The sequence below is a fragment of the Beta vulgaris genome, chromosome 6, assembly GCF_026745355.1.
Source record: "Beta vulgaris subsp. vulgaris cultivar EL10 chromosome 6, EL10.2, whole genome shotgun sequence".
NCBI classification, from domain to species: Eukaryota; Viridiplantae; Streptophyta; class Magnoliopsida; order Caryophyllales; family Amaranthaceae; genus Beta; species Beta vulgaris.
Window position 1 is genome coordinate 9,085,336 of NC_079207.1, and position 127,272 is coordinate 9,212,607.

Sequence of the window (127,272 nt, forward strand, 5' to 3'; positions counted from 1 at the left end):
AGTGAAAAAGCAAAACAAGTGCGTACCTGGTCGGACGAAGAAGATGGAACCCGGACTTAGAGAGAGAGAGAACTCTAAAAGTAGAGAGAGAAAGAGCAGAAATCTCAAATTTAGAGAGAGAGAGAGAATTGTAAAAGTGAAAAATCTCTCTCCTCTCCCTACTTATAGGCAAAATCCTCGTTTCGTCCCGCGTCGCATCTTGGACCGGGCCTGTGTTTTCGCCACCTTAATGGGCCTCCCAAATGCCCAAAACTGTTCAAAAGACACAGCTCCAGGAATATCAATCGTCACAAAATCATAAATGACCAGAAGTTGAATCGCCACCATGTTTTCAAGCACCCCAATAATCCCCCATTGCCACGTGGCATTTGGGTTTTCAAGAAACTATTAAGTTCACCAGCTCAAGATTGCTAGTTCATCAGCTCAAGGCTACCAGCTCGGTCACTTAGCCAGTGGTCCAAAGCCTTAGGCACCGGCTCGGACAAGCAGGGGCTCATTGGCCCCTCATCCGAGCCGCGTCCAACCAGCTCGGCCCAAGGAGGCTCTCCTCTTTGGTTGAGTAAGTCTCCTAAGTCCAGATTGACTTAGCGAGAGCAGGCACCGGCTCGGACAAGCATGGGGCTCATTGGCCCCTCATCCGAGCCGCGTCCAACCAGCTCGGCCCAAGGAGGCTCTCCTCTTTGGTTGAGTAAGTCTCCTAAGTCCCAGATTGACTTAGCGAGAGCAGGCACCGGCTCGGACAAGCATGGGGCTCATTGGCCCCTCATCCGAGCCGCGTCCAACCAGCTCGGCCCAAGGAGGCTCTCCTCCTTGGTTGAGTAAGTCTCCCAAGTCCCAGATTGACTTAGCGAGAGGAGGCACCGGCTCGGACAAGCAGGGGGGCTCATTGGCCCCTCATCCGAGCCGCGTTCAACCAGCTCGACCCAAGGAGGCTCTCCTCCTTGGTTGAGTAAGTCTCCTAAGTCCCAGATTGACTTAGCGAGAGCAGGCACCGGCTCGGACAAGCATGGGGCTCATTGGCCCCTCATCCGAGCCGCGTCCAACGAGCTCGGCCCAAGGAGGCTCACCTCTTTGGTTGAATAAGTCTCCTAAGTCCCAGATTGACTTAGCGAGAGCGGGTACCGGCTCGGACAAGCATGGGGCTCATTGGTCCCTGGTCCGAGCCATGTACGAGCCATACCCTTCCATTTCTTTACGAGACCGGGTCGGCACGCAAGCTCCCCCTCTCTTCTATGAGACCGGGTCGGCACGCCAGCTTCCCCTCTCTCTTACGAGACCGGGTCGGCACGCAAGCTCCCCCTCTCTCCTATGAAACCGGGTCGGCACGCCAGCTTCCCCTCTCTCCTACGAGACCGGGTCGGCACGTCAGCTTCCTCTCTCTCCCTCGAGACCGGGTCGACGCATCCTTCTCTCCCTCTCCTCTAAGGAACCGGGTCGGCATGTGCCACCCCCCCTCCTTGAAGAGACCGGGTCGGCACTAGCCACCCCTCTCCTTGAGGAGACCGGGTCGGCACTCGCCACCCCCCTCCTTGAGAAGACTGGGTCGGACAAGCATGGGGCTCATTGGTCCCTGGTCCGAGCCATGTACGAGCCATACCCTTCCATTTCTTTACGAGACCGGGTCGGCACGCAAGCTCCCCCTCTCTTCTATGAGACCGGGTCGGCACGCCAGCTTCCCCTCTCTCTTACGAGACCGGGTGGGCACGCAAGCTCCCCCTCTCTTCTATGAAACCGGGTCGGCACGCCAGCTTCCCCTCTCTCCTACGAGACCGGGTCGGCACGTCAGCTTCCTCTCTCTCCCTCGAGACCGGGTCGACGCATCCTTTCTCCTCCCCTCTCCTCTAAGGAACCGGGCCGGCATGTGCCACCCCCCCTCCTTGAAGAGACCGGGTCGGCACTAGCCACCCCTCTCCTTGAGGAGACCGGGTCGGCACATGCCGCCCTTCTCTCCAAGGAGACCGGGTCGGCACTCGCCACCCCCCTCCTTGAGAAGACTGGGTCGGCGCGTGCCCCCTTTTCCTCTAGAAGACCAGGTCAGCCTGGGCTCAGGACTGTCTAGGTTCCGCCACGAACGGGAGACACTTCAGCAAGGCCTCGATGTTTCCCATTCCTGGCGTGGGGCTAATTGTTTGGGCTTATTTCCTGGGTTAAGCCTGCCAGAGATAATTAAGCCCAATAAAGCCTTAAACCTCCAGAGGGCCCCACCTGTGATAGTGCCTCCCAGCTGTCAGTGCCCTCCAGCTGGCCTACAGTTGGGATATCCCCAGCACTATAAATACTCAACCCCCTCATCAATGAGAAGGTATTGAATTCTTACCTAACAAACCAGAGCATCTCTCTCTAGACTTTATCTCTCTAAGCTTGATTACTGACTTGAGCGTCGGAGAGGCGATCCCGGAACAACCCCCGGGGCAGTCTAACCCTTACTTTTGCAGGATTCCGGCGTACGGACTTTGGACTCAGGACATTCGTATCTGACCCGGTATTCCCTAAGCAAAGGAATCAGTACCCTTAATTTCTAGACAGAAACAATAGATATTAATGAGTAGTGTGGAATCCAACTTAATATATTTTGAATAGGTAATCCAACTTAATATGGATATTGTACGGGTCTAGTAGTTAAGATTGAGGTGTTGTGAACGATAGGTTACATGTTCGAATTCATCCTTCCCTTCTATGCTGCCTTCGTGGCTCATATGGATAAAAAATAAATATATATAGATATTAATAAGTAGTGTGGAATCCAACTTAATATATTTTGAATGGGTAATCCATCCGGTAAGTAGATGTAACAATCTCCTTTCTTGATGCTCATACCCATGTTAGAGTTTGGATTAGATTATGCAATCATTGTTTTCGGTGGAGACGAGCTAGTAAATGTAATGATGTAAACTGAATTCAATCTCAAGTCTCGGATATTATCTTGCTTAACTTTGCCAATTAAGTTAGATGATATCCACGTTATAATAATACTGATCTTGCAATATCTTAAAATCCGTGCCACTTTTATATAAAAAATGGATTTTTTTTATTAGAATATAAGTAGAAGTGATGTGGATTATGAAGAATCGGAATCGATTTGACAAATCCAGCCTTTTTTCGACGGCACTATTTGTGTGGATTCTTTCTGATTCCATCAAACTAAATTGGGTCTTAGGCTACATGTAGTTATTCATGGGTTTTATCAAGTCGTGTTGAAACCATAATCAAGGCCCACGTTGTCGCACAAGACATATAATTCACAAGCTTATTATATTGAGTCGTGTCGTGTCGTGTACTCGTGCCTATACTTCAAAATTGTGTTTCAGTTGTGTTGAAGCTATGATATATAGTATAGCGCACAATATATGTAAGTTCCCACGTTGATAAAAGAATAAAGAAGAGAGATGCATTCATGGTTCACTTTATAATACAAAAATGATACTCTATTGTCATATGATTTTAAGGTCAATAAGGTGAAACCTCCTTTATCTTGTAAAATGGACTCTCTTTCTCCTACGTTTGGGGAAAAATTCACATCAATTCTAGAGTTGGAGAAGCTTTAAATCCTGGGCTCCTAATTTTACAAATTGGATATTTTGTTGGGCCACTTATTTACTCAACTGGTCGAACCCCATAAAAAATAACTCATGCAAAGAGGCCTAAGTGCTAGGTCTACTTGTAGAAATAAATGGGCCTTGTGAATCTTAATATAATTTTAGTTTTGTCCACAAATATTGTCTTGAAAAATATATATGCTCTAGAAAATAATGTTAACAAAATGACAAGTTTTAAAAATAGAGCCTGTTTAATATATGCTTTTTTGTATTTATTTTCCTCAAACTAAAGAGATTGTTCATTTACTCAACCTTGTTCTCCCCAACTTATTTTCATTTCAGTTTGATTCAGTTCAGTTTAGCTCTAGACAATATTTTTACTCTCACATAACATTATTCATTTCAATTCAGTTCAATTCAGTTGTTTTATGCCGAAAAGAACAAGCCCTCATATAGGCTACAAAAGTATAATCTATCAGTACTTCTAGTATGTATGAGAATTCATTTTGTTAAAAATCATATAAAACTCATGAAGACATGCAATGTATATGCAAAATTTGTACCACAATAACAATATTTGGAAGGTGTTGGAGATTCCAAATCATGAATATAAAGTACTACGAGTAGTTAGTAGTATGAAAATAGAATTTCCATGCATGAAATTTGATATGTTAGAAAGCGCATGATATGGAATTCTACTACAACTATATAACACTCAACTTGTTTTCCTTTGTCATAAACTTATGTTTACATTAAGACTAAACAGAATTTGAGTGAAACCCAAAATCTCCGAGAGAAGAAAAAATGATTTCCAAATTAGTAGTAATTAGGTTGGTAATAGTAATAATGGGATTATTGGGGATGAAAGTGGAAGTAGGAGAAGGAAGAGCTCCAGTGCTACATGAGGTTGGGGGGAATAGGTTTGGTTGGAGGCTTGACGTCAATTTTTCGGAGTGGGCTGCTCATCAACGTTTTTATGTCGGGGATTGGCTTTGTATGTATATTTTTACTCGCTTTTTATTTAATATATTGTTTCGGCTTTTTATTAGCGTTTTATGTTGGTGATTGGCTTTGTACGTATATTTTTACTCTCTTTTTATTTAATATATTGTTTCGGCTTTTTATTAGTGTTTTATGTTGGTGATTGACTTAAACATATTTCTAATCTTTTTTATTTAATACTTTGTCTATTCTATCCCTTTTCTATGTAAATTAAACAAATTTATCTTTGCCTCCACTAAAATTGATGTCTCTTTGTTGGAAGGCTTAATTTAAATCCTTTTGATCATGTAGGCTATTTTAGTTGATTTAATATTGACCTATAAACTTAATACTTTTCATTAATTAGTCATAACATTTTATTTCATTTTTGTCACAAACTTTTTTTGTTTAATCCTACTCTCTATGCCTATATATTATAGTTTGAGAAAGCGTCTTTTTATCCTAATAATTCGGTCATTTTCCCACAAATTTTCCATAATTACGTTGTGCTTTTTCTCCCCTAAATTTTCATTTTTTTCCCCACTTTCCATTCACCTTTAAAAGGAAGATAATCATACACTCTATGATCAATTAAAATTTGATACTTCATTACCCTAAATCCCTAATGAAGTACTATATCTAACAAAAACCAATTACGTACATACATCCTCGTTACTTATTCTAATAAAATATCAATTGCATGTAACATGTGACGACCTCGGATATTTTACCCAACTATATAATATATAACTATCTAATCCATAATTATTAAGAATGGTAATTCATCTAATAATTATTATTATTTTTTGGCAGATTTTGGATTTGACAAGCAATTAATAAGTGTCCTAGAGGTGAACCAAACAGGGTACAAAAATTGCATAGAGAGCAACTATTTAACCAATATAACAAGGGGAGGTAGAGATGTTTTCAATCTAACGGTTGCTAAGCCTTACTACTTCATCAGCGGTCGAGGTTACTGCAATCGTGGGATCAAGCTTGCTATTACAGTACATGATGCTCCACCAGATTCTAGCCCACCTTCTTCTTCTGAATCAATCTCAAAAAAATCTCCTACTTCTATCATAATTTCTTATGCTACTACCACTTTATTTCAACCGTCTGATCATTTTCTTATCATCATGATCATCACTATGATTATATCTCTTGTTTGGCTATTTTAACCTATAGTTGCATGCATTTGATCATTTAATGTTATGTAGTAGCTAGGTTCTTGGAAATTGCTTGTTCGACATATGTAAGGCGGCATTTAGCAAAACTCATAAATATCTGATTATTTAGCAAAACCAATTATTATGTTATTTGATCATTGATGATTTTATTATGTAGTAGGGTCTTGGAAATTGCTTGTTCAATGTACTTGGTTAGTATGATTAATATGGGAATATGATATTTGTGGTTGTAGTTGTTTCATTGTATTAGTGGTGGTACAACAACTTTTCATATGAAGTGACAAGAATATTGATTCATCAAATCTTGTACGGTAAACATGCATGCTTGTTTTACTTTGTTTTTCTGCCAATTTTCCACGCACATTCCTATCTGAAATATGGAGATTGTTATTCATCGTCCTCACTTAAGTTAGGTGCATTGTCAAGTCATGTAAACTGTCAAGTATAGGATTACGCCTAGAGAAAATAAGGTGATGTGTATTAGTTACCTTCTTTATTTCAAAATAAAAGACATGTATAATAATCGAGGTTGAACACTTGAACTATGATCATTAACAATAATTTATATTAACCATTATTATTATTATTTAAGAAAAAATAATGGTACAATTTTTAATTTTAATATCATAAGAAATTTTTTTGTCAAATCAAATTTTCATAAAGTATGTATGCTTAATACTTTGAAAAAAAATTGTGCCTACGTAAGTAATGAACATTTTTTTAATGATTTCATAGAAGCAAGTTTTAGCTCCACCGAACACAAGTTGGTTTATGGATGACATAGTAATAAACTTCTATATTCTAGATACCATCTTTTGTTGTTACTTTTATATATAAATATAGTAAAATCTTTTATTGTCATTTCTTTGCATTTCTTTTCGGTATAGATGAATCTTACAAGCAATGTTCTATAAAATTAAAGATCGAGAGATGTACACTACTAGTAACTTATTGCGTATATGCTTGATAGAGCCCTCCTCGTTTTGTAGTAGGTTTAATTTGTCTATTGAATAACGGGAATAATATGATTCTAGAGTTATTTAGTATTTATTTGTCATTTTATATGATAATCTAGGTGTGAAATTCTTTAACGAGGAAAAATAATCATTACAAATGGAGCTATTTGGTTCAAGATATGAGATGGAAAGAGAATGAAAACAAATAAAGTAGAGAAATGGTAATAAAAGTGGTTACATTTACTGGGTGTTCGATTCAATCGATCGAATGGAAATAATTAAAATGATAACTATTATCACGAACTAATGGATTTTGTTATTTAAGGGGGAGGGGAGGTAACAAATCGGGAGAGTTCATTACCACCGAGTAATGATAATAGATTGCTTAGGAGTTGAATCAAATATGAAGAAAGAAAATCGATAATTAATTCCGTTTGTTTATCTTGAACCCTAAAAATAATGAATCAAACTGGATATTAGACTAAACCTATCAAGTTTTTACCAAGTGATCCGAAAAGAAATAAAATGTAAAAAAAAAAAAAAAAACAGAGAGGAGGTGGGGGCTTAATGCGTGTGCCTTCTTTCATTGGATACCATGTGTTATGTAAGATTTTGGTGCTTTGAACATGGTATTATTAGAGAGAATATGAAAACTAGAAGCAGGTTACAGAGTTACATTTCTAAACTACGTAGTACAAGATAAGGATTACATTCTTACCCGTGACTCAGTGACTCGTGACTCACAGACTCAGTGACTCGTGACTCGTGACTCGTGACTCGTGACTCGTGACTCGTGACTCGTGAGTGTAAGATAATAGTAAGACTTCAACACACAATTAATTTTTGTTTCTTTTTGTTTTTAAGTGAGGTTTGAAGTTTTTAAAAATGAAGTTTGCAGTGTTAAATGTGAGAATTACTTGTTAGAAGTTGAGTATATATTTTTTAATTGTCAAAACAAAATATTGGATAATATTATATGCAATCACCAGCGGGCAGGTTTTGATTACTTTGAAACCTTTGGTCATGTTGTTAAACCTACTACTGTTCGTTTGGTGCTTAGTTGCTTACTATTGTTGTTTCTCTTAAATGGTCTATTCGTCAGTTAGATGTCAAAAATGCGTTTCTTCATGGTTTTCTCAATGAAGAGGTTTATATGCGTCAACCTCCTGGTTTTATTCATCCATCTAAACCTACACATATCTGTCGTCTTCGTAAGTCCATTTATGGTTTGAAACAAGCTCCTTGAGCTTGGTTTTCTCGGTTTAGCAACTTCCTTCTATATATTGGTTTCAAGTGCAGCAGTTGTGACACTTCTATGTTTACTCTGAAATATCGTGGTCATCTTATTATTCTTCTCTTATATGTTGATGACATTGTCCTTACTGGTAGTAGTCCTCCTCTTGTTGCCAAATTCATTTCTGTTCTTTCTTCTCAGTTTGCTATGAAGGATTTAGGGGATCTTCATTACTTCTTAGGTGTGCAGGTTGTGCGTACTCCTTCTGGTTTATTTTTGTCTCAACATAAGTATGTTTCTGATTTACTATGTAAATTCCATCTTCATACTATTAAACCAGTTACCACTCATGTTGTAGGTTAACCTGGCATTCAATATATATAGTATTGATAATACAGACAAGTACCCTTCTACCCTTTACAATATAATATTATCCCTTTACATATAATATTATCCAATACAAAACAATGGAGTATAAGCGCTTATATAAATGAACTAATATCAAGTTAAACTTGGCCTAGTGGCTAGTAGGAAGGAAATAATTTTCGAACCTCAAGGTTGGGGGGTTTTATCTCACTTGGACACACTAAAAGTGTTTGTCCGTAAATTGTAAACTCAAGCCGAGTTAACCTGCGAGAGGTTGCGTCTGGCAAAACCCTTCATCTTATAATTAACATGAAATAATTTTTAAAAAGATCTCTTTAAAATGTAAGGGTACCAACTAAAACGAACAAATCAAACTAAAAAATTGAATTGTTACAGCCTAAAAAAAAACTAAACCTGTTAATGATGAGTTAATTCATTTTTGGAAACAACACTTAAAAATGATTAGAGTATATATTAGTAATAAATGAACAAATCAAACTTGAAAATGATTGATGACATCCTATAATCCATGTTATGTACGATAAATTGAATGAAATTGGTAAACTTATGAAAGAATTCAATTTAAGAGAAGAAAGATTCATAAGCTCAACGCAAATAAGATATTTAGTAGAGTAGTGTAATAATTATGAGTTTCCGTTGTCAAGACGCTTATTTCAAATTAAAATTAAATAATAGTAAATTCAATATTAAAAAAAGAATTCGTCCAATAATGATTAGGCTTAATTTCTTTCCATAACTATTTTAATCTATTTAATAATTAAGTCTACTTTTATATTAAAAATAGATAATTTCTTTTAATAATTTGTGTAGTAATTAACCTTTTGTCTTTTAAGATTTGGTGCTTTTATAAAATTCATAATTAATCATTCAACCGAGGCTTTAGGTGTCTCCTCTCTCAAAGAGAGAGAATAAAGGAGGTATTCTAGTCCACGATCCTAAAAAGAATTGAAGCGCAATCAATACGATGAAGACTATATTAAAATAAACAAAAGCATCAGTAGTTTAATTACATAACAATAAGACAAATGTTATCTATATTGAGACGATAAGGTGCACTCTTAATTTCAACATTGTTTATACTATAGCATAAGCCACTATAAATAATAAAGTTGTACGTATCACTCTACTATTGTCTATCTCATTTGCTAAACAACGTCCTAAAATTTCCTAGTAACGCCCTAAATACAGTATTTTTATACTGTATTTATATACTTTCCTAAATCCTCCTCCAATTTCAAAAGTCCAACTTTCCGGTACACCACCACCACCACCACCACCATCATCTTCTTCCCGAACCACCAACACCACCGTACCCCGACACACCACTACCACCACCTTCTCCACGGCACCACCACCACCACCACCTTTTTTCCACGGCACCACCACCATCTTTTTTCCACGGTACCACCACCACCATCATCATGTTTTTTTTCATTTAAAAAAAAAAATCAGAAAAAAGGGGCGCCCACCAAGGACGCCCCACCACAGGTGGAGGCGTCCTTGGCAGGCGCTCCACCACATGGTGAGGCGCATGCCAAGGACGCCTCCATCGGTGGTGGGGCGTCCTTGGTGGGCGCCCCTTTTTTTCTGAAATTTTTTTTAAAAAAATAAGAGACGCGTCCACCAAGGACGCCCCACCACCGGTGGAGGCGTCTTTGGCAGGCGCCTCACCATGTGGTGGAGCGCCTGCCAAGGACGCCTCCACCGGTGGTGGGGCGTCTTTGGTGGACGCCTCCCTTATTTTTTAAAAAAAAATTCAGAAAAATTTCAGGAAAAACAGAGGAGAGTTGCTTAATCCCACAGGCCACAATATACTTCATATCCCCTTTTTTGGTGCTATAAATCTGGTGAATTTTTGCTAGCAATTTTTTCTTCTTAAAGTGGTGAACTTTACTGTGGAAATAAAATAAGGATGATAAAGTTATATGAGGTGGTGAAAGAGGACGAAGTGAGAGAGAGCATCTGAGCTCCTTTGTGTATTTGTCTGATTCAAGGTGTGGTGGATTTAGGAAACTTTACTTCAGCTGAATACTGTATTTAGGGCGTTAGTAGGAAATTTTAGGGCGTCGTTTAGCAAAGCCCTTGTCTATTGAGTCTATAATATGCTTTCTCAAATAGAGTATAATTTCTTTTACAATTTCGAGTTTCCTTTCATTAATAATAATTTCAGGAACAAAAGATGACATTTACCGTAGATAAAAGTAAAAATATAAACGTAAATAAAATAGAAAAATTGGACAGAAATAATCCTACATTTGTCCGATCGGTTAAAATAAATCCCACTTTTGGATTATTCTGAAATAATTCTACATTTGCTTATTAAATTGATTTTTTGGTCCTAGAAACTTATAACTTGGTAAATCGGTAAACCAAGTTAATTTTTTATTCAACCTTTCCCGACTGATTTGGACTTTGTCCCAGCCACCGGACCCGCACCAGCCACCAAGCCCCCACCCCTTCTCTCTCCCCGTGGCCGCTTCTCTCTTCCTCCCATCTCTCTCTTCGAATCGTGGGTATATGTTGTGGTGGTTGTACGCCCTTTCTCTTGGAGCGATGGTTGTGTGTGGCGGTGGTGGTCGTCGTCAACAATGGTGATGCCGGGAAAGCTCGGGGAGAGGAAAAGAGATGGGGTAAAAAGATACGAAGGAAGAGGAGAGGGGGAGGAGTGACGGGGTCATGGGGCGAAGGGGAAAAAGGGGAGGGGTAGCAAGGTTGGCTACACGCGAAGGGTCGGGGTAGCAAGGTTGGCTACACGCGAAGGGTCGGGGGTTTGTAGGGGAATCAGGTGGAAGGGTGGGTGGGTTTTGGGTTGGGACAACAAGGAACTGGGGTAGTGGGGGGGGGGTTAGGTTTTACAGCGGGCTATGGTAGGGGTGGGGGTGGGGTGTGGCAGCAGGCAGGAGAGATGAACATGGAAGGGGGTGGCAAAAATCGGATAAATGTCATACCTAACTTGTTGTTACCGGTCATTATGTTCCTATGACCAAAAAGTCGATTTAGTAAGCAAATGTAGGATCATTTCAGAATAATCCAAAGTGAAATTAATTTTGGCAGATCAGACAAAGGTGAGAATATTCCTATTTAATTTTCCAATAAAATATAAATACTACATACTAAAAGTAGAAATATTTAACAAATGTAGCAATTAAAAAGAGACACACCTAAACGATAAAATGTAACAACTAAAAAAATACGGAGGAGTAATCTTGGAAGTTCAGAATTAATAGAGATGATCATGGGCCGGGCCGGGCTCGAAAATTTTTGTCCATTGGTCGGGCTTGAATCCGGGCCGAATTTTTGTGTCAAAAGCCCGCTATTTCGAGCTTAAATTAGCGGGATTTTGCAGGCCAAAACAGGCCGGGCCAAAAAATAGACTAAAAAGTCATTTTTGGTTTGCCCAAATCCCGCCCAAAGCCAAAAAAGATACGGGGCGGACCGGACCGGGCTCGCGGGCCGAAAAACTCTGCCTAAAACCCGAACCAAAATGATCACCTATTCACCTCTAAGAATTAACCATTGTTGCCATTTGCCAATAGCAAAAGTCAATAGTAGTATAGTCGTACACGGCTACACACTAATAGTACCAACAACACTATACCGTTATATGCGGTCCACACGCAGTGGAGGTGGTGGAGTTTGTGAAAAAGTGTCGGTGACACGAGCACAAACGCCCAACTGTCCTACTCTGGAAGTAATAATGATTCATAACATGAATCAACATTTTTACTTTATCAAAACTTGTTTATTTTCTGGAAAAAAAAAACCCACCTTTATGCACCTACCATTAAAAGCCAAAAAATTCCCTACACTATAATACTTAAAAAATTTAGTACTAAAAATTTAGTCTTTTGAGGTCTCCATTTTTGTTCACAGATTACCCAAATTCCTCTCTTTTTCACCTTTTGTTTCTTTTATCTAACCGTTGTTCCAAAAGAACCCCGTTGAAAAAGTAACCCACCTTCATTTACTGCATCAATCTTCTTCTTTTATAAGTACTTCTATATATAAATATCTGAGTTAAAAAGAAAAAACAAGAATTGAAAAACACCCATTAATTCAGTTTGCTAGCTGTTTCTTTTTAAGAAGTGTTCCAAATTCCAAGCATTTCTTTGTTTACCATGTGAATTGAACTGAAAAAATCATTAAAGATTTGATTTTTTAGTGACCTTCCTTCTTTCTTTCCTTCCTTCCTTTTATGGCGCTCAATGTTGTGTTTATCTCTTTATAAGATGATTTAAGAGGGAAAGAAGAAGTTTGTTTCTTGAGTTAGGGTTCTTTTGTTTCTGGGTTCTTTTTTCTTCATTGTTGGAATTCTTCAATCTACCAAATTATAAGAAATTAAGGTTGGGTTTGTTGATTTTTCAACTGGGTATGATGAAATTCAGAAGGAAAGGAGATGGGAATTTTGTGGGTTTCTTGTTGATGCTGGTTTTATCATCAATCTTGAGTGTTTCTGCTGATAGTTCTCCTAATCTCTTCTCTGTATGTTCTTTCTTCTCTTAATTTCACTTTAGTTGTCTAATATTATTGTCATTTTTTGTATTTAATTTGTTGAGTTTGTGATTTCATGTGTTTTATTTATGTAAATTAATTGATAAGAAGTGTTTAATGTGAAGACCAACCAAAATTTGATGTTAAGAAGAGGAAAGAAGGGCAAAGTTGGAATCTTTTTTCTGTTTTAAATGACTACTTTTATTTCTTATAGGAGTGTATGATTTGGTGTACAAATGAGAAAATTGTGTGACTTGATGATATAATTGGTCAGAATTAATTCAAGATGTTGATGTTTTAGATTATGGTCAAAATTGCAATTGCTAATTGTTTTAGATAATTTGATCAACTATTCCAATGTTTGCTGTTTTTAGTTAAGAAAAAAATAATACTTGGACATCCTGTGATTAAAGTATAGTATAAGGTTATTTGCTTGTTCATGTTGCATTAAAGATTCTACAATTGAGGTTGAGCTGTCAAAGGCTGGAAACATCATTAGCAGCATTTTCTTTGTCTTTTGAGAATTAATAATAGTAGTTGATTATCATGGGCATCATGTTATTAGGATAATTACATTCTTGTGTGTTGACTTTGCTTGATTTGTGTATTTGGGGAGTAGCTATTTCAGCATTTCAATTCCTCCTTCAGTATGTACTGTACCATTTTTAGGTCTATACCATGAGTTTCTAGTAACATTGTGCTTTGGGCCTTTAGAATCAACATATATCTTTGATTTTCATTGGTTTATCGAGTTCATTTTGGTGAAGAAAATGTCCTATTGTTAACTTCCGAGAGCGAATGGATCCTCTTGTTTGGTCGGAGCACTAGTTTTTTTTTTCGAGTAACATCAGAAAAAATAAGCTCAGAGGATGTTCTTTATGAGTGTGGTTTGGTTTTTGCTCGAGATTATGGCCAGCTTATCAAGTAGCAGACGAGCCAAACCTAATTAACTTGTTAATTGTTACACTTTCATAACTGTTTCTCAAGTTAATTAACTTGTTGCTCTGCATGAAATCCTGGCAAACCTATAGGGATTATGGACCTTTAATTTTTAGTGTTGGAAGTGGTATGGACTGGTCTCTTCAATTGTGGTATAGGGTTATACTGTTTCCCTTTACACTATTGAGCAAACTTAGTGTACATGATTAGAAGTGCTAATTGCATATCTTCACCATGGCAGGAATGGATGTCTGCAAAACCTAGGCACTCAAATCTTCTAAAATATGCTCTGACAAGCGAAACTGTGAGTGGGATCTCATTGGACTCTGTCTCATCTACTCGTTTTTCCTCCAAACTTTGATTTTCACTAAAGTGATTTCTTGTTCATTGTTTTTCCATCATCTAGTCACCTGGAGAGCCTTCTGAGCTTTGGTCCCCATTACCAGATCAAGGTTGGAGACCATGTGGAGTTAATGGTGGAGCTGGTGAGCACAATTATTTATTGATAGCGGACAGAGTCTATTTGTGTATTTTCACGGCCATAACGTTGTAACAAAACATAGTCTCTCATTAGCTTCTTCTTATTCATGCAGCAAAGCCAGCTAACTCATCTGGATATCTCCAAGTATTTCTTGATGGAGGTCTGAACCAGCAACGCATGGGGGTAGGTGCTAGAGATACAAAGAGATACATACCAACTTTCATTTTCTATAATTAAGCTGCCATAACTGAGTTACTTTTATTTACAGATTTGTGATGCTGTTGCCGTTGCTAAGATTTTGAATGCGACATTGGTAATCCCCCTACTCGAAGTTAATCCTGTTTGGAAAGACACAAGGTGAGTTTAAATAAAAGTGATGCAACACATTCTTTTGGGATCTAAAATCTGTTCAAGGAGCCAAATTCTGAAGTTGCATCTTTTTGGCAGCTCATTTGAAGAAATTTTTGATGTGGATCACTTTATTGATGTCTTGAAGGATGACATAAACATAGTTAAAGAGCTTCCATTTGAGTATGCATGGAGCACCAGGGAGTTCTATTCCACTGCTATTCGTGAAACCAGAGTTAAAACTGCACCCGTGCATGCTTCAGTTCATTGGTATCCTGACAATGTTTTGCCTATACTTCAAAGGTACTACTTGATTCAGTATAATTTTTGGTTTTGTGATTTAACTAAAAACAAGTCTTTTAGACTCACTATGAAGCACATACTTCGGACATAGCATCATGTTGTAAACTAGCTGAGTAAACCATCATATCAATGAAAAGAGCGACGAAAACTATGTCAAATTACAAGTGTTACCTAGGTCATAACTCATAAGGCTGTAATGTTCTTTTGCTTTGTTTATAAAAGCAGTTGAAGTGAAATCTATCCTTGCAAGTGCTAATGTTGTTTCCTTTGCTTGTGTGCTTCAGCTACGGAATTGCTGCAATTTCCCCTTTTTCTCATCGTCTAGCATTTGACAACATGCCTGAAGATATCCAACGCCTACGCTGTAAAGTAAACTTTCAGGCATTAACGTTTGTACCGCACATCAGAGCGCTTGGTGATGCTCTTGTGAATCGGCTCCAATACCCATCTTCAAGAAGTGAACCCGAACATGGGTTACTTCAACAGTTCAATTATAGAAAAGGGTATAGAGAGCCACAAAAGTTTGTTGTTCTACATCTCCGATTTGATAAAGTATGTTCTAGAAATTAACAATTATGTTGGTTATGTATGACACCCCATTATGAAATTTGATTGTATTTTTTTTGCTCAACATTCAACAATTTTTCTGTGTAGGACATGGCTGCCCATTCAGCCTGTGATTTTGGTGGTGGCAAAGCTGAAAAGTTGGCGTTAGCAAGGTATAGGCAAGTAATGTGGCAAGGAAGAGTTCTGAACTCTCAGTTCACAGATGAAGAGTTGCGAAGTCAAGGTCGTTGCCCGATGACCCCAGAAGAAGTTGGACTACTTCTAGCTGCTCTCGGGTTTGATAATAGTACACGTTTATATCTTGCCTCCCATAAGGTAAAAACCCACTGCTGAGCCCAGAAAAAGATGATCTCCAAGTAAGAAGTGTTGGGTTTTAACTTGTCTGCTAATATCTGTCAGGTGTATGGGGGAAGAGCTAGGTTAGCAACTTTAAAGAAACTATTTCCTTTAATGGAAGACAAAAAGAGCCTTGCTTCAGCAGATGAGCGTGCACGGATCAAGGGGAAGGCTTCCTTGCTTGCGGCTTTAGATTATTATGTCAGCATGCATAGTGACATCTTCATTTCTGCTTCTCCAGGAAACATGCATAACGCACTGGTACGTACTGTAGAAAGGTTAAAATGTTGTCATAATTTGACAAATTTTCTAAACATCTCATTGCTTCTTATATATGACCATATCCGTCTCAATTGGACTTCAATTAGGTCAAAGATATTAAAATCTATAATAAACCAAGGCAAATGTTACATGTAATCCTAAGGGTTTGTGATAAACTAAATGTAGAAATATTTAGCATTAGTATTAACACCATTGATCTTATCATAAGTTCTGAAATTAATGGTTATAGGGACATAGCCTTAGTGACGTAGCAAACCATAAATTAATGGATGGTTTTTCTTTATTAGTACTATATTAGAGTTGAACTTTTTTTTAGACATTCTACCTAAAAACTTAATGCACGTCTTTGCTCTAACTATGCTCACCTTCTTTGGAACCTAACAAGAGATTTTGTTCTAAATGCCAACAGGTTGGACATCGAACATTCGAGAGTTTGAAGACCATAAGGCCGAACATGGGTTTGTTGGGTCAGCTCTTCTTGGACAAAAACATGAGTTGGGTAGATTTCAGACAAGCAGTAGTCGAGGGTCATCATTATAGACATGGCCAGTTGCGATTACGAAAACCGAAACAATCCATCTATACATACCCTGCTCCGGATTGTATGTGCCGTGCTTGAGGTTTGTTTATAAACGGTCTCTTTAGGAGTTACTTTTCTCCATATATGATTTTTATTATAGTATCACCTAGTATTATTGGTGGGTTTTTGTAAGCATTTTAATAAAAGTTGAGCCCATTCGTTTTACTTGTAAATGTCGCATATATTTGAGCATGTTACGTTCAGAAGATCAGTATAGTGTATGAGTTTGAGAGGTCAGGCTTCTATCTTTTTGGATGATGATGTATGATGATTAGTGAATAACAGATGTATTTTTTTGCATGGATGAACCATTGTACAGATGATCATCCCCATTTTCAGACGAAATTCATCCAATGTATGGTTTATATGAATGGAACTGCTTAACATTTCTTTCCCCTCCTTGGCAGTTTTGTTTCTTTTTTTTTTTTTGACATCAAGGAAATTTGCATTAATGAAAAATTGGAGTACAACCTAATGGTAATACAACCAAACCAAACAGAAACAACTAACACTACAAAAAAACTACAGTAACTCGTACAAACAATTTAACGTAAACACTAACTAGTAAAAGTCCAGTCCGAATAAAGTTTGTCGTGAGCGATGGGGAGTGAAGTTGGATATGAGAGGAAATCTGTTGAAATACACAACTCCGACGATCTTCATAGAGAGATTGCCGTACAACCGCTAGTAGATCCCAATGTCCACTAGACACGAAATTCCAAGGTCCTTGATGATCCTCCTGAGATTCTCCTGATTCAACGAACAAAGAAGTCACGTTTGATAGTGACTTCTGACCCTGCTGCGAGGGTAGTCAAAAAAGCGGCGGGAAGGGTTTTGTAGGGTTAGGGAGCTTTGTAGAGAGAGAAGTCGGCTTTTTTTGGACGTTTCCGCAAATTATTTTTCCAATAGCTTTATTTCTTTCAATTTCGATGTTTTTGCCAATTCATTTTTGTTTAATGAGAATAATTTTGTAAGTTTTTCCTTTTTACGAAGGGATTGGTTAAGATTTGATTTTTGCCGTTTTATTTGCTTACTATTTAATGAGAAAAATTTCATGACTATTTAAAAAGTAGGACACGGGGATGTTTGTGAGTTCAATTTCAACTAATAGTAAATAGTGTACATGAAAACATGATAGGAAAAACAAAATACTTCCTTCGTAACAAAATAGATGTTATACTTTCTAAATATGATTGTAACAAAATAGATATTATACTTCCTTTTTAGGAAACAATCTCTCTATCTCTTCTATCACATGGGTCCTCTAAAAAAATACTTCTATAAAAGAAAACTATTACCCTCCATCGAAAAAATCCCTTGAAGAATACATGAATGAACCACAACATATGTACTTCAGGAATTATTGGGATTCTATACTCCATTTCTTTTACCACAACAAAACATTTCTCGATAACAAATCTGATCACTGTAAATTCTTAATGATATATGCAAGAGTTGACTATCAAGACTTCAATATATGCAAGTTCCTCGCTTTTCAAGGACTTTAAAGTATGGGCCATCTCAACACCAGAAGATAGCGCATCTCTGATAAGGAATCTAATGAATGTAAACTCCATACGACCATACTAATAATACTTCCTAGTTCCTAGATCCCAAACAACTTGCCAACTTGGTGACAAATAAATACCGCACCAAATGGCCATCAAATGGTCATGTAACTATCTTTTTTAACAATTTACAAAGAGCAATGAAGCTCAAGAAATTACGCAGTGCGAGCAAGGTCCGATGCAAGTTGGAAGAACTACTTCTTAATTGTCTTTTTCATCCTTCTCCACAGCTGAATTCGCATGCCCACTGCTTTGTGCTGCTAGTTCTTTTGCCTCTGCTGGAGTTGGAGGTGAATCAAGCTCTTCGTCTATAGGCAAGGTTCTCTTCGATCCCTCCAATGCAACCCCGAGAACTATGTTCTCTTCCAAACCGGTTGATGTCGACTTGGATGGTTCAGATACTGTTGACTTCTCGGCCTGCTTGGACAGCGTGCCACTTGTTTTGTCATTATTACCTGAAGTTTCCAAGTTCTTCAATGCTTTTTCATGAACTGAGCTTGCAAGTTTTGCATCTGAGTGTGTTGTAACTGCCGTGTTCTTTTCCAACTCAGAGTTGGACTTAGATACAGAATTTACAGTAGCCTTATCATCTGCCTTACGGTCCGATTTGGCAGCCCCTGAAGCCTTGCTCTCATCTTTCAGTTCTGAATGCGCCGTATCTGCCACATTACCCTCACCCTTGTTCCCAGGTTTCAATATTTCTTTGGTATTCAAGTCAGGCGCTAATGTTTCTCTGAAATTACTATCATTAGTCTTTTTGTCGGCTGTTGGTTGTCCTGTGACACGACTTTCTTGTTCTGCACTTGGACGCACTGCACGAGCCTGAGATTTTGATTTATCTTCTCCATTTATCTTGTAAGGAGGTTCAATCAGAAGCATAGGACGTTTTGATGCAGGCCCACCACGAGTGAAGAATGAGCTGGAAAATGACATGCTATCCAAGTCAGGTTCGTTATAGAACTTCTGTATGGTCCTGATTGGTGTAGCAAGGCGGGCCCTGTGATGGCTGATGACTCGCAAAAGATCCAGCAATATAGCTTCCTGCAACCTCAAGCAGCAGATATATTAGTACTTCGGCTGACCAGAAATAACAGTTCTGCATATTTATATTAAGATGAGAAAAATTGACCGAGTTTTTGAGACAAACATATAATTTCCGCATATAGGCTCACTTAGATTCACTGGATGAGAGAAAAACGAAGGATACAATCAAACATACAACTACCTCTATTACAATTTACACACAATGTTGTAATAAATCGTGGTGAAACCTCAATTGCATGTTGTAATGATGTGGCAATTATATCAAGACAGGGGGCATAGTGTGCACAAAAAAATGTCAATTGTCTGACTCTCCACATGAACATCTACAAAACAATGCACAGTACTTTCCAAAAGAGCTCAATCCATTAACACGCAACCTCGGTTTAAAAAACAAAAGTCAGTAGACAAGATCTTATCCCCTTTCTGATTTTTCTTTGAAGAGATAAGTTGGGACACACAAAGATGAAGAAGAAAAAATCCACAGCGTAATATGCACTAAAAGCTACTTACTGAAACAAGGATGACACCTCATTTTGATTTATGAAGAAAAAAAAATTGCTTACCTTAACACACAGGTACTCTTCATGACGTGATGTCTTCACAAAACAGGAAATCAATATCTGTATCATATAAAATAAAAAGAGGATATTGAATTAAATCAAGAAAATTATCTTATATCTAGAAGCAATGAACTTATGACACCTAATGTGGTTTAGATTCCTGATCCCAGACAGAGTAGGGTCTACTGCAACATTATGATCGACTCACAGGAGCAACAGTAAGTCACAAACACTAACGCAATGTACTAACCATAAGAGCTTGATTTTCGGGATCGATGTTTTCCAAAAAAACTCTTCTATGAAGCTTCTGCTGTTCAACTTGAGGATTCTTGGCCAAGACTTTGCGCATGTCAGCAACAATATTCTGTAGATTGAGAGTGGGTGAATTGTAGTCACATGAAGAAGATGGGCGCCAATGGGTGCACCAAGAGTCATGATTACACAAATATGATCAAGATCACTCACATTAATCTTACTGACATCAAGGTGACTGATTGCAAGATGGGTTTTGATTCGCCAGTGAGATTTTTGAGTGAGGTTTCTCACAACATTTACTGTAAACTTATGGTTAGGAATGTGAACTGCCTCACGATCTTCACCCCTTATAATCGTCGGTGACCACCATCCCACGTGCTGTTGAATATAGAATGTAGAGACAGATAAGTTGTTAAAAGATAATTGTGCTGCATAAACAATATCACAGGCAAAAGATTTTACATAAATCATTAACGACAAAAGAACATTAAAATCTACTCCACAAGCTTCAAGGGAGTACACGTAGCAGTCTAGAATCAGAAAGTCATCTTCCTCCGAAACTCATTCTAAATTTCCTACTGTGTTCTACCAAGGTTAGAATTATGGTGCATTGCTTGTGTTAGGATACAGACCTCAACAGTACCGGAGACTTCATATCCTTCTATTTTTGTTTGAATCCATTCATTTACTACAAATGGCCGTGTCGCATGGATCATTGCGCTTGACAAGAAATTTGTAAATATCTGCACGACAGCAGGATCAGAGATGGTTACCCCAGATAAGTTCAGAATTCTGTGTACACTTTTGATGAAGATTTTAACACGCCTTTGCCTAATGAATAGCAGAAATATAGCACATACCTCACGACCAGCAAGTGTCAGCAGCACAGTTCCAAGACCTCCAGCAGTCACCCATTTCTGGGTAGAGAAACCCAACAACTCCATGAACAATGAAACAGCTGCAACCCAAACTGCAGAATATACAGCTTTCCCAGCGAATTGGAAACCCATCTGTCAAGAGGTGAGTGAGTTTTCACGAAGGAACATTGACAATATCAGCAAGGTAATAAGAAAACATTGAAAAAATGCTCAACAAAATCTAATACAACCACGGAGTCCAGCATAGGAAGAATTACAGATTTATAGTGCAAGTGTGCAACAGTGTTCAGTAAATTTATGTTTCATGCCGTGTTCTTGATACTATCTGCTACCTTGTTACGCCATAAAGAGGAAAAAAAAGCAAAAGATTGCGTTGAAGTAACAGTCCAATGCACTTATGGGTTCTCTGGTTGGCTCAATGAAAACAAAAGGGAACCAACACCAGCAATGCCAAAACCTTTAACCCAAAAGATGAGATCGGTTGCATGAATTTCTCTCATATTCTCATGTGGTCATCCACAAGGAAATTCTTCCTTCATTCACTTTTATTAAGTGTTCTATGCTCCAGCAAACTTATTATTTCAATACCAATTTTCAACTCCCTCTCCCAATTTTAGAAAATAATTTCATTGCGTTCCTGATATAAAATAAAAATATTCCCTCCCCCAAGTCATTTTTGGCCTTCCACGACTTCTCATAAAGATCTCCACAATCTCCACTCTCCCCTTTCCTTGCTGGTACATCTTTTTGGTCAGTGACACACATGCCCAAGCCAACATAGTTTATTCCCATTCATCTCATACTCAATATTTGCAACTCCGACCTTCCTCTAAATATCTTCATTTTATATTAGGATAACATTGGTCCATTCTAAATACCCCACATTCATAGGATAACATTGGTCGAATATCCGTCCTATAGAGTTTTTACCTTAAACCTTAACGGTACGCGATGGTTGCACAATATCCCAATTGCTGCTCTGCATCAAGCAGCCCAAATGCAATCCTCTATGTCACATCTTTGTCAACATCTTCATTTCTCTAGAAAGAATCAGCACAAGTAACAAGGTACTTAAAAATAATCATTACATCCTTGCTCAGCTCCTTCATTACTAGATTGGAACTCCATGTAATCATTTATATTCAAACTTAGCCTAACCCGCGAGATTCTAACTTTTGTCTCAATAACTCCAGGTTAGCATTAACCCCAACTCTAGCCTTTTTATTACAATACAATATCATTATCATCTGCAAGAAAGGGAAACAGGAAGGAAAATTTAATATTTCGTTCGTTTAAGGTAAAAGAATGAAATTCTTTCCCTCCTTTAATGTTTAGTTATTGCAGATAAAAGAAATACGCCTTCTTCCTTCCATCTCTCTCCCCTCCCTAAAGTATCGTTCTCAATCACGGCCACCAATACCTCCCGGTGACTTGTTCTTCTTTCTATACAATAATATAGTAGTTGAATACTTGAATTTAATAAGTCGTCATTTGGAAGTGAAATTTAAACAAAGGACCTGAAAGGCCGGATTTGAACACCTAGAGTCCAGACTCCAGAGCAAGTTGGGTGGATGTATTTCTTCTACCTTAGTAGGTGGGGTCATTTGGCAGATTTGAATTAGGCAAGATCAGGGTGATCTTGTGGAGGTGGATGGAGACTCACAAGTCATGGGTTAAAGAAGTGAATTGATGGTGTTTCTCAATGAGGGTGAGGTTTAGTTATGTTGGGTTATGAATTAGGGTTAAGTTATAGTGGGTTCGATGCTTTTGGGTCAAGAGTCATGAAAGTAGAGGTAGTTGGAGTTTAGGTAATGGTGGAGGTTGACGGAGCCAAGGAGGTAATGGTAGGGTCAATTTCTGGGTCGAAGTTGTGGCAGTCATGGTGGCTGTAGGTTTATAGCAGTTGCATTGGTAGGGGAATCAATGTAGAGGCATTTGGGACAACCAATTAAGGCAAAAAGATATAAGAAAAAGTGTGAACCAAACAAACCAAAAGGAAATTGAGGGTCTTAAGATCCTTTCCCTTTTCTGAAAATCCGTTACCAACTATCCCCTTAGTATTCATATATTATTTTAACGGCAACAACTCATAAGCTCTAGCTATGTCAAACAGGAAGTTTTTCTACTGAGAGAATAAAAATTGGAGACCACTGACCAAGTATGTAAAACAGTTCGTCAAAAAACATAAAATTTGGTCATCTACTCAAAGCTACACAGCAACTATATGCTTGAATCAAAAAACACTTTTAGTGCATCGGCAGATAAAGCATATGAAGTTATGAACATACATTTCGGGCATCAGAGGGATCATTTGTCTCTATCAAGTACTTCTGAGCTTGTTGAATCACACTGCAACAAAATCATTAGTTGGTGACATCCAGTGATGATTACCAAGATACAATATAAGCACATTAACACTTCAATAGAAAGCTTCTGAACATAAAAAGCTATACACATCTATTGCCATATAGTATACAACAATCTGACTAAGGGTGCAACAGCCAAAAATAGAAACCAGCCAATAACCATGGGTAAAGTTTGCAGCGATTAGAAATGTCATGTAAGAGTCATGCCCTTAACAAGTCAACACCAGATAAATAACGAGTTCTTTCAGGAGAGAAGGGGGGTATAACATGAGTACATGACTGTAGAGTGTAAAGGACAGAAACAGTGACAGCAGTGTTTAATAAGATAACATAAGAAGATCGCCTTCCATATTAACTTTTAGTCAATTATCAAGATTCAGAAACTGCTATACAAATTAAGATAGTGCGGGGAAAAAAAGGAAAACCTTGACAGACAGTAGGCAAAAGCCAGCACAGTTGAAAGTGACATAACAAAGTTCAGGATGCGTTGCTTCACAAGCTGGCTAGCTTCTGTAGGCATCACAATTGGATTCAAAGTCCTGTACAATGCCAAATTCGTAAATAATCACCATCACCAAGAGGCACACTTGTATTAAGTACAAGAGATGCAAGAAGAACGAGATGAAAATATCTTCAAGACCAAAAGGAAATTAAAGAGAAAAGTTTAGCTAACTAGGACCTGCATATAAGCACTGCGCTAGTCCACAGAAATATAGGTTGCAGATAAGATGTCAAAACATATTTTGTTGTACTCTTCTTCCAACTGTTGTCAGATTTCTATATGCCAAAAAGATAAGTCTATCAGGTATCAGGAATATGTTAAATATAAAGAGAAATTTGACAAAAGTGCTGTAGGTCATATTAGTCAGAGAGAAGGTCCAGTCAAAACATAAGAAAGTATGCCATCACAATGACTTTCAAGGGGTTGACACCGGATTATCACTCGCAACGAACATAACACTTTCTTACTGCAACATCGCAGTAAAGTAGTAAACAAAGGAACATGTGGCAGTCAAAATAAATAAAAGGCTCCTTACATGCAAAAAAAAATTTCTGCTCATTCGCATGAGTGGTTCCAAACCCCATAGGGTAAATATGATAATGCCAACAGCAGGAACTAACTTTGTGACAACAGGGCTGCTTTGTAAAGCATTGCATGACCTGCACAGTACAATATTCCACAACAAAATCAAAATATATAAATTAAGAACACGCCCTAAGAAAACATACATTGGACACTGAAGGTTAAAGCACTTTAGCTTCGTAACTTTTACTCAAGATATATACACTTACACTTCGTGGTAAAAGATTGTAAAGTTTGACCTTGAAAGTGCAACGCTGCATTAATTTTCGAGAGTAGGGAGTACATATATATACAAAAGGAGCTGGTGCTCAACAATTGTGGTAGTTCTGCCCCCACTCCACAGCAATATGGAAGTTCATTATCCTCAAGGAAAAAACAGATAATGGAAGACACAAAGTTTCCTATAAGTTCAATACTATTACCACCATTTATTTACCAAACAATGCATAAATATTTAATTGGAGTTCCGACTTGTTACAGGTCAAGATAAAGATTATTAATTACATGTCAAATTTAAAGTCTTTGTTAATGAAGGAAATTAGTTAAGCATAAGATTCTTACCTTTGACCATAAGTTATTATTTCTACACCAACTCCATCTTCAAAGAGTTAAGAGTAGTTTCATTCATACCAAAACTCTATAAGCATACTTATGTTTGAATTTAGAGTGTGTCTAACTTAAGCAGATGACGCTGCTAACGTTGATATATCTGGCATTCCATATGACTAACTCAAATCCATTGCATTCCATACAGTTTGAGAATTTAGGAGCATTTTGAGAATTGTTTATGGGGTTTAAGAGAAATATGTAACTACACCCTTAAGTGAAGTCTTAGTCAAGAGAGCACATCTTTGAAAGTCAATGAGGAACAAATGTCAAAGGGAACTTCAGTACGTAGTGGAACAGGGGAACTAACTAGAGTTAGTAATAGGCTTGTAACATGGTTGTTGTCCTATTATAATGATAAGGTTCAGTACGTGGACAAGATTTTAACTTCCTATTGGGCCTAAGGTATTCCTCGTACCAAATCGTTCTTCCATTAACTTAATTTATTGTCTATTTTTCAATTCTGCAAATAGTAACAAAGTTCCTACTGTAGAAAATATTGCCTCTTGTAGTAGTCCACTTAATCAACAAAAAGCTTGCAATGCTTTGAAACAACCTCTTCCCCCCCCCCCACTCCTTTGTAATTTATATTAAATTTAACTTTAAAAAAAAGCAGCACATGCTAGCATATTCTAATATGCATTCAGGGAAAAAATGTCTTCATATCAAATTTGTAGAGACTTTGGCTTTGCAAGATCAATCAAGCCCCAACAATAACCAGTTTCTTTCTTTATTGTTGTTACTCAATGTAGGGCTCAAAGAATTGCTTCCATAATTACCAATATTTTGACAAGCATAAGTGCTAAATTTGTATGGTGAAATTGTATCACAACAGCACTACTTACGAGACCCTAGTTTAAAGCAACAGCGATTTTTTCATCCCCCCCCCTTACCCTCACCCACCAACCCCCCAAACAATAATAAAAGCGAAGGGCGTAAAAAGGAAAGCAAGAAAAGATAGCATAGATACCTTACCTTGTCAATGCCACAGTAGCTGTCTTCATGCTAGGAATGGCAACACTTTGACCAAAAAATAAAAAAGAATGGCATCTCGGGACATTGGACCTGTAGGGTGGGCTAAGCAGCGGTCTATTTACACGGTAAGATAATTGATAATTCCATGAATTTTGTCTCTGTCATTAAAAACTCAGATAATAAATATGATGCAGATAATCAGATGAGTTATTGAACTTATATGAGAAATTCAATTCACAAATACCCTAACAGTCCATTGGTAGTCGTTAATAAATGGTGGTAATGGGAATGAGAAGCACCCTTAAAATCTCCATGGGGAGGCAATTTCAACCCACAAGTTTGTATTTTTTTTCTCCATGGGAAAGCAATCTCAACCCTAAGTTTGTGTTATTTTATCCAAGGGGGAGCAATTTTCATTACCACCTACAAGGTGATATTGGATGGAAATGAAAATTTAAGAAGAAAAATGGACACTTTAGTATAAATTAGCATTACCATAGGAATGAAAAATGATTTTCTTCACAAAGTTACATATTAATTCCTTCCCATTACCATCATTTATAACCAACTACCAAATGGGCCGTAAGAAACACAGAGAAAAAAGAATCTATGTAGGTAAAATAAAAAACAGTTGCAGTTTTTATAAGAAGGTAGTAGATACATACTACACAACTATTGATATGATCATTTCCATAACTTTCCAATAGAACCAAAGAAAGGTTACACATAAGAAAAATGCAATGCCACAGCAACAAAGCAATCCAAAGTTTGATAACCTTTAAGTCTCGAAAAGCTTCAAATTGTAACAATAAACATAGACTTTGAAGCACAGGGAACACTAATTCTAGATACTTGTCAAATTGTTTTATGGCTAATAAAACTCCAACCGGCCACATTTCAAGTAGAATAACTCATAAAAGCTAGAGAATGGAAAACCATAGCAATTAACATCCACAATGTACCTAATCAGTGACATTAATCCAAAACCACACAAACAGAACATTGTCAATTGCCAATAAGTCGAAAACTGGTGAGACACTTGCCATACATATTAAACTCAACAACCAGATACAATTGGCATTCGTCATCAAAAGAATTCAATCACAGTAAACAAATAATTACCTAACTTAAATTTCCATAGTGTAAACTTATGCCCTAATTCAACAGTTTGAAACATAAAAATAGCATTATGCTAGAAAGAATACTAATAATAAAGGGAAAACATACCGAATTACATGAAGATAACGCAGTTGAGAGTAAATGATGATTCCCTCTTCCTGTAACATTCTGAAGCGAACAATCATTAGCAACTCAAAAATTGCAATTAAGTAAAATCAATATAAAAACGAACATTAAAATTAGGGCACCTTGAATTTTTTGCCTCGATCTTGGTTCCTGCAAATCCCTAATGAAGGGGATAATTGCAGAGAACCAATCAGAGACATTATCTGATGATTATTGTGCTCAAAACACGCCCAAAAACATAGCTCAAATTTGATTAAATTGAAAGGAGATTACACCAAAACCCTAGAAATTAAGCAAAGATAATTAATTGATCATCAATAATAATAAATAAAAAAAAGTGAGAATCTTCCAATTTTCGTAAACTAAACAATGAAAAAAGATTGAGAAATCAATGAATTGAAACCTTGATTGAAGATAATTTGAAGATAATGAGCTGTAAAATGCAAGGGTTTTACGAAAGTATCTTGATTTTGCGACGGATATTCGAAGTTGCAGAGAGAAAAAAGAGGAGAGAGAGAGAAAATTGGGGAAGGTCAAAAAGTGTCGATAAACCAGAGATAATTCTCTTTTTTACAAAATTTGTCCGTAATTTTCCACGTGGTCAGAGAGTTTTTAGTTGCTCTTCTGTAAATGTAATTAGTGTGCGTTAATTAGCGTGTCCTAGTGAAGGAATGTAGGAAACGATGGACATATTTTGTTTCGAGTTCTTCTCCATTGCAAAATGCAATCATACTTTCACATGAAATTTTCGTGGTTCTAGTTTCACCGCAAATCTCAAGGGATTTTCCCTTATGAAAGAGTTTTGGGAATGTAATGCACGCAAAAGCAGACATCAATCATCCAAATATAATATGTATGGACTATGGAGTAGTTATTTCCTAGAGTACTAAACTTGGTTAATGGTTGGATCGGTCATCGGTGTAGTTTATGAGTAAGTTAGAGACTTGACGTAGTAGGTCATCGGTGTAGTTTATGAGTAAGTTAGAGACTTGAAGTAGTAGGATAGTATTCATAGTAATAGAGGTGATCAACATTTAGCATAGTCTCAGATTCAGCTTTAAATATAGCGGATATTTGACATGATAATTTGATATGTGATTCGATCTCAATCCGTTTTTGGAGGGCAAAAGAAATGAGCAACCCGAATTCGATTATTTAGACTATATTTGGTCAGAAAAGTCATGTTGACCCATCTTGAAATAGCGGGTTTTGGTGCAAAATTATTTGCATGAGGCTCACTTTTTTTGGGCAAATCCTAGTCCGACACACGATCACCTCTAGCCAGTAAACCACTAATTATTAAATAAAGGTTGCATCGAGTCACGACAATGAAATAGTTGTGTCATGTTGAACTTGTGTCAATTTCACAATAAGAAGGAACCTTGTGTTGGTCAAGCATCCTTGACCCATATGAGATGTGTTGTGGGGGCCCAAGTAATGGATTTTAAATTTGTTTGTGGTTGAAAATAAGTATTCCATCACATGGGTCTGTCCCTAATGTTTATTTAATAGCAATTTCATGTTGAAGATCAAAAAACGATGTTTTATGCACTTGATTTCGTACTAGTAACGTCGTCATGATAAATTGTGTTGGCTCTACCTATGCCTAGTTGTACTCCCCGCTCTTATTTAAGTAGTCGTGGTTATATACTTATATTGGCATGATCCAACAACGATATAGCACAAGGCCTCTCCCCCGTAAATTGTGATCGTGAACCCGTGCTAGGATTGCATTTTATAACTCATAAGCATGGCATGCACATCCATCCACATACACGATATGTGGCTCACATGTTCAAACTATTAATGAAACAATCAAATAAAGTATGATTGTTGGTCAACATAAATCATAAAGCAACATGTGCTAATTTACCGGCCTAGTCTTAGGTGATTGTTACAATTTTTGCTCGGCACACAACCAAAAGGTTACAAACAAAGGTCATGCATACTCTCATAAGTTAAGCCTACAAAACCATCAAATTTAATCATGATTGACAACCTTTAGAATAGAGGAAACTAATATGACACGTTAATTTATGATTTGTTATTCTTTTATTATTTTATTTTATTTTTGCAATTCTAAATTGAACAAGTAGGAAAAAAAAACATATATTGTCATTACATTTGACTATACGAAATATTTTACAACACAGTGTACTACGCCTTAAGCGTTAATGTTGAAGATAGTTAGTTATTAAACTAACTGACAGCTCAGCTAGTTTGTTATAATAAACTATTCTAATCTTTTTTCTGTACATTTTGCCTTAGATACAACAGATTGTATTCAACATTATATAAGCTGATATCTAGCCTGTAATAGATCTTCAATTCTCATTCTTACGATCAATAAGATTCTCTCTCTTTCTTTCTACATTTCTTATTCTCTCTCATATTTAATTCCGCAAACATGAATACTTGTTCATGATTTTCTACTGTTAAAATATTCAACGAAATAAATGGAAAAATTATGATGCACTATTTATATGAAGATCAATTAAATAATAGATTTGATGCCAAATAGTCTATTGGATATCCTCCAACCTTCAACTAGATTGTATTTTTTCAGTTTCAAAATAGTTGTACCATTTGCTTTTTCACGTTTGCGTGACATACTTTTTTGAACGTGAATATCTGTAATTGCGTATAAGTAAAAATTATAATAAGTTGATATATGAAATCCTCATATTGACTTTTTTCATCAGTTAGGGGCTGACATGGATGATTTCATCCATGGTGAGCCCCCTTTTCCCTTTTATTTTCAGTTTATAGTTTTTTTTCTTGTTTTGTTGAATAAATTAGCAGTATCCCTCTATGAGATTTTTTTCAAACTCTTTTATGGGGTTTTTAGTCTCTGTTGTGGAGATCTCTTTCTCCCCTATGGGAGTTGTGAGTGTGGTAGTTTTGTTTTTAGGTATGAGAAATTGTTCTTATTGGTTGGAGTTCAAGACTCAACATGAAGATATTGGAATCTCGAATGCGGTTAACATGGCTCTATCAAGAATGCTCTTCCCAAACTATGTTAGGATGATAGAGTTCCTCATCAATAGCTGTTTGATTCAGCAAATACAAGGGGGCTGCGTTGTATTGTATTGCTCGATTTGGTTCATTATAGTTTCTTCAAAGACGAATCTGATATAACCTTGTTTAATTGTATCTTGTTTTTCCTTAACATCTATTGTAGATGCCGTTTGACCTTCAATTAATGAAATTTATCTTTCAAAAAAAATCCTCATATTAAGACAAATTGAATAAAATCCAACTCGACTATGTTCTTCTTACGTATCAGTAACAAAAAAAACTTGTAAACAGTTATTTGATGAATAGTGATCAAATATCAAATGCCGAAACTATTTTAAATCCGAGAACTCGGAATGGCGCAAGTGTCTAGGGGATAGGCTCCCCCCGCTCCAAAGTCGAAAGTGAAAGTCGCGCGAAGCAGAAAACTACTGAAGCAGTACGTGAGAAATGAAAATTGAAGTTGCTGATAAAAGTCGTCTTTGATTTCGATTATATTCTCTAGCCTTTCTTCTGGTATACTCCTTTAACTCTCCTTACTAATTTCGAAGCATTTTGCAATGTAGAATGAAAATTCGGTGCACTTAATTTATGAAAGATATATGATCAGATCGTCAATTGCTTTTATAATGTTGCTCACTGTTAATTTCGGAGCTTCTGAGTTCTGATTCCAACTAGTTATTTCTGTTTTTGGAAGAATTTGTTACATCTATTGCGTGAAATTATTTTCAAGTTGAATTTGTTAGGTTTCAATTTTCATAGCATTTTGTTCCATATGTTCTATGAAATTTCTTGCTGCTTGAGTGTATTCATCTTGCTTGTCTAATTTCAATTTTATGAGACGGATTTTAATTATAAGGCTGGAAAGAAGAATATTCCATTCGTTTTACGAAGTTCTTCCTATTTTGACCAAATTTATTTCACGAAAGGATTCCATATAGGAAGAATAAAAAGGTATGGAGGGAGTATCTTTTATTGTTTGGTAGTAATGTCATTTTAATTAAAGATGAACCGTTTTTTATTTTAATTTGTTTTTTCCAAGAGCATGCTAGATTTTAGATGTGGTACCAATGTATTACTCACAGGAGCTTTTCTCACTTAGAATTTTATTTCGATGCAGTTTTTATAGGCTATAATAATTTCTTTTTGAGGAAAAAATGCTGGATATTAAATCAAATCAAATTTTGCCAAAGATTAGATACTTATTGTCCGTTTGGTAGTTGGTTATAAATGATGGTAATAGGAATGGATTTGTGTGTAAATTTGTGAAAAATATCATTGTCCATTCCCATGGTAATGCTAATTTATACTTAAAGTATCCACTTTCCTTCTTGATTTTTCTTTCCCATCTAATACCACCTTGTAGGTGGTAATGAAAAATGCTTCTCCTTTGAGACAAAAACACATGTTTAGGGGTGAGATTGCTTGCCCATGGAGAAAAAATGTCTCCCCATGGAAATTTTGAGGATGCCTTCTTAATAAAATTACACTTAAAATTTATTCCAATTACCGCAATTTATTAACGACTACCAAACGATCTGTTAAGGGAAAAAAGTGAAGCCATACATATTTAAAATCAAATGCGATATCCCATCTTGCAATCAGATGCTATGTTACCTGGACCTGTATATCCATGTTTGACATGGGTACGTGTCAAAGTGTTTGACTATGCTATTCTATGAAATTTTCAATGATTTTCGCCCAAAATAAAGTGTCCAAGTGTCCGTGTCCACGTCCGAGTGTCAAGGATCTGACACGGGTACTTGAGGTGAATTGAAGAGTCCATGCAAGTATGTAACTAAGATCAGATGGGATACAATATATCCCGCTCTTTTCTCATGTTAAAATTGTCGGTAGGGAAGGATTCAGAACAGGCGTAAAGACCATGTTATACGGCTTTGCAGTTTATAGTTACTTTTGAGATAAAATTTTCTCTATCAAGATACATATCTGATATATTTTCAGTGTTGTAATTGCCATTAACTTTTCTTTTGATGTTATTCATCTTTGCATTTTTACGTCTTCAATTACCAATGTAACAGAGTTTGTGCCATTTGCCAGTGAATGTTATGATGAAGATGACATGTCATAGCGCTATCCTTAAGCTAAAGGCATACTTTGTGCTCTGAGGGATAGAGGTATCCAAGAATGGCCATTGCCTGTTGATCCCCCAACTTCAAATTTAGCAAAAGCATTTGTAGCTACCTGGAGATCCAATTGATGTTTGTCGCATGTTAGTGTTGCAATAACTTCATGTTCGATTTATGAGATTGAGATATAGTCAACATATTTGAGATCAGGGGTAAGTTTGCACACTCTAATATGCGAAGTCCTGTGAGTCTCCTTATAGGCACGGGGGTAGTGCTGTACTACTGTTGACTTCTTGTTATGTCTGACTTTATATTAGCCGTAAAACTTCAGTATTTTAACTTGCCAATTTCTACTCAGAAAATCTTCTTCAGCTGGACACACTAGACAAAGCAATACCAGAGGATGCATACACTTCCCGAGTACATCAATGGTAACTGTAAGTGTCCTTCTGCACTATTATGAGTCATTTTGTTTCTGTTTTACTTTCCCTTTCTGGATTATTTAATCACACCTCTAAATGTCTAGATTTTAAGGCTGAAGCTTCTGAAGAAGAATCGATGAGAAAGATGTCTCATCTTAGATTTACAACAATGTGAAAGTAACAAATAATTTTAGTGTTGTGCATTGCAAAAAAAAAAAATAATAAGGAGCAAATTTGGGTCAAAATTTAGGATTAAGGGAGTATTTATTTGCTTGGTTTTTTCTAGTTAACACAGAATCTTTGTTTGATGTAAGTCAATTTGTCTAAGTTGAAAGTTAGCCTGTCTGTATTATCTCATGAGAGTTGAAGGTCTCAAAATGGGTGTTACCTCATACATGTTTGGCTGGAATGGGTATTGGACCTAGAGGCATCGAGGCTAGGGCTCCCAAACTTCTCTAGGAAATCCCATGGCAAGATTGGCAGAAATTGAGTATTATAGGTAATTTTTCATAGTGAAAAGAGTCGTTTTCTTTTTGTAATTGGTATGAAATTTGACTTGTATTGTACAAAAAGGAGCTTATGACATTCTCACCATTTCTGGAAATTTGATGCTTGATCCATGGCACCAAAAATGAAGTTTGATTATGTCAAAAAAAAATCCTGTTTGTACAATGATTCAATCACACGAGGAAAAATTACAGACACGAAAAAACAAACTGGTGAAAGCATACAATGCATACCAAAAGAATTTAGATTGAATCTCCATTCAAGTAATGGATTAACTAATGAAAAAAATTATCTAGAGTGGAGGCTTGAAGTAATGTCTCGTTCCTCATTTACAAGTCAAAATGATTGCAATGGTTGCTTTCTTCTAGATTACTATGTGCTAGTTTAACTCTCTGAATGGCGATCTTTCCTCGATGATGGATTCACTTGTCTTTCTGGAGTGAGAATGTTGATGACTTACATTCTCTTTTGATGCACAAACTTCTTCACCTTCAAGATCTGTTCTTGTTTCCTCATTATCATTTCCCTGAACCATTTTTTCATGTAATTCTGCAGGTACCATGTCTTCCTGCAAACTCTGTTCAGATGTGTAGTTTCTCTCTCCGGTCATATGTTCAACTATAGCTTCTTCAAGTTCTTTTGCCAGTAATTCGAGTTGTAGCTGGTCTCCATCATCCATCTGCAACCGGTGGGATAGTTTATTGTCATCTTCTTCAGTGGTATCTTCTTCTTCTTCTTCCATCTGAATCTCTTGATCCATTAAAAAGGTTTGCTGCTCAAGATTACCTATTCTTTTTTCCTTCTCTTCTGTATCTAATTCGAGTTGTAGCTGGTCTCCATCATCCATCTGCAACCGCTGCGATAGTTTATTGTCATCTTCTTCAGTGGTATCTTCTTCTTCTTCTTCCATCCGAATCTCTTGATCCATTAAAAAGGTTTGCTGCTCAAGATTACCTATTCTTTTTTCCTTCTCTTCTGTATCTAATTCGAGTTGTAGCTGGTCTCCATCATCCATCTGCAACCGCTGCGATAGTTTATTGTCATCTTCTTCAGTGGTATCTTCTTCTTCTTCTTCTTCTTCTTCTTCTTCTTCTTCTTCCATCCGAATCTCTTGATCCATTAAAAAGGTTTGCTGCTCAAGATTACCTATTCTTTTTTCCTTCTCTTCTGTATCTAATTCGAGTTGTAGCTGGTCTCCATCATCCATCTGCAACTGCTGCGATAGTTTATTGTCATCGTCTTCAGTGGTATCTTCTTCTTCTTCTTCTTCTTCTTCTTCTTCTTCTTCAATCCGAATCTCTTGATCCATTAAAAAGATTTGCTGCTCAAGATTACCTATTCTTTTTTCCTTTTCTTCTGTATCTAGTTTGAGGAGTTCCTCAATTTCTGCCTGTGCAAGCAACGATAATTCTAATTCCTTGCGCATAGATTGGCTTCCTGTAACCTGCCTCTCCAGGTGCGCTGCTATAGATTTCCAATTTTCTAACTCAAATTCTACTTCATTTCTCTCGTTGCTTTGGTCCGTTAACTCAGAATCCATCATATCTAGAGCATCACGCGCTTCTTCTAGTTCATCTTTTATTTTGTCGAGTTCCTCTTGCATTCCAAGCTTTTCCTCCCGTTCCTTCTCTAATTGCTCCATCAAGTGTGCTACACCACCCTCTCTCTCTTGCGAACCTTCTGATCGCATCAACTGTAACATTAAAGACAACTCTTCGTTCTGCATCTTCAACTGTGTTAATGATGTATTGCACCCTTCTAATTCTTTTTTAAGCTCTTCTATGAGCTCATCTTTAATCTGCAAGCTAGAACTACATCTTCTAAGCTCTTGATTGATTCTGTATGCTTTACAACTCCACTCAACTTCCTTTGCCTTGAGCTGTTCAGAAGATTCTCGGTGGCTCTGCTCTAATGATTTCAGTCTTGTTTTCAGCTTAGCCCATGAAGATGGAGTTGGAACTGCTTTTGGAATATGAGCTTCTTGGAGTTCTTTAATGGAGGTCAGTAATTCCTTGTTCTCGCTCTCCAGCTTCTTTGCTTTATATTCCATATCTTTGTAATCCATCTCCTTCACACGTAACGAATGCCTCAGATTTGCTACTTCTTCCTCACCTGATTCTGCAGCTGAACATTCTCCTCCTACATTTCCTTCAAAACCCTCGTGTGTCGAGCTTGCCAACGACGCTTTCAGTTCAACAACCTCCTCTTCAACTTTTTTCCTTCGGCTTTCTTCATTCTCTAACCCTTGTTTACACATTGCTAATTGACTTTTAAGCTCTTCTGTTCGATTTCCATCATCAAAGCTTTCTTGTAGCTTGGATATCTCATCAATCAATGATGATTTCTCTGTCTCCCATTCTGTTTTACTCTCACGAAACTGACCTCGAAGCTTCTCATATGCTTCTTCCAGATGCTTAAACTGCTCCACCTTCCATTTAAGCTCAACTTCTACCTTTCTCTGTCTTTCCTCTAACTCTTCCAACAAATCACCTTGTTCACTCTCATTATTTTTAGATGATTTTAAATCTTTCTCTGCTTCTGAACTTTTCTTTTGCAGCTCTGAAACAAGAGTTTTCAGGGTTTCAGCTTCATCCCGTTGTGTTTTGATGATGGATTCTCTATCATCCAAGTCGCATTTAAGCCTCTCAATCTCCGCTTTCGCTTCTTCTAGCTCTATCTCCATCTGAGAACCTAACCTGAGAACAATTATGAAGCGCATTTGTCCCATTTAATTCTTCATCTCTTAAGATCCAACATAATAATTCAAACCAAAACATACAAAAACATGAATCTGCAATATTTGTTCCTGAGGTCTTCTATTCTTAGTTACTCCTATAAATTTTTTATAGATACCCAAAAATCAGGAAAATTTGATATGATTTCCTTTTCTTTTGTTAACGAATACATGGGAACGTATAATCAGAAATATACCATGAACAATCACACACTTTGTAATATAAAAAATTCTGGGTATGCGAAAACAACATAACAAAATAAAATTGAACTTCAATTAATTATATAGATGTTGCTAAAGATGAAAGGGAAATTATATGTTACTAACCTTATGGTCTGATCATTCACGGATATAAATGATATGAAAAAAATTTCTCCTTAATATATTTTTTCTCCTCTTATTTCCAATTGGTTGTTTTTCCTTCGTTGCGAATTACAGAAACAAGGGAGAAATGTAAAATATTAGATTAGAGGAGCTGGAGAAACAATTAAGGTTGTATTATGTAATTAATTGACGAACTGGGTTATTTTTTTTTTTTCTAGTTGCTAGATGAAAGAGAGAGAAATAGAGAGAAACAAAATTCATGAAAAGGCAGAAGAAGAAGGAGAAAATCAAGAGAAAATCAAGTCGTTAAAAATAGCCGTTAAAGATGATGGGGGAAGAAGGCCTCGGAGGTTTAAAAATTTCTGTTGCCTTTTCCTTTGGATCCGTTGAAGTAGACATCACTAGCCGTTAGGTGTTGGGTGGGCCAGAATGACGTTTGGTTTGGGCTTTGAGTTGTCCGAGGATTTTTGGGCCGGAATGTCAATTGTGGGCCGGTTTGGTTTTTTTAAGGATCATAAATGGGCCAAAAAAATTGCTTCATATTAGTCTCCTATGTATGACTGATTCATTGAGATCATCGTTTGCATCACAATCTTGTCAATGGAGTACGTGAAATTTTGGAGGTTGATTTTTTTTTTTTATCAGAAAAGTAGAATTATACAATAGACAGAAAAGGTTTCTGCATACTTTTATTACTCGGAAGTGCTAGAAAAAAAGCATCTATACCTAACAAGATTAAATAAATGTTCAAAGTTGTGGTCGTTTTATTTCTATCTTTCTACACATAATTGTAGAATGAAAAAATTCTTCAAGAGTGTCTTTTTTTTTTTTGATCCATATGAGCCACGAAGGCGGTACAAAGTACAAAGAAGGGGAGGGGGGATTCGAACCTGTAACCTATCGTTCACATCACCTCAATCTCAACCACTAGACCAAGGCATCCTTGGTAAGATTCTTCAAGAGTGTCAGGGTCCATAAATGTATTTTATACACAAGGTTTAGTTTGGATGAACACAAAACATTTTTAGTATAATATGATTTTTCATGAAAAAACATGTTTCTAGGGAAACTCGATATTTGCTCACTCCTGCGTGAACTATTTTTCTTGAGAAGGAAAATATTGTTCACTCCTGCGTGAACTATTTTTCAAATTTCCACCATATGAAAAATTGGCCCTTAAGAAGCAAAAACAAAGAAAAATGAAATAAGCTACATTTTTTAGAATATATTATCTTATTAGAGTTATGATAAGTATATTATATTTAAGGAAACGAGTTTAATATACTTTTCATAACTCTCATATATCTACTCAACCAAATACTCACAAAACATAGATACTACTACAAGATAGTGTAGGATATAGGATAACAATTTCCGTTCATACAAATGATTCACTCAAATAGCAAATTAAGGAACAAAAAAAGGAAGATAAAAAGTATTGAACCAATGATAGCTAGTTACTCCCTCTGTTTCATATTATAAGGCATTTTAGCTAAAAGAATTTGTTTCAAATTATAAGGCATTCTACAATACCAATGTAAGATTAAATGCAATTTTATATTATCAAGATAAGCTTATAGGTTGTTTTGTATTATCAATACAATATTAAATGTCAATTCTTATTACCCATGCAAAACTAACTAAAATTAACTAAATTATTAATTTGTGTGCAAAAACCTTAAACGACTTATATTTTGAAACGGAGGGAGTACAAAAGTACACATAATCCTGTTCTTATTTAAGCAAGGTTTTCATAAGACCTACAGTAATATGTACCATCAAAACCCACAAATTCCTCCAAGCTAGGACTCTAATTCTCTATCATTATTCTTCAAGTGGTTCTGGTGGAGTGGAGAAATGATAAACATCTAATTGCTAGATGTTTGCCAAACATCTAACATTAATGTGGCAACATGTGAGTGGTACACATGTCACTATATTGTTTATCCAAACAAATTACTTTTTCCAATTTTTTAAACTTGTATATCTCAAAAAATATATTTTAGAAAAAAATAAAAAATATACCAATATTCATATATTTTTATTCTCTACAAATAGACATCCATCTTGATATAATTTCATCATATTTTTATTTTACTCTTCTCTATCTCTTATTTAGATATGTAAAAAAAAAATACGAACACTATCTGTTTATACACAAACACTAGTGTGAGTTGCATAAACACTAGTTATAGTTACACGAACACTAGTTCTAGTAGCATGAACACTGTATATTAGCATCGGAATCTTCTGACAGTGTCCAATTAAAAAAATACGAACGCTATCTGTTTATACATAAACACTATTTTTAGTTGCATAAACACTAGTTATAGTTACACGAACACAAGTTGTAGTAGCATGAACATCATATATTAGCATCGAAATTTTCTGACAGTGCCCAATTTTCGAGATTACTTTTTTGTTTGACTGATAACTTTTTTCATGTATATTGACAATTTTACCCCTGCTAGATGTTTATAGATGTTTATCATTTCTGGTGGAGTGTATAGGATAAGATTTTAGTGCTCTAGTCTTCAAATGTTTTCCCGAATCTAGAAGCACCACATTGACACATTGCTCACCTCTCACAACTGTCCAAAAAGTAGGATTTAATCATAAGATATAGCCATTTGGGTGTAGTTTGTTTCTCTTTCCAAAAATAAGTATTTCTTTCACCAGTGATATTTAAAAATAATTAAATATTCAGACCAATCAACAATACATTATAATAATATTTTCTATAAAATTATGTTCAAAGTTAAAGTACTATTAAGAGCACCTCCAATGGGTAAAAATACCCTCCCCATATGGAGTCTCTCTTCTCAAATGGGCCTCCACATGAGTGGGGTTGGTTCCCCATTTAATGAGCATGCTCAAGTTTAGGGGAGGTGCCCAAATGAAGAAGAAATTAGAAGCTTACACGTGGCGGGGAAAGTAGGAGAGAGAAAAGGTGGTGGGGTATAGGAAATAAGAGAGAGAAGATAAATGGGGAGGTAGATGAGTGGAGGTATGTGTTTCAAATTTGAGTAAGGTAAAATGGGGAGGTAGTGGAAAATGAGGTGGACAAATAAGGTGAGGAGAGAGAAAAAATGAGGTGCCCCATGAATGGAGGTAGTGGAAAATGAGGTGGACAAATAAGGTGAGGACAAATAAGGTAAGTGTTTCAAAACAGAAATAGTAACATAATATGGAGTATATCTCTATTATATAAGGGAAGAGGGGAGCAATGGTGTCCTCTTTTGAAATGCCTATTTTGCCCCCTTCCTTTTCTAAATTACAAAAGGAATGTCAAAATCAAAATTGGCACTCAAAGAAAAACTACCGAAAATTAATTTACAACACTCACTCACAAATCACTTAAAATTTTACAAATCACTCATACAATTGAGAAAATCACATTATAAAAATTACGCAGATCACTCAAATAATCAGAAAACTTTATTAAAATTTAAAATTAATATACAAACTAAAACTAATAACCTAGAACGTCAATACATACAAAAACATTTACAAAAATTTACTTACAAATCACTATTCTCAAGAACCATTCACAATTAATGGTGGGTTATGATAAAAATAGAGATGTATTTGTAGTGAAATCAGAATTTAGAAGTTAGACAAGGAAAAAAATTATTTACTTTTTTATAGTATTTGGAATTTAGAAGTTAGTACTGTAGTTAATTCAAAAATCAACTAAAAAATTATAATATTAGAAATCATAAATAAATTCAATAAAATTTCTATTTTGTTCATAGATTTTAACTTTGAAAAGTTAAAAAAAAAAGACAAAAATAATGGTGATAGACTTAAGTGATAGAAACTAAACCAATCAAATTTTGCAACTAAAAACAATTATACTTCATATGTCTAATGTTCAAATTTTGACTCTTATGCCGAAGAAAATTGAGTTTTTGTTTCGAAAAAAATTCAAAAAATTCTAGTTCCTATATGTTGTGAGCTTGTGACATATGCAATTAATGAACAATTGACTTAAGAATAACAATGTGTTAGCTACATCTACAAGCAGTGGAAAAATAATTTTTATTAGGTTTAGGAGAGAGTACAGATTTCAGAATATAGAAGCAAAAGTTAATTATAGGTTTTAGCGTCATATAATTAGTTCTAAGGCAATGATTTAACACTATAAATATGAGAACCTTTTATAGACTATGAGGTAGGAGGAACGTTCATGTATACTTCTTCCTCCTATTCACCGTGTAAGAAGGCACGTTAACATTTATCTAATGAAGCACCTAATTTTTTAGAAGCGGCAATGGTAAAAAAAAAAACCACGAACTATCGTCATTTGGCAATGGGAGCAAAAGTTTCATTATAATCAATTCCAACCTCCTCATGGTTGCCCAAAACAACTATTGTGACTTTAGTCTCTTAATAGTGCCATTAGAACAATGCTTGATCCTATAGACTCACCGACTACCAAGAGCAGGAGCACGTTCCCTGGAGGGAGCAATTTTAAGGTGCAAGTGCCATTTTCTTCAAAAGCTCGAATTAACCTCGTTCATGGATGCTTGCCAATTAGCTTTGTGATGGATGCCTGCCAATTACATCTTTTCATCTCATTTTTTCAAAGATACAAGGAAAACACTAATGGTTTCCCTACTACCAAGCTAATTAAGCTTGTTCTAGTGAAAAGGAGAGAACCTTCTAACCTGAAGGTTGGGGGATCATGATCCCCCCACTAAGAGCATTTTGGGAATGAAAATCTCCTTACCTTTTCCTTTAACTCTCTCAAACTGGCTAGTTTGGTAATCCAAGGCGGTTGATATGTGAATAATTTCGACCCAGTGTAACCTTTCACCTTACCTACAATCACCTAAAACAAAAACTAATGCTGTCTCTATTTTTTCATTTCATCTATGTGAAGTAAGGTTGGATCAATTTTGTGTAATTTATTAGATGTTTTGAAATATATTGCATTCCTTCTTGGATTAGAGAACATATGATTTTTAAAATGAGAGGAAGTATTATGTTCCTTGATGCACAATAGACTAGCTTTGAATCTTACTAACCTAACCACCTTCTGTTGTATAAAGCCCCATATGTCTTATCTATTGCCAATATACAATTGCTAAATATGCTTCTGAATAAAATTTTAAAAAAAATGAAGAATATTTAAAGCTTATTCACGAGTATTTCAAAATAAATTTAGTAGTCTTCGTCTCATCAAAATTTCGAATCGAGCTCAAATAATTTGCAAGTTGACTGGAGTTAAGTCCATAACCCTCACGAAATAATCTATATGCAAGATGAAAGGTCCTTTCTTTTACTTTGTCTTTTGATGATCCAAAATGCACATGTACATGATAGGCGGGGGGTTTGCAAATTGCAAGTGGAGGAAGTTGGCCTCAGTGTGATAGCAAGTTAGCAACATACTGGATTTGACGTGTCTTTATCTTATTCACTAACCAATGAGGCTTCCCTTTTCATCAGAAAGTGAGTAACTTGGCATAATCTCATAAACCCTTTCTAATCACCATATTCCCTTAAGATTTTTCAAACTACTAATGGACAAAATGCTGTGTTTTTGCTTGGTCAATAGGAAAGGGGAATTGGATGGTTGATATTTAATGACTTATTTACTAAATGCATTATTTGTTGGAACATTTATAGGGTAATGGGTTTGAAACTCATAAGGGTATGTACTAGAAGAGGAGGAGGTCTAGTATGCAAAAGGCTAGAGTGCATCAAGTGGCAAAACGCATTGATAAACCAAGGGAGACAGAAGACTGGCCGCGAGTCGCGACAAACGTCGCGAGTCGCGACCAGTGGCCCGTCGCGAGTCGCGACAGGCGTCGCGGGTCGCGACCAGCGCCTCGCGACTCGCGAGCTTCTTCGCGAGTCGCGACGTGTCTTCTGCCTTGGAATGCGAAAAGTTGCCTCGACGGTTTTATATCCGTTGTGATGCTTTGTTGATCATTTTAATGACTTTTAAGGTCCTTTAATCAGTAGATTAAAGACCTTTGATGAGTGATTAAGATGGGGGTTATGTGATTAACCTCTCTAGTCAATGTGATTAAGATGGGGGTTATGTGATTAACCTCCCTAGTCAATGAAAGGTTTATTCTTCCTATATAAACCTTGGGATTCCTATGAGTGAGGGTTAGAAGAAAAATCAGATTTTCTATACTCTCAAAACTTCTTGCTTTGCTTAAGAGAAAACTTGCAATCTTCTCTTGAGTGTTCTTCACAAACACAAAACACAAGTTCTTGTTGATTCACTTAGAAGATCATCTAAGTGGATTGTTTCTCTCCATTGTATCTCATTAGTTATTTCGTGTTAACCCGGTGATCCTAGAGGGGCGAAATTAAACTAATAGGAAAGCGTAGTTTCCGTGCCTTGGAGTGGATATCCGGTTCTCTCATTGATCACACTATAACAATCTATTAGTTTAATTCCTCTTTTCTTTCGGATATGGCTCAATCACTCAAGGACATGACTATGAACTTCCAAAAGTTGGATAAGTTTGAGGGGGTGGGCTATCGGAGGTGGCAAAAGAAGATGCACTTCTTGTTGACCGCCTTGAATGTGGTGTATGTTTATCAACTCCTATGCCACCACTCCCGGAAGATGGAGAGGAAGAGCCTCTTGAGACTACTAGGAAGAGGATCAAGTGGGAGAATGATGACTACATTTGTCGTGGTCATATTCTCAACTCTCTCACCGACCCGTTGTTTGATCTCTACCAAAATGTGGAGAGTGCAAAGGAACTTTGGGATGCTCTTGAGGCCAAGTACATTTCGGAAGATGCTTCAAGTAAGAAATTCCTTGTTAGTAATTTTAATTCTTTTAAAATGACTAATGATCGGCCTATTATGGAGCAATTCCATGAGGTTCATCATATTTTGAACCAAATAAGATCACATGGTATGGTGATGGATGAGGCAATTGCGGTTGCCTCAATCATTGACAAATTACCAAATTCTTGGAAAGATACAAAACATCTTTTAAAACATAAAAAGGAAGACATGTCCATGGAGCAATTAGGAACTCATCTTCGTATTGAAGAGGGGATCCGGGCTCAAGATGGGGTTAAGGATACTACTCCTAGTATTCCTAAATCTACCGTTAATTTGGTAGAGGTTGGTGGGTCTAGTAAGACCAAGAAATCCAACAACACAACAACAACAACAAACAACAATAACAAAACCAATGTTGCAAACAAGAAGAGGAAGACCCTCTCTTGTTGGATATGCAATGGTCCTCATCTTAAGAGGGATTGTCCTTCTAACAACAAGAAGAAGACAAAGAACACACAACCTAGTGTTGTTCAAAACCAAGGTAACAATGCACATGTTAATGTAATTGAAGAAATGCATTTTGTTGCTATGATTTCTGAAATTATGTGTGTGCAGGTTGATGATTCTTGGTGGATAGATTCGGGAGCCTCTAGACATGTGTGCAATAACAAGGATTTCTTCAAGTCTTTGAAAGATTTGGATGATGGTCCAATCTTGTATATGGGGAATGATTCTACGGTAAAGGCTAGAGGCATAGGCCAAGTAGAATTGTTGTTAACCTCGGGAAAGACTTTAACTCTCCGGGATGTTGTGTATGTACCGGAAGTTAGGAAGAATCTTTGTCAGGAGGTCTCTTGAATAAGTATGGTTTTAAAGTTGTTTTTGAGTCGGATAAATTTGTACTTTCCAAGGGTGGTATTTTTGTTGGACAAGGTTTCTTTTGTAATGGAATGTTTAAATTTAGTATTGATAATAAAATTGGTACTAGTTCTATTTACATGCTTGATGTTTCTTCTCTATGGCACAATCGTTTATGTCATGTGAATTATCGTAGATTATATGACATGTCTAAAATGGGGTTGATACCTCCTTTCGATTTAAAGTTAGAGAAGTGTCACACTTGCGTGCTAAATAAAATTACAAAAAATCCTTATCCTAGTGTGACTAGACAAACGGTATTGCTTGAATTGGTGCATAGTGACTTGTGTGACTTTCATAGTTCACCTTCTTTAGGAAATAAAAAATATATTGTAACTTTTATTGATGATTTTTCAAGGTTTTGTTACATATATTTATTATTTACTAAAGATGAAGCACTAGAAAAGTTTAAGACCTTTAAAATCGAAGTGGAACTCCAACTTAATCAAAAGATTAAAAGACTTCGAACGGATAGGGGTGGTGAATATTATAATCCAAGTTATTTTAGTTCCATTGGTGTAATTCATGAAACAACCGCCCCATACTCACCTCAAAGTAATGGTATAGCGGAAAGGAAAAATAGGGTCCTAAAAGAAATGGTTAATACCATGCTTTCTAATTCGGGTCTTAATGACGGTTTTTGGGGTGATGCAATTTTAACTGCATGTTACATTTTAAATCGAGTTCCTAATAAAAGGAATAAGACTACCCCTTATGAACTTTGGTGTAATAAAAAGCCTAATCTCAATTACCTTAAGGTATGGGGTTGTAGGGCAATTGTCAAATTGACGGAACCTAAAAGGAAAACTTTAGGTGAAAAAGGAATTGATTGCATTTTTATAGGCTATGCGGTACATAGCAAAGCCTATAGGTTTTATGTCATTGAGCCCAATGACTTTGTCTCTATTCACTCCGTGATAGAGTCAAGGGATGCAATATTTGATGAGACTAGATTCTCATCGATTCCAAACCAAAGGACATGATACCTAGTACTAGTTCCAATGTTGTAGATGACATTTCAAATGATCATGATACTACAACACCGGAAATTAGGAAAAGTAAACGAATTAGAAAAGAGAAATCTTTTGGACCGGATTTTCAACTATATTTAGTTGAAGGGTCAAGGGAGTCAATTTCGACTCAAATTTCATATTGTTACAATATGGAGGAGGATCCTAGATCCTTTGATGAGGCTATGAAGTCTCATGATTCTGCTTTCTGGAAAGAGGCAGTGAATGATGAAATGGATTCTATAATGGGTAATCACACTTGGATTTTAGCTAATTTACCTCCCGGTTGCAAACCCCTAGGTTGTAAATGGATTTTTGTAAGGAAAAAGAAAATCGATGGAACCATACTAAAACATAAGGCCCGGTTAGTGGTCCAAGGTTTTAGGCAAAAATATGGTATCGATTACTTTGATACTTATGCTCCAGTAGCTAGAATAGCTACTATTAGACTATTGATAGCATTAGCTGCGATTCATGGTCTAGTAATTCACCAAATGGATGTAAAAATGCTTTTCTTAATGGTGAATTGGAGGAGGAAGTGTACATGAATCAACCTGAAGGGTTTGTGGTTAAAGGTCAAGAAACTAAAGTTTGCAAATTAGTTAGATCTTTGTATGGTCTTAAACAAGCACCTAAGCAATGGCATCAAAAATTTGATGAAGTTGTGTTGTCTAGTGGGTTCAAAATAAATCAGTCCGATAAGTGTGTATATAGCAAATTTGATAATAACGGTAAAGGAGTTATAATTTGCTTATATGTTGATGATATGCTTATTTTTGGGACTGATTTGGAACAAGTGGAAAAGACCAAAGTCTTCCTTTCCTCTAGCTTCTCCATGAAAGATTTGGGTGAAGCGGATGTTATTCTAGGTATTAGAATAATAAGAGGGAAAGGGTCGTTTTCTTTATCACAATCTCATTATATTGAGAAAGTGGTCAAGAGGTATAATGAGTCAAATTCGACTCATTTTGCTACTCCTATGGATCCTAGTATTCACTTGGTTCCGAGTAGTGGTACTCCAATTTCACAATTGGAGTATGCAAGCTTAATTGGAAGCTTGATGTATGCTATGACTAGCACTCGGCCGGATATAGCCTTTGCTATTGGCAAGCTCAGTAGGTATACTAGTAATCCTAGTATGTTGCATTGGCAAGCATTGAGAAGAGTGTTAAGGTACTTGAATAAGACCTTGGATTATGTCATAACATACAAAGAGAACCTTCTATCTTAGAAGGTTACTCGGATGCTAGTTGGATTTCGAATAAGGAAGATTATTCATCCACTAGTGGTTGGGTGTTTCTTCTTGGAGGAGTGCCATTTCATGGGCATCCAAGAAGCAAACATGTATAACGGATTCCACTATGGCATCGGAATTCATTGCTTTGGCTTCTTGTTGCCAAGAAGCGGAATGGCTAAGGAATGTGTTGAGTGAGGTGGACTTATGGGTGAAACCAATGTCACCTCTTGCTATCCATTGTGATAGTGCATCAACCATAGCTAAAGCATATAGTGAAGTCTACAATGGCAAGTCAAGGCACATTGGAGTTAGACATAGCTATGTGCGGGAAATGATAAGGAATAGTTGTATAACTATTAATTTTGTTCGGTCTAGTTTGAACTTGGCGGATACGTTTACAAAACCGTTGTCAAGGGAACTAGTGAACAAAATGAACAAAGGGATGGGTCTTAAGCCTATTGATCAACCTATGGTGAAGGAAAACTCTATTTGATGTCTAATACAACGTTAGATCTCAAATTCAAGGAGGATAGTACTTCTCTAAGAGGTTGGGAGCACTTGTTTAATACATCCCGAGGTTAGTGCTTGTTGCTACAATGATAAAGAGGTTGAATTTTATTCTTAATAAATCTTTGATAAGGTGCTCAATTGTAGGAGCATGTCCGGAAAGATTTACCTATGTAAGCTAGAAGTTTGGCCGCTTCATCAAGTCTTAGGCTTGACTTGGAATGCTTATGAATGGATATGGACACCAAGGCTTCATAGGTGTCGGAGGTTTTAAGAACCTAGTTTATGTTTGTGTGTATTAGTAACTTCAATAATTTGTAATGGTTATATGATTCAAAGCTTTGTCTATCATTATGATCTAAATTATTGTAAAGATTACTTTTACTAAATGGAAATTCAATCGTTAGATATTTCCATGATGCATGAACATGTGTGTTTGCGATTTATAGCAAGTTGAAAAACTTTTCAACATTACCCTATAAATGGGAGGAGGATTGTTGGAACATTTATAGGGTAATGGGTTTGAAACTCATAAGGGTATGTACTAGAAGAGGAGGAGGTCTAGTATGCAAAAGGCTAGAGTGCATCAAGTGGCAAAACGCATTGATAAACCAAGGGAGACATAAGACTGGCCGCGAGTCGCGACAAACGTCGTGAGTCGCGACCAGTGGCCCGTCGCGAGTCGCGACAGGCGTCGCGGGTCACGACACAGCGCCGCGACTCGCGAGCTTCTTCGCGAGTCGCGACGTGTCTTCTGCCTTGGAATGCGAAAAGTTGCCTCGACGGTTTTATATCCGTTGTGATGCTTTGTTGATCATTTTAATGACTTTGAAGGTCCTTTAATCAGTAGATTAAAGACCTTTGATAAGTGATTAAGATGGGGGTTATGTGATTAACCTCTCTAGTCAATGTGATTAAGATGGGGGTTATGTGATTAACCTCTCTAGTCAATGAAAGGTTTATTCTTCTTATATAAACCTTGGGATTCCTATGAGTGAGGGGTTAGAAGAAAAATCAGATTTTCTATACTCTCAAAACCTTCTTGCTTTGCTTAAGAGAAAACTTGCAATCTTCTCTTGAGTGTTCTTCACAAACACAAAACACAAGTTCTTGTTTGATTCACTTAGAAGATCATCTAAGTGGATTGTTTCTCTCCATTGTATCTCATTAGTTATTTCGTGATAACCCGGTGATCCTAGAGGGGCGAAATTAAACTAATAGGAAAGCGTAGTTTCCGTGCCTTGGAGTGGGATATCCGGTTCTCTTATTGATCACACGTATAACATTATTTTCAAGGTTTTATCCATACCAAATATAGAAATAGAAAAAATAGAGTACAATGACATATATTAGGAACACTTTACGTGTGGTGGTTGAAGTTAGTAGTTACCATGGGCGTGCATATTTTAGAGAGTATATTTTGGAAGTGGATAAGAACTAATCATTTTATAAGGTGTTGACGTTTAACCGATGTGAGTGAGAGTAAATAACTCAAATTATATCAAGCGTATATTAATTTTTGCCATATAATTTTGTGTAAATAACTATCAAGTATCACAAAAGAATAATATGGCTTTGAAATATAGTTTTTTTTTTTTGAAAAAAAGAGGGGCCAAGCATGTGTTCTTGAAAATATTTTGTTCATATCGATAGTAATGAATTTTCATCTCAAAACATGTGTTTTCGTTCATAAATTTTTATTGTCACTCCATATCACCTTTTCAAGTATTATAGAATAGTGATGAAATTTTAGGAAAAAAATCGATATTTTGGGATAAATCATTACCATGAACTTTGACCTGAGAATTCCTTTGCAAATGGACACGATATTGTATTGCCGATTTACTATCACCACCATTTGTGACTATTTAAAAGATTCTATAATGCGGTATCAATAATGATACTTATGGTACTACTGAATCTAAGTAATTAAGATGATGTGGCATTACAGGGTTATGTTATCATTATATATTTCTCACTTATTTTTATAGAGTTACTTTGATAATTCAGAGAAAGAAAAGAGAAAAACAAAACTAATCAAAATAGATCGAGTAATAAATTGTGAGTTCAAGTAAGACTATGATGCAACTAGAGGTGGGCATGGGTCGGGCCAACACGCGTGTTGGGCCGGCCCAACTCGATCCCATTCGAGGCTCGGCTCGATCCATTTTCCGCTACATGGGTCGCGGACTTGTCATGATTAAGAAATTTTATTTCAGACCTACACCGACATAGATGGCCCATGGGCCGAACACCCCTTTCATTGGTTTTTTAGCATAAAAATGTCAAATTTTCAAAAAAACAACATAAAACATAGTTCAGGCCTGCAGGAGGCACGAGCTCGACCCACAGGCTGTGGAAAAAATCTGGAAAATTCAAGCCCGACCCGGCACTAATGGGCTCGGGCCCGACTCGACATTTCTCCAAGCACTCGGACCGAGCCTGTGAATAAGCTCGACCCGACCCATGCCCAGCTCTATGTGCAATGTCCAATTTTAGAATTTTCTTTATTGCCTTTCTTAAAAAATTATGACCCTTTCAATTCGTTCTCTTTATTTTTTATTATTATGCTTTATTTCATTTTTAGCAATTATGATTTGTTTTTTTTTGTCCTATCTTATAGTATTAAATTGCTAACCTATGATCATACGACTTACGTGTTCCATCAGATATATCTATGCTTAAATAAGTTTCTCTCTTACTCCAAAAAGAAGAAAATTTCTCTCTTCTACCAAAAAAATTTGCCCCTTCTAACAAATATATTTTCTAAATAACCAATTTTTTTTAGAGATGACAAACAGATAATACAGGTGGGGTCATAATAGGGTCAACTTTGTGTTCGGGTTACGTTTAGGTCGGGTTTCAATCTCATAAATAAATAAACACATATACGACTAATGAGAGTAAGTTAAATAATTAATGGACAATGAATAAATCATATATAATATTTCATTACAATTTTTTTCTTAAATTTGTTTTAAAAGTAACTAATATGACAACTTGTCGGATTCGAGTCATCATTATCAGGTCAATTTCGGGTTGGGCCACTCCGGATTCGGGTAGATTCAAGTTCGGGTCATATTCACATTATTTTACTTTCGGGGGAAAGGGTCTCATATCGGTTATTCGGGTTGGGCCAACGGGGACGGGCCTATATTTATTGGCTATGCAATTCTCTACAAACTCTCTCCTTTCCGTTGGGTTGCTACATAAGAATATTTATTGTTTTTTTTTATTAGGAAATTAAGTCAGTCCAAGGACTAACCCCTACAAGGCTACTAACCTGTAGAAAACACTAATACATTGACTGGTAAGGCATGTTAAGGAAATACCCCAGCATAATGCTGGGGGTAAGGATCGAACCTCTGACCACAGGGGTCAAGGGAGAGCGCTCTACCCACTTGAATTAACTATTATCCTTTCAGAATATTTATTGATTGCACGTAGGAAACATTGAATTCATCGTTACTCGTTTCTCGTTACTCGTTACTCGTTAGGGAGCAAGAACAACCTTGACAAAAGGGTGCATGAAATTGAAAGTAAAGAATACTGCTCGTTTTATTTGGGCCAAGAGCTTAGGGCTTATATCTGCCGCACATGTGGTATGCGTACACAAAAGCTTAGATTAACACCACGATATTTATGATCAAATGATCATATGAAAAAATCGCAAATTATATAGTTACTCATCAAGCAAAATGCGCCACGCGTCTTTTTGCTGAGCACACATACTCAATGATTGGCCCTCCCGAGTAGACGCGTCATTACAATTTTTTTTGGTTTTAAAACCAGGTGATAAATCTTCTATGTGACTTGTCACTTGTGAGTTACTATAACTCCTCCTTGCTCCAAACATGTTTCTAGCTCCTCCATAAACTTTTTTACAAGAAGGTATCCAAACTTTGGGTGTAATGCATATTATAAATGATGTTAGAGCTCCATTTTTTTGTCGAATATGATAAATTCTTATTAATTTATTTTCCCCCTAATTGCCCTCCTTATTAGTTTGAACACCGCAAAACTATTACTTGAACGTATGTAGCACCACAAACTTTGACTACTAATTAAAATATCACGAACTATTGAATTTCATGCAGTGCGTATAATTCATGATACATGAGGTAAGTTTTTTGGTCGGCTAATAGTCAAAATTAAAGCTCACAGTGGTGTTTATAGGAATTAAGAATACGGAGTTTGAAAATGGAAATGAATGCACTAAAAGCTAAAAACAAGAACTTGTAGCAGCAAATAAAGGCTAAATATCTTACTTCCGGTTCACCAAGTTTGATAGTTCGTGATATTTTGGATACTAAGTCAAAATTCGTGGTGATACATGCACCCAAGTCCTATTTGGTTAGAAAAAATAATAAATCAATGAGGATTCATCGTGCCCGCGGGAGAATGGAGCTTCGGGGTCATATATGGTACACATTGCACCTATGCCCATAATTGGTGTTTTGGCTATTAGTCAAAATTGATGTTGTTAGTTACACCCGCGTCATAGTTTTGTAGGGATGAGGCCAATTTTGCCTTTTCTTTTTCTTTACTACCACATACTTTATCCCAACTATGGCCACCTCTTACAATCTTGATTTTCCTTAATTTGTTTTTTTATTATCCCTTCATATATTACCGTCAATTCAAGTATACATACCCTAAGGGCTAATTAATGAGATGTATGTTTGTGAGTTATAAAAAGTATTTAGTGGATTTGTTGCACACATTAGGTGTATATAGTGGAAATATCAAAATACAAGAGTATCTCGAGCTTTTTAAAAAAAATTAAGTGCGTCCTTTTCACTTTTAAAAAACAAGTTTGGTATAATAAGCTTAGATAAATTCATATTAGTTCAAATAAGTTCCAACTAGAATTTTTTACACGCGATACGTGCTTGAATTTTTTTGTCGAAATAGAAACTCGATTTTCTTCGGCATAAGAGTCGAAATTTGAACATTATACATACGAACTATAATTATTTTTAGTTGCAAAATTGGATTGGTTTAGAATCTGTCACTTAAGTCTCTCACCATCTTTTTTTTTTTTTTTTTTTTTTACTTTTGAAAGTTAAATTCTATGAACAAAATAGAAATTTTATTGAATTTATTTATGATTTCTAATATATAATTTTTTAGTTGATTTTTGAATTAAGTACAGTACTTCATAAATTGTAAAGAAAGTGGACACTTTGATTTCAAGTCAATTTTTTCATAGGTTGTAGTTTGTAGTGATTGTTATAATTATATTTTGGTATTTTTGTTTGAATCCCCCTTTGATTTGTAAGTAAATTTGTAATTTAGAATGGGAAGGGGTAACATAGTCTCTTCATTCGGGGACACCATAGCTCCCCCCTTCCCTTATATAATAGAGATATGTTGTACTTTAATTCTTGAATGATATTTTACATAAACCTTTTTACCTTGATAATTAATCGCTAGTATATAATAAAAAAGATAGGTCAAATATATGTAAAAGTTTATTATATATAGGAAACACTATAAAAAGTAAATAAATTTTTTCCTTGTCTAATTTCTAACTGATTTCACTACAAATACACCTTTTTTTTTATCATGGCCCATCATTAATTGTGAATGATTCTTGAGAATAGTGATTTGTAAGTAAATTTTTGTAAATGTTTTTGTATGTATTGACGTTCTAGGTTAGTAGTTTTAGTTTGTATGTTAATTTTAATTAGTTTTAATAAAATTTTCTGATTATTTGAGTGATTTGGGTGATTTTTATAACGTGATTTTCTCAATTGTATGAGTGATTTGTAAAGTTTCTTCTTTTAAGTGATTTGTGAGTGAGTGTTGTAAATTAATTTTCGTAGTTTTCTTTGAGTGTCGATTTTGATTTTGACATTCCTTTTGTAATTTAGAAAGGGAAGGAGGGTAAAATAGGCATTTCAAAAGAGGACACCATTGCTCCCCCTTCCCTTATATAATAGAGATTACGTATAATAGGTTTCAAAAATTTGGTAACAAATAAATTAATATTAAATGTGTAATTAGTAGTTGATTTTAATTTATTATTAAAATTGTAATATTGATATTTAGTCGTATTAAGTTTCTCTTATATGAATTTTTGTTTTCTATATTAAGAGTAGTAATTAATATTATTATTGTCTAATTAATTTATACTAATAATTAAACCATTTACGATATAAATTAATGGTTACTATCAATAATTTTTTAGCGGATAATTTTACAATTTTTTTTTGGATAAACGACTACAAATCAAATACGTTCTAATCAGGTTCATTAAATTCCAATCAAATCTAATTATCTAATTAGTTTTAATAAATTTAAATAACTTTATATAAGTTTAATCAGGTCCAGTAAGTTTCAATCAGATTCAATTAATTATAATCAAGTTTAATAATGTCGAATAAATTTCATTCAAATTTAGTTAGGTCCAATAAATTTCAATTAAATTCAATCACATCTAATAAGTATTTTACAAGCTAAATTATTTACCATCATACTCATAAATTCAGATAAGTTTAAATAGTTTAGATAAATTTAGGAATTTTTTCCTTGGATAATGCAAAAGTGGGTTTTAATTCCCAAAATATGCCCAAAAAAATCAAAATTCCCTGCGTACCGTCCACGTAGGACGGCACGCGAGAAATTTTTTTTTTTTTTGTTTTAACCCACAGAAACCGCTACTCAGAGTAGCGGTTTAATTTTAAAATAAACCGCTACTCGGAGTAGCGGTTTACAAATAAAAACCGCTACTCTGAGTAGCGGTTTACAAATATAAACCGCTAGCGGTTTATAAATATAAACCGCTACTCTGAGTAGCGGTTTACCTGCGCAAAAATATGGTAAGCAGATATCAGTTTTCATAATAAACCGCTACTCGGAGTAGCGGTTTATAAAAAATAAAAATAATTTTTTTTTTTTTTTTATAAACCGCTACTCCGAGTAGCGGTTTTACCTAAGTTGAAAAAAAAAAAAATTCTCGACACTTATAAACCGCTACTCCGAGTAGCGGTTTTACTAAAAAAAAAAAATCTCGCGTGCCGTCCTACGTGGACGGTACGCAGGAAATTTTAATATTTTTGGGCATATTTTGGGAATTAAAACCCACTTTTGCATTATCCAAGGAAAAAATTCATAAATTTAGAGATAAAAAATTTATAGGTTTTTACTTTTTACCCCTCTCCTAAAAGATAAAAGAAAATTGGAATAAAAGGGATATAAATTGCTTTCTCACTCTACCAAATTTTGTCAGTTGACATCCTTCGTTTGGGGGAGAAAGAGGAAGAGAGAGACAAAGAGGGAGGTAAAAGGGGAACGAAGAAGGTGAGTTTGATATTTTGAGAAAAAAATTCTCGAATTTTGAACTCAGTTTATGACAACTTCTCCTTACTAACTACATAACAATTCTTCAAATTCTGGGGTTAAAGTTTCGATTTTTATCGATGTTCTTAACTATTGAACTTCACCCAAAAATCTGGGTTTCTCCGATTTTGAAATAAACCCCTCTGTAAAAGTCTCCAATTTTTCATTTTTTGATTGATCAAATTATTCCTGGTCTTAGGGATTTTTCTTTATATTTTTAAAAATTAATTTTGTTTTTGTAATCAATGCTTTGATTTGCTTCTATTTTTATCTGAGTTTTTTTCTTTTATTTTCTTTTCCCATCCGTTTATTCTAAATTGGGATACTTCTGTCATGTGGGCTTGAATTATTGTTACGGATTTTCCAAAATTAGAAATATTTTTTTCAGTTAAAAATATAAAAAAGGGTGGGTCAGTGACATATATATGGACTATTGAAGCAAGTTCTTGTTTCTAGTTGTTTCGGTTGAGATTATTTTGCCTTTTGCCTTATTCCATATCAAGATTCTGTTTTTGTGACTGAGATTGTAGTGAATTATCTCTATTTGGGTAAATTTTTTTACCTAATATTTGATTGATTTCTGGGTTACTATTTCCCCTCAATAATTTTTCTTTCTCGAAGTGATTGTCTCCAATTTCTAAGATTTCTGGGTTACTTAAGTATTCACTTCATTCATTTCGGGTCAAAGCACTAAGCTTTGAAAGGTTACCATATTGTTTGAAATTCAACCCCCCCTTTTTTTTTTTCTCTGGGTGTTGTTTAGTTTGTGCATTTCTCAAATGGCATTTCCAAGGTTTAAGTTGTGGGGTTTACCCTTGTGGGGTGGAAAAGAGGAGACAGAAAATTTTACCAACATGTGTTCTTCAAATTCTTCACCAAATAATGGTTTTGGGGTGAGAGAAATTGAGAGTGTGAAATTTCCAGTAAGAGGAACAAAGATGAACTCTTCTTCTTCAAGAAAGATTAAGAAGAAATGGCATAGTAGAGAAGAGAGAAAGATTGAGAGAGAGCATGATGTTGTTATTGTCCCAAAAGATGGAGTTTGTTTATCAGGGTCTGAATCTGAGGATTCTGATTGGTCCATTGGGTGGCTGGAGCCACATGGACCTGATTTCTTGAGTGATGATGAGACTGATGATAGTTTTGCAGTCTTGGTTCCTTGTTATAGGAATGATAGAAGGGGGCCAACTGAAGGGCCTAATAGTAATATCCAGCTTTTGAACACCATCAAGAATTTCACTAGTGAGCCCTACACTGGTAACTATTCTTCTTAATTAACTTCTGTTTTATAATACTTTCATTCATATTAGTTTCTATTGTTAAGTAAGATATTGCAAGTGCTTCTTGTTTGTGATTTCTTGCTTCAAGCTGAAGGCTCTGGATTAGTTAACTGTAGTAATTAACCATGCTTAATTAAGTTTTTAGTTTGGTGCACACTTAATTACTCATAGTTAATCACACTTAAGGAAACTTAAATGAGGGCTCTTACTCTTTGTGGTTATGAGAATATAGGAACATTGATCATTCTATTTGTTCATTTGATGTATAGTTTATGCACTTTGTGTGGATCTTTTTGTTGCTAACTCTTGCGCTAGATCAGGTATTTGAGATTAGTGCGGAGTTATTGTCTTTGGTTAATCCTTTTTGCAGGGTTTTCTGTTAATTGATGTGGATTCATTTGGTTAGGTTTATATAAGTGATTGTTGTTTGCTCTTAGCTTAAGAGGCTTAGTTCACTCAATGTCTTGTAGGAGTTTAAAGTTTCGGGGTGATAATTTTTATATCACTCCTGCTTGGTTAAACAAGTTTAACCGTAGGCTGTCTAAGTATGCCCCCAGTACCTTAGTGTACATGGTTTTGATTAAAGTTCCACAGGCCATTTTCTCCTTTTGGAGCTTCTTCATTTTGAGTTTCTTCTAGGAAATGCCTGTACCCTCCGGCATCGATAATCTATAATGATGCATATAAGGTTTTATGCCATAAAAATTTGCAGTGTATTGCTTAAATGGGCAGCCCAAAAATCTTTCTGGCAACTTGAATAATTACTTATTTGGTGGAATGTTCTGCTGGTTGTACTCAAGTAAGACAGTCACTAGTGAGGATATTGTTGTCCAGCCCCTTCTATTTCACTCCTATTGGTACTTATTAGTAATCATTGGTTTACAGGCGACAGTTCTGTTCACATTTTAATGAATGCTTGACTCCGGGAGAACCCAATTGTTCTTGGTGCTCCCATCTTAAACAGAGCAAGCTGATACCATGCTCCCCCCTTATGATGACCTATTTTACTTTTTACAGACGTAAAGAAATTAATTTTAGGAGTTGACCAGTGATGTGTTAGTGTAGTGAAATAACTGAAAGATGATTGTATGATAATTCATCTATGAACCAAGGGGACTAACTAATATGGAAAAGGAGGAATACATGTGTGGGGTGAAGGTCTGGTATTATTGATCTATGAGGGATGGAATGTAGGTTTAAATCCCAGGTTCAAATGTTTCTATCTTCAAAGGAGTATCAATATGGCTCTGCCAGTCTGCCTCCTGATTTTGGATTTTGGAAGTGTAATTAGTTATCTTATACTTGCGTGTCTTGGTGTCTGGGAGTGTAATTGTATATTCTCTAGGAAGCAGAAGCTTTTAGGCAGCTTATAGAGAAAATTGTAATCTGGATTGTCATGGAGAAAGTTCTGTTAGTGTTTAACGACTTATTGAATGAAGTGAGTAAATCGTCTCTATTGATCGTAATATTGATATTAGGGATTATAGTTTGTGATATTGAGAGGAAAAGAAGTTGATCAATTAAACAAGCAGTGGCTCTCACCCCTAATCCCTATTGTGCTCTTAAGCTATTTAAAGTGGTTTTGGTGGCCTTTTGCTTTCCCAGCCCTGCTTGATGCAATATCTGAAGTACAGGATGAACTGCTGAAGTATGTCTATCTTTATCGTTATGCTTTGGAGGAATTTCTTAGCAAGTCAAAAACAAAGACAACCCTAGTTATGTTGGCCAATTTTTTAAAGTTCCCATTTGGTAGGCGATGTCAAATGGCAGTAATGGGTGATTGCTTTCGATGTAATTTGTCAGGAAAATCCCCACTCATTACAGTGGTCATAGAATCTCATCCCCAAAGATGTGATTATCTTCACAAGTTTGTGCTCTCACTCGATACCACCTCTGAAGTCTAAAGTGGTAATGGAATTTTGTGAAGAAAAGCACAAGTTTTGGGTGGATATTGACATGATATTTTCTATTCAAAACTAGATATGAATTTATCACCATAACCACCGTTTATTACCATCTAATAAACGGGCTGCGAGCAGTAATTGTCACTTGATTTCATCTTTGTATTATTCCTTCAGCATTATGTATCTTTCTTCTGCCGAGTTTACGAGATTTATATGTTCCTTTCTGCATAAGGCTTTATAAATCATGCGACGAAACCTGTAAAATTTATGTAAATTTCTCGAAGGCCTAACTAAATCTTGTGATGGAATCTTGCAGAAGGGAAGAACATGATGGACCAATGGCTTTCTTCGCTGCAGAACTTCTGAAGCCCACTGTTTCTATAATGTTTGATAATAAATAAAGTGGTTCGTTTGTGTCATTGGAGTTTGAATGTACCATTATATCTATGTTTAAACTGAAAGTTCGCCCTGCAAAGAAACAATGAAGGTTTGGGGAGGAAAGTGAAAGATCAATAAGTGGTCTGAATGAAGTAATTCGCAAGTGTTCTGAAGATCAGGAGCAGAGATGGCCTAAGATGTTTGGAAATCTGGAGAACATTAATATCCAGCAACCGTTTTTGGAATTTGGTGATCTAGTTGATCCTGATATTATAATCGCATTTTCGATCATAGGTAGGTCAGACTGAAATGGGTTGCTGAACCTTTTCCTCAAGATTCTAAGTTACTGTCTGTACATACCATTAGAATGTAAATATTTCGTAATTTGATCATATGCTTAGACTTCCCCCAACTTCCATTCTGAAGTAGTTTGTAAATATTTCAGCTTTCTATTGTTTTCGTAGGCTCTTATGTTATTCAAACGAACAAGCAAAGCTGCTAGTACTGGTATGCAAAACTGCAGTATCCATATGATTATATAAGGATTCGCAATTCCGCAGACCGTACCTTATTGTATTAGGCAATATAGCTAATAGTTTCCATATATCTTATTACTAGAATATCTGATGTTTTGTGATATTCCTCGAAACATTAGGGGAGTTCGATTATATTTGATCAAACCTGAAATTTATCTTTTAATGGTGAAGATAATGCACCGTAGTCTCTAAATAAAAGGTTTGAAGCATTATATGAATACAGTGTTACCCTAACACTTTCATTTACTTCAAAAATGGGATGTCATGTCGTGTCCCACACGACACTTTACTTGGATATTTCATTTTAAACTAAAAACCTGATTTTTTTTTTTATAAAATAGTCGAGTCGGATACTTGGATATTCATATCCGAGTAGACACTCAATTTGTGGCTGAGTAACATATTATGAAGGCATCTCAAGCACATTTGAGGCTGCAGATGGTACTTTCTTTTGGCCTGGCAGCTGATCTGGTTTCAGACTGGAGGGTGGAGGATGTCAACTTTATAACGTGCACTCTATTACGTTTAAGCTGTTATGAAAACCATTTCTTAATTTGCATTTCTTTCTTTTCTTTATACTTAAGATGATCAGGTCATGTAACTTGACCGTGTGATTATAATAATCTTTTGAACAATGAACTTAAAATATTGTGTAAGAATCAATCATTACTCTCTGCTTTCATGATATAGTGAATATGCAAAGCCTTTGTTATATTGTGTCTTAGGTAAACCAATATGTCAATTTCCATTATATGAATTATGATCCATTTGTTTTGGTGACGTATGATGTCACTATTTAAGATGAGGTAATATCTCTATAGAAAAGATATACTTTTTCAAAAGTACATAATGATAAAAAAACCATTTTAAAGGTTAAGACCTATAGTAATTATAATTGGTGAGACAATTATCCGTGTGACCATTTCTAAATTTAACAAATTTCAAAAGTTATGAAATCTTTTCCATTGATTTATTTTAAATGAAAATTCATCTTGAAGAAGCTCTTTTATTTTCAAAAGAAACCATTTTCTAAAAGAGCAAAAATTTTACATGATTTTCTGGCATTTTTCACCTTTCAGCCTATAGAGTGATTGAGTGACAACAACCATCCGAGATACTCCCTCCGTTCCAAAATATAGATTCCATTTCATTTTGCACAGTCTCCAAGACGTACTTTTGACTTATGATATCTTCTATTTCTTATTAGTACAAAAAATAAAAAGTTGATATTACGAATTTACACATTGAGACGAATCTAACAAGAACCCTTATGAATATGTTTTTTTGTATACATTAGTAATAATATTTGGTCAAAGGTTTTAAAATTTGACTCTCAAAATAGAAATGAGAACTATATTTTGGGACGGATGGAGTAATTAAAAGGCCTATAGAATCAATTTAAATGCTCAATATGCCATATTTTGCAAGAAAGTACAAGAAGAAATGTTTTTTTTTTTTTCTAAAAAAAAAGATGGTTTTCAATCTTCATATTTGAAGCATGTGGACAAAATTTTCAATATTGCAAAGAAAATCAAAATTAGATGTTGGTGTCAATCAAAACGAACGATTTAAAATTTTATTTGGTAATAAACATAGTAATATAAGTCATGAAATATTTGTATAGCCAACCAGATATAACATTTTACTGTTATATTTTCTCAACATAATGATGTATACCATAATTATCCTACTGATAAAAACCAATTCCACCACATAGAGAATGAAAGGAAGCTCAAAAGCTAGAACTATATGAAAAAAGGTTTCCAAAGAATTAAAAGCAACTATGTGATGGACTTGGTAGGCAAACTTAGGATTGACACATGGAGAAAATTGATTGCAACAATTCCTTCTTTTTTATGCCTTTCCTTATTCATTTTTTATTTTTTTCCCTTTGTTTATGATTGTTTAAAGAGAAAGCAAAAGAAAGTGTTACTATATTTGACAAACTATTGTAACCGAAGTTTTCTCCATGCCACAACCCCACATTAGAGGGAGTCTAGTCTTTTGCACATTCCCCTTGATTTTATTCTTCTTCAATTTATATTTTCTCTCTCCTATTTTTTACATAATCAGAGTACATTCTGTATTTTTAGAATTTTTTTTTTTTGGTTCATTACATTCCACGTTCTGCTCATATTCAGACAAGAAAAAATGGGATGAAGGAAGAAAGTCAATTTGGAAATTTTACAAAGAAAGAAGATATTTTTCTTATATGTTTTTCTGCTATATTTTCTTGTTGATTGAAGAATATCAGAAACAAATTTTCTAGAAATCATTGTAAAAATAGTGAAAAATTCGACCGAAACTCGAATATGTTGCAGAGGGCAGCAAGCAATGCATATTCATGGTGGTATGCAAGCCATGTCAGGACTAAACAATCCAAATGGCTTGAACAAAGCCTTCAAGGTATGTTTAACGTACCATTATAAAGCTTCTTTTTTTTTATCCCTTTCTTTCTTGATCATTTCTGGGATTTTCCTGTTATATTCCTGAAACAATTGCATATTGATCTCAAGTATATCATGAACAAACCAACAAGTCAAATGAGATCACATAATCACATTAATCTCATATTCTGATTGTAAAGAACGAATTTGCTGAATAGATAATAATATTAACAATTAACAATATGCTAATCTTGTCATGGTACCTTTTAACTTTCACACATGCAACTTCTTAGCACTTTAGTTTTTTCTGGGTGCAGTTTTCAGGCATAAATAAACGCACCCATGGTTGTATTACTTGAATCTTCCATGTACCCTGCTAGAATTTTATGCATAACTCGTATTTCGTCTTCTAATGTTTAAAGACCAAGGTAAGTTTACAGCATAGAAGAAAAAACATATATTTGAGAGTAGATATGAATTAACATAGAAATAACATATATTTGAAAGTGGATTTGAATTACATAGAAAAAACATTTTTGGTTGGATCCTTTTTATCTCTCTCCCTTCCTTGGTCGTTGAGCACATTTCAATGCTACGAGTTGTAGAAAACGGAGGAAGTATCTCTCTCCTTTGTATCTCTCCCTCGTCCATATGCATGATGATGTACTAATTCAATGCATACAGTTCCTGCTTCCTAGGCAGCATTACCCAGATATTGACATTATTGCTGCTTGCTACAGATATGGGAGATAAGGTCGAAGCTGTGCTTAAACTCATTGAAGAAGATGGAGACTCTTTTGCTAGAAGAGCCGAAATGTACTACAAGAAACGACCAGAGTTGATAAACTTTGTGGAGGAATCCTACCGAGCTTACAGATCTTTAGCAGAAAGATATGACCACATCTCTAAAGAGCTACAGAATGCAAATACCACACTCGCATCTGCATTTCCAGACCAGTACCAGTTCCCAATGGATGATGATGATGATTATTCCCCAAGAATGCCCAGAAAATTTCAAGATCGAGCATCCAATCCGAACATCCCACAAGCTCCAGCAAAGTTCCCTACCAAGAATATTAAGGCTATCATTGCATTAACAGCGAACGCCCAAAGAAGCTCTCCTCCTGGTAGGAATGCACCTAAATCAGGAGCTCATGCTAACAGATTTCCGAAATCTGGTCTGACAATCACTGAGGCCACTAATGAGATTGACAAGCTTCAGAAGCAAATTCTAACTCTACAAACAGAGAAGGAATTTGCAAAGAGTTCTTATGAGAGCGGGTATGCTAAGTACTGGGACATTGATGAGCAGATTTCTGGAACACAAGAAAAAATCTCGAAGTTACAAGATGAATTTGGGATAGCCCAAGTAATTGAGGATGATGAAGCTCGGACTTTAATGGCTGAAGCTGCTATTAAATCATGCAATGACACCTTGGTTGAGCTTCAGGAGAAGCAGGAAAGAGCTGAAGCGGATGCAAAAGCAGACCACCAGAGGATAAAAGATGCTCGTGATAAGTTGAACTCTCTCAAGGGTGAGTACCTGGGGAATCAAACTGACGTCTCTCAAACTGGAGATCGTACCTTAAAGGCAGAGGACTCAACTAGCTGCAATGATGAACCAGTAGGTGTTTTGAAAGAATCAAAGGGCATTGAAATACTTCGAGAGAAGATTAAGGAACACTTTGATGTAGGTGAAAGTACATCACTCTCTGTGTTAGAAATGGCTGAAAAGATTGATGAGCTTGTAAATAAAGTGATCAACCTAGAATCTTCAATGTCTTCTCAGACTGCCCTAGTACATAGATTAAGGTCAGAGACTGACGAGCTCCAATCACAAATTAAGAGTCTTGAAGATGACAAGGCAAACCTGATTGAGGGGAAAACCACTTTAACTGACAAGCTGGGTGAGATGGAAAATAAGCTAAGAGGACTTCAGGATTTAAACGACAGCTTGGAGAACCAAGATAGCAACCTCAAAAGTCATCTTACTGAAGCGCGCTCCGATCCTGATATCAAGAATTCAACTAGGTCCCAAGAAAGTAAAGGGTCCACAGAAAATGTGGATGTGGAGAAAGAGGTGGCACAGGATATGCAGGTAAGTGATACGAGTACCTCGAGTCTTACTCAAGATGGTGCGAAGGCCGAGAAAACTGCTCCACTTGACTCAAAGAATGAATCTTCAATTCCTTGCAAGACAGATGATTATCAACCACAAGAATCTAAGACAACTAACAATGAAAGTGATCAACCACAAGAGACTTCAAAGAAGAAAGAAGATGAAGCATTTCACCTTCAAGCAACTCTAAAAAAGCAGCCTGCAACTCAGCCAAGCACTCCCCAAGAAGTTATAACTATGCCAAAAGATGAGCCTAATGCACCTTTATCAGTGCGACCACCAGGCGAGCAACCACAAGAAACTTTAAAGAAGAAAGAAAATGAAGCATTTCACCTTCAAGCAACTCCAAAAGAGCAGCCTGCAACTCAGCCAACAGATCAGCCGAGCACTCCTCAAGAAGTTAAACCAAGAGAATTGGTAACTATGCCTAAAGATGACACAAATGCACCTTTATCAGTGCAACCACCAGGACAGAGAAGGAATGGAGAAGATGAGCCAGATTGGCAGCAGTTGTTCACGGATGGTTTGGAGGGAAAGGAAAAAGTTCTTTTAGCTGAGTATACGGCAACTCTTAGAAGCTACAAGGAAACCAAAAAGAAGCTTTGTGAAGTAGAGAAAAAAAATGAAGAAAATTTCTCAGATATTGAAAACAAGCTTAAAGAATTGAAAGGTTCTCTTGTCGCGAAGGATGAAGAGATCCACTTCTTACGTCAGAAGTTGAGTGTTCTGCAAAAAAGGCTGGACGAGAATAAGAATGCAAAAGAGAAAGAAGTCGAGCCTGCTGTAAGAAATGAAGAGTCATCACCTTACCCTGAAGATGATGATGAACTACAAGTTATACTTCCTGGTGAAGATAAAGAGATTTCACCAGTTGAGCAGAAACTACGGGGAGAAATGGATCATATTCTTGAGGAAAATCTGGATTTCTGGATGAGGTTCAGTGCTTCATTTGGGCAAATCCAAAAGTTCCAGAATGGAGTTCAAGATTTGCAAACAGAATTAGCAAAGCTCGAGAAGAACCAAGAAAAGAAAGAAGGCAGTAGTCATGGGGATACTCACTCATCTCTGAAATCAGATGTCAGGCCAATATACAAGCACCTAAGAGAGATACAAACGGAATTAACTGTCTGGTTGGAGCAAAGTGAAAAGCTGAAAGAAGAGCTGCAACGCAGATTTTCGCAGTTGTGCCACATTCAAGAAGAAATAAAGCACGCCCTAAATGCTGGGGCAGAAGATGATGACATGATTTTCACCAGTTTTCAAGCTGCAAAGTTCCAAGGAGAGGTAGCAAACATGCAACAAGAGAATAACAAGGTAGCTGATGAACTACAAGCTGGTATGGATTATATAACCAGTCTCCACATTGAAGTGGAGCGTACCACAAACAGGTTGAATGAAGACCTGGGACTTTCTGCCTCAAAGAGCCAAAATGAAAATGAGAGGTCTGGAAACCGAGCTCGAGTGCCGTTAAGATCATTCATTTTTGGTGTTAAACCACAGAAGAAAAAGCAATCAATATTTTCTTGCATGCACCCAGGAATGATGAATCGAAGATACCATCATTTAAGAGCTGACAAGTCACCTTAAAATTATACAGAGATATTCTGTATTCCTCAGATACAGTTTTTTAAGAGAGTATATTTTCTTGTATTTGCTGGTGATATTAGATAGAGATTATGAGATCATCTGTTTTTTTTTTTGCGGCTTGGAGGAGAAATCCATTGGTTTGTGTACAATAGTTTTTAGGCTTTTAATGTCACAAAAACAGGCAGTCTTTAGTTTTAAGCAGAGTTTGATAATTATAAAAACACAGTAGCAAAGTTTTGCTCCATGGACAATCTTCTAAACAACAATCTGCTGAGCTCTCCATTATTTCCCCTCCCCCCCCCTTCCCCCACCCAAAAAAGAAACAAGTAAACAGATTCTTCTAGGATCAAGTGGTCATCTGTTTATACTTCTTAAACCATACTATGACCAAAGTTCTACCAAGTGTAGAGTTTGGATTAAAATCATACCTCAAGAAACCATGGGCCTATCACGTCATACAAAAATATCTCGAATAATATTTATTTCAATGAGAGAGCTCAAAGTGTAAGAATTAGCATCGCTATTCATATTATCATTTGTAGAAAACGTATACAACATTAAATAAATAATATAATTTGTTGTACAGCCTCTTAAAGAATGTGGATCATGAAGTCAACACTGATGTTATATTTTTGGGATCTAAATGGGAGAAATTTTCTTTATCTTTTGTGTGGTTCAAAAAAACATCAAAAAAGTTTAATTTGATCATAATACATGCGAGTCCTCAGCAAGAGTTGTATTAGAGATATAAAAACTGTCCACCGATGAGAAGTCCGTAAACCTGCAGCCATTTTAGACACCAATTCACAGCTGTGTAGTGAAGGTCACCTCTGATACCACTTTGGCTCCTCTTCCCTGAGCCATATACAAGGCTATATGATGCATCAAATCCTGCAACAAGAATAAAAAAGAATAAAGTAGAAATAAATAATGTCTCTGACAACAACAAAGCTGTGACACACCCTAACGGCCTCACACCAAAAATTGTCTAATTGAGCTACAAATTCGCTATTAGTAGACCCTCAAGAAGGTTAGTCCTCTGTAATCACCTTTTAATATATGTCACTACAATCCATATAACTGACAGGTCAATCAATTATACAGTCCCAAAATTACTGCCTCTCGAACAATTTGTCAAAACTTTGATGATTAAGTTAAGTACTTCCCAAATGTTGTCCTAGAACATAATATTACTCAGAAACTGCTCAATACATCATCTCTTCCAATCTTCTCCTGTCTCCACACACTTGATGTGATATATGCATAATTCCTTGCAACCATCGCTACTATATCATATTGCACATTTATCGGATTTTATTATAAATCTTCTCCTAAGATGAACAACAAGTATTCTACCGCAATTGATAATATGATCTCACTAAACCAAGATGCGAATTGGGTAGCACAATTAGTAAAGAGTTCAGTCAAGCAAGCATCATCCTTTCAGCCCCTTAAGATAGTAAGTACTAGTATATCCAAACAGCTCAAATGCCTCTTGAGATGCAAGTGTGAGTAACATAAAGAGATTTCCTTACCTGCGGATGTGCTATCGCGTCTTTCATGGTCTCTGCAACATGTAAAGGGAGGTCATACGTTGCACAAGCTCCGGAGTACACAATCACATCTTTCAGAGGAGTAAGGATACCCCGATTTCTGGCAGAGAGTGCAGAGGATACGAAATCCAACACACATATATCCGTACAAATACCTACAACCAACACCTTCACCAAAAAAATTGAAAAGAAATAAATTAATAAAGTACCTATCCACATATCTCATACTTCATATAGATATATCATTCCTCATAACGAACTTTGTATGAGATTATTCTGTAATATAAAGTAACTTACAGATTCAAGGCGGTTGGTTTTCACCCAATTAGCAAACACATTGGATCCATTTTCCTCCATTGAACCAAGAAATCCATCAATGCAATCTTTGAGTCTAATTGTCACATTAGACTCACTTTCCAACCATTCCAATTCTACAATTGACCACAACCAAAACATAAGCAATCAATATGATAATCCACCAACTCAACAATAATATGACTTTATAAAGTACTTCTTCATGCCTAAACTAATTACTTCCTCCATTTCTTTTTACACACTTCTTTGACTATTAACATCTATGATTGTGTATTAGACTAAAGTATAAAAATTTGATTTTATGAAAATATACATTGAGACGAATCCAACAACATATTACATTATAACATTTGATTTTATCTAATACAGTAAATATTGCATGGTCAAACCTCATAGATAAATAGTGAAATTTTTAAAGTGTAGCGGAGTAATTTGAAATGGAGGAAGTATTAACATAGTGAAATTACACATGTATTTCGCAATTCACACATAATTTCTACTTCAAAAAGGAAAAAGCAAAGAAGAACCTGGAACTAATTTGGATTCATGAGTGCCAGCAAAACAATGAGGAGGATATGGAGGTTCAGGAACATCAGGATGATGAGAATCAAGAAAAGCGAAAATCGGCAATTTGTTATCGCAAAAAAACCTAGCTAATCTCGCTGTTTCTTCAACCATTTCTTCAATTTGCTTATTCGGCACCTTTGGAGCCTAAAATACCGCCAAAAAAATCAATTCAAAATTCTTTATTTACAGAAAAAACATCAATGGAGGAAGAGAGAGAAAACGTAGTTTACCATATTGCCGGCACCGACAGTGCAGAATCCGTTGACTAAGTCAACGAGGACGAGACCGGTGGAATTATCGGCGGATAAAACCAGAGTTTCCTGTTTTAGAGGAAGTTCCATTTTAAGCTGATCGATAATAGTTGATGATACCATGGTTTTTCTATGAATGAATTGTTTAGGGTTTCAGAATTCTAAGAAAAGAGAGAGATTTTTTGAAAGGGAACAGTGGTAGTTGGAGGTTTTTGACTCTTTGAATCGTTGATTTTGAGATTGAGGAAACTTGCCAAGTTGCGGATGTTCTTCTAGCTATTTATACTTATTGTATTCCATAGAGAAGTAGTTTTCCTTGGGATTGGTAGGAGAAATGTCGTACTAGTTTTTTTTATGCATATGAGCTATGAAGACAGTATAAAGTACAGAAATGTTGTATTGGTTGATGGTGAAGAAATTAGTAACGATAAAAAAATATCAAAGCTATTTAATTGAGCTTTCTTTCAAAATTATCTTCATTTAATTTACTCTCTCGTCAAAATCCCTCTTACTAAAAGTAATAATCCTCGAAAATACAAACAAATAAATCATCTCAACTTTATTCCATAGAAAAGCAGAATTGATAGTAGGACAGTAATAACTAATAAATAAAACTCCAGTTGTCTACCTTGTCTATATCCAAAAAGTTGATGGTCGTACTTGTTTTTGGATGAACAGTTCATTGCTTTCTCTTTCCTCCTAACCTCTCGAAGGTTTAACCATTGGATGTAATAGACTTTACAAGTTTACACGATGCAACCTACGCATTGTCTAGACTTAAAAACTAGTTTTCCTTCAATAAACCAAAAATATATTGTTTTACTACCTTTAGACAAACTTAAATTCAAAAATCATTTCATATATTGGTTCTTTTATCAAAATAAATTATGTCCTTATAATTGAAGGCTTATTATAATTTTCGAGAGAAGGGTCTCTATTTTATTTTTGTACCTCTTGGGGGAAAAAAAAAAACTAACGAACGTACAGTCGACATAATCTAAGTACACAAAATTGAACACTAGTGTACCAACACAATGAAATTAAATAGCATATGACTGACAAAACAAGAATACTCACTTTCTTGTTGGCGCAAAAGAGGGGACGCCCCAAAAATCTCACTCTATCTCTATTTAAGACTTGGAAGTATATTAAACCATTACATACCAGATGATCCTCGTATTCAAACAAGGAAGCCTTACTAACTTGGGTAGGTTGTAAAAAGGAACCCTAAAAAAATGGGAAAGGGTTCTGTTATATAATTTTACATCACCAAAATTTTCAACATAAGATAATTACTGTACAAACAACATTCATTAGCCCTCTCAAAAAAAACATTCATTAGCTAAACTCGAGTAAAACACGAGACTCGAGAGAAGCAACATATCGAAACTTTCATTTGTCTCTGTCTTTGCCTTTGCCTTTGCCAACATCATCTTGTGGGAGTTGTTTCCCCATAAGGCCAAGCAGATTGGAAGCAGGACCTGGAAGACCTTGCTGAGAAGAAAAGGAATCGAGCAGGCTCTTCACGAGGTTCACATCTACATCCACTGGGGTGAAGTCCTCGTCCATGTCTTTCTCTTCGGCATTTATGCCCTGTACACCAAAACCGAGGGCCAAATCAACAATGGGAACCTTATGATAAATTGCAGATTGTATTCAATAATCCTCCAAAAAAGTTGCAATAACCAAAAAAATTGAAAGAAAAGCTGGAAATGATATACTACTATGATCACCAAAAGAAAGGTCAAGAATTAACCTCGTCTTTATTCAAAGATTGATCTTTCGCCCGCACAAAGCTTTTCCTAAGAGTAGTGCTTCTCAGTTCTTCATTAAGAACCTCTGTATAAGTATTCATAAACTTTTCCTGCTTATCGTCACTAAGCTCAGGTTCTTCCATATCACTCTCGCCCTCAGACTCATCTACACAATTTTGATCACAGTCAAACCAAACAGATGGACGTATGCCCATAAGTCGAAGATTAATATAAAAAAATGGCTATTCTCATAAAAGAAAATTCAGATTCCAGGGGGGGTCAAATTTTATTAAGGCAGTAGATTATTTTGACTGGATTTCGGGAATCCGACATTCGTTTGATTCTATTCTTTAATAAAAAGAAATAACAAAAAAGGCATGTTGCTGCCATTTTTGAAAGGATTAAAAATCAACTAAGTAATGTCTAAACCCAATGATTCACAATAGACATACCAAAATCCATGTCAGATGAAGATCCTTCCTCTGCATCAACATCGCTACCATCATCTTCACCACCAGGCCTTGTTACTGATTCAAGCTCTTTCATAAAACGATCCACGTCAAAATCCACGTCTGTCAAATCCCTAAGACAGAAAAGAACCACATAAATCAAAATTCAAGCACAAAATCTCATATATGGTTTTAAAATAATTTTCCAGTGAACTTTATGCTACGCATGACTTTTGGTTATGTTAATTATCAAACATTCAACACCGAAAGCATATATAACAGTCTAATAAGCAGCTAAAAAGCATAAACAAGCACTGCAAGACCAATACCTTCTCCAAACACACGAAGCAACCCCATGAACCATGAAAACTTGATCAATCCCTTCCATGACATTAGTCAAGATAACTTTAAATTTTTGTAGAGCTAGTTTGTTACATGTAAAAGGACACTGATTACAGGTATTTCCCAAAAGTTTGTCTCATATTTAAGAAAAGTTTGAACCTTATAGAGTTAGGATTGTGCCCGACACAGTACATTTCCAAATGTCGAACTTGGGTACTATCCGGAAAGATGTCCACCTTTCTGGTCGGAAATAAAGTGTCAAGTGTCCATACCCCATAGCCAAGCTGGAGTGTTGAGATTTTGAGAATCCTATCTGGGTACTTAAGATAAAATGAGGAGTTGAGTAACACATTGACGTCATCTAAACCATGCGTTCGATAAAAAAAAATTAAAACCTAAAAACTGAAGTCATGTTCATTACTAGTATCAATTTTGTGAAATCCAAAGGCAAGACTCCAAGAGTGATATAGAGTGAAGAAATGGGATATACTTCTTGGAACAAGCGAATAGCCTACGATAGTTTTAAAAAAATAAAAGTTATTTTCTAAAAAAATAACTTTTAAAAATTATGGAGGTAGCATCACATAGGACACATATCCATTAAAATCGAGCCTGGCAGCAATCACATAGGAGACGATGAAGTAACATTCAACCAATCCCCTTGGATGGCTCACCGCTAAAGCATCAAGAGTCATCTAGGGGGGGTTTGATGACACACTATTACAGCACAAGCCACCAACTAGCATTAGAGCAAAACAAGTAAACATGAGGTGGAGTAGCAATTACAAAGCACTCTACACTCTCAGATGGAAAATTAAGTCCATAAGTTGCCAAAATACTCATCAGCAGGATTATTCAAAATGCACATGCATCAATTTAGCTGCAATTTACAAAACAAAAAAAAACAAGTACGACAAATGATGTTTAAATTCTTTGAAAAGAAGACATCTACCAAGAACATTTTGTTAAGGCAATAATAAAAAGCACATTAAGAAGTATGCAGACCTGTCTTCAGGTACCTCCGCTCCTTGGTAACTTGATACTTTTTGAACAAATGATTTCATGGATTTTGCTATATCTCCCAAATCAAAATCATTCTTATTTAGGTTGGATGAATCATCATCATTAATCTTATCCTTTCCTTTTTGTTTCCTTTTCTGCCGTTGCTCATAAATTTCCATCTCCTTTTGTCTCTCCTCAAGAACAGATTGCAACTCTTCCTCCCCACCATAAAGCCAAGAATCATCATCAGATAGAGGCACTTCCTGACTCTCGAAATCATCCAAAGAATGTGGTGAAGCAAGAATCTCATCTATGCGTCTCACTGGGGTACTTAACATTTCACTGCTCCATTTATAAGACGTTGATAAGTGAAAAGTCAGGAAAGCAAAGTCATGGCATAAGATACAAAATGCAAGCTTATTAGTCATCAGTCAGTTCAAGAGCTAAAGGTTGAGCATGAAAATCAACCAAGACAAAAGTACCAAATCATGTAGTTGACATGGAGTCAATAGCACAATTATTGGCAGATTTGGCACTAACAAACCATATGTGTCTTTAATATATACTTCCTCTGCTTTTTAATAAGTGACAGAGAGAGGGAGTGGGGACCGCTTGTTTAACAAATGGGAGGTGAGAATTAAGTAGGTGAAACAATTAGATAAGGGCAAAGATGTAACAGTATATATATATAGACAGCTAATGTTGAACATATACTAGAAGAAATGGGAACAGATAGCTGAAATCTCAGCATAAAGACAACAGCAAAAATGAGACATTTTGGTTAATCATCCTCTATCAAACACAATCAAGTATCATGCTCCAACTTCCATATACAGGATCAGAGCAGCCACGCCTGCATCCTTTTTCTAGTGACAGAATCTAATGCACTTTTCACAAGGATATTTAATTCATCAACCTGATAAATAAAACTTATGAATGAAACAACAAATTTGTGTTCAACAGCCAGAGGTGCAATGGGATCCCAGGAGGAGAGAACACTATTTCATGAAAACAGAAAACAAAAAACATGAATTCCTTGTCACATCAACACACTAAAATGTACTATAACTGCTTTCCAGGAATCATTACCTCCCTCAGACTAGTCACTAGGCTAACAATATATGATATTCCGGCACAGCATATGAAGTTAAAGGTTAATCCTCTAAACGTGCACCAACAACGCATACATATTCAACAAACATTGTTGAAGCAAAAAGGCAGAATCAGGCGATGAGAAGTGAAAAGAGGACTAAGTTTATTCAGGCTTTAGGAAAAAGTATTATACCTGGCCCTGCAATGCAAAGTACTCTTCCTGTAATACTCCTCTGCCTTCTCCATCAACCTCTTGTACTCTTTGGATCCTGGAAGCAGTCCCTGGAAATACCCACTCCTCTCCAAACTCTCCTTAAACGCCTCCCAAGTACTCCCCTTCCCTTCCTCTCCCTCCCTCTTCCTATGCTGGTACATCATCTCAAACCCGCAAGCGATCTTCATCCCCAGCTCAGCCTCCATGTATGTAGTCTGATCAGTCCTTGGTGGTATGGGTGGCATTGGATAACACTTAGGTGCCTGAAACTTCTGTTGCAACAGTTGAGCATACATAGCCCTGGACATCTTCACTGATACCAACACCAGCTCCTCCTCACGCCCCTTAGGTAAAAACTTCTCCATATTTGCTGCATCTTTCATGGTATCAATATCGCGATCATAGAACCCCACAACCGCCAAGGAAATTAGACAGGGCTCATGCCTCAATACCTTCAATAGAAAGTAATAACAATATGAGACCCAGGAAATGCAAAACCTACACAGCAAGACCATATTGTATAGTGCTCCCCAAATACAGGTATGTCATGAGCTTTTTTTTTAATGGATGAATGTAATCAACAATTAATATTTTAGTTTACAGTATCAAGCACCCCAATATAAGTGTCTTTTACCAGTATTTTAACTTCATAAAGAGTAGAACTAAGCTTGGGTAACCTGTGGACAAACCACATTACCCTCTCTTTGGTTATGGGGAAATAGGAAAGAAAATAAAAAGTCACAGGTTTTAGAATGTCAAAAACAAAAATTCCAACTGAATTTTGGTACAAAAAGAACTTTCTTCTAATACCTAAGTCTATTTTCACTTTACAATGTAAGTAAAAAGTTCATTATTGACTCTAGAAAGTAGTTCTAAACAATATTTTAGATTTCACAAATGAGTATATAACACATTACATTCATCAAAGATATTTAACTAAAGATCCGTCTGCAATTAACAACAAACAATGCTTCATTTTTAGTTGCCGACATTTCACTTACCAATATAATTCAATTTGAAGTTCATTTTAATGTATATTTATTGTCAGGTGGAAAACCTCAATTATTCAGTTCTCAATACACAATAATTCATTTGTCGTTACAGCTTTGTCACTCATCAACAATGCTCAATTAGGAAATAATTTGGTTAGGGTATACCATATGTATGAAACACTTCCTGTATTTAGTTAGCAAATAAACGAAACATTACTCCGTTTTCTTTTGTGGTCTCTTTTTGGTCACATGGGAACTTTCTACCATCTCTAATTTTTGTGTCAGATGCATCCCAATGTTTCACTTATGTACAACAGAGGGAGTAAGGCCCCCTTATCTTTGGACTCGAATTGTCTAAACCAATCTGAACAGAACCTGTGAGCAGAAAATCGATTGAACTAAACTAAACGGAACTAAAGTCGAATGAAAAACTGAAAAGTAAAATACAAACACAATACAATACAATAAGATAACAGGTAAAACCAATGAATTATCAAATAAATCGTAAACAAATTATTTAACAAAACTTTGTAAATAATTTACCAAACAAATTATTACTTGATACTTCTTCCATAACAAAATAGACATTACACCTTGATTTTCACGCTTGTCGATGCAATATTTGACCATTAATAACTTTAATTGCGTATTAGTAAAAATTATAAAAGAAAATAAACTGACACGAATTCAATAACATATCATTTAGTAACGGTTAATTTTATCTAAAACTAAAGAAATGAATGGTCAAATATAGTAGGTGAATAGGGTTATTTTCAAAGTGTGTTATCATAGGAAGGAGGTCTAGTTATGCAATTAATTTAACATTGATGATGTTTTCGCACGCATAGTGTGCATATAAAGTTAGTAGGTTAAGTTGAGCACCTGAGCGACGGAAACCGGAACCCTAACCCTAACAGCATGCACATTCCGCCTAGCTCTCTCTGGATACTCCGAAATCCGACCCTTAATCATCGATTGAATCGAATCCGAACCCCTAGTAACCTCAGGACGATTAATTAACAACATGAGTGCATCTTTCAAAGGAGGAGTAGACGAAAACTGTTTCTTAGGAACAATATGAACCTCATTTTTCCGAATAAAAATTCGATTCGTAGAATTCTCAGGATTAAGCCAACGAGGGAGGTGAAAAGCGGCTTCAATGAGAAGAAATTCACCATCAGAGTCCCAAACACGGATAGAGATAGAAGGAAATGAGAGAGAAAGATGGAAAAGGAGGAAGACGACGAACCACTCATCGTCGAGATTGTCGCCGTATTTTACCTTGCCGTGGAGGTGAGGGATGTGGTTTGAGGAGGAGAGAGAGAGGGAGAAAGGTTCGTGTTGCCATATGTAGTCGGAAGTTAAAGGAGAGATATTGTTGAGGATTTCGAGGTGTAGAGCTTGGAGATGGTCGGAAATGGCGGATGAAGAGGAGGAGAGAGAAAAGTCGGAGTAGATGGAGTAGAATACTGTGTCGTCTGCTAGATTTGAGCGTTTAGATGAGAAAGGATCGTTTAGGCCTTCGAAGTCGTATGTTTCCGCCATTGTTGTCGGAGGTTTTTTCTTTCTTCTTGAAGCTTGGAGAACCCTTGTTGCTAATTGCTAAAATCTTATTCCAAGGACTCAAGGAGCTTAAACCCCGCGCTCTGACGCTCTGTGGTTTTGATTTAGTTGTTATGGTCCTAATTATGGACATCAGAGTTTGTGTTAAGAAAAGTACTCCCTTTATTTTTTAAAAAAAAATTATTTTTTTCGCTTAATCTTGATACTATTTATTTTTAGAGAAAATTTTCTCGAATTTTTTCAATTTATAAAAAAATATATACTTATATAGAGTTTTATTTAATTCGTCTTAATTAGTACATTATTGATATTCAATCGTTATAATTTTTTCTAATATATAATGAAAGATATTCAAGTTTAAAGAGTTGTATTGAAAAACGCACACAGGAAAATGAGAATGATAAAAGAAAATAAAGAGAGTATTGACGAAGCGGGGTGAGATTAGGTTTGGTCAACTCCGTTCGTAACATTTTTATTTGACCTGTTTCATGTTTAAGATTTTTTATATATTCAAGATTAGTTTGATCGTTTTTTCATCCTGTATCCTTCACAAATTATTTTTTTGCACCATATACCCTTACAAGTTTTCAATTCACCATATACCCTCCCCTTCTCAAAAAAATGCATCTACCCACCTTTAATGACTAAGAGCGTTAAAGTCCGTTAGTCATTAACCCCTAATCTCCTCCTGACCCTAATTGACTAACCTAAACCTAAGCTAAATCCAAATTCTAACCCCATAATCTAATACTCTAACCCTAACCACCCAACCACCACCCCTCCCCCACTGCTCCACCACCACCCTTCCCCCTACCATCATCTTCTCCGCCAGTCGCTCAACCCCCTCTCCTCCCCTGCAATTGCGCACCGTGTCCCTATGCCGCCCAAACCCAGACGCTCCCTATACCGTGTCCCTCCGTCGCTGAAACCAAGACGCAACATGTCCCTGTTCTCATGTGGGGTGTTGCTTGCTCGAACGCCATGCTCTTATCTTTTCGAAAGGGGATGCAGGCTGGGGTTGGGTTTGCGTGTGGTGTGCGACGAAATTCAAGGGGTGGGGGAGGGGTGTTAGGCTGAGGGATTCGGAGGTGTGGGAGGGGTGTTGGGCTGCGTTATTCGAGAGGTAGGGGGAGGGGGCTGCGGGCTGGGTGGTGGGAGGGGTTGCACGATTCAAAGTGGGGGGGGGGGGGGGAGAGGCTGCGTGCTGGGGGGAAAGGGGGTTTGCAATTTAAATTGTGATTCGAGAAGCTCTTCTTTAAAACCGTCTTGGCTTGGCTTTGGATTACTTAGTGTTGCGCGCCTAAGAGGGCAACACACTGTCCAAATTTGTCAAGATTATCCCCGAAAACAGTAGAAAAGTGACATAAAGCATCATAGTCAGATTCATGTCCACATCTCTTTCTCCAAGATCCCCTAATGGAAGACTGACCTACTCTCGATTTCCCTCCCGACATAATGTCTCCGGTGTTATCGACTTGTTCTCCCGAGAATCGACTTCATTTGGTTTGAAAATGGAATCTATTCATGCTGTCGGGGTGGTGGGGTAATGGGTTGGGCTGCATGGGTGGGGTGGGGAAGGGGTGATGGTTGGATGGTTAGGATTGGAGTTGGGGTATTAGCTTAGGGGGTTAACCACTAGTTAGACGCCATAAAAAGGACATTAAAAAGAATAAAACTTGGTTGGGTTAGTGACTAATTTACCCATTACTAATAGAAAATTTAATGTAAAGTATAATCCAGTTCAACATTAATGATTATATTTTAATGATTTATTAGGACCGAGCAAGTTACCAATTAGTAGATATAATTTTTTTGAAAAAAAATTATATCTACTAATTGGTAACTTGCTCGGTCCTAATAAATCATTAAAATATAATCATTAATGTTGAACTGGATTATACTTTACATTAAATCACGAAAATAGAGGAGAGGAAAATTCATACTTGTGACCTATCATTCACATCACGTCAATTATAATCATTAAGCTAATATTCCCTCTGCTTCCTAAAGATCTTCCTTATTACCGTTTCTACAAATACCAAGGAGAATCCATTTGTGTGGGGTATGGGGTGGGTAAAGTGGGAAAGAGAAAGGGGTTAAGATAAATAAACAAATAAAAAGGGGTTAAAGTAGGAGAGATAAAGAGAGTAAATTGAATTAATAATATAATGGTGAAACATATGATAGGGACATGAGACCTGGGAGGGTAAAATGGGAGAAAAAAATTCCAAATATGGAATAAAGTAAAAGAGTGAAGATCTCTTGAAAGCGCACCTAAACGGAAAGAGGGAAGATCTTAAGGAAACGGAGGAGGAAGTACGTCATTGATTTTTATCCCAATTTAATTGATTGGCCATGAAAACCTTGGAACTTATAACAACTTGCAACTAATAAAAGACAAATTCCTCAACTTGTCCGCTTTCTGACTTTCTGTTCGTCCAAATCCAAATCCCCATTTGAAGAAGATGTGCTATAACCACCAAGAAGAATGGCGAAGAGAAGGCAACAATCACACACCACCACCATCGGCTACTAGAAGACAAGCTGCAGCCGCCGCCGCCGCCGCAAGATCGGCTGCTCTTGTTGACAATTTAAGAGATCGGCTTGCTGAAACTGAGCTAAGACTCCAACAAGCCAGGGCTCGTGAAGCCGAGCTTAGCCGCCAGCTTTTTGAAATGAAACGCTGCGTTTCTGTCATGGAAATCCTTGAATCTTACCTTCGTCGCCGATTTCATGAGCAACAAGACCTCCTCGCTCGCCTCCTTTCTGCTGTACGCCATTGATTAAGTTTTAAAGCTCCTACTCTTTTCATCTTTTTTGTATATAATCTGTTTTTTTTTTTTTTTTTTTCTAAAATTACTGTTTTGTTGTTTTAAAAATAATTATGGTTTTCTCTAATCTAATTTATTTTTAATTACTCTTTCATATAATATGATTTCTCAATTAGAATTTTTTCGAGAGATTGGGAGGTTTCATTTGATTGTACTATTGTAGTTATTGTTGTTCTACTGCTACACTTCTACTAGTATACTTAGGCTTTAGGTCTGTTAGATTCGACTTATTTTGTCTAATCTGATCTTCGGAAATGAGTGAAGATAAGTTGAACAGAACATCTTATTTATCTTATTTTATAAGATTTGAAATAAATTAAAATAAGTTGAACAGGATCTTAAAAAGTTCGCATTAACTATTCTTTTCTCTTTGAGAAAATACTTCATCCGTTTTTTTTTTTTATACTTGTAACATTTATGTGTCAGGAGAGACAAAGCAAGCCTATATTGCAAAAAATTGTAAGGTTGAAAGTCTTAAAATGGGAAACGTTGCAAGTAGACAAAAGTGAGGAAGTATAAGTTAAGTTAAGCAACATCAAGTGATCAGGTTAACAAGGAGGTTGATTTCGATTTGAGTTCATATGTAATACTTGTGCAATACTCTGATGTTTACATTCTATAGCTTTTACCATCTATTAGCACAGTGGAAATTCCTAATGCATAATGGGTAGGAACGTTTTTTTGATCATGATGACACTTTTTTGATGGTATATTAAACAATTTAAGTTGTATAGTGAGTCATAACTCATAATGGTTATTGGTGTATATGAAATCACAAATATTGTATATGGAAACCAAAGTACCGCCATTATCGGTTGGCTATACTGAAATGGTGATGTTTGGTTTCAATATACAGCAGTTGTAGTTAAATAGAAGTATGCAACATTCATAATCAAGTATTCAATAGAAAGTATGTTATACAGAAAAATTGTGCACAACTTCTCTTGGAAGTTGGAACATAGCATTCTAGTAGAAGATATGCTAAGCTACCCAAAATGTCCTCATATTTTTCTAGCTCCCCTTCCCCCCAAAACGCCGCATCTTCCCCATGGGCTCTCATAATCCCCGTTATGAACATCATAGTTAGATATTTGGAACACCTTGCTTGTTTATGGAATGTGTTTAGCTAATAATATGCAAATTGATGTTTATGGATTGTGTTTGGACTGCTTTGTGATATTTTCTTTATCCAAACTTATCTAAATCTCAACATTGCACATTAAAATTTATTTCTTTATTTTTTGCAATCCAAACTTTTCTTCATGAGTTAATGCTCTTGAATCTCAACACTGCTCTCAGAAAATTCATTAATGTTAGTTGTGTTATCTTCAGATTCACTGTATTGGCCGTCTTTTTTAGATTACTCCCATATATGATACATGTATATGACCTGGCTTGTGTACTGAGCAAACTGTTATCTTCTTGTAACCTGCATTCATCTTCTTCTGGATTACTACATTGATTGTAGAATCATCAGACATTACTGACATGGCATCTTCTTCAAATTTGACTTGGTTTAGATCACATTCACTATCCCCCTTAGCTACGGGATAACTATTCTTTACACTTGTTTCAGTAATACTAAAATTTTCATGAGTAGATACCTAATAATCTCAACAATGCGGCTCATTGATGTTTTGTTATGTGCATTGTCTTGGACACAAAGTGTTGACTTAAGAGTCCAATCCAAGTTCATAAGTGCGATTGTTGGAGTATACCATGTAACATTGTAAGTGTGTAATATGCTTTGTTTCTTTTTTTCTGGAAGTTCATGGACCGTACAATTATCAACGTTTTTTTGGCTTGAATCTTTGTTATAACATTGCAGTTTCTTCAAATTTGACTTTGGTTAGATCATATTCACTGATCTTCTCCTCTTGCACAATGGCAACTTGTGGTGCTCTGCTGAACTGAATATTTTTTTTAGTCACAACTCATAAGACATGTCTTGATTCTCTGGTGAAACAACCTCTCAATGTATATTGTCTAATGTCGCGTTAAAGCTGTAAATTAACATTATGCTTATGATGCTAAATCAAGGTAGTTTGTTTTTTTTTTTTTTCTTTGTGTTGATGATTGCATGTTGGGATGATAGATATATGTGTCGACCATCTTTATTTGTCATCCTGTGAATTCTGGAATATTGCACCACCACCTATTAGGTCAAGATTGGGTCTAGAATGACCAATGTTTGCCATGAAGTCTGCAAATTGTCGGCTTCGATGAGATGGAACCTCTAGAGTTGCCTCTGCAATTGCCTTTTATGTGAGGCTGCGAGCGGTAGATGGAGGGAGATCAAGATGTATATCTGCAACTTTTGCTTGGGACTTTTCATGGATTAATGTTTTGAACCAAATCCACATTTTGGGAGGAAATGAGAAACTTTGAACTCAAAAGAGCACGCCATTTTGAGCAAGTCAAATAGTCCACCAGAGGAAGTGCGGAAGACCACATCGGACATTGCAGAAGTACCTACTATTTGATCTTTACAGTTATATCCAAGGACATTACCCAAATCCTTCTAATTCTTATGAAATTTTTGTGTTGTTACTTGTTAGTGAAGGGTGAATGATGGCGTGTTCTCTTCACCTTACAAAAAAAAAAAATCTATTCAAATAAGTTTAAATTTTTCACGTGAAAATAACACACCCTAAGTATGAGTATGACACGTATTATCATAAAGGTAGTTGCAAAAGGAATCTCCAGAAGAACAAAACATGGTATATGTTTAATCTTTACGATTTTTTTTCAAATAAAAATTTGAATTTTTGGAGGAATATACTTTTCCCGTTCTAAAATATATACACACTTCTATCTTTTATATGAACTTAGGGTCGGTTCTCCCCAACTTATTTTCAGTTCAGTTCAGTTCAGCTCTTGACAATACTTTTACTCTCACATATCACTATTCATTTCAGTTCAATTCAATTCAGTTCGGTTCAATTTAGTTCAGCTGTTTTATGTCGAAGAGAATAGACCCTTATTGAGAAAAGCGTTTTCAGAATAGAGGAAAGATATAGATTCCAGATGCAGGAGACTTTTGGCGGAGGCAAGGGAACAAATCCTTGAGCTAATCAAGCCTTAGATTTGGTAGAGAAATTCTCATCTGAAGAGGGGCCCAAAACAGCTTATCTTCAAATTAATAGTATAATATATCAGCAGGCTGAATGCACTGAAAGCAGAGAAGTTTAGGATATTCCCAAATCTAATGTCAAATTTGAAGTTTAGAGCACATGGTTTGGAACTAAAACTTGCACTCCTACACATCTTGACATCAGTTTTTGGATTTATTTGTAAGATGGTAATCACTATTAATTGTGCTATGGAATCAAATTATTCATTTTATATGTTAGCTGAAAAGTTAGTATGAAATTGTAATTGATGCAACCCCACTTCTTTTATTCACTTGCTCAATTTCCTCTCCCTTTTGATTGTGTTGGACACTTTTCTTTGTTTTATGTTCACATGATATAACATCCTCATTTTGCTAGTACAAATTTTATTACACATTCGAGTTTACCGGGTGTATAATATACCTAAGGGGTGCAACTCAGCAAAATATACTAAAAAGGAAAGTTTCAAATGAACATATAAGTATAAATTAATATTAGGTGTATTTCATATGATATCCATATGAGCCACAAACACAATGCAAAGAAGAGGAGGGGGATTCGAACATATGACTTATCGTTCACAACACTTTAATCTTAACCACTAAGCCAAAATATATTTGGTTTGAAAATTGACATATTTAGTATAAACATAAAAAATTTGAATTTTTTCCTTGAATATTGCAAAGGTGGGTTTTAATTCCAGAAATATGCCAAAAAAAAAAAATCCATGCGTACTGTCCACGTAGGACGTCACGCGAAAAACTGTTTTTTTTTGTTTGTTTTTGCCCACATAAACTGCTACTCACAGCAGCGGTTTATTTTTAAATAAACCGCTACTTTAAGTAGCGGTTTATACACATAAACCGCTATCTCAAGTAGCGGTTAAACTTGGGCAAAATGTTGCAAGCACATATCAAACTCCGGAGTTAGGGATTTCAGTAAACTGCTACTTGGAGTAGCGGTTTTCATTAATGAACCCTTACTTAAAATAGCGGTTTATATCACTCAGCGCCAAAGGGTTCAAGGACCAGTAAACCGCGACTTGAAGTCGTGGTCAATTAATATTAACTGCTACTTGAAGTAGTGGTTTTACTTATAGGAAAAAAAAAATTAGACGAAAAAAGTAGTGTAATTTTGTAATTATACTCTTCACTATGTCACCAAACACTTCATAATCACATGCTTCCACTTTCTAATAAGAATTGACACCTTTCTTTAACTTTAAGTGCCTTATACTCTTCCATCAACATCATCTCTGTACTTTTGTACACTGAATTAGTATTATAGCTGACTGTTGGAAGCACCCCATTTGAAATCTTGAAGTGAAGCTTGAAAATAAGCAATACCCACTTGAGAAAATCCAGTAATGGCACCTGGGTCGAGCTCAAAAACCCTAGCTGCTAAGTTCAAGAAGCAAAAGGGCACGGGTTCGAACCCTCCAAACAACGACCACATTGAAACATTTGTTCCAAAGAGAGATCATGATCCAAGAGATTTGAGATCTTGGGCTAAAAGAACTGGTTTTGTGTCTATTTTCTCTGGTGAAACAGCTGCTTCAACTTCAACTTCAACTTCTGGGAATTTTAGAAATGAAAGAGGTAGAAATGTGTTTGATTTGGGAAAGGGAAACAGAAACACCATTGAGGAGGAGAGAGAAAACAGTAGAGTGGACAAAGATGCTGGGAATGAAGAAAGAAGGGGATTTAATGGGAATGGGAATGGTAATAATGATTTGGGCTCTATAAATGAAGAAAGAAGAGTTGGAGTAGATGAGAATAATGTTAACAATGGAGGTGGGAATGGGAATGGGAATGGATTTTCTCAGACTGAAAAAGAGGAGTTTGATGGAGAAAATGGAGTGGGTTTTTATGACAGGTCACCTAATAATCCAGAAGACCCAATTTTTGGAAGGCATCCTAAGATTTTCAATGTTAAATCTGGGGTTTTGGATAATCCGGGTTTTGGTGAGTATTTTCTTATGTTTGTTTATAGTTATTAGAATTTCATGAGTGATGAGCAAGTGTATAAGTATATTGTCTCTAAATACTTATTGCAGTTTTTGAAACCTAGTTGAAACTTGAAACTCTTTGAAATTATTGCACCATGCCACCATATGCTTTTTTTCCCTATTGCATCATGTGGTTTCACCTTTGACCATTAATGTCTATTATCTATTAGTAAAAATTATAAAAAGTTAGTATTTTAAAGTACCGTTCGTCTTGTAAGAGATCACCTACGTTCAATTCAAAATTAGGCGTGACTCAAGCTTAATATTAACAATAGAATAGGCCATCTTTCTATAGTGACTAGTTTAATCTATTTAGTGACTAGTTTAATCTATTTAGCGATCAGTTTAATCTATTTATTGACCAGTTTAATATACTTAGTGATCTCATTCTTTAACCCATTAAGTGACTAGATTCATTTGGTGGCTGGTTTAATCCGTTCGGTAAGACTGCCAAGTTATGTTTTGAAATTGTGCGCTGTAGTTCGAAAATAAAAGGGAAACAAAGGAAGGAGAAGAGAAGGGATGACTAGGTTAGTATGAGAACTTAGGGATAGTGTTGGGTTAGAGTGGGATGGAATGGGCTTGTTAAGAGAATGTAGGCTTATATTTGCCTAAGTTTATGTTAAAATTAAACCGCCTATTCTAATAATTTGTATTTAAAGTATATATTGAGACGAAATTAATAAGATCCACTTGACTATATATTACAAAAGATGGTCGAGAGTATGTGAATAGTATAAAAATCAAAATGGTGCAATAGAAAAAACAGATGAAGTATTTTGTAATTTGAAAAGGTCATACCGCGAAGAATTTTGATTCGTCCTGTAATTAGTTGGCATTCTATTTTAGGGCCAATTTTGAGTATGGTTACATGTATTAGATTTTAACTGATGAGGAATATTGCCTGTGGAAGAGAGAAGGCAAATCTGGGGAACAATCTCCTTTTAGGCTCCTTTTTCTTTGCGGTTTAATTTTTTTGGCTATTGGAGTACCATCTAGCATTGACTTCTTCAAAAGTTCATCTGTATTTGGAGGACTAGATGTCCTAAGACTATATATACTACAACCTATTCCGTGTATAATATATTTCAAAGTGGCCTTGAATCCATAGTTACATGAAATGGCCTTAACGATGCTGCTCCATTGGGTTTATCATTTGGAGATTAAGCGTAAAGCACCTGTCCAATTGAGTTTAGCCAGCAAGATGCATTATATATCTCTTTGATATTTTAGTTTTCGTCTTGTCAGATTAGTGTGTGTAGACCATGATGCATTTTTGGTTTTGCGTGGCAGTCCCAGTTATCTATTATGGCATGCAGCATTATCTGTCACTTGCTGGTTCACTTGTTTTGATTCCTCTTATAATGGTACCAGCGATGGGTGGAACTGATGTAAGTATCTTGCTTTGTCTCGCTAGAATTTGTATCTCTTCATTTCCAAAAGCGAAGGGAAATGCATTGATGAACTCCATGTCTGAAATTAATTTGTTTTTTCATAATGCAGAAAGATACGGCAAGTGTGATGTCCACAATGCTGCTTGTGTCTGGCATCGCAACGCTGCTGCATTCATTCTTTGGGACTCGTCTTCCACTGGTACAAGGAAGCTCATTTGTATATTTGGCACCAGCACTAGTTATTATGAACTCCCAGGAGTTTCGCAACCTTACACAACATGTAGGTGTTATTTGCCTGTTTTAATTCATATGCTTTGTCCAATAGATAAGCTGTATATTAGATTCTAGACTCCAGAGTACACATCTGTTGGTTAAAATGTGATTTAATAAGCACCTTCTGGACGACTAAACATGTTCATGATTATGATTGTTGAAGGCGCAATGCTCATGTAATTTTGAGGATTTTTTTTCTAGGCCAGTAGCAACAGTGCAATGAGTGCAACACCCAATTGCTTGCATGTAATATTGCTAATAAGTCTTTCTCTTTGTGCCTCTTTCAGTATGTGACCAAGTCTACTTCCTGGTTTCCATGAGATAAGAAATTTGTTATACAATGCTGTTGGTCTTCATATATTATTATTATTCCAATGACGATTTTTTCCCTCCTCTTTTTGTACTATTTAATGAAGTACAGAAATTCAGGTACATAATGAGAGAACTGCAAGGGGCTATAATAATTGGATCACTTTTCCAGAGCATAATGGGATTCAGCGGCCTCATGTCTTTATTATTAAGGTATATTGCAAGGTTCAATTGGAAAAATGAGGTTTAGAAAGTTTCATAGGCTACCGTATTTTTCTTATAACGAGTTTCTATTCTGTGATTGAGATGTTTAAAATTTACATTTTTTATTTTATCTTTCTATTGCAGGCTGATAAATCCAGTTGTAGTTGCACCAACTATAGCTGCTGTAGGATTAGCTTTCTTCAGCTATGGGTTTCCTCAAGCTGGTAGCTGCGTTGAAATAAGCATGCCCCAGATACTATTGGTTTTAATTTTCACTCTGGTGAGCTATCTTATAGCTAGGAACTGCCTTTGTGTCTCTGAATTGAACTTTATTCCGCATCCAAAATTTGTTTCTTTGGTAATCTGAGATAACCATGAGTGTAGATATAGCTATGTGGCTCAACATTTGACAATTATTTTGACTTTTGATCCTTTTATCTTGTTTCCCTTGCTTTTCAGTACATTCGAGGAGTATCTATTTCAGGACATCGAGTATTCCAAATATATGCGGTATGTATACCAGTTTTCTATCTCGTTTGTTTGAATTTTCTGGATGATCGATCGGTTATATTCTTATGAAGCAGCATAGGAGGCACAGTCTGTCAATATCGCCCTTCAAAATTCTGTACTTTGTAGTCTTTACACTTGTGCATCTCATAATGCTACCCCATTATTGAGGTTTAGTGCTTGTCTTCTTTCTTTTTATCTTTGCAACTGCATGTCACTGACATCCTTCTGAACAATTCCATTCTCCTAAAAGTCATATAGTGATGCTCTTAGTACTGCATATGCCCTGCTGTTCACACTGGGAATATTGCTGAGCTCTCTGATGATTTTGTTAAGCATGAGGGAGTTGGATTTTCTTGTATATTGGGAGCTTCCTCATGAATGCTCCGTGTCAATTCTCAATATACCTTTGTTGTCACTTGTACTTGGTTCACATGGACCAGTTTATTTGTTGGGTGACGACATCAATGCTATTTCTGTTCTGATACATATATTTATAAAGTAACAAAGCGAGCTCCTTGGAGGTTTTTGATTTAGTGCTTGAACCATATATATAAGTGGAAATGGGGGTGGAAAGGACTATGGAAATTTAGCAGGTTGTATTTATTTTGTCGACCTTTGTAAAATTTGCAGGTGCCACTCAGTATTGTGATTGTATGGGCATATGCTTTCTTTCTGACTGTTGGTGGAGCCTACAACTTCAAGGGTTGCAGCCCCAACATTCCAAGTTCAAATATCTTGATTGATGCGTGTGTAAAGCATGCATATACCATGAAGCATTGCCGGACAGATGTTTCAGATGCATGGAGTACTTCTCCATGGGTCCGTGTTCCATACCCACTACAGTGGGGCATTCCTATCTTCCGCTCCAGGACTTCTATCATCATGATCATTGTCTCGCTTGTTTCATCAGTAGATTCGGTGGGTTTCATATCTTTTGGATGGAAAGTTGCCAGTAAAATATTTTTTGTGTAGAAAGAGAACTTTGGATACTGTTGATAATGTATTTTGGTTGTCATTTTTGTTGTTTTCAAATATAGAACTTATTAGAAATTGCTTTCGCATGGAGGCTCTAGTGGTTTACTATTACAGTAAGCCAGTGGACTTTGACCTTTGTCTTTGACTAGAAATTGCTATAGTTAATAATCAATAGAGCAGTTCTCTTGCTGGATTGCCATGAAGTCACTTTTTTCCACCGGAACCGTGAAATGAAATATTTTTTCGCTATTCTGAGCATGATGGACTTACAAGTCAATCCCTGAAGTTATATCTATGTATATATAACTTGTGCAGGTTGCAACATATTATAACACATCATTAAGAGTCAACTCAAAGCCTCCAACCCCTGGAATTGTGGCTAGAGGAATTGGGATGGAAGGTTTTTGCAGTTTATTGGCTGGACTATGGGGTACTGGAACTGGATCAGCAACACTAACCGAGAATATGCATACAATCAGCATAACTGAGGTTGCAAATCGAAGGGGTGTACAGCTTGGCTCTGTCCTTATTATCTTGTTATCTTTTATAGGTAACTACATCTTTCTGCGACCAGTTTAATTAGTCAGACTTCTCCAGTTTTTTGTACCCTATTTTCCTTGTTATTTTAAGCTTAAGTCAACATAGTATATTGAGGTTATGCCACTGATCGTCTCTTATTGTGTATACATGTTTTATGACTTTAGGAAAAGTGGGCGGTATTCTTGCTTCCATTCCCCAAGCACTTGCTGCTTCTGCGTTGTGCTTCATTTGGGCCCTCACTGTAGCTCTCGGTCTCTTAAATATGCAGTATACTCAAGCGTCTAGTTTCCGGAACATGGGAATAGTTGGTGCTTCTTTGTTTTTTGGGTTGTCCATCCCTGCATACTTTCAGCAATTTGAGCCTGAGATCAACCTGATTCTACCGAGTTATTTGATTCCATATGCAGCAGCATCGAATGGGCCAATTCATACTGGCAATCATCAAGTGAGTAGTTTTTTATATTGATAGGAGGAAACTTGGCAAGCCATGAACATTCAGCTGAGGATGTATCATCTTGCTAATAACCAAATATACCTAGAAGATTTTGTCTCTGGCATTAGATTCTTTGTGCTATTGCAAATTGAGGAATCTGCAAAGTAGTTGTTTCATTGTATGAGCCTTGTGATTCTTGAACTTGGTTGGAGAACCACTTAAAACACCTTATTTTGTCTTGAATTCATGCTGTATCGTGCACTCATGTGGTTTACTGTGTATTGAAGCTAGGCTTTAGGATTTTGGACATATGCATCTGAGGAACGTGAAGAAATTTATGTTTTCTCTATGAACTATTGTTCATATATATTTCTTGTCATTTCTGCCACCATACTTATGGAGCTGATTTCGTCTCTCTCTTATTCATACCAGCTTGATTTTGCAATGAATGGTCTCTTGTCCATGAACATGGTGGTGAGCTTCTTGATAGCATTTGTGCTAGACAACACTGTTCCTGGCAGCAAACAAGAACGAGGGATATATAGGTGGTCAACTTCTGAAGATTTGGCTTCAGATGCTTCTTCTCAAGCTAGTTACAGATTGCCCAGTAGAGTGGCTAGTGTTTGTTGCTGGGCAAAATGTTTAGGTGTATGATCTGAACAGTTGGTTCTTCGCTGCTTTTTTTGTGCATTTGCTTTATTTATAAGCTCAACTGGGTGATGGATTTTCTACAGTTCATTCACCCGATTTTGGGAAGATTACATGAGCTTACATTGTGGGAAACGATTTAGTAGTCTATTATTATTGGCACAAAAAAGTGTATGTTACATGCCATACAGGAGTAGATTGTGAAGCGCAAATCATTTTAAAGAGCGGTTTGTGTTTATTCAGGAAGATTGTAATTCAAAAATGAATGAAAAAAGAAGTTTCATTTGTATCTTCTTTTCATCTTTGATTCACTTGTAAGAAATATACCAGTCATTCTCATTCTGCACCAGTCCAGCATCTTCTTATCATCCTTGTTTACGAGCTGATTGTCATTCTATCAGGGTTCACTGTTTTCCATCTATAAAGGTGTAATCAGTGTAACCTACCACAGGATCATGGGTGTAGAATGTAGCAGCATCAAATGCATTCAATGGTGCATCGATCTCAAACCGCCTGACTAGATCAGGGTTTGAGAGGAAAAACCGGGCATAAGCAATCAGATCAGCGTCCTGTTCAGCAATGGCTTTCATCCCCAGCGCTTTATTGAATCCTCCACTAATCATGAAGGTTCCATGGTATGCTCTCCTCAGTTCTCTCAGCACCTGAGCTTCGCTTTCACTAATCCCATGGGAAAGTGTTCCTGCTTGAATCTGGAGGTAAGGAAGTTTAAATCCTATTTCTTCTTGCTGTTTGTTAAGTCTCTTCACCACTGCCAAGCCCAGGGCAAGTGGGTCAGAATCATGAGCATCTTGGGTGTACATTGTTGGTGATATCTTCACTCCAATTCTCTCAATCCCAATTGCTTCTACTACAGCATCGAGAATCTGCATCAAAAATCTGCATCGGTTCTCAAGGGACCCACCATACTGGTCTGTCCTATCATTGACTCCATCTTTCAAGAATTGGTCAATTAGGAAACCATAGGCTGCGTGAAGCTCAACCCCATCGAAACCTGCTTGAATGGAATTAATGGCTGCCTGACGATATTGATCAATGATCTCTGGGATCTCAGAAGAAGGTAAAGCTTGGGGAGTTGAATAATCAGATTGTGATCCGTCTGGCAATATTACTTTCCACCTACTTGATATAGGCTTGCTTGTCGAGGATATCGGTGCTGCGCCTCCAGGTTGGTATGCTGCACCACAACAAACAAAGACAATATAAGGTAATCTGATCTTATTAACTTGAAGATTTCCTTACTTTTATTGCACCCATAGTACAGATGTTTGGTTCCTCTAAAGATCAAGGGTTAGAAGAACTATTAGTTGAACTTTTAGAGAAATAGTATTCTAAGTGTTAACTGATGAAAAACAAATTATATGAAGAGTACTAAATGTCACCAGAGTGCGAGGCTCGCCCTACATGCCACAATTGGCAGAAAATGTAAGCTCCTTTTGCATGAACAGCATCAGTAATTTTCTTCCACGCTTCCACTTGTTCCTCCTGGTAAATCCCTGGACAGTGAGGATACCTACAGGAATAGTTGATTATCCATTTATTGTCTTCCAATGAACAAAAACTTTCCCAAACTGGTACATCCATAAAAAAAATGGCGAGGTTGTTTGGTTGGAGTATTTTATGTGAGACCTTGTTCATATTTTGGAAGACAATGGATAGGTTTTGAGCAGATAAAATGTACTACATACCGAGCTTTGTCAATAAACTTCATAATTGCGCAAGCTAATGAAGGTCAATAGGCGAAAAGTGGGATCACCTTATAATGGCAAATGCAATCTCGATCAGATGGGTCGTGGGTCAATAGTGGACGAGAGAGACAATAGAAGAGCAAGAAAAAAGGATAGAGAGATACAAAAGTGAGTGCATGTGAATGCTAAACTATACATGTTTTTTGTTTTAGGTATCGGACTACCTATTATTAACCTTGTCAAATGTGCCCGTCAAAAAAAAAACCTTGTCAAATGAAAGCCCTTTCTACTTGACCCTATGGGATTTGGGCTACTCTACCGTTGTACGTCTGTTTGGTAGTCGATAATAAATGATAGTAATGGGAATGAGTTTTAAGTTTGATGTTACAAAGGAAGGACCCTTAAAATCTCCATAGGGAGGCAAAATTTAAACCCCAAGTTTGTGCTTTTTTCTCTATGGAGAAGCAATTTCACCCCTAAGCTGTTTTTTCTCAAAGGGGAAGCAATTTTCACTATCATTTATTACCACCTACAAGGTGGTGTTGGATGTGAATGAAAATTTAAGACGAAAAATAGATATATTAGGATGAATTAGCATTACTATGGGAATGAACAATGATTTTTTGACAAATTTACATACAAAATCATTCCCATTACCACCATTCATAACGAACTACTAAACAGGCTATGTATGTGATCTTGTTGTCAAGAAAAAAGAGGGAAGAAAAGAAACATTTGCTCAAGAAAAAAGTGAAGAAACAAGGTTACCCATGAGCAGTGTCAGAAATGAAAGTGCCTTCAGTTATGAGAAGACCACCGTGAGTAGCTCGCTGAGAGTAATACTCAACCATGGCTTCATTAGGGATGCCGTTTAATGCCCGACAGCGCGTCATAGCAGCCATAACCACTCGGTGAGACAGGCATAGTTCCACGACCTTCCCTATCTTGTATGAACTTAGCAGATCATCCTTATTCTCCACCTCTTCCCCTCTTGTTTCTTCCTTGGTCTTCATATTCATTTTACATCAGGTCAGCTGTCAAGGTAGCTATTAATGCACATCCGTTTATAAAGATAACATAAACCTCTTTGTTTAATCTCAACTTTTGACTTTCAAGTACTACAATAATACTTCATAATAAACAAGGGACGATGTTCCTTACTGTCATTGATTGCTCATGATTCCTGAAGTCCTCTTTTGAGAGTCCAATGCTAATACGTCATTGCGTTACCTAACTGATACTTTATAGTTATCATGTCAGTTTTTTTAAATCATAAACCCAGGTCATAGTTCCATCTGTATAAGTGCTTAGTTTACGTGTTGAAAAGTCAGTTAAATTATACTCCCTCCGTTTTTTTACTTGCTACATTTTCCAATTATGAGTGTTTCTTTTTACTTGCTACATTTCCTTGTTTGGGGTACTTGGCCCACCATAAAGTATTACTATTATATTTGTTTTTCTCTTTTTCCACCCAAAACTACTATTTTTTCACCTTTCTCCATTATTTTACATTAAATGGCGCAAAAAGCACTCTTCCAAAATAATTGATTAAAAAGGTTAAAGATTTGAGAGATTGACCCAGCAACCAGTTATATAGAGGCAATTATGTGTGTATAACAGACTTCTAATATGGTTTGGTAACATATCAAATTCATGCCAAACCTCCTTAGCTACTCCTCATATAGTCATATGACTTTTTATTGAACATCACCATATAAATTGATAAGAAGAATATAGACTGTTAAAATAAGGACGGAGAATTAGTCATACGTTCATACTCGTCATTCTACTTTAAGTATCCATGTTTGCTCTTTGACATTCTGACATGGTTATGATTGTCATATATACACTTCATTTGGACCTGAGTCATGGATTTTTTTCTTCATAAAATAGTTGATCAGACATGTACTCGTGTTTGACAAGGGCATCCGAGTTTGAGTGATATAGCTGAACTGATAGTCTTAGAGGTAGTACGAGAATTGAATCTCATCTTACATCGTTGGCTTTTGTTTTGAGAAACAGTCAAAGTCGTTTGAAGTAGAATAATGGCCTTTTTTTTACATAATAATGGCGCTAATGTTGAATGAGTAGCATCGCTATACAGATGCAGTTACAGGAGTGCCAGTTGCATTTGCATTTTATATCTTTGGTCCTTTTATTGTTTCTCTGTTCAATTACTTGTATGAAACCTTAAGGACGGAAAACGTAGGTGACAATGATGGAATCCTACTAGTAACACAAGAAACTTATACTCAGCAACAATACACAAGGATTTTAGTCCATTCTTGGTTCTTGCCCCTTTATAAGTGAATCTTCAATCCGAAAAAGTCACAAGTATCCTACCCTATAAAAATTTCCTAGTAAAATGACCATAATATCTATATAGTGAATCTGTTACACTTCTTACTAATCATTTTTGTCTTCAAAATGGCTATCTTTCTTTCAGCCTCAGGGCTTACTAGTTTCATCCAAGAAGGGGTAGTCAGTGTAACCCACTACAGGATCATGTGTATAGAATGTAGCTGCATCATATACATTCAATGGTGCATCCATCACAAACCTACGAACCAAATCAGGATTTGAGAGGAACAACCGTGCATAAGCAATCAGATCAGCATCATCCTCAGCAACGGCCTTCATCCCGAGCTCTTTGTTGAAACCTCCACTAATCATGAAGGTTCCTTTATATGCTCTCCTGAGTTCTCTCAGCAGTTTTGCTTCTTCCTCCCCTATCCCATGTGTTAGTGTTCCTGCTTGAATTTGCAGGTGAGAAAGTTTAAGCCCTTGTTGATCTTCCTGCAGCTTGTTAAGTCTCTCCACTACTGCTAAGCCTAAAGCAAGCGGGTCAGAATCATGGGCATCTTGGTGGTACAAGGTCGGAGATATTTTCAACCCGATTCTATCTATTCCAATGGCTTCAATCAGAGCATCAAGGATCTGCATCAGGAATCTGCATCGGTTCTCAAGGGACCCGCCATACTCATCTGTCCTGTCATTGACCATGTTCTTCAAAAACTGATCAATGAGGTAACCGTAGGCTCCGTGAATCTCAACCCCATCAAATCCAGCTCGAATTGAATTTATAGCTGCTTGACGATAGTCATCAATGATATTTGGGATCTCCGAAGCAGCTAAAGCTCGGGGACTTGAATAATCTGATAGCGATCCTTCAGGTAACAGTACTTTCCACCTGCTTGATATAGGCTTGTTTGTGGAAGATATGGGTGCTGCACCTCCTGGCTGGTATGCTATATCACAAGAATATATATCATTAAATACCCTCCTCCGCCCGGAAACAATAATCACATATTCTTTATTAGGATGTCTGAAATAATCCTTACATTTCCTTAAATAACAGATGGTTTTCTGTGATCAACTTTTCCATAATACACTTTGGTTAAGTGACAAGGAAAGTAGGAATAATCCACAATTATAAAAAACTTTTTCTTAGTATTGTAATACCCTCTTATGATCAGATTATCCACTATGGTCTATGTAACCTTTAAATTTTGAATGTTCCACTTGATTATTTTCCTAATCATGTCAGATGATGATGTTTTATTAGTCAGTAAGATTAATTTCCTTCTTTTCCTTTGTAGTGAATAAGTAATGAAGTATTACTTAGTAAATTAGATGGAGATTAGTCTGATTAGTGCATTAATTATTAATAACTGCTGATGTACCACTGTGCGAGGCGCGGCCTACATGCCACAACTGACAGAAAATATATGCTCCTTTGGCATGAACAGCATCTGTGACTTTCTTCCAAGCCTCAACTTGTTCCTCAAGATAAATTCCAGGGCAGTGAGGATACCTGCAGAAATCATGTTATAACAGATGTGAGAGAGAAACAAATATTGAATGCAAAAACAATAAAAACAGACAACGGATTTACGTGGTTCATCAATTCGGCTATGTCCACGACAGAGAGAGTATTTTATTATGAGAAGGGAACAGATTACAAAGAGAATAATGTATTTTTCGTAGTCTAAAAACTAGGTAAAAATAACTTATATATACTTAGCGGTCAAAATTGCGTTTTCCACACAAAGCGCCGACCCGCCCGGGCGGCCGGGGTGAAATCCGCCCGACCGGGCGGAACTTAACTTTTCCAGATTCGGTTGCGCGTCCGACCGGGCGAAACTGCGTTCCTATAAAATGCTTACGCGCCCGACCTGCCCGGGCGTGGCGCAGCTCTTGCGTCTCTTACTCATTTCGTCGAACACCTTTGAAGCACAACACATTCAAGGCATATTCTTACAAATCAACTCTTGTCTATTTATGTTTTGATCCCTCATTGAAGTTTCCAAATATGTTCAGCTACTATTTTAGAAAATTGCTGAATTTTATGACACATTATCATAGGGTTACCTACTTACCCATGAGCAGTAGGAGAGATGAAAGTGCCTTCAGTAATGAGAAGGCCACCCTGAGTAGCACGCTGGGAGTAGTAATCAACTATTGCTTCATTAGGGATGCCGTCCAATGCTCGACATCGTGTCATTGCCGCCATAACGACTCGATGAGTCAGGTTCAGCTCCACCCTTTTCCCCATCTTGTATGCACTTAGCAGATTATCCTTTCCCTGCAGCGTTTCGCCTTCTGTTAGTTCGTTGGTCTTCATTTTCAGCAAGGCTCTCAAAACTGTCCACACTCAGCAGTCAGCACAAACTCCCCGTCCCCCCAAGGAAGTTTAAGCCAAACACCAATGTATTATGTATACCAATATGTGGATTGTGAATTGACACACCCTCCTACACCCCAAAGGAAGTTTAAGGTAATGTATCCCAACTTTTGTGGACTAGGAATTTACACATTGGCATTTGGCAGTCCAAGAGATAACAAAATAGGCATATAAAAATATTTCTGACATTAATCGAGTGTGTGATGCACAATATATCGAACCCTCTTTCCTTAGTCCTTATCACACAATATATCAAACCCTCTTTCCTTAGTCCTTGCTAATAATGACTTATATTGGAGATGGATTCTATTAGACAAGATAGGGTAAACAAAATTCACAAGTACTTTAGCTTTCACATGTGCTAATATCTATTTTTCTTCCTTCTCCTTTATTGGTCGGACGGCTCGGACCCACAAATTGTATTTATCGGCCCATTTTGGGTCCACTAGAAAAACTTGAGCGCTTACGCAATTTACCATTTACGTGAATAATATACATGAAGGCAAATATTATTTTGTAATGGGTATTCAAGTCTTTTTTGATTGACATTGAGGAATATGAAAAGTGAGTTTTTGGGAATGGAAAGATCTTGACATAAAAACACAAGAAGTGTTATTTTTTGAAGTAAGATTTACTTTTCACAAAATTTATGAAGTTTCTAACCATTTACTATTCTCTTTGTCTTGAAATGTTGTTTCTAAGGTTCCTCAAAAAAAAAAAAAAAAAAAAAAAACTTTTTTCATCTTTCAAAAAGATTTCATATAAGAAAAACAAAAAGAAATGGAGTAAATATTGTATTATCTATTTACCTAGTTTTACAGTGATATAAAGAAGTAATCTTTAACAATTTATGTCTCATGAGTTATCTCCATAAATTAAATGTGACAAATAACATGAAAAACCATGTTTATACAACCAAAACTACATGTCATACTCTTTCTAACCATGGTGGGATTATTTATATGAGGAAAACGAGAAAGTTAAACAAAGGTACAATCCAGTCTATCCAATAGCCATCCATGACAACACATTCCCACATTATGTGCTTCTGCAATCTCACTTCTAACAAATATTATATATCCATCGGATAGATAATCCACTACTAATAAAGCATTAAAAAAAATTATGTTGAGTTGAATTTCATTACTACAACCCTCAACAAGTTTTTATTAATCACGAATAATCTGTTCTGTAGTAGACAAAGTTTTTTCCAAAGGTAGCGAGTTAGTGACTAAAACCCCAATGATGAACTGTTAATTCATGCTTATCCCATTCAATGACTAAGCTTATTTGCTAAAAGATCTGTTCATTTGACTTGTGGGCCCAGCCCATAAGATAATGGTATGGCCTGTTAGATGTAAGATGTTGGCCTGACCTCGGCCCATTGAATAACACTTAAAATCCTCACATTTACACAATTTTTGTTTACAAAGAGAGGAGAGTTTTTATTTTATTTTATTTTTCAAAAACTAGTGTTTCAAGGTTTTCTTAGGGAGAATAAATGATAATAAATTAGACCCAAATGAAACACTCCCTCCGTCTCATAATATCTTCAGTTCCGTATTAATAAAAAATATAGATATTGATATTATGAAACTACACATTGAGACGAATCTACCAAGATCCCACATTAATATGTTTTTTTATATATACAAATGAGAATATTCGGTCAAAGATTTTTAAATTTGACCCACCAAAAATGAAGTATGCACTATATTATAGGACGGAGGAAGTATACACTTTTTCCCACTCTAAAATGAAGTGAAACACATGACTTCTAAAACATGGACAAACACATATGTGGAACACTGAGAGTTTGTTGTCGAGATGGAGAGAATATGCATCAAGAATCCATATTATCCAGTATGGAGATAAACCTACCTGTAAAAACAAAAGAGGAAACACGAAATATAACTAGAACATCATAAGCTCATAAGTCATAAGTATCTATAAAAAAAAGTATATATAGATATTCCCTCCGTCACTAAATAACAAGCTGCATTGTGAGTTTAGGATGTGCTATGATATGAATTCTTTCTAAATTATATAATAAAACTTACATAAAAGAGAATACTTTATGGTAATTCAATTCGATTCTTAAAAAAATGATATCGAATCAAATGTGACTTATTATATAGGGACGGAGGGAGTAGTATTATGAGTGTGTTAGGATGTGCTATTACGCCAGTCTTGGATGAGAAAGCGCAGATTGTTGTTGGGGACGAGATACTTGTGCTTTAGCTTCTGGTTGGTTACTGGAGAAGTATTGTGTCCCATTTCCAACCATTCTTCAATAGCTTCAAGCTCATATGAGTATCCATCTGCTGCTATATGTGGATTGTCCATTACTATCTGTACAAAATTCCAATTACATTATTCATTGTACAATCATTTCCCACGTACCAAAAATATCAGAGCAATATATAAATTTGATGGTGTCAATCCTTGGTCCCTACTACTACTTTAAGATCGAATTCTCTTCACGTTATTTTTACTTATTTTATGAATATGTTCACGAGTTCTGGAGAAGGCTGCATACCCATTAAGTAATCCACCCACTAGAATTCGAGAATAGGAAACTAACAAAATTTTGTTCGATTTCACTCTTTATTTATGGCTAGCTCTAGAACAGTGATTTTGAATAAATCTTATGGTTTTAGCAAAGATTATTCTTCTAACTTATAAAACAGAGGAAATTTGTAAGAGAACCATGGTTACAAACCTGCAGTATAGGACAGAGGAAATTTGTGGGAACATGACTCCACTCATCGCTCGAGGATGCACCATCTTCACTTCCTATATGATGATCTATCCTCATAATCATGTCATCAGCCTTCTTCTTTAGCACAATCAACTCGTTTGTCACTGAAGACATAAAAACTCCTACATTAGGTTCCAAGTGTACTGACCTACATTTCACTGCTAGCTCCACAAACTCCTCTACCAAATCCATAGGCCAATGACCCGCGTTTTTATCCAAGGCTTTGAGAATGGCCTGTCTGTCGATCACCATTGACTCGTGATCAAGACTGGCCCAGTTCCTCCCTGTAAGAAGCTGAAGGAGCAAGTCTCCAAAAGCTCCTACATTGGCTTCTACATCAGCCTCATCACAGGATGGTGTGAGCCCGAAAGAATGGAGCTTCGCCACAAAACTCCGGTCCAGAAAGATGGTGGATGGGTTGAGCTCACTACAGATTATGGGACTGGGCTCCGCCAGGGTGAGAAATCTCATGCTCGAACTGACTTGAGCTGCAATCTGTGTTCTTTGGTGCCATTGGAGTGTCCTGGCTTTTGTCCTTGAGAACAAGATATCTCTTAAGCAACCATTGTGCATGTATTCGAAAAGTAAGCACTTCAGCTCTGAGCAGAAGCCAATGAATGCTGTGATGTTGGGATGCCGGATGTTTGCTAAGAGATTCACCTGGTTCAAAGTTTAAACTATTAATCCTCAATTAAAAATTTCAATATCCTCCTCACCTTATTATCATATACTAGTATTTCAGAAGAATAAGTTCAATTAAGTTAAGTTTATGGCCAATAACATTAGTTTAATTGAGTTCAAGGTCAATACCTACATATTAAGTTAAGTTCACGGCTAACAAACTCAAATATTTATTAAGTTCAGAGAAGTTAAGTTTATAAGGGGAAATAAGTTTTGCTAATTCAAGTTTTGATAAATTTAGGGCTAAAAAGTTCAGAGAAGTTAAATTCAGAACCAATGGTTTCATATAAGTTAGCGTTGGAGCAGCTAAGTCCAGATTAGTTAAGCCTGGGGCCAAAAAGGGCTACCCAAGTTCCATTAACAATTACAATAAGTTGGCCAATAAGTTCAAATGAGTTAATGTAGATTTATTAAGTTTAGATACATGAAAATCAGGTATAAAGAGCGCACCCTAATTCCGGGATGAAAGAAAGCATGTGTGTTTACCTTTGCTTGGAAAAGCTCCTGGGACATATCAGCAACAGAATCAAGCATCTTGACTGCAATAGACATGCGATTGATCCGGCCTTTGTACACATTAGTCCATTCTCGCCCACATGTTAATTTTCTATATGTAGCAAAGTTATCGGTAGCCAATCTGATCTCATTTGCACTGAACTCCCTGTAACTGCAACTCACCTGATCACTCGTCCTAGTAGCCAAACCAATGGCATCCTTTTCTTTGCAGAACTCGATCCTTCGTTGGAATACATCTCTTTGCTTTCTTAGTTCCTCAATTTCCCTCACAAGTTCACTTCTTGAGTAGGCTGCACTCTGTAGCTGACTTTCGGCTCCTAAGTTTGCAAACGAGGACACCTGTAGCTTGCTCGACAGCTCAGATTGGAGCTCAAGTAACGAGTTTATCCTGTCCTTGCTCTCTTGCACATCAGCCAGGATTTCATGAATCTGCTCTTTCGTGTTGTCTATATCTTTGGCTAGGTCGTCTCTTGTTGAGATCTCTTCTGCTATAGCAGCTTGGAGTTGCTCGGCCTACACAAACAAGTGTTTTTTACATTGATATTCAGTAATTCATTTGAGGCGAATATTATTACTCCCCCCGTCCCACAATAGTTTGGACAGTTAGGGGGACAGATTTTTAAGATGCAGAGAGAATATTTTAGTTACCCGATGATTGGACAAGCAAATAGCCCATGAAGCTTTGGCTTGTCTGTCAACTTCAGCTCTGGCTTCATTGTCATTTGACTCGATTGTTACGCGAGCTGCTTGTATCTCGTTTTTTAGGGCTTCAATTCTGTCACCAGCACCCTGAAGTTTCAGAATCAACAGTTACACAATTTTAAGCAAATCGAGATGATAATCAGGTACCCCAAATTGTACTCCAATGATGCAATAAAAGCAATCTGAGTCATAAAGTTTCTGTATAACGAGGGTTTGGAATGTGAGTTGTGAAATTTTACTACTACAATTACATATTTCCTTTGAAGAACTTAAAGTGTAACAACTGCACACACAATATAGATATATACTGCTAGTTATAAAATATAAAGTACCTGGAAATAAAGGAATTCAGCACATCCTTAACTAGTTGAAAATTACAATAACTGGAATTTTCGCTATCTTAATAACAGAAAATGCTTGGTTAACCCTAAGGACATGCACTGGGGATAGTGGAATAGGAGATTGATAAAGTCATACCATGTTAACAAACTAATGTAAAGTTGAGTTCATCTAATGATCTAATGCAATTGTAGTACATTGGAAGGATATGATACTGTTAGTCAATCACCTTTTTGCCTTATAATTATCATGACTTTTTAGTCCATGTACTGTTACAACTCTATAATCAATTATCATTGTTCGCAATTTTATCATAGTAAACCAAAATGGCATCCGATCACAAGATCAGGAGCAGTGTTACTCCGACACCTTCATTTACCTCAAAAACAGGTGTTGTATCGTGTCCGATAAGACACTTTACTTGGATACTTCATTTTTAACTATAAACTTGATTTTTTTTAATACAAAATAGCCGAGTTAGACACTTGGATACTTGTATCCAAGTAGACACTCAATCTGAGTCTGAGTAACATAGATCAAGAGAGGTAAAAATCGAACCCTGTTATTTGAAGGTGGGAGCTGTAGCACTTTGATTATCATGTAAAAAAATACATATGAAAGCCTCCACATAAACAAGACTTTTTGCTTCAATAAAACAAACACACAATTCATCACCAATATATTCTAATTCTTCAAAGTCAACGAAGAGAAAAGCATGAAAAAGGGGGATAAATAAGATCTTATCATCATTTTCAATTTTCAACTGCTCTTCTAACTCTACAACTGTTGAACCAAAAATCATGTTCCTAACAAAGAATAAACATGTACAAGTTGTTAGCTAAAAAACATACCTGTATACCATCAGCAAGAATGTTTTGCTCACTTGTACTATTCATATTACATGATCCATTTTCCTCCCCATTTTCTCTATTCTCCAATGAATTTGACACTAATAACAACTCCTGAAAATACTCCTCAATATCTTGTTCATACAACTCCCAATGATTATTACCATTCCTTGACAATGGGGACTCCGAATCCGAGCTCGAACAACGTGGTGAGGAGTATGTTGTGGATCTCTCTTGTCCATGGGATAACATTTTTCCTAACCAACCCTTAAAACTAGTTTTCTGCTTCAATTTTGCCACAATTACCCCATCTTCATCCTCCATGTACCCTTCATCATTTTCCTCTTTTAGCCTTACCAATTTCCCTCTGCATAATATGAATAGTTCACAGAAATCTGGCTTTGTTCGATCAATGTAAAATGATCCACTAATTGTGTTCTTTGATCTCCTAGATGGGTTGATAAAGAATTTGGAGACATACAAGAACTTTAGCAAAATGATATGTTAAAAAAATAAACAACGCATATATGTAGTACTACTAGTCTACTACTTTCTCCGTTTCGTTTTAAATGCAACAAAAGGAGGATTTTTTGTGAGATAAAATATTCATTTGTTGCATTTAACACGAAACGAAGGAAGTATAAGATTACAATAATCATACCCTGATGATGATCTCATATATGGCATTCCCATGACCAACTTGGTAATTCTCCTCTCTATGATTAAGTCAATCATAGTCTTTTGAATTGGTTCATCATGTTTAGTAATTTTGTGCACCTCTGTTTTTACCTGATTAAACCAATAAATTAGTAAAAAAAAAACTGAACTTTTTTTTTTTGTTTGTGATGATTATGAAGAGACTAAAAATCAATATAGCTTTTTCAATACATAATTACCAATAATAATCTTGTAAAGATTAAAATGAGGGAAAAAAACAAGAGCTTACTTTTCCACAAAAGGCAATGTATCTATATAGAAGTTTGTCAATTTTCTCCTCTTCACACTTCTTCAAAATATTTAATTTATCATCACTCAAAGAACTTGCAGGCAGTTTTCCAACTATAAGTAAAAAAAATTATCATTAAAGTATGATCATAAACGCAACAAATGAATATTTTATATCTCACGAATATTTAAAACGAAACAGAGGAAGTAGTATATCCCATTATACCAATAACAAAGAACATTATAATACTAATAAATCCCAGAAAAAAAGAAGAAGAAAAAGAAGAAAAATTGCTTACATGGGGTATCAACAAGTTCAAAGGAAGAAGAAGAATTGATGAAAAGAATAACAATAGATATAGGATGATTATGAGAAACCCATTTCTTAATAACCCAATTTAAAGTCAAACATCCTTCTTGTTCTTGCATTTCATTGGTCAAAGCAACATGTATCTTCTCATGAAGATTCATCAACTTCATATCCATACTTTTTAAACAACTAAATTAACTCCAAGTATCTCAAAGTTGAGATTTGAGTGTGATTTATTTGTTCAACTTTTCCATGTCTTAAAATCTTAAGAAGATAAAATGTGTTAAGAGAGATTTTGTGGAGTTGTAGTGTGAAATTGTGAATATGTTTTTAGTAGTATATGATGTGAAGGTCAAGGGTGAGAGAGGAGAGAGGAGAGAGGAGAGAATGAGAGATTATAATTGCGGGGTTGTGATTTTAATTTTAAGATTGAAATTTCAACGAAGTGTTTTAATTGTATTTGGTAATTTGGTTGTCTCCAAAAGGACCTTCAGAGTTGCAAGACTTTTTTGGTCATTTTATTCGCCATCCTATAGTCGTTGTCATGCTTGCGTTTTGTAATTAAGGACTACGGGGTGAGTATGAGTAAGATTGAGTGTCCGTTCTTTTCACCTAATTTATATCTGTATTTAAATTTTCGAGAATAGGAATTGATTATAAAAGGTTTTTTTAAGATTGGAATTGAAATAAGAGTTTGGGGTTTTTTGTTGATCGATTCTTGAAAAAATGGAAGTATATGTAGAATTATGGGGTATGGTTTCGATTTTGAGTACCTATAAGATGTATATATTTATGTGACCTGCTATTGACCAAGTATTCGATGTGGTTTTGTTCTAACAAAGTTATTTCAAAATTAAATTCGATTACAATCATTAGCTACTTTTTAATATCTATTTTGTGATCGAGAGTTGGGACCTTGGCTAATTTTAGGTGAATGGTAGTTGATTTATGAGAATTCGCATATGACTTCATTTGAGCATGTACAATGATAAACTACCTTATACTTAGTACTTCTCTCTAAACGTGGGCATGGGACGAGCTGACACGGTTTGAGGCCCGACTCGGCTCGTTGTTCGATATGCGGGTCATGGGCCTGTCACGGCGAAAACATTTTATTTCAGTCTCAAACCGATCCGAACCCACCTATATGGCTCGTGGGCCAGTCGATCAAACACCCTTTCTCATTATTTTTTAGTCTAAAACTATTAAGAATCCGAAAAGCAACATAAAACACAGGCCACGCCAGTTGGAGGCACAAGCCTGGCCCGTGACCCGAGGTCAAAATCTGGAAATTTCAGGCTAGCTTGGCCCGCCATTGTCCCAAGTCCGGCCCATGCCTAAGTCTACTTCTCCCTCTTCTCGTTGTTAGCTAGACATTGCACTCCACTCACTAAATGATTATTTGTAACCCTGATTTTGATTACTCTTGATCTCTGGCTAATGATTATTCATTCTCATGTTTGGCTAATTAGACATAATGTGATAATTATTGTTATATAGATGGGTGTAAATTATCTAGATGAATGTTCCCCATTTGCAAAATGGAACACTCAACTAATGAATTACTCCTAGGAACTTAATAGTTAAAACTATGGCATGATGCCGATGTTTTCGTTTTTATATATTGATTTTTTTCCATTTTCTTTGGAAACTTCGTGCATTTGCACAAGTATTGACTAGGTGGCTTATCATCTGTACCAGAGTCTTTTGTTGGAGTAGTAGAGAAAATTTATGAAATCGTGTTTAATTTTATAAAGGCCGATAATATAGCTGGGATCGATCTCAGCACGGCCGTCTTGGATTTTTATGGGCCCTATTCTATAATGAAAATTGGGTCATTTCTTTGTCCTTAATGAGAGAAAAGGACTATAATTTTTCGTAAACAGTAGAGAGAATCAACACTTATTGATGAATTGATTTATTATTGATAATTATGAAAAAGTATTGATGACAATACTAAAATTAAAGATATGGAAAGTTGAATTTTTGGTGAAAGAGATTGAGTAAGATGATAGGGATAGTGTGAATTATGGAATCCGGAGATGAAGATGTGGAGTGTTTGCCGTTTATACAAAGCATGATATTTTTCAAATTGGGCCCTTTCAAATAAAACCAAAAAAAATTTGGACCGGGGCCCTGTGCGGAGGGGCTCTTTGTATACCTGCAACTACGGCCCTGGATCTCAGATCCTTGTTATCACCCCATAAGTTGACTTTCATACTTACGTGTTGCTATTTTTTTTTAAAGGTAAGATGAAGCTCCTTGCAAGAAATGGGGGAAATTGAGGATCCCTCCTTGCAAGGGGTGAGACTCGATCCCTTAACCTCTGGGATCGGAGGTGATGCCAATACCACTAGGCTATCACCTGCTGCTCACTTACGTGTTGTTATTTGCCCGACATCGATTATAGAATGCATTCGTCATACATCGGAGTGTATCATGTACATAGTTGATAGTACACCTAATGGCTAATGCTATTTTTTACTCATTTGTTCATTTGGAGCTTATTTATTATGTGATTATGCTTATTTGGAGTTTTAAATGAGCAATGAGTGAAAAAATTAACCTTGAATATACCATAAACATAATACACCCAGATATATGATAAAAAATCTTATCGATTACATGATTTACATGGCATAATAACAAGAGAACGTATTGTGTCGGACTCGTCCGACCATAATCTTTGGTCGGACGACTTTCAGAGGTGGTTCCAATTTTTTTTCAGTTAGTCTTAATTTTTTTTTAGGTAGTCTTCATTTTTTTTCAGGGAGTCTTCATTTTTTTCAGGTAGTCTTCATTTTTTTTCCAGTTAGTCTTCTTTTTTTTCAGTTGGTTTTTGTACTTCAGTTAGACTTACTTTGGGTTTCAGTTGGTCTTTATTCTTTTTCAGGTAGTCTTCATTTTTTTCGAGGTAGTCTTCATTCTTTTTCAGGTAGTCTTCATTTTTTTTCAGGTAGTCCAACTGAAAAAAAAACAAAGTCCAACTGAAAGAAAACAAAGTCCAACTGAAAGAAAACAAAGTCCAACTGAAAAGAAAGCAAAGTCCAACTGAAACAAAACAAAGTCCAACTGAAAAACAAAACACTAACCTCTGCTTTCTCTCACTTTTTCCTTCTTCTTCATTGAGTGATTATGTGGGATTGCTTATTCTTCAATTACACCAACTAATTATCCTGCATTGCCGTACTACTATCCTTCTGTTAGTTACTTTGATGATGGAGAAGCTTCTGCTTCCGGTGTTTCCGGTGGTGGTGATGGTGGTGGTTGTGGTGGTGGTGGTGGGTTTTATGTGGAGAAGCTGTAACTGCATATTCGACCTCGAGTCGAGTTGGAACAGAATCAAAAACAGAATCAACTCAAGATATATATCTCATGGTAATTGTGTATTATGTGGGAATGGTGGAGAATCCTTCAACCGCCGTCGTTGCTGTATATTATAGTACTGGGCTCAGCCCGTCTGACGAGAATATTGGGTCAGACGGTCTGACCCAATACTTTCACTAATAACAATGTAAACATCTTACGTCTACCTAAAACGTATGTCATGTGGGGAAGTGTTGAGATTATAATAAGGAATAAACGAATTAATTGATTGAGATGCTAAGGATAACATTGCATCACTCATATTACTATTATAAAGCTAAGTCATCAACTCATCACTAGTAAGTTTCATTAGTTCTGACTTTGATGAAAACAAGCCAATGCAACACTATAACTGTCAACTGATCTAATTTTATCTGTCATTATCTTAATATATGTAGAAGAATATCACAAAGAATTATTCTAGATTCTGATGTATATAATACACCTAAATTTTAGGAATTATCAAGCATGTATAATGGAGTAAACATAGAATAATACCCCCAAGAGGGTAAGAAGGGTTCAATAAAGAAGAATGCGTGTAGCACCACATTGCCGTTTGGCTCGGATAGAAATCTATTTATTGTATGTGGCGGTGGCTACTAAACTTTTACATGCTTTTTCGGAATAAAACTTTGTCTAATCACTAGATAATTCACATGCTAGACATAGGCTATGTTCAGTTCACCTTATTTTTGCTTATTTCAGATCTAATCAGATCAGATCAGATCAGATCAGATCAGAAAAAATAAGTTCAGATCAGATCAGATCAGATCTGTCAGTTTTTAAACTCATTTTTACTATTAAATATCTTTCATTACATATTAGTAAAAATTATAATAATTGAATATTAATAAAGTATTCATTGAGACGAATCAAACAAGATCCCACATGACTATATTTTTTCTTATATATTGAGAGAAATCTAAAAGATAAAATCTCGTAATCAGATCAGTTCAGAAAAAATAAGTTCAGATCAGATCAGATCAGAAAAAATAAGTTGAGATCAGATCAGATAAGTTCAGATCAGAAAATTTCAGGTGAACTAAACATAGCCATAGTCGTTAATAATTAGCCGAGTATAATATAGCAGAGTTAATTATTTTTAAATTGTCAATTTCAATGAGTAGATGTATCAATCTTCTGTTTTTAAATTAGTAAGATATGTTAATTGTTTTCGCGTTTATAAAAAAAAAAATATAATGTATTGTACATATAATATAGAATAGGTTAAAATCTTAGAATATTACCATAATTCCAAAAAAAAAAAAAAAAGTTTCTTACCATAACAAACTAACATTATAAAGGGGCATCCTGTAAAAACAATTAACAAGTATCATTGTTATAATAATTAGTAACAGAGAAAGTTGAGAACGGTGTTGTTAACCAAGAATGTCTTGACATAGTACTATAGTAGTAAGATTGAGGTGATGTGAACGATAGGTTAGAGGTGATCATGGGCCGGGCCAAAAAATTTACCCATTGGTCGGGCCGGGCCTAAATTTGAGCCGAATTTTTGTGTCAAAAGACCGCTATTTCGGGCCTAAATTAGCGGGTTTTTGCGGGCCAAAACGGGCTGGGCCAAAAAATAGACTAAAAAGTCGTTTTTGGCTTGTCCAAAGCCAAAAAAATACGGGAGGGCCGGGCCCGGCCCACGGGCCGAAAAATTCTGCCCAAAACCGGCCCAAGAACGGGCCGGGCCAAAATGATCACCTCTACGATAGGTTATAAGTTCGAATCCTCTTTCTCTTTCTTTGTATAGCCTTCGTGACTAATATGGATTAAATAAAAAAAAGAATGGCGTTGTTGGCACATGTTAATAGAGCTGCAGTAGTCCAGATGTCCACGGCCCAACTACCCAATTTCAGGCCCAGGATCAGCTTCCCAGGCCTAGACCAGTCCAGAAATCTGAATACTAATTAAAAGAACCGTTAAATTATCACAGTATGGACCTTAGATAAAACAAAAAGGGGGTGTAGCTCATATGGTAGAGCGCTCGCTTCGCATGCGAGAGGCACGGGGTTCGATTCCCCGCACCTCCACTATTTAAATATTATCATTCTGTTTTTTCCTCTTTATTTTGGGCCTTTTCTGGGTTACTAGCAGACTACAAATAAAACTATATCTCCTTCTTTCCATCTTTCTTTCATCTCTGTAGCGGGTTAACTATGGGCCATGGCCCATGATGTTGATTTTGAGGTTTATTTTCGAAGGTGTAAAGATAGTCTACTTAGAAAGCCCAAGAATATTTGTCGTAACTTCTAATGGTCTTCGGCCCAAAAGTTAACGTAACTAAAGTCATATGAGCTAAAGTTTCCATGCAGCACGTCCATGTTCTTTAATTTCTTTCACCAAAAATAATGTACTTTAAGTTTTTTCAGGAGCATGGGAATGTAAAGTGCAACGATGACTCTATTATATAGACCGGAAATCTGAATTTAATCCTAATATGTATATGTATATGTAATATATGATTAATATATATATTTTTAAATTCATTTGTATAAAGATCGGGATAAATATGTACGGATGTGAATATCCCATCTCTAACATTCACACTTAAAATGTTTAAAATTCTGAATGATGTAACAAAATTTTCAAAAGAGATATTGACATCATCACTCTAACAAACCGAACCTTCTATTGCTCCAACACATATATGATTATATCTCTTTTCATAATATACAAGATGATAATATTTGTTTTTTTTTTTTTTTTTTGTAGAGAGAGTTATAAAGCAGATGATGTAGACAGTAATTGATTCTTGGTACTACCTTCCAAAATTTTAACTAACATCTATGGACATACACAAACTGAATACAAATAACTCCTACTTTATATACCAAATATAGTGGTTATTGTAAAATGTTAAGTGATGAATCATATACATCCTTTTCTAAATTGTAACTATATTAGGTTAATTATTTGAGACTACTACATTCAAGGTAAATTCAAAATGTACCAAAAGATATAAGAATGCAAATACTAGTATGAAACACACTTTTTTTTAGAATAATGAAAAAAGGAAGAAGAAAAGGACAAAAGGGTAAATAGAAAAAGAAAAAAAGAGAGATATTTTTGGGAAGAAGCGAGACAAAAAAGGCTTTAAATGAAATGGGAACAAGAGTGAAGGAAATAACGGCATGGTCTCGGCGAAACCATTGTTATAATTTTTTCGAAACCATCAACCGAATCCAAAGAATGAAACCTCAGTCAGTAGTAGTATAGACTGTAGTAGTAGCATATAATAAAAAAAATACTTTATCCGATCTTTGGTAGTTTACTCGTTTTTTTCCACAAAATTTTAGAAGAAACAATGTTGTGAGATATAGAAGAAAATAGAAACTATTATTTTATGTTAAAGTTAAATGTAACTATAATCAAAAGTCAGTAATCTCATTTCAAAAATAAAAATAAAAGAAATGAGTAAACTAATAAGAAACATCCCAAAAAGAAATACACGTAAGGGCAATACTACATCTATCAGGTGGCGGTGGGTAGTTAACCCACTAGAAAATAGAGTATTAAAAAACTATGAGAAGTGAGAGTTGGATTCCATTATTTATTTGTTTATATTAGTAGTGAGTTGTTGACCTATCAGGTAGATAGAGTTTTTTCCTACCGGTAAACTATTAACGACAAGGATAATAGTAACCTATGATTAAAAAATAAATTACCCTGGAAAAAAGGTTAATAATTAATGACAGTGGAGGATGTATAAGTATTAATGTGTCGGGAGGTGGTGCACGTGCGTCCACCGGAATCCTCTCGATTAAGAAGAAGAAGGAGAGGAGATATTTGGGGTAGAGGGTGGGTCAAAAGATGCCGCGCACGTGCTGTTTTAGTCAAAGGTCAAAGTTTCAAAAGCAAAGCAAAGTGGCCCAATTTGAGGATGATATTACAAATAATTAGTACACGAGTCCTGTACCTCCGTAAATAAAGCATTCTATTTTCTCACCTCTCCTTCAACTCAATCATCACTATCCACCCTATCAAATACCTCCAATCTTTGCCGCTCTTTTTTTTTTTTTAATACTTCTATATGGAGTATAAACTATTTCAAACATAATTATTTGTCATCTTATATTTCTTTTGGTATTATTGTATTCAATGTTATTAAAGGCCGACTACCTACTTTGAATCGTATGGGTTGGTAGAATCAAATCTGTGGGATTAGATCGTATGATCGAATCTGTGGGATTAGATTGTAGGATCGCATCAGTGGGATCAGATTGTAGGATCGAATCGGTGGGATCAGATTGTAGGATCGGTTGTAAGATCTTATAATTACGAAAAATAGAGATAATTATGCTATAATAGGGTGAGAAACTCAAGTTAAAAATTAACACAAACTAATAATACTGACTTATTTTTATTAATAACGGTGATAGTTTTTCAATATTATAAGGTTGAAATAACATGCAACCAGAATTTAATAGAAGAAATATAATATGTGAAATTACTTTATGAATTTTTTAGGATCGGGTCGTAAAATCGTATTAATAACATACCATGTGATTTTTTTGCAGTTGGGTAGGATATGAAGAACCTATAAGATTAAGATCCTATGTAGAATGGAGATCGGTATGGTCCTTCCCGATCGTAGAATCGTAAGATCATAAGCTTCGGATCGGGATTTTAACAACAATAATTGTACTCCTATCAGATTATAAATAAGTACTATGATGCTTGTCATTTGAAGTTATTTCTATATCAATAATGTAACATTTGTACATGAGTCACCATCTTGTTTCGTTTAAAAATAAGGATTATTTTATTTTTCTATTTTTATTGTAACTTGTTGCAACATATAAAATTTGAAAAGGATAGAGTATATTTAGGGTGCGTTCTTTCAACAAAAAAATAAGTTTTAAGTTTGATCAGGTCCAATTGGTGAAAATACAAGGTAAAATTAGGATTACTCGGATACAATTAGGTTTAATGTTCAGTTCAAATATATTCAAGTGAAGAGATCATACTCTTAATTACATTGTAAAGATGCATTGTAATGGAAAGGCGACTCGCTCGTCAATTAGTTTATGATATGATACAATTATCTCTTATGTTATTGATTGACTTTTTGAATTAAATTAGCCTTAATTTGTGAGTTTATATTTTTTCAAATCTTAAGTCAACAATCAGTTTCTATATGGATAAAAATATATGTATGTCCTCATTCTTTTTGACTTTGCAACACTAATTTGTCACAAAAATTTAAGAAAGGAGAGAGGGATAGAGAGAGATAAAAAAGAGCATCATATGCTAAAAAAGAGGGAAAAAAGCATATATTGTCAAAAATATCAGCGATGTAAATAATATGCAAATTCCTAAAATGGAAAACGTTGTAAGTAAAAAAACAATATTAAATTACAAGTGTAGTTGGTGGTAAGAGGTTTATGTCATATGTTATGGATTATTGTTTTAAAACTTTGCTGACTTTGCAAATTCCATGGTAAAATATACTGATTCATACAATAATCCTATCAATTCAATGGTTGAATTATATTTTTGTATTATCAAATTTGACACTACTATAGCATTTTTGAGAAGGTATGAAGAATAAAATCCAGATTTGGTACAAGTGATGAGATCAAACAATTGGGTTTTAGTAATGGAAAGTTGATGATGATGATCACATTATAAAACTACGCAAAAAGGAAAGCAGTCCACAAAAGATTAGATATGCTAGCTTATGTGTACCTATGACTAATGACTGTCTGTATGCAAGGTGTCAATCAAGTTGATCAATATATGTATACTACTGTATAACCATATTTTTATATCTAATGATCATGTGATTTGGCCTCAATATTCTTTTTGTTCTGCTCAATTTCTGCTAAACTCCAAATTAAATAGATTCTAATCCTGTTCTTAATTCAACAAGAGGGACAGTTATCTTTTGATCCCTAAAAGAGACTCAGTTTTCTGGATTTACATGCACAACAAGTTATTGAACATGATCAAGTTGTGTAATCAAAAAATTGGGAATCGTATGTATTTTTAATTAACTTTATTGAATAACACGGTTTAAAACTCAAAATATATCGGTGTAAATTTGAGTTTTATGGATTGAACATTGTCCAATCGGGCCGATTAGTATGTTATAATAATTGATAAGCATTTACCATTCATTTGATTTTATGGTACGTAGATTAATTTAATATTTGATTTAGATATTTTTTTAATTTAGAAATTAACACCGAAATTCTACTATTAGTTGATCTTTATTTTGTTTGTCTAGTTGCATCTCATCACAAATACTCCAATATTTATCACTCAATTGAACATAACCTAGATGATGTGTGATTGAATGTAGATGATAGATCATAAGGGTAAAAGCTGGTTTAGATAAAATGTATATATAATAGAATGACCCTCCATTTGTATGCTATTTTGTTCCCCTATAAACAATAACCTAGATTAATTCCTAACTAGTTATTAGGCCCGGATTATGTCTCGGGTAAGAAATTTTTTTTTATTAATATAATACTTTATGATAATAACACTAAATACAAATTAATTTAGTGGTTAAGACTTTAGTATATGTACTTAAGGTCTCGGGATTAAACCATATACTACGCAATTTCTAAATTTTTTTATTGTACATGAATTAAAACTCCCTAGGGAGATCGGCACGTGGCACAGTTTCTTGTTTATGCACGCCTTTTAATATATTTGTATAGATAGTAAATGTCGTATTTCGGTATTTCCTTTAATACCTTAGCCACAACTTTAATTCTAGTTAGGTTTTTTTTTTTTCATACGTTCGTACATAATGACACTAAATATTATTCAGATAGTCAACTTCCAAATTCAATTATGTATATTACTTGTAATATTGTGTAGAAGTTTTTAATTATATATTTTTCCTACCTTATAAAAATTCCTTCACAATGTAAACTCGATCCATTTATATTCTTAAATCCTAAACAAACCCTAAGATTTGTCATAGGGTACTATGGACATTGTTAAGGCATCTCCAATATTTACAAAAGACTTAATTTTCTTCCGATAAGACCCTGTTATTTTGAATTAAGAGAAACTGAATTGAACTTAAATAAGCTGAATTTTAGAAAATAATTGAATAGAACTGAAAATACGTCCAAAATAACAAGATATAATTGCCAAAAACATGCATGAAAATTAAATGGAATTAGAGTTGGAAGCATTAACTTCTCTTTTTCGGAGAATGGTCAATTAAATAGAATTAGAAAAATATTATAATTGTACTATTTTCTTTTACTCATATGACTATATGAGCCACGAAGACAATACAAAGTACAAAAAAGGGAGCGGAGATTCGAACTCGTAACCTATCAACACCTCAATCTTAACCAACAGGTAGGAATGGCAACGGGTCGGATTATGCATAATCCGACTCCGACCCTACAGAAAGTCGGATTTTAAATCTGAGTCCGATTCCGACATCCCACTTTGAAAATCCGAATCCGACTTAAAATCCGAACACCCGACCCCGAGATCCGCCTGACTTAAAATCCGGACATCCGACTTATTTTTCTTCCAATTTTTTATAATAGAATAGTCTTCTATGATACAATAATTTAATCATTACAATTTATTCTAATCATCATATGAAAATCTTATATCGTACAAATGATCTATATATTACTATTATTTTTAACAATAATTTTTTCTATGGGAAAATCCTATATAATACAATTGGCTGAAAGTCGAAGTCAGATTATACATAAATAATATATTACATAAGTAAGAAAAAAAAGATTGATTGACTCAAAGTCGGAGTCGGATTGTTTTATGAGATCCGGTTGACTCCGACCCTCCTCCGACCCGGAGTCGGATTTTTTTAACGGAGTCGGATTACTTTTTTGTCGGAGTCGACTCAAATTTTTTCCTTCGAATCGAAGCGGACTAAGATCGGATTCGGACTGAATAATTGTCATCCCTATCAACAGGCCAAGCTAAGACATCCTTGGTATAATTATACTATATGCATACATCATCCTCGTTCTTTCGCTATGACCACGTGTAAGGTCATCGATCCTTGTAAAAAGACCTACTCCACAACTCAAAACAAAAAGTATTTGGTCATCCCATAATATATTGAGATTATGATATATATGCATGCATGCATGTATTATCACGAAAGCTAATAAGGTAGGTACATGTTACGAAACTTTAACCAATAATAGTGCAACTAACTGCCACAATTATTGGCTTGGTGATAATTAAAAGAGTACTTTTTTCTATATCGATGATGATGAATTGGATTTGAAAAACCTAATTATCCTTTGGGTTCTGGACACTATGACTATGCTCTTTCTTTAGGCCATGTGAGTTAGTAGTATTTGCGAGACTCACACTCGCCAATTTGGTGCAGAGTGCAGACCAATCTCTTTGGATTCGAGCTGACTCATACAATTCTATGCAATTTGATTGCAAATCCAATGTAGAAACAACTTATGAAAGTCACAATCAATAAGTTATCTTAGTAATAGTAGTACTATTCTTGTCTGATGATACTACTACCTCTCTTATTTTACTAGTTGCATTTCTGTTTTTTATGATCTTTAAAACAAATATTTGACTAATACACCATCAAGTTTCTTGATAGACTTCTATTTTCCTTTTTTTTTTTGTAGTGTTCAAAATATGAATTTGATTGTACTTAGGGTGCGTTCTATTCAACTTATTGGACCTGAACTTATTGGAACTTATCTGAACTGAACTTATTGAACCTGAACTGAACTTATTGGAACTTATTAAACTGATTGACCTGATTGGACCTGATTCAACTTATTGGACCTGATTGAACCTGATTGGAACTTATTGGACCTGATTGAACTGATTGACCTTATTGGAACCTTATTGGAACTTATTGACCCTGATTGAAACTTATTAGACCTTATTGGACCTGATTGAAACTTATTAGACCTTATTGAACCTGATTGAAACTTATTTGACCTTATTAGACAAAAACATTGACCATGAATAACATAAATATTACCACTAACGTAAATACTACCCCTCAAAATTTTTTAGGAATAATAATTATTATAATTCGTCCTTTAAAAAATAATGATTATTAATTATCTCTTATGATAATTAATTTAACAAAAAAATTACTATTTATATATTTGCCTATACATAACTTTCATCACTAATATATCTAATAGTGTTGTTTTAATTTTATAAAACACTAGTAGAAAATCAAAAATTAATTTTGTAATTATAATATTGTTATCTCTAGTTATTTAAAGACGAATTGCAAAATATTGTAATTATAATAATATTATTATTATTGTTAACCTTAATTATTTGACCATGATTATAATATTATTCAATAGCAATATGAATAATCAAATAATAGACAATAATACAAGTATAATACTATACATTGTGGTACTTTAATAAAAAATTCTAATAATAACATAATCAGCTAATAGTAATATGAATAATAAATAATAGACATAATACAAATAATAATAAAATAAAGACATATCAAATAAATAATAAATAATAGACATAATACAAATAAATAATAAATAATAGACACTAATACAAGTATAATACTATATAATCATTGTGGTACTTTAATTAAAATTCTAATAATAACATAATCCGCTAATAGTGATATGAAATTATGAATAACAAAATAGTGGACAATAATACAAATGTTTATTAAACATTGACTATTTGGACCTTATTGGACCTTATTAGACCTGATTGGAACTTATTGGACCTTATTAGACCTGATTGGAACTTATTGCACCTGATTGAACTTATTGCACCTGATTGGAACTTATTGGACCTTATTAGACCTTATTGGAACTTATTGCACTTATTAGACCTTATTGCAACTTATCTGAACTTATCTGAACTTATCTGAACTTATTGGACCTGAAACTTAATTTTTTAAGTTGAACAGAACGCACCCTTAATTTAATTAATTATAGGGAAATTCTCACTGGTACCATTCAACTATCGACTTTTCTCAATGGTAGGCATTATTCTTTTACCTTCCCAATAGTACCACTATGTTTATGACTGCTTAATTAAATTGATTTTTTCATTAAAAATAAGTTAAAATTATTAATGGATATAAAGTAGAAATATAATCCTACCCATTATCTTAACTTTTCCTCCTATAATTCAACATCCCAACGATTCATCACATTCCAATTAACAGAGGAAGGTCCAATTTTGATGAGGATGAATTTTTGGTGTTGGATAGTGCGTATGGCAGCCAAGTATTAGATTAGGGTAAATATTCTTTTTTTTTAATATTTATTAGTTACATTTAAAGTTTAGCCTAATTTCTGTTAATAATAAAACACTTTAAATAAAAAGTCATAAATATAGTGGTATTATTGGGAAGATAATAAAAAAATGTTTACCATTGAGAAAAGTCGATAGTTGGATGGTACTAGTGAGAATTTCCCTTAATTTATACTACCTCCGTCCTTTATTAGTTTACCCACTTTGACTTATAACACTATTCGTCTTTATTACTTTGACCGTCATTTGTACTTTATATGTAAGTACTCCCTCCGTCCCATAATATAGTGCTTGCATTCCTCTTTGGGTGTCCCAAAATGTTAAGCCTATATCTTTTTTATCAATTTGTTTGGACTAAATTATCCTTCATTTCTACATAAAACTTTCCAAAATACCCCTACTTTCTTTTAAAATATGTGCCCCTATTTATTGTTTTACACCATTTCAAGATATATTTATTGCTCTTTCATTTTATTTTAAAGGAAAAAGAATAAAAAAAACTAGTTCCAAGACAAAAATACCCAATAAATATTTATATATATTTTTGTGAAATTCTAAAAGTCTTTCCATTTTCCTTAATTCTTGTGAAAAATGAGAAGTGAGCACTACATTATGGGACGGAGGGAGTAGAATATAATCATGTGTGATATTGTTTGATTCGTCTCAATATGTAGTTTTGGAATATTAAATTTTTATAATTTTTACAAATACATAATTAAAGATATTATTACTCAAAGTTTTACATCGATAAATGTGAAAAGTCAAAAGGGGTAAACTAATAAAGGACGGAGGGAGTATATTAATAAAAATTATAAAAAGTTGATACTTTAATTTTTGACTTGGATGCAACGAGTGTCATAAATGAGCTGAAATTAATTTTCTCGACACATGTTCATGTAACTAAAGGCTTCCAATCAATGATAAAACATGATAAACGAAAGAAGAAAGGGAAAAACGGATTCACCGCTAGCTGTCGCAAGAAAAGTTAACTTTAGCGTCATTTATGACATTCGTTGCATACATGCCAATAGTTTGGGGTGTCGTTTTTGCTACGCAAAATTGGTGGTGTCGGGTGCACCCGCGCCATATAATATAACTTGTGGTGTTGAGGCCGAATTTTACCTACTATATATACACGTTGTCATCATTAAAATCACACAAGGGCAGCAAATTATTGTAATATTATGAAGTAGGAGTAATACTTAAGTTGTTAACAAGACAAACTTCTTAAATTATTGTTATATCGCAGTTTGTCAACATCTCAATGACTCAATGTATGTTGTCTTCTCATAATTTAAATATATAAAGGAACTCCTTAAAAAAAAAAACAATGAGATTTGAAGTATATTACATTGTTTGATTCTCCTAAAGTAACATCAGTATGATTATGTATTGTGATTGAGTCATTCTAGAAATTACCCAATTATATATTTCACATTTCAGCATTATATCAAATGTGATTTTGAGTAAGGTCTAAGTAGAGCTTATCTAAAGTTTCAGCACTCTAATATTGTATTACTAGTTAAGATAATGAGAGGCAATAGTGATAGGTACATGACATACACTAACTAACAATAGTAAAATCAAATTTTGTTACTATTAATTCCTTATCTAATTATAGTATGGCCTTCGAATCTATATAGGATTCTCTCAACTAATTATTGCAACAAGAATAAAAATATAGAGCGTTGATAAGAGTAGATCGACGATTTAAAGGATTTGGAAAAGATCATACGATGCCAGCATTATTACATGAGAATGTTTGGAGCATTGTAAAACACGAATTCAGCTTGGAAATATAATTGAAGGCAATATTGTTTTAAGAGTACTTGATTAGACGTGCAATATAATATACTTAGTAATTTTTTCTTCATTGGTCCAACAACTAGATACTTGTCAATAACGAGAAACGTATTTCTAACCGTTATAATTTATAATACTTCCTCCGTTTTTTTAGATGTTACACTTTCTATTTTAGGAAATTTTAAATTAGATGTTACACTTTTATTTTGGGTAATAACTTCTCTCTATCTCTCTCCTATCACATGTTCACATGAGGCCCTTTTGTTTTTCATTCTCTCTATATCTCTCCACTCCAAAAATTACCTAGGAGTCCGTGACTTGAAAAGTGTAACATCTAATAAAAAACGGAGGAAGTAGAAGATTTTGGGAGAAAAAGATTTAGGGAAAAATAGAAGGTTTTGGAAAGAGTATGAGGAAAACAAAATATTATGTGTTATAAGTTAAACGAACTAGAATTGGTTTGATTCACTTGGTATAGATTCCACTCATGATTTCAAAGTTACGGAGTTCAAATCTTATTAAGTAAAGAACATTTAGAGAAGGATTCGCCTTAACATTCTCCCTCGTTTTAAATGTTAGGGATTCTAAATTAAGGTTTATATAAGAACAGTTTAAAGGTTATTCATCTAACCGATTAACCATGCATGGTGACGATAGATATAAGATTAGAGGGAGAGTTCCAATCTTAACTACATCCATCGGGTCGCCACGTCTCTTGTTTACTGACAAGTGGGCCCCAATAATCATAGAACAAGTATAGTAGATTAAGTAGAATATACGTATAAGCCTACTACTTCTCTACTTAGAAAAAGAAAAAGAAATGGATAGATGTGGTTATGGTGTACCAGATTAACTCGAACAAGAGAAGAAAGCATGTGCATGCCTACGTGTGTATTGTGATAATGTAAATCTAAATCTCCCTCTTTCTGTCTCCACGTAGTTACTTTTGCTTCACTTCCACTTTAGCCAAGCATGTGATGCTCTTCATACAAATAATGCATCACAAAATTATACTTCAGCAGGAAAATTAATGTTTTGTGTAGTAGTATATATATTTTAAGTAATTAGCAAGTTTAGTCCTAGAAAATAATTAGGCTAAAAGTAACTAGATCTTTATATTTTTTTATCCTACTGAGATTCTATTCATGAGAAGTGATTAAGATAAGACTAATTGATCGACCTTTCATGCATGCATTAGAGTATTTTCTCATATATACTTTCAATCAATAGTCATATTGCTCTAGTTGTTGTGAGTTCTTCTTCCACTTGTACTCCCTCTATTTTTATTTTTTTCATTCTCGCTTGAAATCTTGACACTATTCATACTTAAAGAGAATCTTCTTATTTTTTTTTCAATTTATAAGAAAACATATAGTCATGTCGGATCTTGTTTGATTCGTCTTAATACTTTATTAATATTAAATCGTTATAGCTTTTACCAATATATAACGAAAGATATTTAAGTTCAAAGATGTGCATTGAGAGACATGCACATGATTAATGTAGTTTCTCGCAAAAACATGAAAGTTAAAGATAGTTTGTGACAAAAAATCCTAAAAAAACAGAGAGAGTACCGTTTATGTAAGATAAAATTAGTTATGTGAGATATTGATATACTTGTTCTGAATTATACTCTTTTATTATCAATTTTATAATTTTTACTTATAGGAAATACGAGTTATTAATAATTAAAAATATACATTAACAAATTTGTCCAAAAAAATGTGTCGAATATTTTGAACCAAAGAATGTATTGTACGTTAATCTTTAAACATGTTTCTTTTGGCTAGGCCAAGAGGCCCAAGACCTCAAAAAAGCTGAAAAGCTTGTTTGAACAAAATAGACAACTCAAACATTTTGCTCTATCTTTTAGTACGTAAGAAAATGAATAGATCAAAAAAAGGGTAGGGGGTACTTAAGTGTAGCTATAGTTGTGTTTTATTCTTTTGTTTGTATGTTGAAAACTCCAATTTGTTAAGGTAAAAATCAAAGTCACTTTCACAAATACTAAAAAACTAGAGTTCAAAATTTACCAGATAAACAAACGAACCAATACAAACTATATGGTCCAAATCTAAGCCATCCAATTACACAAAAAAAAAAAATTGAGCAAAATTTGATTTGTGAAATAGACTAATATATAGTACTTCAAGAAGGTGGTAACTTTAAACAATAGGTGAACTGTAGTGGCAGGGAGCAAAATTGAGGAAACTAAGATGACTTTTTGGAAAATTAAAAAATTATAGTGTATGTACTCTAATACTATATGAATATTTTTATAAGAAGGGTTGTGCATGGATTGTATTTTACAATCACTCGCCATAAAAGTGGGAGTATATTTCATTAGAAAGGTAAAAATGAAGAAATCTAAGGCTTCTAAGGCCTGAGGTATAGTACTATATATGTGCCCTAATGCTGATGACCAGGCCCACTGTTTCCCCGGGATTTTCGGTTACTGTTTCTCAAACTTAAAGCTGGTAGTACTTTTGCAATTGAGTGGTGTAATTATGTACATACTTAATAATTATTCGAATCCCTTTTCCCTTCTTTGTACTTTGTACTGCCGTGACTTATATGAATCAATAAAAAAAAATTAATAATTATTTTTCATATTTTTTTCATTCCTAAAGTCATAAATATAGTAATTATAAAATTGTTTAAAAGGTTATAGAATAGTGTGAGTAAGATAAAAGAGAGTGGTGTATTCGACTTTTCTGTGTAACTTTATTGTGTAACATTCAAAATGTTATAGATTTTAACAAGAATGACATGTACTATACAGATAATGGTATACATTTCATGTTATTTTGTTTACTTTTATATCATTTGATAATAATCTTTTACTACAAAATAAGTGGTGGTTCAGTTACGTCTTAGAATTTTGCTTGCCCCTGCATATAATAAATTAAATAGATAAAATTTAGAGAAGTATTATATTGTACAAGATTTACTAACTCCGTTTTAAAAGATTTACATGATCACGATTTACATTTAGGGATAATATAATTAAGAAATTTGCCAAAAGTATTAAGTATGTGAGAGAGAGAGTCCAAAAGTATGGAGAGAGTTTCTAAAAGTTGAGAAAAGTATAAAATAAAAGTGTATAGACTAAAATAAAACGATCTATAAAGAAAAGTGTTTAGATTAAAATAACGGAGACAAATATATTAAGCGGTTACTTCTAAGTAAATGCGATATTGTGAAGTGAGCATGAGAGGATTCAATAATTACAATAGACATTAGCTACTCACTAAGGGCCTGTTCTCCCCAAGTTATTTTCAGTTCAGTTCAGTTCAGCTCCAATCAGTTCAGTTCAACTCCATTCTTTTATAACCATTTTGTTAAATATTATTATTATGTCGGTATAATTTATTTTACTAATTACTTTATTATTATTATTATTATTATTATTTATTTTTATATCATTACTATTAAGTATTATTATTATTATTATTACTGTTGTTGTTTCTATATATTATTGTTGTTTATTATAGCTTTACTCATTATTTACTATTATTATTAGGAGGAACATGGTTTAGGTCAAAGCACAAATAAACCCACGTTTTTTAGCCCATAAACCAATCAAATCGCGTCAAGACGGTTTATGATGTAATTTACGCGGTCCAACCCAATCATTATTTTTATTACTAAATATTATTATATTATTAGATATAATTATTAAAATAGTAATATTAATTTACTTCTTAGATATTACTGTTATTATATATCATCATCAAGTATTACTATATTAATACAAATAATATAAAATAATTACTATTAAGTACTCCCTCTGTTTTTTTTTATCCTTCTCACTTGGAATCTTGACACTATTCATACATAGAGAGAATCTTCTCAAATGTTCTCAATTTATAAGAAAAAACATAGTCATGTGGGGTCTTGTTTGATTCGTCTCAATTAGTACTTTATTAATATTCAATCGTTATAATTTTTACTAATATATAATGAAAGATAATTAAGTTTTAAAACGTGCATTGGAAGACGCGCACAGAAAAGTAGGAATGATAAAAAAAACAGAGGGAGTATCATTTTTATCATTAATTATTATTATTAATAATTTATGATTATTAATATTATATATTTATAATTATCATTTAGAAATATCCAAAATACTATTATTATTATTATTATTCATTATTATTACTTATCATTATAATTATTATTTAATATTCATATTATTATTGTTTCAATATTATTTATATATTTATTACATTCAATTCAATTCAATTCAGTTCAAATCAGTTCATTTCAGCTCCAGTCAGTTCAATTCAGTTCAGTTATTTTATGCCGAAGAGAACAGGCCCTAAATCATCAATTCAAGGTAGAATCTTGTGAGTATTAGTATTAACTGAGCTTGAGTTCTTTCACCACACAAAGACCCTGCATTTTTAGGCACAATTTATGTTAAGTCCGATTCGTTTTAGTTCAATTTAGTTTAACTATTTTCCCCTGACAGTTTTATTTCAGTTCAGTTGAAGTCATTTCATTTCACTTTTATTCAGTTTAGTTCGCTTTAATTTTATGTTCGGCTTAGTTTAGTTCGAAAAAAATAGGGCGAAAATGCTCCTAACACAGGTTTTCTCCGGAATTACGTCTAGTTGTAATATATCTATGGTACTTCTGCAATAGAGTATTAGGTTTTGCGGGAGATGGTTTGTTCTCCACGTTTGAAGCATGTAGTCACGTAGTAGCGGAGTACTATGCTTTCACTTCCAGCTACTCCAAAATGGAAAATGTGAACGGCTATTAAGTTAAAGTGGACGGTTATGGCCTTAACCCCACGAGTACAATAATTGCTTTTGTAGTGGATCTTTCCCTGTAATATTGCCGCAAATTCCAAGCGTAATGATACACAAGAAATTGAATTAGTTATAATACATTACATACAAAAAAAGAGTTGGATAATAATATAATCACCTTGTTTCTGTTAAATATTTAGTACTTTTTGATCACCTGATTCTTTAGGCATGATTGTCAATTCAACATTTTAAACTATATTTTATATCTCTATTTGTTGATAAGCAAATATTATAAAATTGTTGATATTTTAATACTATATATTGTGGTGGAAGTCAAAACATGTCAATTACAAAGAACTGGATGATGTATACTTCTTATTTCTAACTCAAGTAAGAAAGGGCGCATATACAAGTATATAACAGTTTTTCTATGGTCATAAAAATGATTTTTGCACTGTGTTCCTATGTTGCACGTCGTAAATGCTTTATATGTATGTGATTGTGTGAGATATATGTGATGATGCATGGATCAGACATTGCATGCACGAAAACTCATTATTATGGACGTTGTTTTAACTTTTACCCTTTAAGATAACACAAATCATCAAACTTCTCCCTATAAATGATTGGAAGCTAATAATTAGATGCATCTAGCAAAACTTCTATACACAAAAAAATGTTTGTCGTGTCTCTTCTCAAGTCCAATACCTTTCATGACGATTAATCATGCGAAGAATTTTGCGATCCATAGAGCCCTAAAAATCTCCTCAACCCTTGAATGTACCAAAAATTGCAAGCTTACAGTGAAATCATATTCGGCAAATGCGGTTTGATGGTGCAATGGTGATAGCCCGGGGCCATGGAATCTTAACTTCACCATTAATTTCACCACGAATGAAATGGGAAGAGGGCTGGAAATGAAAATAATCTACAAGAGCCCTAATCGATTCAAACGTTGTGGCAGACTCTCTTAGCTTGCTAAACAAGGTCTTACGAGAAAGGACAAATTCATAACATGGTTATAATCCTTTCCCTGATGTATTGATTGCTAGTAATATTCATTCTGCTACCTTTGAGAAGAGCTTAAGCTGGTTGTAATATGTACCGTTATTTTATGAAATAATAAAACAAAACCACTTATAAAAAAATGTTTGTCATGCGTACTGAAGCTACTAACAGAGACTAATCATAGAATTTGTTTTTGTAAAGTAGCAAACTAAGAAAAAAAAAAACAAGACAAACACTATATACACAAAAAACGTATTAGATGCATACCAAGTATAGCAACTAACTACTCTAATCCAAGTAGTTTTCACTGATATAACATCTCTTTTACAAGAAGAAATCTTGAAAATTAATTTGTAACGTGACTTCTTAAATCACACTCATTGAAAATATTCTAACATAGTAGTATTGACTCTTTGGCACGAGAGATTACTATTTTGTCATCTTATAATCTTATGTCTGTTGCATAGCTGGTAAAAGATAAAGAAAAAGAAAAGTATGATACGCATGGATTAACATGTTTGCAAATGACTAGAAATTTTAGTACTTTTTGTAATCTATTACTCTACCAAGTAGAAAAGCGAGAAAAAAGGGGAGAATGGTTAAATTTAACCCAAAAGGCTAGCTTACTTACTATTTTAATTGCTTTGACTGGTCTTCCATGCTTAGAATAGAATAGTCAAGTGTTTATAAACTCGATTATATTGTTTCTTAGGTTGTTTTTTCTTTTCCTGCCATCTTTTTCAATTTAGTTGTGACACTTTTAAAATCACGGACTCCTAAATAATGTTTGGAGAAAAGAGAGATAGAGAAAGAAAATAAAATGGTCCCATATACTAGGAGAGAGATAGAGAGAAGTTTCCCAAAATGAAAGTGTCACAATTAAATTGAAATTTCCCAAAATAGAAAGTGCCACGACTAAATTAAAACAGATAAAATAATTAAATTATTAGATTTGTGAAGGTCGGTAGATCAATAAATTAGTACAAGTAACGAATATCACTAGATATAATTAATTGATCTTGTTTTATTATCCTGACAATAACTGTGATTATTAGTTCTATAAAAACCTGTATTTATAAATAAAAGAAAAGAGTAAGTTTTCTGCAAGATTTTTATTTGCCTCCCATCCCATGTTAACTTTTGTCTCTAAATTCCTTAGCTATTTTTCTCCTTTGTACGCATAAGACAAATTCTTTGACAGTAATTTAAAAAGTTAATTTTCATTAACATTAAGCTCTTTTTTTTTTTTTTTTGGGATACTTGTAGGTTGCCAACCATGTCAGATTTCATTATTCATCCACTAATTAACTGTTTAGATTAAGGGAATAAAACTTTTGTTAAACTAAGCTACACGTATCACATTCCACGTTGAAAAATGATGTTTTAAAGAAAATTAATAGAAGTATACCTGTCTTATTCGCACCAATATTATACAATATACATAGGTGTATATATACATAGGGCCTAGCTAGGTGTATAAACTAAGAAGCCTTGACCACTCGTATGTTCAAATCAAGCTTGTTTGGTGGGAGTGGAATTCATTTCGTGACTTTGAGTTTGCAAGTTCGAACCTCACTACTTACTTGTATTTAAAAGTAGGAATTTGTGTACACTCTTCTACTCTCAAGCGTTGATCTATATAGTTGGGCTGACTAACATAAGATATGTGTTGTTTTAGTAGGGTCCTTCTTCTTATCGAGTAATTTCCTAGTGGAGTCAAAAGAATAATATTGTGCGGCCCATAATATTCATATAGGTAGGGATGGCAATCCAGTCCGAATTCGAAGGAAAAAATCCGAGTTGACTCCGACAAAAAAGTAATCCGACTCCATTTAAAAAGTCCGACTCCGAGTCGGAGGAGGGTCGGAGTCGGATCGCATAGAATAAATCAACATCCAAATCCGACTCCGACTTTGAGTCAATCAATCCTTTTTTCTTATTTATGTTAATGTATAATTTATGTATAACCTGACTTCGACTTTCAGCCAACGGTATTATATAGGATTTTTCCATTGAAGAAATGATTGTTTTAAATAATGGTAATATTTGAATTATTTGTACTATATAAGATTTCCATATGATTATAAGAATAAATTATAATGATGATTAGATTATTGTATTATAGAAAACTATTTTATTATAAAAAAATGGGCAGAAATCCGACTCGGGTGGGACTCGGATTTTAAGTCGGGTGGGACTCGGATGTTCGGAGTCTGACTCGGATTTAAAATCCGACTTCTTGTAGGGTCAGAGTCGGATTATGCATAATCCGATCCAAGTCCGACCCGTTCAAATAACTTAAATCAGTTGCATGCTACACACCCTGAAGATCACATGTCTAACCATGTACTATATTATATGCAATCCAATATTGGTGTAGTAGATTATGTGAGATCAATGAATTCATCTCATTTCTCACATGTGAATAAAATAATAGAGAGGAGTGGACAATTTATTAATTAGTTTTAAAGACATCTCTTACAATATATTAGAGTAGCTTAGATATGAGATTTGACATATGCCAATCTCTTCTTAAAAAAAAATCCACCTAAAATCAATGCAAATTCAGAAATAAAACTTCTATTTAAAAATACAATATTCTTCTCACAAAATTTTTTATATTTTCCTCCATTTTTATATAGGTTCTCCATTATGACTCACACACTTATCAATACAAAATTGATCATTAAATTTTTTAATTATACAATATAATAATAAAAATTTATATTTTGAAAATCTACATCGAGAAAAATTCAACAATATCTTATATGATAATGTTGATGTTTATGCATCTTAAACATATATATAATCAATGTAGAGTATATTAATAATTCAGTAGTCAAAGTGAAGTATCTAATAAAAACAAAGGGACTATATGGACATATGGTCTTCTTATATTGTAATTGGTAAATTAATTATATTAAGATTTTGGAATAATTGTATATGGTCTTCTTATATTGTAAATTTGTAATTGGTAAACTAATTATATTAAGATTTTGGAATAATTGTATATAATTAGGTCATACATTCAAATATAATCCATAACTTTTCAGATACATTATCAAGCGAAGTCCGAACAAAAACTAGTAAAGTAAAATGGGAAATTGAATGACATATTTTTCCGTCCTTATCATATAAACCCCTACAAAAAAAAAAAAGGTAAATGTACATGTCGATCATACTTTTTTATATCCAAAAATCGTCGATATCACATTTATACACAAAACACGACGAGAGTGCAAATTTTCAATACTAATCTCTCCCTAGCTATTTGGCTTTTAAAGATTTTGGTATCTACTAATAGTATCATCTTGGATCAACCGCTATAACTGGTAAGACTTGAAACAAGCATATAGACCACAGGTGTGTACTGTGTAGTGTGGCCCATGAATTCCAACTTCAAAGCGATGTTTTTGCTGCTACAAATGACTAAACAGACAAGCAGTTTGAGAATAATGTACATTGATCCTAATTCATATAACATGAAAATTGAAAACCAATAGGAATGTAGTTTCCAGCTTTGAGGAAATAAAAGCAACAAAACAAATTGATCAGTTAAAATTTCCCCTTTTACTCTTTTTCTTTTTGAATCTTGACTTGTTCACTTTCTGCATAGTGGAGATAAGATCAACAAAAGGGCGTAAGAAGTAAAAATATAACAAACACAAAAACAAGAAAAACTGTAAAAGGCTGCATGGGAGACAAGTGTGTTTTCTTAAATTAAATCCAACGCAGTATGCAGTTACGCACCCAGATACTTCAATCTTCAGTCAAATAAACTCTGATAATAATAATAATTTTTTAAAAGGAAAAATTTTAATAAATAATTATTTCAGGATAAATTTTGAGGTGTAATATGTTAGGGTATTATTCTTTCAAAAAAAAAAATTGTTAGGGTATTATTTATGTTATAACTCATTAATTTTTTTACCTAATAAAATCAAATAACTACCAATTAAATTCAATGAGGTGTAATAAGTTTCAATCAGGTCCAATAAAATCTATTAAGTTCCAATGAGATCAATAAGTTTTAATCATATCCAATAAGCTCCAATAATGTTCAATCAGGTCCAATAAGTTGAACCAGGTCCAATAAGTTGAATCAGGTCCAATCAAGTTTAATAAGTTCAGTTCAGGTAGGTTCAAATAAGTTCAAGGTTACTAAACTAGTCATTTTAGATAATGACTCGCCTTGTATCTTAAATGGCTACTTCTATCTTAAATGATCTATTTTAAATAACAAATTACTCTTATCTTACAATATTAAATTACAGTAAGATGATCTTATATGAGACATCGTGATTTTATATCCGAATTTATTTAATTGCAATGAGAAAACATAAAATACTTGCGTATTAGAAACTTCCTAAATAATTTTAACAAATCGACCGCTTTAAAATCTAACAACAACGTATTTAGCCTTTTTCTATCAACTAAAGCTTGTTCATATCATACAAGAAAAAAAAGAAAGGGAAAGCAAACAAAGTCTCCGATTACCGCCTACATCCGTATCTTTCGGGAGCTTGTTTGTTTTAGACAAAATTTGTGCCTCCCTCTCACCCAACCCCCCATTCCCACCTTTCCTTATTTTTAATCTCACCCTTCATCTCTCACTAACTTGCAATTTACACTAATTATTAAACTAATATAAACTTTCATTCGTTTCTAAAAGCTGCAACATGTCGACTTTCACATATGAAAAATGCACGAAATTGATTATTAATATTTTTATTTATCGATTAGTACATTTATGAAAAATTTAACATTTTGAAAATATATATCTGGAGTAATCCAATAATATATAATATGATTGTATTTATATTTACATATTAGGTTTCTGGTATGGTGAAAAAGTTGAATTAAAATTAGTTTTGAACAGCGTAAAATTTTCAATAACACAACATGTATTACGAAATATAGACAATAACAATCTTGATACAGGATACACGTAGCCTTGAGTTTTAATAGGTTGGGTTGCCTCGCACACGCCCCCACCTATAGGTCCATTAA

General features: G+C 35.1%; 13 protein-coding genes, 1 long non-coding RNA gene and 1 other non-coding gene across 23 annotated transcripts; 8 read left to right on the plus strand and 7 right to left on the minus strand.

Moving 5' to 3' along the window:
• The first annotated feature begins 4,216 nt into the window (after positions 1-4,216).
• On the plus strand, positions 4,217-6,211 carry LOC104895617 (early nodulin-like protein 20). Its single transcript, XM_010682178.4, has 2 exons — positions 4,217-4,530; positions 5,331-6,211. Exons 1-2 carry the CDS (start codon positions 4,341-4,343, stop codon positions 5,696-5,698), a joined length of 558 nt encoding a protein of 185 aa, XP_010680480.1. The 5' UTR covers positions 4,217-4,340; the 3' UTR covers positions 5,699-6,211.
• Positions 6,212-12,128: 5,917 nt separating this feature from the next.
• LOC104895507 (O-fucosyltransferase 39) lies at positions 12,129-16,915 on the plus strand. Its single transcript, XM_010682040.4, has 10 exons — positions 12,129-12,766; positions 13,956-14,018; positions 14,121-14,199; positions 14,308-14,378; positions 14,464-14,552; positions 14,643-14,846; positions 15,131-15,398; positions 15,501-15,728; positions 15,813-16,010; positions 16,441-16,915. The coding sequence occupies exons 1-10, from the start codon at positions 12,656-12,658 to the stop codon at positions 16,648-16,650; spliced, it is 1,521 nt and encodes a 506-aa protein (XP_010680342.1). The 5' UTR covers positions 12,129-12,655; the 3' UTR covers positions 16,651-16,915.
• A 1,027-nt stretch (positions 16,916-17,942) lies between these two features.
• On the minus strand, positions 17,943-27,933 carry LOC104895508 (mechanosensitive ion channel protein 2, chloroplastic). Of its 3 annotated transcripts, XM_010682041.4 has the most exons (14): positions 27,596-27,933; positions 27,315-27,474; positions 27,175-27,234; positions 25,948-26,105; positions 24,320-24,443; positions 23,962-24,059; positions 23,708-23,821; positions 23,205-23,265; positions 20,899-21,048; positions 20,671-20,781; positions 20,249-20,416; positions 20,034-20,147; positions 19,787-19,843; positions 17,943-19,220 (listed from the first exon to the last, which is right to left on the minus strand). In XM_010682041.4, exons 2-14 carry the CDS (start codon positions 27,390-27,392, stop codon positions 18,381-18,383), a joined length of 2,133 nt encoding a protein of 710 aa, XP_010680343.1. In that variant the 5' UTR covers positions 27,393-27,474; positions 27,596-27,933; the 3' UTR covers positions 17,943-18,380. The 3 variants fall into 3 exon arrangements, with proteins under 3 accessions (XP_010680343.1, XP_057251566.1, XP_048501954.1); XM_057395583.1 differs by lacking the exon at positions 27,596-27,933 and having other exon boundaries at positions 27,175-27,224; positions 27,315-27,443; XM_048645997.2 differs by lacking the exons at positions 27,175-27,234; positions 27,315-27,474; positions 27,596-27,933 and having other exon boundaries at positions 18,032-19,220; positions 25,943-26,079.
• A 2,600-nt stretch (positions 27,934-30,533) lies between these two features.
• LOC125498223 (uncharacterized) lies at positions 30,534-40,597 on the plus strand. 3 transcript variants are annotated; one of them, XR_007275048.2, is made up of 6 exons: positions 30,538-30,723; positions 32,269-32,509; positions 32,656-32,734; positions 33,782-34,281; positions 35,160-35,226; positions 36,503-40,597. It is a non-coding gene; the product is annotated as an uncharacterized LOC125498223 (long non-coding RNA). The 3 variants fall into 3 exon arrangements; XR_008969859.1 differs by having other exon boundaries at positions 30,534-30,723; positions 32,250-32,509; positions 33,782-35,226; XR_007275046.2 differs by having other exon boundaries at positions 30,535-30,723; positions 33,782-35,226.
• Positions 33,352-36,507, minus strand: LOC104895510 (hypothetical protein). Its single transcript, XM_010682046.3, has 2 exons — positions 36,288-36,507; positions 33,352-35,922 (listed from the first exon to the last, which is right to left on the minus strand). The coding sequence occupies exon 2, from the start codon at positions 35,907-35,909 to the stop codon at positions 33,606-33,608; it is 2,304 nt and encodes a 767-aa protein (XP_010680348.2). The 5' UTR covers positions 35,910-35,922; positions 36,288-36,507; the 3' UTR covers positions 33,352-33,605.
• A 13,323-nt stretch (positions 40,598-53,920) lies between the features above and the next one.
• On the plus strand, positions 53,921-58,320 carry LOC104895509 (uncharacterized). Its single transcript, XM_010682043.4, has 2 exons — positions 53,921-55,316; positions 57,560-58,320. Exons 1-2 carry the CDS (start codon positions 54,839-54,841, stop codon positions 57,607-57,609), a joined length of 528 nt encoding a protein of 175 aa, XP_010680345.1. The 5' UTR covers positions 53,921-54,838; the 3' UTR covers positions 57,610-58,320.
• A 1,666-nt stretch (positions 58,321-59,986) lies between these two features.
• Positions 59,987-64,360, plus strand: LOC104895512 (protein NETWORKED 2D). Its single transcript, XM_010682048.4, has 2 exons — positions 59,987-60,563; positions 61,285-64,360. Exons 1-2 carry the CDS (start codon positions 60,470-60,472, stop codon positions 64,248-64,250), a joined length of 3,060 nt encoding a protein of 1,019 aa, XP_010680350.1. The 5' UTR covers positions 59,987-60,469; the 3' UTR covers positions 64,251-64,360.
• Positions 64,361-64,753: 393 nt separating this feature from the next.
• LOC104895513 (hypothetical protein) lies at positions 64,754-67,258 on the minus strand. Its single transcript, XM_010682049.4, has 5 exons — positions 66,916-67,258; positions 66,646-66,829; positions 66,101-66,234; positions 65,786-65,971; positions 64,754-65,141 (listed from the first exon to the last, which is right to left on the minus strand). The coding sequence occupies exons 1-5, from the start codon at positions 67,057-67,059 to the stop codon at positions 65,055-65,057; spliced, it is 735 nt and encodes a 244-aa protein (XP_010680351.1). The 5' UTR covers positions 67,060-67,258; the 3' UTR covers positions 64,754-65,054.
• Positions 67,259-68,172: 914 nt separating this feature from the next.
• Positions 68,173-74,458, minus strand: LOC104895514 (protein ecdysoneless homolog). The gene is made up of 6 exons (XM_010682050.4): positions 73,664-74,458; positions 71,769-72,241; positions 70,487-70,825; positions 69,143-69,273; positions 68,693-68,856; positions 68,173-68,529 (listed from the first exon to the last, which is right to left on the minus strand). Exons 1-6 carry the CDS (start codon positions 74,324-74,326, stop codon positions 68,329-68,331), a joined length of 1,971 nt encoding a protein of 656 aa, XP_010680352.1. The 5' UTR covers positions 74,327-74,458; the 3' UTR covers positions 68,173-68,328.
• A 2,230-nt stretch (positions 74,459-76,688) lies between these two features.
• Positions 76,689-80,006, plus strand: LOC104895515 (protein SKIP34). 3 transcript variants are annotated; one of them, XM_048645995.2, is made up of 2 exons: positions 76,689-77,115; positions 79,271-80,006. In XM_048645995.2, the coding sequence occupies exons 1-2, from the start codon at positions 76,810-76,812 to the stop codon at positions 79,352-79,354; spliced, it is 390 nt and encodes a 129-aa protein (XP_048501952.1). In that variant the 5' UTR covers positions 76,689-76,809; the 3' UTR covers positions 79,355-80,006. The 3 variants fall into 3 exon arrangements, 2 of the variants coding, with proteins under 2 accessions (XP_048501952.1, XP_048501953.1); XM_048645996.2 differs by lacking the exon at positions 79,271-80,006 and adding an exon at positions 79,004-79,233 and having other exon boundaries at positions 76,693-77,115; XR_007275045.2 differs by lacking the exons at positions 76,689-77,115; positions 79,271-80,006 and adding exons at positions 77,128-78,904; positions 79,004-79,233.
• Positions 80,007-81,423: 1,417 nt separating this feature from the next.
• Positions 81,424-87,871, plus strand: LOC104895518 (nucleobase-ascorbate transporter 11). Of its 2 annotated transcripts, XM_010682055.4 has the most exons (10): positions 81,424-82,252; positions 83,590-83,687; positions 83,800-83,970; positions 84,385-84,485; positions 84,621-84,756; positions 84,936-84,986; positions 85,617-85,904; positions 86,277-86,511; positions 86,666-86,946; positions 87,367-87,871. In XM_010682055.4, the coding sequence occupies exons 1-10, from the start codon at positions 81,655-81,657 to the stop codon at positions 87,586-87,588; spliced, it is 2,181 nt and encodes a 726-aa protein (XP_010680357.1). In that variant the 5' UTR covers positions 81,424-81,654; the 3' UTR covers positions 87,589-87,871. The 2 variants fall into 2 exon arrangements, with proteins under 2 accessions (XP_010680357.1, XP_010680358.1); XM_010682056.4 differs by lacking the exon at positions 85,617-85,904.
• On the minus strand, positions 87,703-90,468 carry LOC104895517 (12-oxophytodienoate reductase 3). The gene is made up of 4 exons (XM_019250155.3): positions 90,450-90,468; positions 90,057-90,322; positions 88,983-89,113; positions 87,703-88,777 (listed from the first exon to the last, which is right to left on the minus strand). Exons 2-4 carry the CDS (start codon positions 90,305-90,307, stop codon positions 87,987-87,989), a joined length of 1,173 nt encoding a protein of 390 aa, XP_019105700.1. The 5' UTR covers positions 90,308-90,322; positions 90,450-90,468; the 3' UTR covers positions 87,703-87,986.
• Positions 90,469-91,504: 1,036 nt separating this feature from the next.
• On the minus strand, positions 91,505-94,176 carry LOC104895516 (12-oxophytodienoate reductase 3). The gene is made up of 3 exons (XM_010682052.4): positions 93,668-94,176; positions 92,972-93,102; positions 91,505-92,536 (listed from the first exon to the last, which is right to left on the minus strand). Exons 1-3 carry the CDS (start codon positions 93,910-93,912, stop codon positions 91,737-91,739), a joined length of 1,176 nt encoding a protein of 391 aa, XP_010680354.1. The 5' UTR covers positions 93,913-94,176; the 3' UTR covers positions 91,505-91,736.
• Positions 94,177-95,535: 1,359 nt separating this feature from the next.
• On the minus strand, positions 95,536-101,523 carry LOC104895519 (putative U-box domain-containing protein 50). Of its 2 annotated transcripts, XM_010682057.4 has the most exons (9): positions 101,064-101,523; positions 100,766-100,878; positions 100,481-100,608; positions 99,823-100,267; positions 98,579-98,719; positions 97,901-98,443; positions 96,695-97,393; positions 96,156-96,324; positions 95,536-95,853 (listed from the first exon to the last, which is right to left on the minus strand). In XM_010682057.4, exons 1-9 carry the CDS (start codon positions 101,248-101,250, stop codon positions 95,816-95,818), a joined length of 2,463 nt encoding a protein of 820 aa, XP_010680359.1. In that variant the 5' UTR covers positions 101,251-101,523; the 3' UTR covers positions 95,536-95,815. The 2 variants fall into 2 exon arrangements, with proteins under 2 accessions (XP_010680359.1, XP_057251923.1); XM_057395940.1 differs by lacking the exon at positions 100,766-100,878 and having other exon boundaries at positions 101,064-101,189.
• A 4,883-nt stretch (positions 101,524-106,406) lies between these two features.
• TRNAA-CGC (transfer RNA alanine (anticodon CGC)) lies at positions 106,407-106,479 on the plus strand. The gene has a single exon. It is a non-coding gene; the product is annotated as a tRNA-Ala (tRNA).
• The last annotated feature ends 20,793 nt before the right edge of the window (positions 106,480-127,272 follow it).

Excerpts from the sequence above, each read along its gene's own strand:
- LOC104895510 (XM_010682046.3), bottom strand. The coding sequence starts at position 35,909 with ATGGAGATAGAGCTAGAAGAAGCGAAAGCGGAGATTGAGAGGCTTAAA.
- LOC104895514 (XM_010682050.4), bottom strand. The coding sequence starts at position 74,326 with ATGGCGGAAACATACGACTTCGAAGGCCTAAACGATCCTTTCTCATCT. Across the intron at positions 72,242-73,663 it reads TTCCGGTTTCCGTCGCTCAG|GTATTGAGGCATGAGCCCTG; the intron begins GTGCTCAACTTA and ends TTTCTATTGAAG. Across the intron at positions 68,530-68,692 it reads AATCTTTGAATAAAGACGAG|GGCATAAATGCCGAAGAGAA; the intron begins GTTAATTCTTGA and ends TTTGGTGTACAG.
- LOC104895516 (XM_010682052.4), bottom strand. The coding sequence starts at position 93,912 with ATGAAGACCAACGAACTAACAGAAGGCGAAACGCTGCAGGGAAAGGAT. Across the intron at positions 93,103-93,667 it reads ATCTCTCCTACTGCTCATGG|GTATCCTCACTGCCCTGGAA; the intron begins GTAAGTAGGTAA and ends TGATTTCTGCAG. Across the intron at positions 92,537-92,971 it reads AGGCCGCGCCTCGCACAGTG|CATACCAGCCAGGAGGTGCA; the intron begins GTACATCAGCAG and ends CTTGTGATATAG.
- LOC104895515 (XM_048645995.2), top strand. The coding sequence starts at position 76,810 with ATGTGCTATAACCACCAAGAAGAATGGCGAAGAGAAGGCAACAATCAC. Across the intron at positions 77,116-79,270 it reads TCGCTCGCCTCCTTTCTGCT|ATATATGTGTCGACCATCTT; the intron begins GTACGCCATTGA and ends TTGGGATGATAG.
- LOC104895517 (XM_019250155.3), bottom strand. The coding sequence starts at position 90,307 with ATGAATATGAAGACCAAGGAAGAAACAAGAGGGGAAGAGGTGGAGAAT. Across the intron at positions 89,114-90,056 it reads ATTTCTGACACTGCTCATGG|GTATCCTCACTGTCCAGGGA; the intron begins GTAACCTTGTTT and ends CTATTCCTGTAG. Across the intron at positions 88,778-88,982 it reads AGGGCGAGCCTCGCACTCTG|CATACCAACCTGGAGGCGCA; the intron begins GTGACATTTAGT and ends GTTGTGGTGCAG.
- LOC104895509 (XM_010682043.4), top strand. The coding sequence starts at position 54,839 with ATGGCATTTCCAAGGTTTAAGTTGTGGGGTTTACCCTTGTGGGGTGGA. Across the intron at positions 55,317-57,559 it reads CACTAGTGAGCCCTACACTG|AAGGGAAGAACATGATGGAC; the intron begins GTAACTATTCTT and ends GGAATCTTGCAG.
- LOC104895508 (XM_010682041.4), bottom strand. The coding sequence starts at position 27,392 with ATGTCTCTGATTGGTTCTCTGCAATTATCCCCTTCATTAGGGATTTGC. Across the intron at positions 24,060-24,319 it reads GCAGAAATTTTTTTTTGCAT|AAATCTGACAACAGTTGGAA; the intron begins GTAAGGAGCCTT and ends TTTGGCATATAG. Across the intron at positions 23,266-23,707 it reads TTTGCCTACTGTCTGTCAAG|TGTGATTCAACAAGCTCAGA; the intron begins GTTTTCCTTTTT and ends ATTTTGTTGCAG.
- LOC104895617 (XM_010682178.4), top strand. The coding sequence starts at position 4,341 with ATGATTTCCAAATTAGTAGTAATTAGGTTGGTAATAGTAATAATGGGA. Across the intron at positions 4,531-5,330 it reads TTATGTCGGGGATTGGCTTT|ATTTTGGATTTGACAAGCAA; the intron begins GTATGTATATTT and ends ATTTTTTGGCAG.
- LOC104895512 (XM_010682048.4), top strand. The coding sequence starts at position 60,470 with ATGTTGCAGAGGGCAGCAAGCAATGCATATTCATGGTGGTATGCAAGC. Across the intron at positions 60,564-61,284 it reads GCTTGAACAAAGCCTTCAAG|ATATGGGAGATAAGGTCGAA; the intron begins GTATGTTTAACG and ends TGCTTGCTACAG.
- LOC104895519 (XM_010682057.4), bottom strand. The coding sequence starts at position 101,250 with ATGGATATGAAGTTGATGAATCTTCATGAGAAGATACATGTTGCTTTG. Across the intron at positions 100,879-101,063 it reads TGAACTTGTTGATACCCCAT|TTGGAAAACTGCCTGCAAGT; the intron begins GTAAGCAATTTT and ends TTTTACTTATAG. Across the intron at positions 95,854-96,155 it reads CTTTCTCATCCAAGACTGGC|GTAGGTTTATCTCCATACTG; the intron begins GTAATAGCACAT and ends TTGTTTTTACAG.
- LOC104895518 (XM_010682055.4), top strand. The coding sequence starts at position 81,655 with ATGGCACCTGGGTCGAGCTCAAAAACCCTAGCTGCTAAGTTCAAGAAG. Across the intron at positions 84,757-84,935 it reads TGGTTTTAATTTTCACTCTG|TACATTCGAGGAGTATCTAT; the intron begins GTGAGCTATCTT and ends CTTGCTTTTCAG. Across the intron at positions 84,987-85,616 it reads GAGTATTCCAAATATATGCG|GTGCCACTCAGTATTGTGAT; the intron begins GTATGTATACCA and ends TAAAATTTGCAG.
- LOC104895507 (XM_010682040.4), top strand. The coding sequence starts at position 12,656 with ATGATGAAATTCAGAAGGAAAGGAGATGGGAATTTTGTGGGTTTCTTG. Across the intron at positions 14,847-15,130 it reads GTTTTGCCTATACTTCAAAG|CTACGGAATTGCTGCAATTT; the intron begins GTACTACTTGAT and ends TGTGTGCTTCAG. Across the intron at positions 16,011-16,440 it reads GAAACATGCATAACGCACTG|GTTGGACATCGAACATTCGA; the intron begins GTACGTACTGTA and ends AAATGCCAACAG.
- LOC104895513 (XM_010682049.4), bottom strand. The coding sequence starts at position 67,059 with ATGGTATCATCAACTATTATCGATCAGCTTAAAATGGAACTTCCTCTA. Across the intron at positions 66,830-66,915 it reads CTGTCGGTGCCGGCAATATG|GCTCCAAAGGTGCCGAATAA; the intron begins GTAAACTACGTT and ends GCGGTATTTTAG. Across the intron at positions 65,972-66,100 it reads AAACCAACCGCCTTGAATCT|GTGTTGGTTGTAGGTATTTG; the intron begins GTAAGTTACTTT and ends TTTTTGGTGAAG.